Source organism: Salmo salar, chromosome 29 (genome assembly GCF_965601325.2).
Source record: "Salmo salar chromosome 29, fSalSal1, whole genome shotgun sequence".
Classification (NCBI taxonomy): Eukaryota; Metazoa; Chordata; class Actinopteri; order Salmoniformes; family Salmonidae; genus Salmo; species Salmo salar.
In genome coordinates, this window is record NC_138319.1 from 42,707,096 (window position 1) to 42,851,274 (window position 144,179).

General features: G+C 42.8%; 2 protein-coding genes and 2 long non-coding RNA genes across 5 annotated transcripts; 2 read left to right on the forward strand and 2 right to left on the reverse strand.

The window, feature by feature from the left end:
• Positions 1–22,713: 22,713 nt before the first annotated feature.
• On the reverse strand, positions 22,714–27,846 carry LOC123731540 (uncharacterized). Its single transcript, XR_006762705.2, has 3 exons — positions 27,709–27,846; positions 24,547–24,681; positions 22,714–24,440 (listed from the first exon to the last, which is right to left on the reverse strand). It is a non-coding gene; the product is annotated as an uncharacterized LOC123731540 (long non-coding RNA).
• LOC106590690 (uncharacterized) lies at positions 27,836–71,805 on the forward strand. Its single transcript, XM_045710746.2, has 10 exons — positions 27,836–27,970; positions 28,563–28,755; positions 29,125–29,185; positions 29,289–29,774; positions 43,064–43,145; positions 51,099–51,244; positions 51,942–51,989; positions 66,840–66,970; positions 67,133–67,317; positions 67,934–71,805. Exons 2-9 carry the CDS (start codon positions 28,619–28,621, stop codon positions 67,302–67,304), a joined length of 1,263 nt encoding a protein of 420 aa, XP_045566702.1. The 5' UTR covers positions 27,836–27,970; positions 28,563–28,618; the 3' UTR covers positions 67,305–67,317; positions 67,934–71,805.
• Positions 71,806–95,961: 24,156 nt separating this feature from the next.
• Positions 95,962–97,146, forward strand: LOC145865808 (uncharacterized). Its single transcript, XR_014383104.1, has 2 exons — positions 95,962–96,586; positions 96,619–97,146. It is a non-coding gene; the product is annotated as an uncharacterized LOC145865808 (long non-coding RNA).
• Positions 97,147–97,333: 187 nt separating this feature from the next.
• Positions 97,334–109,358, reverse strand: myd88 (MYD88 innate immune signal transduction adaptor). 2 transcript variants are annotated; one of them, NM_001136545.1, is given in 5 exon segments: positions 97,973–98,497; positions 103,556–103,647; positions 105,833–106,013; positions 108,325–108,447; positions 108,856–109,358. In NM_001136545.1, coding segments are annotated over 5 exon segments (852 nt in total). In that variant the 5' UTR covers positions 109,157–109,358; the 3' UTR covers positions 97,973–98,342.
• Between the last annotated feature and the right edge of the window lie 34,821 nt (positions 109,359–144,179).

Below are 144,179 nucleotides of genomic sequence, written 5' to 3' on the forward strand. Positions count from 1 at the left end.
GACAGGACTGTATGTCCACATGGTAGAAGGGACAGGACTGTATGTCCACATGGTAGAAGGGGACAGGACTGTATGTCCACATGGTAGAAGGGGACAGGGCTGTATGTCCACATGGTAGAAGTGGACAGGACTATATGTCCACATGGTAGAAGGGGACAGGACTGTATGTCCACATGGTAGAAGGGACCAGGACTGTATGTCCACATGGTAGAAGGGACAGGACTGTATGTCCACATGGTAGAAGGGGACAGGACTGTATGTCCACATGGTAGAAGGGGACCAGGACTGTATGTCCACATGGTAGAAGGGGACAGGACTGTATGTCCACATGGTAGAGGGGGACAGGGCTGTATGTCCACATGGTAGAGGGGGACAGGACTGTATGTCCACATGGTAGAAGGGGACAGGGCTGTATGTCCACATGGTAGAGGGGGACAGGACTGTATGTCCACATGGTAGAAGGGGACAGGACTGTATGTCCACATGGTAGAGGGGGACAGGACTGTATGTCCACATGGTAGAAGGGGACAGGGCTGTACTATGGAGGACTATTCATTGTACACATTGGCTATTGGAGGTAGTGGTACATTACTGAATGAACAGTGGGTCTCAGAGCATATCCACTTTAATGAGCTGTTCTTTACAATAGAAGTGGCTGGGGGCTACAAACCTCCCAGCATGCAACATCACTATAATCACTACAGAACTTTTTTTCTATTCATTCAATTTTTTAATTTTTTATTAACTGTATAGGATTAAAGTCCACCATGTTAGGTTTCTCTCAAGGCATAATCCAGCTCCTCAGTCTATACATTATGACTCAGTAACATGTGTTGGTAACTACAGGGCTAGGTAAACAGAGCAGTCTATACATTAACTACAGGGCTAGGTAAACAGAGCAGTCTATACATTAACTACAGGGCTAGGTAAACAGAGCAGTCTATACATTAACTACAGGGCTAGGTAAACAGAGGTAAACAGACCTCCTTCAGCTCTGTTTGCGTAGACTTTGTAGACCCGCTAACACATGCATCATCCAGCATCCAAGGTGGCGCTGTTCTGCTCTGTTCGGTTCTGCTCTGTTCGGTTCTGCTCGGGTTCTGCTCTGCTCTGTTCTGGTCCTGTTCTGGTCCTGTTCTGCTTTGTTCTGCTCTGTTCGGTCCTGTTCTGCTCTGTTCGGTTCGGTTCTGTTCTGCTCTGTTCTGGTCCTGTTTTGCTCTGTTCTGGTCCTGTTTTGCTCTGTTCTGGTCCTGTTCTGCTCTGTTCGGTTCGGTTCTGTTCTGCTCTGTTCGGTTCTGTTCTGCTCTGTTCTGGTCCTGTTTTGCTCTGTTCTGGTCCTGTTCTGCTCTGTTCGGTTCGGTTCTGTTCTGCTCTGTTCTGGTCCTGTTTTGCTCTGTTCTGGTCCTGTTTTGCTCTGTTCTGGTCCTGTTCTGTTCTGTTCGGTTCTGCTCTGTTTTGTTCTGCTCTGTTCGGTTCTGCTCCGGTTCTGCTCCGCTCTGTTCTGGTCCTGTTCTGCTCTGTTCTGTTCTGCTCTGTCGTCATCAATTAGTCCCAGGCTAGTTGGACTGATAAGGGTGAAGAGACCTGACAGGATCCATTCATAAAAACACACAGCCTCTCTCCTCTGCCACACACACCAGCCCTCTGCCTACACATTGACTCACCTAATCTAGGAGAGACAGAGAGAAGGAGAGAACCAGAAATGGAGAAAGAGAGAGAGAGAACAGTACCCCAACAGCACACCATTGTAAGAGTGACTTCATTCTAAGTGTTCACAGTTTCCATAGTGAATACATATTTAACAAAAATATAAACACAACATGTAAAGTGTTGGTCCCATGTTTCATGAGCTGAAATAAAAAAAAATCCCAGAAGTTTTGAGGGAGCGTGCTATTGGCATGCTGACTGCAGGAATGTCCACCAGAGCTGTTGCCAGAGAATTTAAGGTTTATTTCTCTCCACCATTTTATAGAATTTGATGATGATGAAACTGTGGGTTTGCACAACCAAAGACTTTCAGAACCGTCTCAGGGAAGCTCGTCGTCCTCGCCAGGGTCTTGACCTGACTGCAGTTTGGCGTCGTAACCAAATTCAGTGGGCCAAATGTTCACCTTCGATGGCCATTGGCACGCTGGAGAAGAAGTGTTCTCTTCACGGATGAATCCCAGTTTCATTTGTACCAGGAAGATGGCACACAGCGTGTATGGCATTGTGTGGGCGAGAGGTTTGCTGACGTCAGTGTTGTGACCAGAGTGCCCCATGGTGGCGGTGGGGTTATGGTATATGCATAAGCTATGGACAAAGAACACAATTGCATTTTATCAATAGCAATTTGAATGCACAGAGATACCGTGATGAGATCCTGAGGCCCATTGTGGTGCCATTCATCCACCACCATCAGCTCATGTTTCAGCATGATAATGTACGGCCCCATGTCTCAAGGAGCTGTACACAATTCCTGGAAGCTGAAAATGTCCCAGTTCTTCCATTGCCTGCATACTCACCAGACATGTCACCCATTGAGCATGTTTGGGATGCTCTGGATCGATGTGTACGACAGCGTGTTCCAGTTCCCTCCAATATCCAACAACTTCACACAGCCACTGAAGAGGAGTGGGACAACATTCCAACAGGCCACAATCAACAGCCTGATCAACTCTATGTGAAGGAGATGTGTCGCGCTGCATGAGGCAAATGGTGTTAACACCAGATACTGACTGGTTTTCTGATCCACGTCCCTACCTATTGGTTATGGTATCTGTAACAAATAGATGCATATCTGTATTCCCAGTCATGTGAAATCCATAGATTATGGCCTAATGAATGTTTTTAAATTGACTGATTTCCATATAGGAACCGAAACAGTAAAATCTTATGTTGGTAAAGTGAGAAAAGTTGATAAGTTGATAGCTGTTAAGTGCCCATAAGGGGTGTATGCCTTATGATTAACGACTCATGGTGTGATCATAACAACATACAGGAACTCAAGTCCTTTTGTTCACCTGACTTAGAATTCCTTACAATCAAATGCCGACCGCATTATATACCAAGAGAATTCTCTTTGATTATTAATCACAGCCGTGTATATTCCCCCCCCCCCCCCCCCCAAGCAGACACATCGACGGCCCTGAATGAACTTCATTTGACTCTATGTAAACTGGAAACCACATATCCTGAGGCTGCATTTATTGTAGCTGGGGATTTTAACAAGGCTAATCTGAAAACAAGGCTCCTTAAATTTTATCAGCATATCGAATGCGCGTCCCGGGCTGGAAAAAACCTGGATCATTGTTATTCTAACTTCTGCGACGCATATAAAGCCCTCCCCCGGCCCTCCTTTCAGCAAATCTGACCACGACTCCATTTTGTTGCTCCCAGCCTATAGACAGAAACTAAAACAGGAAACGCCCGCGCTCAGGTCTGTTCAACGCTGGTCTGATTCCACGCTTCAACATTGCTTTTAAGTTCCTCGGCGTACACATCACGGACAAACTGAAATGGTCCACCCACACAGACAGCGTGGTGAAAAAGGCGCAGCAGCACCTCTACAACCTCAGGAGGCTGAAGAAATTTGGCTTGTCATCAAAAACACTCACAAACTTTTACAGATGCACAATTGAGAGCATCCTGTCGGGCTGTATCACTGCCTGGTACGGCAACTGCTCCGCCCACAACCGTAAGGCTCTCCAGAGGGTAGTGAGTTCTGCACAACGCATCACCGGGGGCAAACTACCTGCCCTCCAGGACACCTACACCACCCGATGTCACAGGAAGGCCTAAAAGATCATCAAGGACAACAACCACCCGAGCCACTTCCTGTTCACCCCGCTATCATCCAGAAGGTGAGGTCAGTACAGGTGCATCAAAGCTGGGACCGAGAGACTGAAAAACAGCTTCTATCTCCAGGCCATCAGACTGTTAAACAGCCATCACTAACACAGAGAGGCTGCTGCCAACATACTGACTCAAATCTCCAGCCACTTTAATAATAAAAAATTGGATGTAATAAATATATCACTAGTCACTTTAAATAATGACACTTTATATAATGTTTACATACCCTACATTACTCATCTCATATGTATATACTGTTCTCTATACCATCTACTGCATCGCCATCGCTCATCCATATATTTATATGAACATATTCTTATTCATTCCTTTACACTTGTGTGTGTACAAGGTAGTTGTTGTGGAATTGGTAGATTACGTGTTAGATATTACTGCATGGTCTGAACTAGAAGCACAAGCATTTCACTACACTCACATTAACATCTGCTAACCATGTGTATGTGACCAATACAATTTGATTTGAAATACCTAACTGTTCTAAATATTCAAAATGAATGTATTCATGTTTTCCTACAGATATATATCCCCTATGAAAAGTAGCCACCCTGTCACACCAGCACCAGACACACTGTGTAGTCACAAGACTGATCATTTTGACCATCTGCCTTGCGACTTCCTGTGACATCAGGTCGCTAGGCAACCGCTCCCCTGCTATTAGAATTTCCACGCATCGCTGTCGACGGCAACCATACGACCAGGTTTAACATGACACGTTCACCTATAGCCAATTAAATACCCATATGCTGTTGCTATGGCAGCAACAACAACAACAATGTTTTCCTTTTTCTGAGAACACAAACTCTGAAGGAGCATCGACTCTCATCGTTCTACAGTGCTTGATAGAAAGTAGTCAAAAAAGAACATAGACTTGGCATCAATATGAAGTCTTTAGCAATCCAATATGGTATTCATTATGTTGTGTGGGCCAATCCTCAACAGTCTCTCAATGCCAAAAAACAGCAGATTATCCCTGAAAGAGAAACTAAACAACACATGTTACTTACAGGGGAAGTTTGACTCCAGGTAAGTGGGCGTAAATGGAAATTAAATCCATTTTATTTTGTATTTTGTATTATTTTACTAGTTTCTATTTAGATATTTTTTTTGTTATTTTATTTGATATTTTTTGTTGATTTATTTTGTATATTTTTTCATACATTTTTTAAATTTTTTATAAAAATATTTATTTTTTCCCTTTTTCTCCCCAATTTATTAATATAATTCAATTGTTAGTTATAGTCTTGTCCCATCGCTGCAACTCCCGTAAGGACTCGGGAGAGGCGAAGGGCGAGAGCAGTGCGTCCTCCGAAACACAACCCAACCAAGCCGCTCTGCTTCTTGACACAATGCCCATCCAACCCGGAAGCCAGCCGCACCAATGTGTCAGAGGAAATACAGTACACCGGGCAACCGTGTCAGGGTGCATTGCGCCCAGCCCGCCACAGGAGTCGCTAGTACGCAGTGGGAAAAGAACATCCCTGCCGGCCAAACCCTCACCTAACCCGGACGACGCTGAGTCAATTGCACACCACCCCATGGGTCTCCCGGTCGCGGCCGGCTGTGACAGAGCCTGGATCTCTAGTGACACAGCCAAGGCCTTATACCACTGCGCCACTCGGGAGGCACCAGTAATTCCCTTTTGATGCACTTTTCTTTCTCTCTCTCTCTCTCTCTCTCTCTCTCTCTCTCTCGCACGATAATATTTTTAGAAATGTTTGCACATTTTGAAATACCTTATTTACATAAGTATTCAGACCCTTTGCTATGAGAATTCAAATTGAGCTCAGGTGCATCCTGTTTCCATTGATCATCATTGAGATGTTTCTACAACTTGATTGGAGTCCACCTGTGGTAAATTCAATTGACTGGACATGATTTGGAAAGGCACACGCCTGTCTATATAAGGTCCCACAGTTGACAGTGCATGTCAGAGCAAAAACCAAGCCATGAGGTGGAAGGAATTGTCCGTAGAGCTCCGAGACAGGATTGTGTTGAGGTACAGATCTAGGGAAGGGTACCAAAACATTTCTGCAGCATTAAAGGTCCCCAAGAACACAGTGGCCTCCATCATTCTTAAATCAAAGAAGTTTGGAACCACCAAGACTCTTCCTAGAGCTGGCCGCCCGGCCAAACTAAGCAATCGGGGGAGAAGGGCCTTGGTCAGGGAGGTGACCAAGAACCCGATGGTCACTGACAGAGCTCCAGAGCTCCTCTGTGGAGATGGGAGAACCTTCCAGAAGGACAACCATCTCTGCAGCACTCCACCAATCAGGCCTTTATGGTAGAGTGGCCAGATGGAAGCCACTCCTCAGTAAAAGGTACATGACAGCCTGCTTGGAGTTTGCCAAAAGGCACCTAAAGGACTCAGATCATGAGAAACAAGATTCTCTGGTCTGATGAAACCAAGATTGAACTGTTTGGCCTGAAGGCCAAGCGTCACGTCTAGAGGAAACCAGGCTCCGCTCATCACCTGGCCTATACCATCCCTACGGTGAAGCATGGTGGTGGCAGCATCATGCTGTGGGGGTGTTTTTCAGCAGCAGGAACTGGAAGACTAGTCAGGATCGAGGGAAAGACGAACGGAGCAAAGTACAGTGAGATCCTTGATGAAAATATTGCTCCAGCGCGCACAGGACCTCAGTCTGGGGCGAAGGTTCACCTTCCAACAGGCCAACGACCCGAAACACACAGCCAAGACAATGCAGGAGTGGCTTCGGGACAAGTCTCTGAATGTCCTTGAGTTGCCCAGCCAGAGCCTGGACTTGACTTCGATCTAACATCCTTGGAGAGACCTGAAAATAGCTGTGCAGCGACACTCCCCATCCAACCTGACAGAGCTTGAGATGATCTGCAGAAAAGAATGGAAGAAACTCCCCAAATACAGATGTGCCTAGTTTGTAGCATCATACCCAAGAAGACTCAAGGCTGTAATCGCTGCCAAAGGTGCTTCAACAAAGTACTGAGTAAAGGGTCTGACTACTTATGTAAATGTGATATTTTCGGGTTTTATTTGTAATACATTTGCAAACATTTCTAAAAATCAGTTGTTTTTTTGTCATTATGGGGTATTGTGATGTCATTACGGGGTATTGTGATGTCGTTACGGGGTATTGTGATGTCATTACGGGGTATTGTGATGTCATTATGGGGTATTGTGATGTCATTACGGGGTATTGTGATGTCATTACGGGGTATTGTGATGTCATTACGGGGTATTGTGATGGAGGCAGGATGGCAGGCACCACCTTTACGGCCACATAGCCAAATGGGTCTAAAGGGGAAAACATTTCAAACAAATCTCAAATGATTGAGGTGATCAGAAAAACATATCAGGGCATTGGTATGTCAAATTACATAATGAACAAATAAAGCATAGTTATGATAGGCGTAGTATATTTGTCATGTCTTATCACTAGAAGTGTTTCAGGATCCATTGCAAGGTCATGCGCCCTCTTCTCCTCGTATAGAACTCAGTCACGCATAGTCTCGTCAAAGAACAAACGCAGTGGCAAGGTGGATGCCACGACTAACTGGAGAGCTTTAAGAGAGAGTTGCACAGTGAAGAGGTGGATTCCACGGCTAATTGGAGAGCTTTAAGAGAGAGATGCACAGTGAAGAGGTGGATTCCATGGCTAACTGGAGAGCTTTAAGAGAGAGATGCACAGTGAAGAGGTGGATTCCATGGCTACCTGGAGGATGCCCTGGCTAACTGGAGGATGCCTTGGCTAACTAGAGGATGCCTTGGCTACCTGGAGGATGCCCTGGCTAACTGGAGGATGCCTTGGCTAACCGGAGGATGCCTTGGCTAACTGGAGGATGCCCTGGCTAACTGGAGGATGCCCTGGCTAACCGGAGGATGCCCTGGCTAACCGGAGGATGCCTTGGTTAACTGAAGGATGCCTTGGCTAACTGGAGGATGCCTTGGCTAACTGGAGGATGCCCTGGCTAACTGGAGGATGCCTTGGCTAACTGGAGGATGGATGCCTTGGCTAACTGGAGGGTGCCTTGGCTAACTGGAGGATGCCCTGGCTAACTGGAGGATGCCTTGGCTAACTGGAGGATGCCCTGGCTAACTGGAGGATGCCTTGGCTAACTGGAGGATGCCCTGGCTAACTGGAGGATGCCCTGGCTAACTGGAGGATGCCCTGGCTAACTGGAGGATGGATGCCTTGGCTAACTGGAGGGTGCCTTGGCTAACTGGAGGATGCCCTGGCTAACTGGAGGATGCCTTGGCTAACTGGAGGATGCCCTGGCTAACTGGAGGATGCCTTGGCTAACTGGAGGATGCCCTGGCTAACTGGAGGATGCCCTGGCTAACTGGAGGATGCCCTGGCTAACTGGAGGATGCCCTGGCTAACCGGAGGATGCCTTGGCTAACTGGAGGATGCCTTGGCTAACTGGAGGATGCCTTGGCTAACTGGAGGATGCATAACTGGAGGATGCCCTGGCTAACTGGAGGATGCCCTGGCTAACCGGAGGATGCCTTGGCTAACTGGAGGATGCCTTGGCTAACTGGAGGATGCCTTGGCTAACTGGAGGATGCCCTGGCTAACTGGAGGATGCCCTGGCTAACTGGAGGATGCCTTGGCTAACTGGAGGATGCCTTGGCTAACTGGAGGATGCCTTGGCTAACTGGAGGATGCCCTGGCTAACTGGAGGATGCCCTGGCTAACTGGAGGATGCCTTGGCTAACTGGAGGATGCCTTGGCTAACTGGAGGATGCCTTGGCTAACTGGAGGATGCCCTGGCCAACTGGGGGATGCCTTGGCTAACTGGAGGATGCCTTGGCTAACTGGAGGATGCCTTGGCTAACTGGAGGATGCCCTGGCTAACCGAAGGATGCCTTGGTTAACTGGAGAGCTTTAAGAGAGAAGAGAAAAGTCAACAGAAAAAAACAATGCAAAGCAATTCAATGCTACCTACTAGGGCTGGGACTTTCTCCATGTCTACTGTTCAATCCAACTCCAAACCCAAATTATTTTCCAGAATTTTCATCCATCTCTGCATTTCCTGCACTTTTATTATCATGTCCAAACTGTGCCACGTAGCACGATATGTTTTATTCATTTTTATTTAACCTTTAACCTTTATGGGCAAACTCATCTAGGCCTTGTTAATTTAACTGTTGGAATCATGTAAATATAATGGTCATTCTAATTCTGTAGTAGGCAGCACCTTGAATACATTGTTTGACATTACAACAAATTAATAAACCAGTGAGGAATTATTGACAGGGTAAGAACCAAAGTTCTGTCAACGTGTTTCCAGGTGACCCTAATTAGATGTTACATTACATGTTTTCATACTTAATGAAGCTAGCTAGCTAGTCAACATATTCCTATGTTTTGTCGAATTCTGTTTTCCCCCCCATATACTGTTTTCCAGGTTTTGGATTTTCCCCTTTTTTAATGTTAAAAAATGCTTAAACTACATCAGAAGGCCACAGTAATGCTTAAACTACATCAGAAGGTCACAGTAATGCTTAAACTACATCAGAAGACCACAGTAATGCTTAAACTACATCAGAAGACCACAGTAATGCTTAAACTACATCACAAGACCACAGTAATGCTTAATAAACCACATCAGAAGGCCACAGTAATGCTTAAACTACATCAGAAGGCCACAGTAATGCTTAAACTACATCAGAAGGTCACAGTAATGCTTAAACTACATCAGAAGGCCACAGTAATGCTTAAACTACATCAGAAGACCACAGTAATGCTTAAACTACATCAGAAGGCCACAGTAATGCTTAAACTACATCAGAAGGTCACAGTAATGCTTAAACTACATCAGAAGGCCACAGTAATGCTTAAACTACATCAGAAGACCACAGTAATGCTTAAACTACATCAGAACGTCACAGTAATGCTTAAACAAATCAGAAGACCACAGTAATGCTTAAACTACATCAGAAGACCACAGTAATGCTTAAACTACATCACGAAGACCACAGTAATGCTTAAACTACATCAGAAGACCACAGTAATGCTTAAACTACATCAGAAGGCCACAGTAATGCTTAAACTACATCACGAAGACCACAGTAATGCTTAAACTACATCAGAAGACCACAGTAATGCTTAAACTACATCAGAAGGCCACAGTAATGCTTAATAAACCACATCAGAAGACCACAGTAATGCTTAAACTACATCAGAAGACCACAGTAATGCTTAAACTACATCCGAAGCCCACAGTAATGCTTAAACTACATCAGAAGGTCACAGTAATGCTTAAACTACATCAGAAGCCCACAGTAATGCTTAAACTACATCACAAGACAGACTACCTCAGTAGTTATTTTCATAGACTTTAGCGATTGCTGTGAAGTCATTACGAAATGTAGCTTGCAGGCTCTGCTAAATATAGATCCCCCTACTGTACTGAAGTATATCTCATAGCCACAATTGTCATGAGATTAGTAAATTAAAAATGTGTGTCTAATCTTTCATTTTTATTATTGTTACAATGTTTGTGCTGGACAACGGAGTGGAAAATCAGGTCCTGATAGTGAAGGTGAGTCTAGCTCAGAAACCAGTTACTGTAGCTAGCTAATTGAGGTATATTTGTATCGTAATCTCTTAAATGAATTGTATGAATGACCTTCCATTGGTAGTCACTGCATTGAGATATAGCTATTTGGACTGGGCAGTATACGATATTTAGCTTAGGTTTGAGTTTTTACTTTACCTTCTATAAAGGTATTTCAGTGTTAGGTTTGTCTAATGCAACTCCGGCGTATAATGTCTGTTTTTACAGTTTACTCCGTTTGCTCCTTGTCTCATCTCTCTCCGGCTGCTGCATCTCTCTCACCACACCGATCCCTCCCCCCGTCACTCAAAGAGAGAGCAGTTACTCTACAGGTTAGCTGGCTAGCTAGCGAATAGAGGCTAACACTCATTATTTAAGCAACACATTCCTAAGACAAACTAGCAAAACAGTAGATGGCAGACAGTAAGATGCAGCAAAAATAAATAAATACGAATAGTGTAATTATAGAAGGCTTGTGGAAAGCAGCAGGTCACCAACATTGTTGCATCTATCTGATCATGAGGAGTGAATCTTCAAGAAAGTGTTGGGGGTAACTGCTGTCTCCTTGAGTGACGGGGGGAGGGATCGTTGTGGTGAGAGACATGCAGCAGCAGGAGAGAGATGAGACACGGAGCAAACGGAGCTGGCTAGTTCCTATTACTGCCTGCTACCAGTGCTGGTGTTAGAACTAGATAGGTATGTTTCTGGTCATCTTAGAGAGGAACAGGGGAAGAAGTGGTCCCGTGTGGCTCCATTGGTAGAGCATGGTGTTTGCAACGCCAGGGTTGTGGGTTCGATTCTCACTCACGTACGCACATCACTCACGTACGCACATCACTCACGTACGCACATCACTCACGTACGCACATCACTCACGTACACACATCACGCACACACATCACTCACGTACTCAGATTCACTCACGTACACACATCACTCACATACACACATCACTCACATCCCTCACGTACACAGTCATGACTGCCTGACCTTCTGCCTGTGTGACAGACACCCCGCTCCGTCCAGTGGAATCACACATAGTAATTTCCCATCTGCCTTGAGGTGAAACAGACTAGAGAGGCAATGAAAAGGCAGCAGCCGATCTGTCATGCGTGTATTAAAGCCACATCCAGCTACATAATACACCAGACAGACTAGGAAGGAAAAGTATTAGTTTGTTTTACTGACAATTTTCAGAACTATTTTTTTTTGGGGGGGGGGGGGGGGGGATTTTCAAAACTCGTAATTCACCGCACAACCATTGATACAAAATACACAGTGAATGTACGTTTCCTGTGAAATATAATGACTACATGAATTACCAAAAATACTACAACATAACGATATCTTCTCAATTATTTTAACGACTCGTTAATCCAATTACTAAACATGTAAGATACTGTTTCAAAACGGCCTTTTGAATGAGGTACGCTACACTACTGTAAATCCCAGTAGCTTACACTGTTTTCACATTCAATACACCTGTTTTAATTCATATTTATTTAACTAGGTAAGTCAGTTTAAGAACAAATTGTTATTTACAATGACGGCCTACCACGGCCAAACACTTTACACTACCCGTTAAAATTGACTGAACATCAAATGTCCGTCATTTCTATACCACGTGTGACCGAAGACATCTTTCACAATGTAATCGAACGAAAGGAACAATGTTTAGCAGGCACGGAGCCTGGGATCTCATCGACATCCCAGAATATATCCTCGTTGTTCATTCACCTGGGGGAAAAACCTTTCGCTGTGACGAATCGGTCTGAACTCATGTCGTTGCATGTTTCATCCATGACCTGAAGGAAGGTAGGCTGGTGATCGCTCATGGGAGTGGCAATCGTACATCTACCACCTGTATTGTAATCATGTATTGTATTACACATGCTGTATTGTATTACTGTACTGTATTGGTTGTGGTCCTGTACATTGCTCAGATCGTAAGTTGTGGGTTCAATTCCCGCTGGGGTCACATACCAAAATGTGTGGACTGTTGTCACTTTGGATAAAAGTCTCTGCTACGTAAATGGCCAGTATTACAGTATTACAGTACTGTATTGGTCAGTATTACAATATTACATTACTGTATTGGCCAGTATTACAGTATTACATTACTGTATTGGCCAGTATTACAGTATTACAGTACTGTATTGGCCAGTATTACAGTATTACAGTACTGTATTGGCCTATATTACAGTATTACAGTACTATATTGTCCTATATTACAGTATTACAGTACTCTATTGGCCTATATTACAGTATTACAGTACTATATTGTCCTATATTACAGTATTACAGTACTGTATTGGCCTATATATCAGTACTATATTGTCCTATATTACAGTACTGTATTGTCATATTACAGTACTCTATTGGCCTATATTACAGTATTACAGTACTATATTGTCCTATATTACAGTATTACACTACTGTATTGGCCTATATATCAGTACTATATTGTCCTATATTACAGTACTGTATTGTCATATTACAGTACTCTATTGGCCTATATTACAGTATTACAGTACTATATTGTCTTATATTACAGTATTACACTACTGTATTGGCCTATATATCAGTACTATATTGTCCTATATTACAGTACTGTATTGTCATATTACAGTACTCTATTGTCCTATATTACAGTATTACAGTACTATATTGTCCTATATTACAGTATTAAACTACTGTATTGGCCTATATATCAGTACTATATTGTCCTATATTACAGTACTGTATTGTCATATTACAGTACTCTATTGTCCTATATTACAGTATTACAGTACTATATTGTCCTATATTACAGTATTACAGTACTGAATTGGCCAGTATTACAGTATTACAGTACTGTATTGTCCTATATTACAGTATTACAGTACTGTATTGGCCAGTATTACAGTATTACAGTACTGTATTGTCCTATATTACAGTATTACAGTACTGAATTGGCCAATGCAATGTTAGTAAAGCAGTGTGAAGCCACATACTTGTGAAAATTACACCAAAGCAATAGAAATCCCAGACAGTCTGTTGCGCTGTTATGTCACAGCCCTGAGGATAGGTATGTGTCATTCAGGCTGTTTATTACCGTGAGATGATGTCAGCGTTAGATAAGGAGAACAGTAGCTTCTTTATGAACTTCTTCACATCCCCCAGGGCTGTGTACTCTGCTCTCACACATCACACTCTCTCCTCTCATCTCCTCTCCTCCTCTCCTCACTCCTAATCTCCTCTCCTCTAATCTCCTCTCCTCCTCTCCTCACTCCTAATCTCCTCTCCTCTAATCTCCTCTCCTCCTCTCCTCACTCCTAATCTCCTCTCCTCTTATCTCCTCTCCTCTAATCTCATCTCCTCCTCTCCTCACTCCTAATCTCCTCTCCTCTAATCTCCTCTCTCCTCCTCTCTTCTAAACTCCTATCTTCTCCTCTCTTCTCCTCTCTCCTCCTCTCTTCTAAACTCCTCCCTTCTAATCTCCTCTCTTTTAATCTCCTCTCTTCTCTTCTCCTCTCTTTTAATCTCCTCTCTTCTCCTCTCCTCTCTTTTAATCTCCTCCCTTCTAATCTCCTCTCTTCTAATCTCCTCTCTTCTCTTTTAATCTCCTCTCTTCTCCTCTCCTCTCTTCTCTTTTAATCTCCTCCCTTCTAATCTCCTCTCTTCTCTTTTAATCTCCTCTCTTCTCCTCTCTTTTAATCTCCTCTCTTCTCTTCTCCTCTCTTTTAATCTCCTCTCTTCTCCTCTCCTCTCTTTTAATCTCCTCCCTTCTAATCTCCTCTCTTCTCTTTTAATCTCCTCTCTTCTCCTCTCCTCTCTTCTCCTCTCCTCTCTTCTAACCTCCTCCCTTCTCCTCTCTTCTCCTCTCCTCTCTTCTCCTCTCCTCTCTTCTAACCTCCTCCCTTCTCCTCTCTTCTAATCTCCTCTCTTCTCTTCTCCTCTCCTCTCTCCTAATCTCCTCTCTTCTCTTCTCCTCTCTCCTAATCTCCTCTTGTCTAATTTCCTCTCTTCTAGTCCCCTCTCTTATCCTCTCTGCTAATCTCCTCCCTTCTCCTCTCTCCTAATCTCCTCTTGTCTAATCTCCTCTCCTCTCTCCTCTTTCCCACTTCTAATCTCCTCTCTTCTAATCTCCTCTCTTCTCCTCTCTTCTAATCTTCTCCTCTCTTCTAATCTCCTAATCTCTTCTCTCTCCTCTTTTCCACTTCTAATCTCCTCTCTTCTCCTCTCTTCTAATCTCTGTTCCTCCTCTCTTCTCTCTTCTAAATTCCTCTCGTCTAATCACTTAATCTATTCTCTCTTTTCCTTTCCTCTCTTCTTTCTCCTCTTCAGTCTTCCTGTTACACTCTGTCTCCAATTGTGACAACAATACAAAGAAGCTTCCCCGCCTCCCACAGGAGAAGTGTGTGTGTGTCTGTGTGTGTGTGTGTGTGTGTGTGTGTGTGTGTGTGTGTGTGTGTGTGTGTGTGTGTGTGTGTGTGTGTGTGTGTCTGTGTGTCTGTCTGTCTGTCTGTCTGTCTGTCTGTCTGTGTGTGTGTGTGTGTGTGTGTGTGTGTGTGTGTGTGTGTGTGTGTGTGTCTGTCTGTGTGTGTGTCTGTGTGTGTGTGTGTGTCTGTGTGTGTGTGTGTGTGTGTAAGGCTGGGATTGTCTGAGGGTCCCCCTAGCTGGCACTACCAGGGACCAAGAGAGAATATGTGTCTACTGTAGAAGATGTTATCGGGCTCCAGAGGGGCGCAGCGGTCTAAGGTACTCAGTGCTAGAGGCGTCACTACAGACCCTGGTTCGATTCCAGACTGTATCACAACCGGCCGTGATTGGGAGTCCCATAGAGCGGTGCACAATTGGCCCAGCGTCGTCCAGGTTAGGGTTTGGCCGAGGTAGGCTGTCATTGTAAGTAAGAATTTGTTCTTAACTGACTTGCCTAGTTAAATAAAGGTTAAATATCATTTATCATTTGGTTTTCAATGGAGAGGCTTGTCTTTTTGATAGAGAATCAACAGTATTTGTTTGATACTGAACATATTATCACTGCAGGAAAAGAAATCCCTTCGTTCATCCTATTGTTTCCTTGTTCTCAGCTAACCTCAGTAAGGACTGGCTTTACATGGACGTTACGCCCTCTGCTGGTTATAATGAGCCATTACATTTTATTAAAGGCAAACGGGACATTTTATTTCACCTTTATTTACCAGGTAGGCAAGTTGAGAAGAGGTTCTCATTTACATCAACACAGAGTTACACATGGAGTAAAACAAACATACAGTAGAAAAATAAGTCCATATACAATGTGAGCAAAGGAGGGATATCAACATTTACATTTTAGTCATTTAGCAGACGCTCTTATCCAGAGCGACTTACAGTTGTGAATGCATACATTTAATAAATTTCTCCGTACGGGTCCCCCGTGAGAATCGAACCCACAACCCTGGCGTTGCAAACACCATGCTCTACCAACTGAGCCACACGGGACCATGCAGGCATGCAGAGGAGACAAACGCATTCATCTGTTCTCTACCACTGCCTAGAGGCAGGGGAGGAGAAGAAAGGGGTAGGGACGGGGTATTATGGTGAGAGGAGGAGTAGGCAAGCGGACCGCTGTGAAGCAAGCAAGAATAACTCAGTTCTTATGGGTCATGGATTTTTGGAGTCTTTTCAGAATAAGACTCCCATCCCCTAAGCTTTGTAAATGAATAATTAGGGCAAAAGTGATGGGAAATGTGCAGAATTATCCATATATTTTATACTATTTATATTTTTCACTGGACGTGCTACCTGTCCCAGACCTGCTGTTTTCAACTCTCTAGAGACAGCAGGAGCGGTAGAGATACTCTCAAAGATCGGCTATGAAAAAGCCAACTGACACTTACTCTTGTGTTACTGACTTGTTGCACCCTCGACAACCACTGTGATTATTATTATTTGACCCTGCTGGTCATTTATGAACATTTGAACATCTAGGCCATGTGCTGTTATAATCTCCACCCGGCACAGCCAGAAGAGGACTGGCCACCCCTCATAGCCTGGTTCCTCTCTAGGTTTCTTCCTAGGTTCTGGCCTTTCTAGGGAGTTTTTTCCTAGCCACCGTGCTTCTACACCTGCATTGCTTGCTGTTTGGGGTTTTAGGCTGGGTTTCTGTACAGCACTTTGAGATATCAGCTGATGTAAGAAGGGCTATATAAATACATTTGATTTTGATTTGATTTTTGATACTAGTTATCATACAAAGAATAATTCAAGTATTTCTATAAAATATAATATGCATTTATTGCGCCGTATATAATTGTCTGTACGTTGTGTCACAGAAATAAAACAAAAATAAATTAAAAAAGAGAGAAGGGGGGGTCCATTCTACCCAGGAGCACTTCTAGTTCACACCCAGAATAAACTCGAAATAAACATCATCCTGTCAGTTTGGTGAAAGCCAATGTTCTATCAGTGATTAAAATCAAATGTTTTCCCATGATTTAAAACCAAATGGTTCTGTCATAAAATAAGTCGTACTCGTCACGGAAAATGTCGTACTGGAGAGAAGAGGACCAAGGCGCAGCGAGACTGTGAATACTCATACTTTAATAGACTCAAGTAAGTTATCCACAGGAAAACAATAACACGACAGCAGCAACAGTTTGCAGGCTAAAAAAACGCAGTGCAAAACAACCACCCACAAACCCCAGTGAGAAACAACTCCTACATATATGACTCCCAATCAGGAACCAACGATTCCCAGCTGTTCCTGATCAGGAGTCACAAGACACACACAAGACTGCGACGTCCTGACCCCCAAACTACTACACCAGCTCCATCTGCTGGTCAGGACGTGACAGTACCCCCCCCTCAAGGTGCAGACCCCGGAATGCACCTAACAACAACAACAAAAAACCACCAACAAAACAAAATCCCCAACAAAACCCATAAACAGTAACCCCTAAACCATAAGGGAGGGAAGGGAGGGTGGCTGCCGTCAACGACGGCACTGTGCTACACCCTCCCTCCCCAACCCACCTATCCTGGAGGCGGCTCAGGCTCTGGCCGTTCCAGGCAGTCAGGCCACTCTGGCAGCTCGGGGCAGTCGGGGCAGTCTGGCAGCTCGGGGCAGTCTGGCCACTCCGGCAGTTCGGGGCAGTCTGGCCACTCCGGCAGTTCGGGGCAGTCTGGCCACTCCGGCAGTTCGGGGCAGTCTGGCCACTCCGGCAGTTCGGGGCAGTCTGGCCACTCCGGCAGTTCGGGGCAGTCTGGCCACTCCGGCAGTTCGGGGCAGTCTGGCCACTCCGGCAGTTCGGGGCAGTCTGGCCACTCCGGCAGTTCGGGGCAGTCTGACCTCTCTGGCGACTGTTGACTGGCGGGCAGCTCTGACGACTGTTGACTGGCGGGCAGCTCTGACGACTGTTGACTGGCGGGCAGCTCTGACGACTGTTGACTGGCGGGCAGCTCTGACGACTGTTGACTGGCGGGCAGCTCTGACGACTGTTGACTGGCGGGCAGCTCTGGCGACTGTTGACTGGCGGGCAGCTCTGGCGACTGTTGACTGGCGGGCAGCTCTGACGACTGTTGACTGGCGGGCAGCTCTGACGACTGTTGACTGGCGGGCAGCTCTGGCGACTGTTGACTGGCGGGCAGCTCTGGCGACTGTTGACTGGCGGGCAGCTCCTGCCCCGTCAAACAGCCCTTGTGCCCCCCCCTAAAAAAATCTTGGGGGTGCCTCTCGGTCTCCCTTACCCGTCGTGTCTCCCAGTCCTCGCCAGCCTTCTTCCGCTGCTTGGTCCTGTGTTGGTGGGTGGTTCTGTCATAAAATAAGTCGTACTCGTCACGGAAAATGTCATACTGGAGAGAAGAGGACCAAGGCGCAGCGAGACTGTGAATACTCATACTTTAATAGACTCAAGTAAGGCATCCACATGAAAACAATAACACGACAGCAGCAACAGTTTGCAGGCTAAAAAACGCAGTGCAAAACAACCACCCACAAACCCCAGTGACAAACAACTCCTACATATATGACTCCCAATCAGGAACAACGATTCCCAGCTGTTCCTGATCAGGAGTCACAAGACACACACAAGACTGCCACGTCCTGACCCCCAAACTACTACACCAGCTCCATCTGCTGGTCAGGACGTGACAGTTTCCCCGTGATTTAAATCAAATGTGGTGGAATTTATTTAATTAAATATGTGACTTCTGAAGGTAATTGGTTGCACCAGATCTTTTTTAGGGGCTTCATAGCAAAGGGGGTGAATATATATGCACCCAGCACTTTCAGTTTTTTATTATTTTTTTTAAGTTATTTTTTTCACTTCACTACACCAATTTGGACTATTTTGTGCATGTCCATCATATGAAATCCAAATATATATTTTTTAAATTACAGGTTGTAATGCAACAAAATAGGAAAAACGCCAAGGTGGTGAATACTTTTGCAAGTCGGAAGTTTACATACACTAAGTTGACTGTGTCTTTAAACAGCTTGGAAAATTCCAGAAAATGATGTCATGGCTTTAGAAGCTTCTGATAGGCTAATTAACATCATTTGAGTCAATTGGAGGTGTACCTGTGGATGTATTTCAAGGCCTACCTTCAAACTCAGTGCCTCTTTGCTTGACATCATGGGAAAATCAAAAGAAATCAGCCAAGACCTCAGAAAAGAAATTCAGACTTCCACAAGTCTGGTTCATCCTTGGGAGCAATTTCCAAACGCCTGAAGGTACCACGTTCATCTGTACAAACAATAGTACGCAGGTATAAACACCATGGGACCACGCAGCCGTCATACCGCTCAGGAAGGAGAGGCGTTCTGTCTCCTAGAGATGAACGTACTTTGGTGCGAAAAGTGCAAATCAATCCCAGAACAACAGCAAAGGACCTTGTGAAGATGGAGGAAACAGGTACAAAAGTATCTATATCCACAGTAAAACGAGTCCTATATCGACATAATCTGAAAGGCCGCTCAGCAAGGAAGAAGCCACTGCTCCAAAACCGCCATAAAAAAGCCAGACTACGGTTTGCAACTGCACATGGGGACAAAGATGGTACTTTTTGGAGAAATGTCCTCTGGTCTGATGAAACAAAAATAGAAATGTTTGGCCATAATGACCATCATTATGTTTTGAGGGAAAAGGGGGAGGCTTGCAAGCCGAAGAACACCATCCCAACCGTGAAGCACGGGGGTGGCAGCATCATGTTGTGGGGGTGCTTTGCCGCAGGAGGGACTGGTGCACTTCACACAATAGATGGCATCATGAGGATGGAAAATTATGTGGATATATTGAAGCAACATCTCAAGACATCAGTCAGGAAGTTAAAGCTTGGTTGCAAATGGGTCTTCCAAATAGACAATGACCCCAAGCATACTTCCAAAGTTGTGGCAAAATGGCTTAAAGACAACAAAGTCAAGGTATTAGAACGGCCATCACAAAGCCTTGACCTCAATCCTATAGAAAATTTGTGGACAGAACTGAAAAAGCATGTGTAAGCAAGGAGGCCTACAAACCTGACTCAGTTACACCAGCTCTGTCAGGAGGAATGGGCCAAAATTCACCCAACTTATTGTGGGAAGCTTGTGGAAGGCTACCTGAAACGTTTGACCCAAGTTAAACAATTTAAAGGCAATGCTACCAAATACTAATTGAGTGTATGTAAACTTCTGACCCACTGGGAATGTGATGAAAGAAATAAAAGCTGAAATAAATAATTCTCTCTACTATTATTCTGACATTTCACATTCTTCAAATGAAGTGGTGATCCTAACTGACCTAAGACAGGGATTTTTTTTACTAGGATTAAATGTCAGGAATTGTGAAAAAAAAGTGAGTTTAAATGTATTTGGCTAAGGTGTATGTAAACTTCAGACTTTAACTGTATATTTAGGTTGCCCAAGTTTCAGGAGAGTGATTGAATTACACCTTGAAATATGACGAACTGTTGTGTCGATTAATAATCCTAGTGTCTGTATGTCAACATCCGAGCAGACTAAGGAGTGGAGAATGTATCGGAAGATGCATGTTTCATGTCCGTGGTCGAGGGAAGCTTTATCTCTACTAAAAGTTTTAAAAGTTTTAAAATTCTAAACCAACATTAATTTCCACATATTACGATTATTAATATATTATTAATAAATTGAAACATGTTATTGAAATGTCAACGGTACAATACTTTCTGGAGTATTATTTAGGCAGGTGGCCTAAATTATAATCCACTGAGTAGAGAAGACAAGCTGTGCTGATTCATGTATTACTGATATTTAAATGCTTTTGCAAAAGAGTGCCTTATAGACACTGTCCCCATTCGGTTTTTAGGCAAGTATGTCACGACTTCTACCGAAGTCGATTCCCCTCCTTGTTTGGGCGGTGCTCGGCGGTCGACGTCACCGGTCTTCTAAGCCATCACCGATCCATTTTTCATTATCCATTGGTTTTGTCTTGTTTCTTTTCACACCTGGTTCCAAATCCCATTCATTACCTGTTGTGTATTTAACCCTCTGGTTCCCCTCAGGGGCCTGTTGCACAAAACTAGGATAAGGGATTAAGCCAGGATATCTTGGTGATCCTGGCTCAATTGATCCGTAATCCGGTTGCACTAAAGATGGATAGGGGGCAGGAGGATATGTTATGGTATAAATTACCATGGAGATTTATTCTGTGGAGCTAGCCTGCTCCAGACCAGGCTAAATTCCAGGATCTATTTAATCTCATCCCTAATGTCAGTCAGCAGTCACCACAAATGGAAACCAATAGTTATTTCACTGCTCACTATACATTGTTATCACATAACTAGACCCACTGTCATTATTTAAACGTTTGTGATCATTAATTTCAATGATTTTGGATAAAAAATAATTTTTAGATTATGTTGCTATCATTAGATAATTTACAGTTTCCCATAGACTATAAGGCTATATATAAAATGATAGAATATTAGGGCCACAGAGGGGAAAAAAACACAAGTAATAATATTGTAACCGGTTGTTTTAAAGGAGGACAGTTGTTAAAATGACAGATGTGGGGCATTTCGTGAAATTGTACTTCAGTATGGTTTCATAAACAAAGACATGCTGATGTGCCAGAATATTAAGTATCACATTGTCATAAGTATCAAAACTGTAAAAACAATATGTAGCTTTTCTGCAGAAAGAACCAGCCTCATAAATTTATGACTTTATCCTTTTTCTTCAGTGTGGCCCTAGTACTCTGTCATATAAACAAATACACATTCCATATGAATATAAAAACACAATGTGTAACATTATGTTCCTTTATTGAATAAGGACAAAACAAAGCAGGTAAACCATCAGCTCCTTTCGAAACTGAAGTCACAGTGACTACAAGATGGAAAGCACAGAATCCAAGCATATTATACAAAATGATACATACACATTCAAAGGTCTGTATATAACACACCCTGCATGTCTGCACACTAAAATAAATGCAGGACAAATCCATACACATCAACTGAACAGACAAATGAATGGATGCAGTAGCCTCCCTGCAGCCTTGTATTACACACAGTATACCGCACAAACATCATAAGAGGCCAAATTCGTAAAAAAACGAACCCAAAAAAAACCCAATTCCTCTGCCACCGCAGGACATATTTAACCAAAATTGAAAGCACACATACTAACTAAAATAATTCAACACATATTGGTCCCTCAGCAGCCGACCACTGTCGTCATCAGGGAAGATTGCCGGATTGTCCCAGTCCATGGCTGGTGGCACTCTGGGGGCCCTCTCCTTCCTCAGGCAGGCCACATTGTGGAGGACAGCACAAGCCACAGTAATATCACATGCCCTAACAGGGCTGACCCTTAATTTGTGAAGGCAGTGAAAGCGTGCCTTCAGGAGGCCAAAGGTCATTTCAACTCTGGCCCTGGTCCTGGCATGGGCATGGTTGTAGGCCTGCTGTGCTTCCTGGGGGTCTGTGAAAGGTGTCAGGAGAAAAGGCTGGCAGCCATACCCCCTGTCTCCAAGCAGCACACCAGAGAATTCACCTGTCAACACAAAATCTCATCATTACTACCTCATAAACACAGTGATATTCTTGACACAGCCATGATGGTTATAAATAGGGGTTGTGTGGCTTACCTTGTGATAGGCACTGATAGATTTCAGAGGCCCGAAAGATTCTGGAGTCATGGACTGAGCCAGGCCATTTTGCCACAACATTGCTGATCACACAGTCAGCATTGCAGACCATCTGAAATCATAAGATGAGGAATATTACACCAATCAATGCACATCACTGGCAATGCAGAGTGTTCGTCAATGGACAATATCAAAAAGTTATGTTCACCTGAACATTAATGCTGTGAAAGGATTTCCTATTCACAAAATCGGCCTCATGGGCACCTGAGGGGGCTTTTATCCTTATGTGTGTGCAGTCCACTGCACCAATGACATTGGGGAAACCTGTCACACAAAGTAATGAGTATCCTACTATGTGTTAACAGTTGTCCTGTAATTTGTAGATCCTCTTACCTGCAATCCTATAGAACTCCTCTTTGATGTCACAGAGTCTTCTGTGGCCAGGGAAGGAGATGAAGACATCTGCTAATGCTTGTTCCCATTCATTACCTGCTGTGTATTTAACCCTCTGTTTCCCCTCAGGTCTGAGATTGTTTGGTGTTATTGTGTTCGTGTTGTTTATTTAGGTGTGCGACGGGGTATGTGTACCCATGTTGATTTTTTTAATGTATTCTATTGTTGGAGATTGTTTGAAAGTTTATTAAACTACTCCGCGCTTATATGAAGTTTGTTTCTCCTGCGCCTGACTTCCCTGCCACCTAAACACATGACCTTGACTAAGTAATGTATTAAAATGATGACAGCTGTGATGGAAACAGGAAGTTTCGGTACAATTTGATAAATGCAGACAGATCGTTTGTTGGACATGGTGCCATCTTCTTGCCGGTAAAATGTATTGTGCGAGAAATGGCGGTGGAAATGAATTCATGCGTAAATATTGATATAATAATCATCATATGGAAGTAAACTTGGAGTCACGTGATGTTTCAGTGTTGTGTGGTCCTCCCACAATGCCTCTGGAAAACCATGCTGTTTATTAGACTACAGATTAAATAAGTGATGGATGAAAGTGCAGCGTTGGGGGTTGAAACAGGTCAATTCAACTGTGAGACTGTGAAGTAGAAATGCAAAGTACCTTAGAATACTTTAACCAATTACATCTCCTTATGCTCAGAAAGGTTAACGTGATGAGTTGTATAGGACAGAGGACTGGGTATGATGTTGAATCTTTCATCATGTTGCTTCAAATGTTCTCTCATATATACGCTTTCAGGTTTGAACAGTTACGGCGAGATGTGTGGATCGCTGTGTCAAACATATTTTACAATGTCCTACAGTTTGGAAGATGAGGGCTCCTGTAACAGTCTAGCTTCCGTCCCTCTTCCTCGCCCCAACCTGGGCTCGAACCAGGGACCCTCTGCACACATCAACAACTGACACTCCACGAAGCATCGTTACCCATCGCGCCACAAAAGCCGCGGCAGAGAAAAGGGGAACAACTACTTCAAGGTCTCAGAGCGAGTGACGTCACCGATTGAAACGCTATTAGCGCGCATCACCGCTAACTAGCTAGCCATTTCACTTCGATTCCCACGGGGGGCCAGTACGACAACAAAAAATAATATGCATGAAATGAAATGTATGCATTCACTACTGTAAGTCGCTCTGGATAAGAGCGTCTGCTAAATGACTAAAATGTAAAATGTAAATTTTAGTAACCAATCAATGTTGTGGAAAACTTGATCCAAAGATTCAGGAAGACTATTTAATTGTATAATAGAAACATCTTTAAATGAAGGAGCTGCAGGGAAGAACTGGCAGTGTAAATGGTTACATGTCTCTTATAGCGAGAGGTTAATAATACAATCCGTTTGTTACAAGTTATTTATACAAGCAACGGTTCCAGAACACAATGGCAGTGTGTTAATAAGGTGCAAAGATATGCACGTTTCTGGACGATCCACCAATGCTGCTTTGTCGACACTTCCTGGGCCGTAGACCGGCGATCTGCGTCTCAGCATAATTTAGGACGCGCCACTGCTGAACGAGGTCAAGAAAAAAAAAGGAGGTCAAATATTGGGTGTTATTATACAGTGGAGTGTCTAAGGCCTACATTAAAAAAAAATATTTGTATAAAATACTTCACCTCATTTCTTATGTGCCCCTGACCCATCAGCCCATGGCATAACTTTAGGGAAAAGGGTTGGACTGGATGGCCCCACTAGTCCATCTTGTTTCTCTCTCCTACTAGTTCACCATGCACTGTCGCTTCCTTTTCCTCCTGAAACATTTACCGGTGTGTGTTTGATGGTGACAATGTAAATGTGAAAAGCAATGCTGTGTTCATAGCATGTTTGTTCTATGGCTTTTGAAGGCAAAGTAATTCGACTGTTACTCGGTGAGTAATTCAATAGATATTGCCATTATAAACTGGTAATCAGCAACTGAACACATTGAACAATGTGGTCCCACCAGTGGAGTGGTGGGACAATACATTTTTTTATAATAATTTATAAATAAATGTATTAATTTATTCATTTAAAATAAAAAAAATGTTTTCAATTATTTGTCATAGAGTTTTGCTCTCGCTTTAAAAATGATTTACTTACAAGTTTTGGCGTTTTGATTTTGAAATCTTATTGTTGTTTATATTTCTATACATTTTGCTTTCAATTGTTTGGTTTTTGATTTCAGCATGCCTTATTTCACCCGTCCTCGAAAATATAATATTTACATTCTCGACTTTATTTTTCATGTTCACGATTTATTTTTATTTTGAATTTAATACATATGGCTTGAAATTGACCCCATAGACTTGCCTAGTTAAATAAAGGTTAGAAAGGGAGTACAGGAGGGGACTAAGAAGGCAACCCTGAGGGACCCACGTGTTGAGGACCAGCGTGATGGATGTGTTGTTGTCTACACAATCAGCTTAAATCCAATTTTGGACATACAAATTGCAGAGTACACAATTGTCTGTACAAATGGTAGTTACAGAGACTAGAGAGTCTACACCATAGGAGTGGTAGTTACAGTCTACACCATAGGAGTGGTAGTTACAGTCTACACCATAGGAGTGGTAGTTACAGTCTACACCATAGGAGTGGTAGTTACAGAGACTAGATAGTCTACACCATAGGAGTGGTAGCTACAGTCTACACCATAGGAGTGGTAGTTACAGTCTACACCATAGGAGTGGTAGTTACAGTCTACACCATAGGAGTGGTAGTTACAGAGACTAGATAGTCTACACCATAGGAGTGGTAGTTACAGGGACTAGAGAGTCTACACCATAGGAGTGGTAGTTACAGTCTGCACCATAGGAGTGGTAGTTACAGTCTGCATCATAGGAGTGGTAGTTACAGGGACTAGAGAGTCTACACCATAGGAGTGGTAGTTACAGTCTACACCATAGGAGTGGTAGTTACAGTCTACACCATAGGAGTGGTAGTTACAGTCTACACCATAGGAGTGGTAGTTACAGTCTACACCATAGGAGTGGTAGTTACAGGGACTAGAGAGTCTACACCATAGGAGTGGTAGTTACAGTCTACACCATAGGAGTGGTAGTTACAGAGAATAGGGAGTCTACACCATAGGAGTGGTAGTTACAGGGGACTAGAGAGTCTACACCATAGGAGTGGTAGTTACAGTCTGCACCATAGGAGTGGTAGTTACAGAGACTAGATAGTCTACAATAGTGGTAGTTACAGGGACTAGAGAGTCTACACCATAGGAGTGGTAGCTACAGTCTACACCATAGGAGTGGTAGCTACAGTCTACACCATAGGAGTGGTAGTTACAGTCTACACCATAGGAGTGGTAGTTACAGGGACTAGAGAGTCTACACCATAGGAGTGGTAGTTACAGTCTACACCATAGGAGTGGTAGTTACAGGGACTAGAGAGTCTATACCATAGGAGTGGTAGTTACAGTCTGCACCATAGGAGTGGTAGTTACAGTCTGCACCATAGGAGTGGTAGTTACAGTCTGCACCATAGGAGTGGTAGTTACAGGGACTAGAGAGTCTACACCATAGGAGTGGTAGTTACAGTCTACACCATAGGAGTGGTAGTTACAGAGACTAGATAGTCTACACCATAGGAGTGGTAGTTACAGGGACTAGAGAGTCTACACCATAGGAGTGGTAGTTACAGTCTACACCATAGGAGTGGTAGTTACAGGGACTAGAGAGTCTATACCATAGGAGTGGTAGTTACAGTCTGCACCATAGGAGTGGTAGTTACAGTCTGCACCATAGGAGTGGTAGTTACAGTCTGCACCATAGGAGTGGTAGTTACAGGGACTAGAGAGTCTACACCATAGGAGTGGTAGTTACAGTCTACACCATAGGAGTGGTAGTTACAGGGACTAGAGAGTCTATACCATAGGAGTGGTAGTTACAGTCTGCACCATAGGAGTGGTAGTTACAGTCTGCACCATAGGAGTGGTAGTTACAGGGACTAGAGAGTCTACACCATAGGAGTGGTAGTTACAGTCTACACCATAGGAGTGGTAGTTACAGAGACTAGATAGTCTACAATAGAGTGGGGGCTACAGAGACTAACTCAACAACTCTCCCCAGCAGGAAATAACCCGTCAGTATTGTGAAGTTAGTTCTGTTTGTTGTATCACCAGATGAACCATTACTCTGTAGGGTCACTGTTCTCCACTGTAGTTCTATTCCATATAACAACTACATAATAACTAGACGACACTTGTCTGAAGGTTAATTAGTACTACATGGTTAGAGTTAAAGAGTGTGAGACAGAGAGCACCTTTAAACCTAACCTCATTCATACCTTCTTGTTCAGAGGACAGAGAGAGAGAAAGAGAGAGAAAGAGAGGGAGAGAGAGAGAGGGAGAGAGAGGGAGAGACAGAGAGACAGAGAGAGAGGGGGAGAGGGAGAGACAGAGAGACAGAGAGAGAGAGGGAGAGGGAGAGAGAGAGAGAGAGACAGAGAGAGAGAAAGAGAGAGAGAGAGAGAGAGAGAGGGAGGGAGAGAGGGAGCGAGAGAGAGAGAGACACAGAGAGAGAGAGAGAGAAGGGGGAGAGAGAGAGAGAGAGAGAGAGAGAGAGAGAGAGAGAGAGAGAGAGAGAGAGAGAGAGAGAGAGAGAGAGAGAGAGAAAGGCTCAAGGCCGTAACACAGAACTGCCTGCTCAGCCGTCCTGGTCACCCTACCTCAGTAACTCTCTGGAACGTTACACTACAGCGTCCCAATGTGTGTTTAAAACACCTCTCGTTTGAGGAACCAGGATCTCCACAACTCTACTTTTAATATAAAATACTATAGTTGATGATTGTACCTGTATCAAGGTGAGAGGATCTGAAGAGAGAAAGTTCTTTTTTATTGGTCACCATCATAGTAGATCTGCTATTGGACTGCAGAGATTCCATCTGTGTCGTAAACGTTTCGCTGTAAACATTCTCTAGTCAGGTGCAATAAGGAAGGACAGAGGACTTTGGTCCGAGACGCTGGTTTGAAGCGGTACGTAACGTTTGTCTTGTGATGAGATCGACGCTCCTCTGACTGTGACAAGGAGAGACGACCAGCGGGCTTCACTAAAGGTAATGGCTAGATTGATAATAATTGTCTGATTTCTCTTAATATATGATATACAATAACAAACTCCTCGTTTGCATCAATGGACAAACAACTATCTGCTTTTTGATCTGTTTCGATGCCGTAGTGTTTCAGTCCACTGCTCTGGTGAACGGAGACTGATTCCTTCACAGTGCTCTGGTGAACGGAGACTGATTCCTTCACAGTGCTCTGGTGAACGGAGACTGATTCCTTCACAGTGCTCTGGTGAACGGAGACTGATTCCTTCACAGTGCTCTGGTGAACGGAGACTGATTCCTTCACAGTGCTCTGGTGAATGGAGACTGATTCCTTCACAGTGCTCTGGTGAATGGAGACTGATTCCTTCTCAGTGCTCTGGTGAACGGAGACTGATTCCTTCACAGTGCTCTGGTGAACGGAGACTGATTCCTTCACAGTGCTCTGGTGAATGGAGACTGATTCCTTCACAGTGCTCTGGTGAATGGAGACTGATTCCTTCACAGTGCTCTGTGGAACGGAGACTGATTCCTCTCCTGTGAGACTCTGTCCTCAACAATGAGTGTTATCTATGACAGCTGACTCTTCCATGTCGATCAGGTGTTTTGAGAGGTGCTGTGACATCATCGAGGGGTGCTGTGACATCATCGTCGGCCATGGAGGGGAGGAGTGTTCTGAGGCGTGCCCAATCTCTACGGAGCGTCTCTACGGGCGACGGAGACAAGCCCACCTGGGCGGAGGCGGGGTTTAGGGACAGGATGAAGTCCATCTCCGTATCTCAGATGTTGACCAGGTGAGAGGAACCAGGACCTTTACCATTTAACCACTAACTAAAATTACAGACTCCATTGGCACCAGGGTTTTTAAAGTCAAATCCAATTGAATTCATTCAATTCAGGAAGTAAACTGAAAATTACAATTCAATGAAAACATTCATTTTATTTTCAATGACTTTACAATAAACCGAAGAGGAGAAACTATTCATAAAAATAAAAAATAAAGTTGAATAAATGAAGACCCTGCTCAGCATCCTAGCAACACTGACGTATCAACGTCCGGGGAAAACTTCATCCCACTCCGAGTTACTTGAGCATTGCAATGTCTGTTTTGGTGAATAAGCTTACAGAGTATTGATGAAGGATTTCTCTTGTTCACCTAACAGATATCAAGCCAGCCCTTCAGTAGAGGTCCCTACTCTGAACCATGTGGAGCACAAGACTGAGGTAAAACATCACACCACATTTCATGTCATCAATTTCTGATTGTCGACTTTCTCGGGATGGACACAAAGCAGCGTCTGTCTTCTTCTGCTTCTTTCTCCACCAGATAACCCAACACCAGACCTCCTTCTCAACCGTCCGTGAGAAAACAAAGAGACAACTGGCAGAGAACGCACAGGAGCGCAAGATGGAGTCCCCGATGAGAAACAACGGAGTGAGAGAGGAAACCCGTGGGTCCACCAGCCTGTCAGGGTCCCAGAGGTCGACCAGCCTGTCAGGGTCCCAGAGGTCGACCAGTCTCTCCCGCAGTAAGTCCATGTCCAGTCTCCCTGGCCCCTCTCCCAGAGTCGACCCGGCCGGGAGTATCGGAGCCCTGAAGGCTCTCTTCGAGTCCAAGGTCACCAAGGAGAAGGTGAAGAGCATCATGGGAGCTGTAGACCAAACACCACCACGTCAGAAGATGGCAGCTGCGGCCCCAGCCGTCAACGGGTTGGTGGATGAGAGAGAGGGCCCTATAGAGGAGAAAGGGCCACTGACAGCTGTACCTTCAGCTGCACCTGCACCCCCGGCTAGAGACAAGGTCACTACACAGGTGAGCCAAACAAATCAAAACAATCAAATCACTTTTTTTTTGTCATATGCGCCGAATAAAACAGGTGTAGACTGTTACATGAAATGCTTACTGACGAGCCCGTTCCAAACAACGCAGAGTTAAAAAGTAAGACAAGAACATAAAGGAAATAGTAACAAAATAAAATAACAATAACATGGCTATATACAGGGAGTACCAGGTAATAACATGGTTATATACAGGAAGTACCAGGAAGTAACATGGCTATATACAGGAAGTACCAGGTAATAACATGGCTATATACAGGGAGTACCAGGTAATAACATGGCTATATACAGGGAGTACCAGGTAATAACATGGTTATATACAGGAAGTACCAGGAAGTAACATGGCTATATACAGGAAGTACCAGGTAATAACATGGCTATATGCAGGGAGTACCAGGTAATAACATGGCTATATACAGGGAGTACCGGGTAATAACATGGTTATATACAGGAAGTACCAGGAAGTAACATGGCTATATACAGGAAGTACCAGGTAATAACATGGCTATATACAGGGAGTACCAGGTAATAACATGGCTATATACAGGGAGTACCAGGTAATAACATGGCTATATACAGGGAGTACCAGGTAGTAACATGGCTATATACAGGGAGTACCAGGTAGTAACATGGCTATATACAGGGAGTACCAGGTAATAACATGGCTATATACAGGAAGTACCAGGTAATAACATGGCTATATACAGGGAGTACCAGGTAATAACATGGCTATATACAGGGAGTACCAGGTAATAACATGGCTATATACAGGGAGTACCAGGTAATAACATGGCTATATACAGGGAGTACCAGGTAATAACATGGCTATATACAGGGAGTACCAGGTAATAACATGGCTATATACAGGGAGTACCAGGTAATAACATGGCTATATACAGGGAGTACCAGGTAATAACATGGCTATATACAGGGAGTACCAGGTAATAACATGGCTATATACAGGGAGTACCAGGTAATAACATGGCTATATACAGGGAGTACCAGGTAATAACATGGCTATATACAGGGAGTACCAGGTAATAACATGGCTATATACAGGGGAGTACCAGGTAATAACATGGCTATATACAGGGAGTACCAGGTAATAACATGGCTATATACAGGGAGTACCAGGTAAGTAACATGGCTATATACAGGGAGTACCAGGTAATAACATGGCTATATACAGGGAGTACCAGGTAATAACATGGCTATATACAGGGAGTACCAGGTAATAACATGGCTATATACAGGGAGTACCAGGTAATAACATGGCTATATACAGGGAGTACCAGGTAATAACATGGCTATATACAGGGAGTACCAGGTAATAACATGGCTATATACAGGGAGTACCAGGTAATAACATGGCTATATACAGGGAGTACCAGGTAATAACATGGCTATATACAGGGAGTACCAGGTAATAACATGGCTATATACAGGGAGTACCAGGTAGTAACATGGCTATATACAGGGAGTACCAGGTAATAACATGGCTATATACAGGGAGTACCAGGTAATAACATGGCTATATACAGGGAGTACCAGGTAATAACATGGCTATATACAGGAAGTACCAGGTAATAACATGGCTATATACAGGGAGTACCAGGTAATAACATGGCTATATACAGAGGAGTACCAGGTAATAACATGGCTATATACAGGGAGTACCAGGAAGTAACATGGCTATATACAGGAAGTACCAGGTAATAACATGGCTATATACAGGAAGTACCAGGTAATAACATGGCTATATACAGGGAGTACCAGGTAATAACATGGCTATATACAGGGAGTACCAGGTAATAACATGGCTATATACAGGGAGTACCAGGTAATAACATGGCTATATACAGGGAGTACCAGGTAATAACATGGCTATATACAGGGAGTACCAGGTAATAACATGGTTATATACAGGGAGTAGGTAATAACATGGCTATATACAGGAAGGAGTACCAGGTAATAACATGGCTATATACAGGAAGTACCAGGAAGTAACATGGCTATATACAGGGAGTACCAGGTAATAACATGGCTATATACAGGAAGTACCAGGTAATAACATGGCTATATACAGGGAGTACCAGGTAATAACATGGCTATATACAGGGAGTACCAGGTAATAACATGGCTATATACAGGAAGTACCAGGAAGTAACATGGCTATATACAGGGAGTACCAGGTAATAACATGGCTATATACAGGGAGTACCAGGAAGTAACATGGCTATATACAGGGAGTACCAGGTAATAACATGGCTATATACAGGAAGTACCAGGAAGTAACATGGCTATATACAGGGAGTACCAGGTAATAACATGGCTATATACAGGGAGTACTAGGTAATAACATGGCTATATACAGGGAGTACCAGGTAATAACATGGCTATATACAGGGAGTACCAGGTAATAACATGGCTATATACAGGGAGTACCAGGTAATAACATGGCTATATACAGGGAGTACCAGGTAATAACATGGCTATATACAGGGAGTACCAGGAATAACATGGCTATATACAGGAAGTACCAGGTAATAACATGGCTATATACAGGGAGTACCAGGTAATAACATGGCTATATACAGGGAGTACCAGGTAATAACATGGCTATATACAGGGAGTACCAGGTAATAACATGGCTATATACAGGGAGTACCAGGTAATAACATGGCTATATACAGGGAGTACCAGGTAATAACATGGCTATATACAGGGAGTACCAGGTAATAACATGGCTATATACAGGGAGTACCAGGTAATAACATGGCTATATACAGGGAGTACCAGGTAATAACATGGCTATATACAGGGAGTACCAGGTAATAACATGGCTATATACAGGGAGTACCAGGTAATAACATGGCTATATACAGGGAGTACCAGGAATAACATGGCTATATACAGGAAGTACCAGGAAGTAACATGGCTATATACAGGGAGTACCAGGTAATAACATGGCTATATACAGGAAGTACCAGGAAGTAACATGGCTATATACAGGGAGTACCAGGTAATAACATGGCTATATACAGGGAGTACCAGGTAATAACATGGCTATATACAGGGAGTACCAGGTAATAACATGGCTATATACAGGGAGTACCAGGTAATAACATGGCTATATACAGGAAGTACCAGGAAGTAACATGGCTATATACAGGGAGTACCAGGTAATAACATGGCTATATACAGGGAGTACCAGGTAGTAACATGGCTATATACAGGGAGTACCAGGTAATAACATGGCTATATACAGGGAGTAGGTAATAACATGGCTATATACAGGGAGTACCAGGTAATAACATGGCTATATACAGGGAGTACCAGGTAATAACATGGCTATATACAGGGAGTACTAGGTAATAACATGGCTATATACAGGGAGTACCAGGTAATAACATGGCTATATACAGGAAGTACCAGGTAATAACATGGCTATATACAGGGAGTACTAGGTAATAACATGGCTATATACAGGAAGTACCAGGAAGTAACATGGCTATATACAGGGAGTACCAGGTAATAACATGGCTATATACAGGGAGTACCAGGTAATAACATGGCTATATACAGGGAGTACCAGGTAATAACATGGCTATATACAGGGAGTACTAGGTAATAACATGGCTATATACAGGGAGTACCAGGTAATAACATGGCTATATACAGGGAGTACCAGGTAATAACATGGCTATATACAGGAAGTACTAGGTAATAACATGGCTATATACAGGGAGTACCAGGTAATAACATGGCTATATACAGGAAGTACCAGGAAGTAACATGGCTATATACAGGAAGTACCAGGAAGTAACATGGCTATATACAGGGAGTACCAGGTAATAACATGGCTATATACAGGAAGTACCAGGTAATAACATGGCTATATACAGGGAGTACCAGGTAATAACATGGCTATATACAGGGAGTACCAGGTAATAACATGGCTATATACAGGGAGTACCAGGTAATAACATGGCTATATACAGGGAGTACCAGGTAATAACATGGCTATATACAGGGAGTACCAGGTAATAACATGGCTATATACAGGGAGTACCAGGTAATAACATGGCTATATACAGGGAGTACCAGGTAATAACATGGCTATATACAGGGAGTACCAGGTAATAACATGGCTATATACAGGAAGGAGTACCAGGTAATAACATGGCTATATACAGGGAGTACCAGGTAATAACATGGCTATATACAGGGAGTACCAGGTAATAACATGGCTATATACAGGGAGTACCAGTACTGAGTCAATGTGCAGGAGTACCAGGTAGTTGAGATAACTGAGGTAATATGCACAGTAGGTAGATGAGGTAATATGCACACTAGGTAGATGAGGTAATATGCACATGTAGGTTGGGGTAAAGTGACTTGTCAATCAGGATAGATAAATAACAGAGTAACAGCAGTGTATGTGAACAGTGTGAAAGTGGGTCGACCGGTGTGTGTGTGGGTTGCATCTAAATCCATGTGTGTGTGTTTTGTATGTGTGAGCGTATACAGTGTGTATGTGTTTGTGTGCATGCGTGTAAGTGTGTATGTGTGTATTGGATTGTCAGTGTAGTATGGGTGTGGGTAGAGTCCAGTCAGTGTGTGGGTAGAGTCCAGTCAGTGTGGGTAGAGTCCAGTCAGTGGGGGTAGAGTCCAGTCAGTGTGTGGGTAGAGTCCAGTCAGTGTGGGTAGAGTCCAGTCAGTGTGAGGGTAGAGTCCAGTCAGTGTGGGTAGAGTCCAGTCAGTGTGGGTAGAGTCCAGTCAGTGTGGGGGTAGAGTCCAGTCAGTGTGGGGGTAGAGTCCAGTGAGTGTGGGTAGAGTCCAGTCAGTGTGGGTAGAGTCCAGTCAGTGTGGAGGGGTAGAGTCCAGTCAAGTGTGGGGTAGAGTCCAGTCAGTGTGGGTAGAGTCCAGTCGAGTGTGGGGGTAGAGTCCAGTCAGTGTGGGTAGAGTCCAGTCAGTGTGGGTAGAGTCCAGTCAGTGTGGGTAGAGTCCAGTCAGTGTGGGTAGAGTCCAGTCAGTGTGGTGGCCGCAGGGGGTAGAGTCCAGTCAGTGTGGGGTAGAGTCCAGTCAGTGTGGGTGGCCGCAGGGGGGTAGAGTCCAGTCAGTGTGGGTAGAGTCCAGTCAGTGTGGGTAGAGTCCAGTCAGTGTGTGGGTAGAGTCCAGTCAGTGTGGGGTAGAGTCCAGTCAGTGTGTGGGTAGAGTCCAGTCAGTGTGGGTAGAGTCCAGTCAGTGTGTGGGTAGAGTCCAGTCAGTGTGGGTAGAGTCCAGTCAGTGTGGGTAGAGTCCAGTCGAGTGTGAGGGTAGAGTCCAGTCAGTGTGGGTAGAGTCCAGTCAGTGGGGGTAGAGTCCAGTCAGTGGGGTAGAGTCCAGTCAGTGTGGGGTAGAGTCCAGTCAGTGTGGGTAGAGTCCAGTCAGTGGGGTAGAGTCCAGTCAGTGTGGGTAGAGTCCAGTCAGTGGGGGTAGAGTCCAGTCAGTGGGGGGCCGCAGGGGGGTAGAGTCCGCGGGGGGAGTCCAGTCGGGGGTAGAGTCCAGTCGGGGGGAGTCCGCGTGGGGTAGAGTCCAGTCAGTGTGGGTAGAGTCCAGTCAGTGGGGGTAGAGTCCAGTCAGTGGGGGTAGAGTCCAGTCAGTGGGGTGGCCGTCAGGGGGAGGTCCAGTCAGTGTGGGTAGAGTCCAGTCAGTGGGGGTAGAGTCCAGTCAGTGGGGGTAGAGTCCAGTCGGGGGGGAGCGTCGTGGGGTAGAGTCCAGTCAGTGTGGGGTAGAGCCCTCCAGTGAAAAACCACAGCATATGGTGTAGTAGTGTAGTGTACCCTATTAAACCCCTTTAACTCAGTGAAATACCACAGCATATGGTGTAGTAGTGTAGTGTACCCTATTAAACCCCTTTAACTCAGTGAAAAACCACAGCATATGGTGTAGTAGTGTAGTGTACCCTATTAAACCCCTTTAACTCAGTGAAATACCACATCATATGGTGTAGTAGTGTAGTGTACCCTATTAAACCCCTTTAACTCAGTGAAAAACCACAGCATATGGTGTAGTAGTGTAGTGTACCCTATTAAACCCCTTTAACTCAGTGAAATACCACAGCATATGGTGTAGTAGTGTAGTGTACCCTATTAAACCCCTTTAACTCAGTGAAAAACCACAGCATATGGTGTAGTAGTGTAGTGTACCCTATTAAACCCCTTTAACTCAGTGAAATACCACAGCATATGGTCTAGTAGTGTAGTGTACCCTATTAAACCCCTTTAACTCAGTGAAATACCACAGCATATGGTGTAGTAGTGTAGTGTACCCTATTAAACCCCTTTAACTCAGTGAAATACCACAGCATATGGTGTAGTAGTGTAGTGTACCCTATTAAACCCCTTTAACTCAGTGAAAAACCACAGCATATGGTGTAGTAGTGTAGTGTACCCTATTAAACCCCTTTAACTCAGTGAAATACCACAGCATATGGTCTAGTAGTGTAGTGTACCCTATTAAACCCCTTTAACTCAGTGAAATACCACAGCATATGGTGTAGTAGTGTAGTGTACCCTATTAAACCCCTTTAACTCAGTGAAAAACCACAGCATATGGTGTAGTAGTGTACCCTATTAAACCTTGGGATCTGGATAGGGTATGGTGAGAAGAATGAAGGGAGTCTGAAACCTTGAAGATTTAAAAAATAGTTTATCTGGTGTTTCTCTCTTCAATACAGTTTTCAGTTGTCTCTCTCTTATTAATCAACTGACTTGGCTACTCATTTAAAATTGTAAATAAACAAAAAATAAGTTGTAAAAAGGTATTAATTTTCATCTTATCTCATAGATACATTTTTATCATGTAATTCTCAACATATTATCCTTAAAACAGTTAGTTTTATGTTTCCATTTGTTTACACTGTGTGGACGTTCCTTGGTCCTGTCGCCATGACTACAACAGGCTAGCTTGACTGGAGCTAACTTTATCTGACGTTAGCTTCTATGCTAACAGACTTTTAAATTAAAACGTTGTTTAAAAAAAAATGACTATTATCAAATCAAATCAAATTTATTTATATAGCCCTTCTTACATCAGCTGATATCTCAAAGAGCTGTACAGAAACCCAGCCTAAAACCCCAAACAGCAAGCAATGCAGGTGTAGAAGCACGGTGGCTAGGAAAAAACTCCCTAGAAAGGCCAAAACCTAGGAAGAAACCTAGAGAGGAACCAGGCTATGAGGGGTGGCCAGTCCTCTTCTGGCTGTGCCGGGTGGAGATTATAACAGCACATGGGCTAGATGTTCAAATGTTCATAAATGACCAGCATTGTCAAATAATAATAATCATAGGAGTTGTCGAGGGTGCAACAAGTCAGTAACACAAGAGTAAGTGTCAGTTGGCTTTTTCATAGCCGATCTTTGAGAGTATCTCTACCGCTCCTGCTGTCTCTAGAGAGTTGAAAACAGCAGGTCTGGGACAGGTAGCACGTCCGGTGAATAGGTCAGGGTTCCAGCAGGTCTGGGACAGCAGGTCTGGGACAGGTAGCACGTCCGGTGAACAGGTCAGGGTTCCATAGCTGCAGGCAGAACAGTTGGAACTGGAGCAGCAGCACGGCCAGGTGAACTGGGGACAGCAAGGAGTCATCAAGCCAGGTAGTCCTGAGGCATGGTCCTAGGGCTCAGGTCCTCCGAGAGAAAGACAGAAAGAAAGAAAAAGTGAGAATTAGAGAGAGCATATTTAAATTCACACAGGACACCGGAAAAGACAAGAGAAATACTCCAGATGTAACAGACTGATCCTAGCCCCCCGACACATAAACTACTGCAGCATAAATACTGGGGCTGAGACAGGAGGGGTCAGGAGACACTGTGGCCCCATCCGATGATACCCCTGGACAGGGCCAAACAGGTAGGATATAACCCCACCCACTTTGCCAAAGCACAGCCTCCACACCACTAGAGGGATGTCTCCAACCACCAACATACCATCCCGGGACAAGGCCGAGTATAGCCCACAAAGATCTCCGCCACGGCACAGCCCAAGGGGGGGTGCCAACCCAGACAGGAAGACCACGTCAGTGACTCAACCCACTCAAGTGACGCACCCCTCCCAGGGACGGCATGGAAGAACACCAGTAAGCCAGTGACTCAGCCCCTGTAATAGGTTTTGAGGCAGAGAATCCCAGTGGAAAGAGGGGAACCGGCAAGGCAGAGACAGCAAGGGCGGTTCGTTGCTCCAGCCTTTCCGTTCACCTTCACACCCTTGGGCCAGACTACACTTATTCATAGGACCTACTGAAGAGATATGTCTTCAGTAAAGACTTAAAGGTTGAGACTGAGTCTGCGTCTCTCACATGGGTAGGCAGACTATTCCATAAAAATTGAGCTTTATAGGAGAAAGCCCTACCTCCAGCCGTTTGCTTAGAAATTCTAGGGACAATTAGGAGGCCCGCATCTTGTGACCGTAGCGTACGTGTAGGTATGTACGGCAGGACCAAATCGGAAAGATAGGTAGGAGCAAGCCCATGTAATGCTTTGTAGGTTAGCAGTAAAACCTTGAAATCAGCCCTTGCCTTATTATATCATTACACTCCACTTTTAACTTGGTGTTTCCTATCCTGTGCTTTATAACTCGTTCACCGTGTTGATAAGGTTTAAAATATGTTGTTTATCTGGTGCTAAATAACCAACATACCAAAAAATAATTTGTAAAAAGGTATTAATTTTCATCTTATCTCATAGATACATTTTTATCATGTAATTCTCAACATATTATCCTTAAAACAGTTAGTTTTATGTTTCCATTTGTTTACACTGTGTGGACGTTCCTTGGTCCTGTCGCCATGACTACAACAGGCTAGCTTGACTGGAGCTAACTTTATCTGACGTTAGCTTCTATGCTAACAGACTTTTAAATTAAAACGTCATTTAAAAAAAAATGTACTATTATATCATTACACTCCACTTTTAACTTGCCATCCTGTGCTTTATAACTCGTTCACCGTGACGATAAGGTTTAAAACATGTTGTTTATCTGGTGTTTCTCTCTTCAGTTGGCTCTCATTCAACCGACTCACTGACTAGGCAGGTTAGTGTGAGAGTGAGAGCGCGTGAAGCAACCACTAGAGCGGGCCGAAAACAAACGCATCACCCCTTGACTATAAATACTGTAAATGATTACAACATGCCAGAGATTAAGCTACCATATATTTTACATTCTCCCATATATAATTAAGCAATAAGACACGAGGGGCTGTGCTGTATGGCCAATATACCGCGGCTTCTTAAGCACGACGCATCGCGGAGTGCCTGGATACACACCTTAGCCGTGGTAATATCTACCACGAACCCCCGAGGTGCCTTATTGCTATTATAAACTGGTTACCACTGTAATTAGAGCAGTAAAAATAAAAGTTTTATCATACCCGTGGTATACGGTCTGATCTACCAATCAGCATTCAGGGCTGGAACCACCCAGTTTATAATGTGTGGTTGTTCATTTCTTTACTATCAAATAAGGAGAGACAAACTTATCACACAAGTCAGAGTTATACTTAAACTAAACCTTTATTCACTTATTAGTAAGGGAGCAGGTCAATACAACGCACACATATAAAGTGAATCGATTGAGCGCTCTACGATAATGATGCCTGTTCGACGATTCACGCTCAGACGATTCGTTTAGAGGTGAATCACCCTCAGACGATTCGTTTAGAGGTGAATCACGCTCAGATGATTCGTTTAGAGGTGAATCACCCCCAGATGATTCGTTGAGAGCCCCTGAGACAAAAGTACAAAGGTCTTTTATAGCTAAGATACACACCTTTCAACCTACATGACGAACAACAGATGTATGGAATGGGTCACAAGGTTAAGATCTGTATGAAAGATACCTATAATTCATAGCGGACAGTATCTGCTGTGTCAACAGTTTTCATTGTGTAGAGACCAGTGTCTGGTCCTCCAACTCCACACTGGAGCCATGTCTCCCTGGTGAATCAAATCAAATCAAATGTTATTGATCACATACACATGGTTAGCAGGTGTTAATGCGAGTGTAGCGAAATGCTTGTGCTTCTAGTTCAGACCGTGCAGTAATATCTAACAAGTAATCTAACAATTCCCTAACAACTACCTTATACACACACAAGTGTAAAGGAATGAATAAGAATATTTACATATAAATATATGAATGAGTGATGGCCGAATGGCATAGGCAAGATGCAGTAGATGGTATAGAGTACAGTATATACATATGAGATGAGTAATGTAGGGTATGTAAACATTATATAAAGTGGCATTGTTTAAAGTGGCTAGTGATACATTTATTACATCAATTTTCCAATTATTAAAGTGGCTGGAGTTGAGTCAGTATGTTGGCAGCAGCCTCTCAATGTTAGTGATGGCTGTTTAGCAGTCTGATGGCCTGGAGATAGAAGCTGTTTTTCAGTCTCTCGGTCCCAGCTTTGATGCACCTGTACTGACCTCGCCTTCTGGATGATAGCGGGGTGAACAGGCAGTGGCTCGGGTGGTTGTTGTCCTTGATGATCTTTTTGGCCTTCCTGTGACATCGGGTGGTGTAGGTGTCCTGGAGGGCAGGTAGTTTGCCCCCGGTGATTCGTTGTGCAGACCTCACTACCCTCTGGAGAGCCTTCCGGTTATGGGCAGAGCAGCTGCCGTACCAGGCGGTGATACAGTCCGACAGGATGCTCTCGAATGTGCATCTGTAAAAGTTTGTGAGGGTTTTTGGTGACAAGCCAAATTTCTTCAGCCTCCTGAGGTTGATAGAGGTGCTGTTGCTCCTTCTTCACCACGCTGTCTGTGTGGGTGGACCATTTCAGTTTGTCCGTGATGTGTACGCCGAGGAACTTAAAACTCACCACCTTCTCCACTACTGTCCCGTCGATGTGGATGGGGGGATGCTCCCTCTGCTGTTTCCTGAAGTCCACAATCATCTTCTTTGTTTTGTTGACATTGAGTGTTAAGTTATTTTCCTGACACCACACACCGAGGGCCCTCACCTCCTCCCTGTAGGCCGTCTCGTCGTTGTTGGTAATCAAGCCTACCACTGTAGTGTCGTCTGCAAACTTGATGATTGAGGTGGAGGCGTGCTGGGCCACTCAGTCATGGGTGAACAGGGAGTACAGGAGAGGGCTGAGAACGCACCCTTGTGGGGCCCCAGTGTTGAGGATCAGTGGGGTGGAGATGTTGTTTCCTACCTTCACCACCTGGGGGCGGCCCGTCAAAAAGTCCAGGACCCAGTTGCACAGGGCGGGGCCGAGACCCATTTGCATCATCATGGTACGATATAGAACTGGAATACTCTTTAGGATTTATCAGCCAAAGACATCGTAAATCTTTTTTCTTCAACTTTCTAGCAAATGCAGCTAGCTAATTTAGCCTACTCAAACACCCGGCTCAAACAGAGAGGGATGCTATGTTAGCTAGCTGGTAATGGCTATCCAACATTGGAACTCTTCCAAGTCAAGGTAAGCTTTTGGTTTTATTCATTTATTGCCAATGGGGACCACCAGTATAACTGCTAAAGTGCTTTCTGACTGTACACTGTACTGCATGATTGTAGCGGGTTTACTAACGCGTTACTTCTCGAAGCTATGTTGACTATGACGGTAGCTAGCTAATATGGTGACAACGATGTAGGCTGTGTGTGTAGCGGTTAACGGTTATGGTATGAAGGTTTGGCTTGAAAAGGTGTTTTCGCCTGGTCACAGACAGCTCTTGTGTTGTGCAATGATGTTCACAAGCATAGGGAAAAGGTGAGAGATAGATGCATAGATGCCAAAAGGAATTATACAATGAGCAAAGTGTTCATGCTGTTTGTATGTGGCTGCTATGAAAGTGATCATGCTGTTTGTACGTGGCTGCTATGAAAGTGAACTGTGTTTGAGTGGGATCAGGGGTGTATTCATTCCGCCGATTCTGTCGAAAAACATTTCTTAAACGGAAGCAAACGGAACCAAACGGGGATAAACATACCTGCATTTGTCCAATAGAAACTCTCGTTTGCGACTTGGATTAATGATTACACCCTAGATCAGATAGATGCAGGCCAGAGTGTGCAAGGCGCTATTGAATGTGTCACTGTCTGTCACTTTGATTACTAACATTTGTCTCTCGACCTGTGCACCTACATTGTAAGCTTTCATTCGTAGGCTAGGTTGTAGCAACCTCGTGATGGGTACAGGGACTATTTGAGTATCATGTAGCAGCCTAAACCTGTAGATGTTACATTGAACTGGGTGAATGGAATATGAATGACAGCCATCCAATATGCTGTGATAGAAACAAGGCCCTGCTCATTAAAAAATATATTAGTCCTCCCTTGTATTAAACGAACACCACTGGTTTCACTGGGGTAGAAACATTTGCCGACAGGCATGTAAAATCCCTCCTCTAGGACAGTAATAATATATTTTTTAGGGCTAGGGGGCAGTACTCGGAAATTCGGATGAATGACGTGCCCAAAGTAAACTGCCTGTTACCCAGAACCTAGGATATGCATATAATTGGTAGTATTGGATAGAAAACACTGTGAATGACAGTCATCCAATATGCTATAATAGAAATAAGGCCATGCTCATTAAAAAACATGATCGTCCTCCCTGATCTTAAATGGCACGGACCCGCCACTGGTCTACAGGTCAGTGTGTGGAGGCTAGCCAATCTAAAGGTGCGTGTGTATTGATTAATCACTTTACTGGGTTAATATGGCTAGCAGAGGACAGTGTCCATGGTATTATTCCAGTTGTCATGGTATTATTCCAGTTATCATGGTATTATTCCAGTTGTCATGGTATTATTCCAGTTATCATGGTATTATTCCAGTAACCATGGTATTATTCCAGTTATCATGGTATTATTCCAGTTGTCATGGTATTATTCCAGTTATCATGGTATTATTCCAGTAATCATGATATTATTACAGTAATCATGATATTATTCCAGTTATCATGATATTATTCCAGTTATCATGATATTATTCCAGTTGTCATGGTATTATTCCAGTAACCATGGTATTATTCCAGTAACCATGGTATTATTCCAGTTGTCATGGTATTATTCCAGTAACCATGGTATTATTCCAGTTATCATGGTATTATTCCAGTTGTCATGGTATTATTCCAGTAATCATGGTATTATTCCAGTTGTCATGGTATTATTCCAGTAACCATGGTACTGTTCTACTGCTAACATACCGTATCATGTCTGGTGGTTAGCAGTGAGACCATTACGAACTTTGTCATTTCTGTCCCCCTGAGGTCGGGAGAACGACGCGCTCAGAGAGGAGAAAGACCATCAGTGGTATCAATCTGGAAAAGATATCTACAGCATCTCAGGATGGTGAGTAACTACAGCGCTGTCCTAGTCATCATATCATGTGATTACGTTTCATCAGCAATGTACAAGATTATATATCGCGCGAAGGTCATATAGACCCCCACAACAGTCAACCTACTGTATCTACACTATATATACACAAAAGTATGTGGACACCCATTCAAATTAGTGGATTCGTCTTTTTCAGCTACACCCGTTGCTGACAGGTGTATAACATAGAGCACACAGCCATGCAATCTCCACAGACAAACATTGGCAGGAGAATGGCCTGTACTGAAGAGCTCAGACTTTCAACGTGGCACCGTCATAGGATGCCACCTTTCCAACAAGTCAGTTCGTAATTTCTGCCCTGCTAGAGCTGCTCCCCGGCTGTTATTGTGAAGTGGAAACGTCTAGGAGCAACAACGGCTCAGCCGCGAAGTGGTAGGCCACACAAGCTCACAGAACGGGACCGCCGAGTGCTGAAGCGCGTAGCGCATAAAAATCCTGTCCTCGGATATGCGGATTTTTAACAGGGTCGTTAGCAATTAATTTTTAAGTGAACGCCAAGAATGTGCAAAGCTGTCATCAAGGCAAAGGGTGGCTACTTTGAAGAATGTCAAATCTAAAATATATTTTGATTTGTTTAACACTTTTTTGGTTACTACATGATTCCATATGTGTTATTTCATAGTTTTGATGTCTTCACTATTATTCTACAATATAGAAAATAGTAAATAGTAAAAATAAAGAAAAACCCTTGAATGAGTAGGTGTGTCCAAACTTTTGACTGGTACAGTATGTATGTACAGTGCATTCGTAAAGTATTCAGACCCCTTAACCTTTTCCACATTTTGTTACGTTACTGCCTTATTTAAAAATAAATAATACCCCAAAAAATGTCTCATCAAGCTACATACATAATGACAAAGCAAAACGGCGGGTGTGCATGTACAAAGAAAATATGTGAAATATCACATTTATATAAGTATTCAGACCCTTTACTCAGTACTTTGTTGAAGCACCTTTTGCAGCGATTACAGCCTCGAGTCTTCTTGGGTATGACACTACAAGCTTGGCACACCTGTATTTGGGGAGTTTCTCCCATTCTTCTCTGTAGATCCTTAGCAGATGTTAATGTGAGTGTAGTGAAATGCTTGTGCTTCTAGTTCAGACCATGCAGTAATATCTAACAAGTAATCTAACAAATTCACAACAACTACCTTATACACACAAGTGTAAAGGAATGAATAAGAATATTTATATATAAATATATGGATGAGCAATGGCCGAATGGCATAGGCAAGATGCAGTAGATGGTATAGAGTACAGTATATACATATGATATGTGTAATGTAAGATATGTAAACATTATTAAAGTGGCATTGTTTAAAGTGGCTAGTGATACATTTATTAAGTCAATTTATTTAAGTGGCTAGAGATTTGAGTCTCTATGTGGGCAGCAGCCTCTCTGTGTCAGGAAGTCCAGGACCCAGCTGCAGAGGGCAGGGTTGAGACCCAGGACCTTAAGCTTGATGATGAGCTTGGAGGGTACTATGGTGTTGAATGCTGAGCTGTAGTCGATGAACAGCATTCTTACATACAGTTGAAGTCAGAAGTTTACATACACCTTAGCCAAATACATTTAAACTCACTTTTTCCCAATTCCTGACATTTAATCCTAGTAAAAATTCCCTGTCTTAGGTCAGTTAGGATCACCACTTTATTTTAGGAATGTGAAATGTCAGAATAATAGTAAAGAGAATAATTTATTCAGCTTTTATTTCTTTCATCACATTCCCAGTGGGTCAGAAGTTTACATACACTCAATTAGTATTTGGTAGCATTGCCTTTAAATTGTTTAACTTGGGTCAAAGGTTTCAGGTATCCTTCCACAAGCTTCCCACAATAAGTTGGGTGAATTTTGGCCCATTCCTCCTGACAGAGCTGGTGTAACTGAGTCAGGTTTGTAGGCCTCCTTGCTCGCACACGCTTTTTCAGTTCTGCCCACACATTTTCTATAGGATTGAGGTCAGGGCTTTGTGATGGCCACTCCAATACCTTGACTTTGTTGACCTTAAGCCATTTTGCTACAACTTTGGAAGTATGCTTGGGGTCATTGTCTATTTGGAAGACCCATTTGTGACCAAGCTTTAACTTCCTGACTGATGTCTTGAGATGTTGCTTCAATATATACAAATAATTTTCTTTCCTCATGATGCCATCTATTTTGTGAAGTGCACCAGTCCCTCCTGCAGCAAAGCACCCCCACCACATGATGCTGCCACCCCTGTGCTTCATGGTTGGGATGGTGTTCTTTGGCTTGCAAGCCTCCCCCTTTTTCCTCCAAACATAACGATGGTCATTATTGCCAAACAATTCTATTTTTGTTTCATCAGACCAGAGGACATTTCTCCAAAAAGTACGATCTTTGTCCCCATGTGCAGTTGCAAACCGTAGTCTGGCTTTTTAATGGCGGTTTTGGAGCAGTGGCTTCTTCCTTGCTGAGTGGCCTTTCAGGTTATGTCGGTATAGGACTTGTTTTACTGTGGATATAAATAATTCTGTACCTGTTTCCTCCAGCATCTTCACAAGGTCCTTTGCTGTTGTTCTGGGATTGATTTGCACTTTTTGCACCAAAGTACGTTTATCTCTAGGAGACAGAACGTCTCCTTCCTGAGTGGTATGACAGCTGCGTGGTCCCATGGTGTTTATACATGCGTACTATTGTTTGTACAGATGAACGTGGTACCTTCAGGCATTTGGAAATTGCTCCCTAGGATGAACCAGACTTGTGGAGGTCTACAATGTTTTTCTGAGGTCTTGGCTGATTTCTTTTGATTTTCCCATGATGTCAAGCAAAGACACACTGAGTTTGAAGGTAGGCCTTGAAATACATCCACAGGTACACCTCCAATTAACTCAAATGATGTCAATTAGCCTATCAGAAGCTTCTAAAGCCATGACATCATTTTCTGGAATTTTCCAAGCTGTTTAAAGCCACAGTCAACTTAGTGTATGTAAACTTCTGACCCACTGGAATTGTGATACAGTGAATTAAAAGTGAAATAATCTGTCTGTAAACAATTGTTGGAAAGATTATTTCTTTCATACACAAAGTAGATGTCCTAACTGACTTGCCAAAACTATAGTTTGTTAAAAAGAAATTTGTGGAGTGGTTGAAAAATGAGTTTTAATGACTCCAACCTAAGTGGATGTAAACTTCAGACTTCAACTGTAGGTATTCCTCTTGTCCAGATGGGTTAGGGCAGTGTGCAGTGTGATGGCGATTGCATCGTCTGTGGACCTATTGGGACGGTAAGCAAACTGAAGTGGGTCTAGGGTAACAGGTAGGGTGGAGGTGATATGATCCTTGACTAGTCTCTCAAAGCACTTCATGATGATAGAAGTGAGTGCTACGGGGCGATAGTCATTCAGTTCAGTTACCTTTGCTTTCTTGGGTACAGGAACAATGGTGGCCATCTTGAAGCATGTGGGAACAGCAGACTGGGATAAGGATTGGTTGAATATGTCCGTAAACACACCAGCCAGCTGGTCTGCGCATGCTCTGAGGACGTGGCTAGTGATGCCGTCTGGGCCGGCAGCCTTGCGAGGGTTAACACACTTAAACGTTTTACTCAAGTTGTCCACGGAGAAGGAGAGCCCACAGGCTTTTGTTAGCGGGCCGTGTCAGTGGCACTGTATTGTCCTCAAAGCGAGCAAAGAAGTTGTTTAATTTGTCTGATATACACGGCTGTGACTATAGTCGAAGAGAATTCTCTTGGAAGATAATGCTGTCGGCATTTGATTGTAAGGGATTCTAAGTCAGGTAAACAAAAGGACTTGAGTTCCTGTATGTTGTTGTGATCACACCACGAGTGGTTAATCATAAGGCATACAACCCCGCCCTTCTTCTTACCAGAGAGATGCTTGTTTCTGTCGGCGTGATGCGTAAAGAAACCAGGTGGCTGTACCGACTCTGACAACATATCCCGAGTGAGCCATGTTTCCGTGAAACAGAGAATGTTACAATCTCTGATGTCTCTCTGGAAGGCAACTCGTGCCCTAATATCATGTACCTTGTTTTCTAGAGATTGGACATTGGTGAGTAATATGCTAGGAATATGTCTTTGGGTTTTTATAAGCCAATAGATCTAGGGCTGAAGTGAGGTGAGATTCTTCTATAGACTCTACTGTGTGAATCACAGAGCCCTGATTCTTCTATAGACTCTACTGTGTGAATCACAGAGCCCTGATTCTTCTATAGACTCTACTGTGTGAATCACAGAGCCCTGATTCTTCTATAGACTCTACTGTGTGAATCACAGAGCCCTGATTCTTCTATAGACTCTACTGTGTGAATCACAGAGCCCTGATTCTTCTATAGACTCTACTGTGTGAATCACAGAGCCCTGATTCTTCTATAGACTCTACTGTGTGAATCACAGAGGCCCTGATTCTTCTATAGACTCTACTGTGTGAATCACAGAGCCCTGATTCTTCTATAGACTCTACTGTGTGAATCACAGAGCCCTGATTCTTCTATAGACTCTACTGTGTGAATCACAGAGCCCTGATTCTTCTATAGACTCTACTGTGTGAATCACAGAGCCCTGATTCTTCTATAGGCTCTACAACATTTGCATAGAAGAAGCAATCTCTTCTTTTCGACAAGTATGTGCTGTCTTTAAGAAATGAATGACTTTATTCTTGAGGCAGAAAGTGGCTGTGGAATCTGACTTTGTGGCTGTAGAATCTGACTTTGTGGCTGTGGAATCTGACTTTGTGGCTGTGGAATCTGACTTTGTGGCTGTGGAATCTGACTTTGTGGCTGTGGTATCTGACTTTGTGGCTGTGGTGTCAGACTTTGTGGCTGTGGAATCTGACTTTGTGGCTGTGGAATCTGACTTTGTGGCTGTGGAATCTGACTTTGTGGCTGTAGAATCTGACTTTGTGGCTGTGGAATCTGACTTTGTGGCTGTGGAATCTGACTTTGTGGCTGTAGAATCTGACTTTGTGGCTGTGGAATCTGACTTTGTGGCTGTGGAATATGACTTTGTGGCTGTGGTATCTGACTTTGTGGCTGTGGTGTCAGACTTTGTGGCTGTGGAATCTGACTTTGTGGCTGTGGAATCTGACTTTGTGGCTGTGGAATCTGACTTTGTGGCTGTAGAATCTGACTTTGTGGCTGTGGAATCTGACTTTGTGGCTGTGGAATCTGACTTTGTGGCTGTGGAATCTGACTTTGTGGCTGTGGTATCTGACTTTGTGGCTGTGGAATCTGACTTTGTGGCTGTGGAATCTGACGTTGTGGCTGTGGTATCTAGTGGAAACCAGACGGGAGGCAAAGAATGATGAGGAAGTGAATGAGTTTTTGGTGACGAGTGAGACAAAGCGAATCAATAAAGTTTTTAGTGACAGCCAGCTTTGAAATCAGGATATTTTGTGTTATGGTTTGGTTATCACCAATAAATTACTACAGTAGTGAATTCAGCTGTAAGCTAACACAGAAAGTTACCCTTACAATTAGAGCTGGAAGCTACCGGTTTCGTCTTGCATTGGAAAGTGTTCTAGCCTGTAGGGACATTGTTTTGTGAACAGCGATTAACAGTTCTACATGCTGTGTTGCATTATTCAAGTTTGTTAACTTGTGTACCACATGATTGGGGACTGGGGAACTAATGCAGGCCAGACAGCTGCAGCAGTGAATGAGCCAGGGGAGCAGGCTGTTGGCTCTATAAAGGCCCTGCAGCAGTGAATGAGCCAGTGGAGCAGGCTGTTGGCTCTATAAAGGCCCTGCAGCAGTGAATGAGCCAGTGGAGCAGGCTGTTGGCTCTATAAAGGCCCTGCAGCAGTGAATGAGCCAGGGGAGCAGGTTGTTGGCTCTATAAAGGCCCTGCAGCAGTGAATGAGCCAGTGGAGCAGGCTGTTGGCTCTATAAAGGCCCTGCAGCAGTGAATGAGCCAAGGGAGCAGGCTGTTGGCTCTATAAAGGCCCTGCAGCAGTGAATGAGCCAGGGGCGCAGGCTGTTGGCTCTATAAAGGCCCTGCAGCAGTGAATGAGCCAGTGGAGCAGGTTGTTGGCTCTATAAAGGCCCTGCAGCAGTGAATGAGCCAGGGGAGCAGGTTGTTGGCTCTATAAAGGCCCTGGAGCAGTGAATGAGCAGGTGGAGCAGGCTGTTGGCTCTATAAAGGCCCTGCAGCAGTGAATGAGCCAGGGGAGCAGGCTGTTGGCTCTATAAAGGCCCTGGAGCAGTGAATGAGCCAGTGGAGCAGGCTGTTGGCTCTATAAAGGCCCTGCAGCAGTGAATGAGCCAGTGGAGCAGGCTGTTGGCTCTATAAAGGCCCTGCAGCAGTGAATGAGCCAAGGGAGCAGGCTGTTGGCTCTATAAAGGCCCTGCAGCAGTGAATGAGCCAGGGGAGCAGGTTGTTGGCTCTATAAAGGCCCTGCAGCAGTGAATGAGCCAGGGGAGCAGGTTGTTGGCTCTATAAAGGCCCTGCAGCAGTGAATGAGCCAAGGGAGCAGGCTGTTGGCTCTATAAAGGCCCTGCAGCAGTGAATGAGCCAGTGGAGCAGGCTGTTGGCTCTATAAAGGCCCTGCAGCAGTGAATGAGCCAGTGGAGCAGGCTGTTGGCTCTTAGCTCTATAAAGAGGCTGCGCTGTGTCAGGGGAAAATTACATAATTACCTGATTTGTTTGATATTAATAGTAAAGTGTTATTTATTTAACTAAGGATAAGACTGGCCTGCTAAGGCTGAGTTTTATGGTGTCCACTCTAGCACCCTGCAGTTAGTCTGGGCGTTAAGGAAATGGATTTTGCTAGCGAAAGCTTGAGCTGACAATGGACTTGGTGATAAAAATCTAAAAGCTGGCATTCTATAGATAAGATGTGGTGTGTGTGTGTGTGTGACCCGAGATAGAGAGAGCCTGGAAGAGTTTAGAACAATGTCTCATTGTCTCATCTTCCTGGCATCTGGGAAACTAAGCCGGGTTGGAAGCAAAACAATATCCCGTGCAGATAACCAGGAGATGGACCAAGGTGGCTTATGGGAACGGTAGAAATGACTGACTGAGCATTTAAGGCCTATATAAGATCTCAGTTTTTTTCATTATCAGTTAAGCTCTCAGCAACACAACTTAGTGTGTGGTCGACGGTTTTATTATTGCAATAATTAATCGATGTTGAATAAAGATGATCGTTTGAATAATTGTCCAAGTTTCTCTCAGTACTGACATTTCCACTACTGCCTGACAAAGACTTGGTCCTCTCAATCACCTGAGACACATTTGGCAGAAGTACCGAACATAACAAAAATTCTAGTACCGAACCGACCAAAGACACTACAGCATGAAGATGGGCAGAAACTGCTTGTCCAATAGAAATCCCCGATCACACTTGTAGGCGATGTCATGGTAGCGTTGGCTAGCTAAGCTCATACGTAGAAACACGTCATCGGGTCTAACTGTCGTCTCGTGTGCAGGCCATCAAATCAAAGGCAGTCCGTCGATATAAAGTTGTTTTTTGACGAAGATGAAAACGTGTCAGTTTGTCACTTTCACGAGGTTGGAGTAAAAACATGTTCAACTATTTAAGACATGGGCTCAAATCTAGGTTGTGCTTTTAGATTTGAAGAAAATGAACAACTAAGGAAGAATTCTTCACTTCTCTCATTGACTTCTCAAATCCCAAACTCCAGCCTGCTCTGTTTGGTCTGTTTCGCAAGCGTTCCCAGAAGTCTCACCATGTTACGCCTCTGGGTTTAGAAACTCTTGTGAGTGGACGGATACATAATAGGTTAGGGTTACACACAGTACATTAAGATACGCTATCATCACAATGAAAGTGGTGTAAAACTGTGAAATGGTGTAAATTTGCTGCGCATCACAGCTAAGAATGTCTTGTAAGATATCAATGGGAAAGTGTGTGCAAAAAAAAAAGAAAAAAAAAAAGCTTTCTGTCCCTCTGATGTTTCCGTAGATGACAAGAGGAAGTCGATCTCAGACCTCAGAGACGCCAGTTCCTCCTCCTCCTTCAACCCGGACAGGGAGAAACCGGTCGCTTCCGTCTCTGTCAGAGCCATATCTGCCCTCTATCTGTCCAAGGTAGCAGCTGCAGAGTCAACAGTATGTACTCCTTCCCTCGCTCCTCTGAGATGTTAGAGATGTTACAGTATTTTATCTATGAGCTATAGAACTATGTCCATCTTATCTCAAGGATCTATAGATCAGGACTTTTCCAACCCTGTTCCTGGAGAGATACCCCTCCTGTAGGTTTTAACTCCAACCCTGTTCCTGGAGAGATACCCTCCTGTAGGTTTTAACTCCAACCCTGTTCCTGGAGATCTACCATCCTGTAGGTTTTAACTCCAACCCTGTTCCTGGAGATCTACCTTCCTGTAGGTGAGGTGGAGTGTGCTCTCCAGGAACATGGTTGGTGTTAAAACCTACAGGAGGGTGAATCTCCAGGAACAGGGTTGGAGTTAAAACTTACAGGAGGGTGAATCTCCAGGAACAGGGTTGGGGAGTCCTGCTATAGCTCTATGTCTGTCTTCTGTAGGATCTATATATATATATATATATATATATATATATATATATATATATATATATCTGTCTTAGACAGTGCTGTACTCTGGTGTCAGAAAACATCAAGGCCTCTGGTCTCCACAACACACAGAAATCATCAAGGCAGGTCACTGAGAAGCCAGTAGTAAAATATACAGCACTATAACTGTTATGTAATGATAGTGATTATCAATACATATAATTATTATTATATTAGTTTGTCATATTGAACTGATTTTATGATATTTCCCTGCAGGCTCAAGATCCATCCTCTCCAACCAAGAGAGGAGTGAAACCATCCAAGGTAGGCAGAGGAGTCCTGTTGTCTTCTTAAGCGTCTCAGAGTTGGCATGACAAGGTGCAAGGTGTATTTTAGAAGGATTGTTTGTTTGGCTTGCAGGTAATGTTGTGTTGTTGTTGATTTTGTTGCAATATAATGGTATTTTGTCAAACCATAACCATACAAACATAGACAAATATGGATAAGCCTGCTTTCACTGAGGACTGCGACTTACGGCACCGATTGTTTTGGAGTTCAGCTAACAGAATGTTTGGAGTTCAACTAACAGAATGTTTGTAGTTCAACTAACAGAATGTTTGGAGTTCAGCTAACAGAATGTTTGCAGTTTAACTAACAGAATGTTTGGAATTTAACTAACAGAATGTTTGGAGTTCAGCTAACAGAATGTTTGCAGTTTAACTAACAGAATGTTTGGAGTTCAACTAACAGAATGTTTGCAGTTCAACTAACAGAATGTTTGGAGTTCAACTAACAGAATGTTTGGAGTTCAACTAACAGAATGTTTGGAGTTCACCTAACAGAATGTTTGGAGTTCAACTAACAGAATGTTTGGAGTTCAACTAACAGAATGTTTGGAGTTCAGTTAACAGAATGTTTGGAGTTCAACTAACAGAATGTTTGGAGTTCAAGCTAACAGAATGTTTGCAGTTTCAACTAACAGAATGTTTGGAGTTCAGCTAACAGAATGTTTGCGAGTTCAACTAACAGAATGTTTGGAGTTCAACTAACAGAATGTTTGTGAGTTCAACTAACAGAATGTTTGGAGTTCAACTAACAGAATATTTGGAGTTCAACTAACAGAATGTTTTGGAGTTCAACTAACAGAATGTTTGGAGTTCAACTAACAAAATGTTTGGAGTTTAACAGAATGTTCGGAGTTCAGCTAACAGAATATGACTTGGTTTGTAGAGGATGTGTGCAAAGGAGTATCTTAGTGACTTGTTTGGAGCTGGGGTTGGAGCTGGGGTTGGGGTATGGGGAAACATGAAGAGAACATCCAGCTTTGTTTGAGCAGCCATTGGATAGCCAGAACATTCATGAGGAGAGGGTTAACAGAGCCACGGACAAAGTGGAGAGGGCTGATGATGCTCATGGGGAACTTACTGAGTGTGAGGAGGAGGAGTTGGTCACATTGGACGTCCAGTCTGCTAAGAGGCTGTTTGAGAGCCAGCAGCTCGACACCCTGTTGGCCAGCCAAGATTCACTTGTAGCCCTGAACAAGGCCATCGTGTCGGAGGACAAGTGGGGAGCAATTCATAAGCGAAAACAAGTGTTTGAGAAAAGAAGCAGTGAGACAGTACAGAGAGTCATCAAAAGCATATTTGTTTTAGAAAATCCTGGAGGTGAGGAGAAGCTCTGGATGTCTGATGTAACAATGCACACACTTAGTGAGGGTTCTCCACAGTCAAACACGTCTTTGGGAGAAAGGTCCAGCTGCAGCATGAAGGGTTCTCCACAGCCAAACACGTCTTTGGGAGAAAGGTCCAGCTGCAGCATGAAGGGTTCTCCACAGCCAAACACGTCTTTGGGAGAAAGGTCCAGCTGCAGCATGAAGGGTTCTCCACAGCCAAACACGTCTTTGGGAGAAAGGTCCAGCTGCAGCATGAAGGGTTCTCCACAGCCAAACACGTCTTTGGGAGAAAGGTCCAGCTGCAGCATGAAGGGTTCTCCACAAACACATCTTTGGGAGAAAGGTCCAGCTGCAGCATGAAGGGTTCTCCACAAACACATCTTTGGGAGAAAGGTCCAGCTGCAGCATGAAGGGTTCTCCACAGTCAAAGACGTCTTTGAGAGAAAGGTCACAGTGAGCTTCAACAGCAGATGTTGACGTTGAAACTAGTCTAACAAGTCAAAAGTGTCACAGTGCACTCAACTTGAAAACAGTCCCTTTCAGAGAAATAAACACAACAGGATGTCTAGGAACCAAAGCCCCAGAATAACCCTTCACCTCCAGGTGACTTAGCTCCAGACAGAAGGTTCCAGGAGGACATGTTGGTGTTAGAGGCTACTGTTAGGAACAGAGCTCAGCTGTTTGACTCCGCGCTGTTCAACCTGATCAACCACCTAGAACAGAGTAGAGACAGTGGCAGAGAGCGTCATCAACACAACGAACTCTCTCCATCACTTCAACGCCATCCACCTCCACGGATCCATCATCGAGGCTAGTGATACAGGAAGTGGTCAGAAGGCTAGGTACGGGCTGACCTCCGTCCTGAGGCCAGAGATTGAACAGAATGAGGTGGCTGACGGCAGGGTTAAGAACTTTATACTCCAGCTGTTGCCTCGGGACAACCCTTAAAGCCTCAGGTAGTTTACCTGAAGAAGGACAAGCAGGGGAACGTGGAGGTCACCATGGTGACAGTACCTGTCTCTCAGGTACATCTGGTTTTAAGGATAAAGAGTTCAAAACAGCTAACATTCTCCAACTAATTGGAGGACATCCTCAGTCAGGACAGCTCTCTGAGGAAAGGAGTAGTTATACAGGAGGCTGGTCAGGAACGGGCTGAGGTCAACGTTAACTCCCTGTACAACCACTCTGAAGGAGAGGTGGAGAGGTACCTCCCACCCGCAGGAACAGAGGGTGGAGACAAACGTCCTTAGACGTAGCTGCAGGAAGGAGACAAGAATTCAACAGGGACTAGTGACGTAAGGAGAGGCGATGCAAAGTCAACTGTCAGCTGTGTCTTGGACACCAGTCAGGACCTCTCAGCCACAGCCTATTACAGACATGAGGTCAAGGGGAATGTCAAAGTTATTTAGGAGCTGCGTTGAGAAGGGTGATCTGGAATATCTCAAGACCCTGCAAGTCCAGCCAGCCAGGGAGGAGGAGGAGGAACTCCTCCAGAACCAGACTGACATTGTAACGGGTGTCTACACAGAGCCAAAGACACATTATCTTCAACAACAACCAGAGGACTCTATGGAGCAGAATGATCCGGAGTCCCAGTCGATGTGAAGAAACTGAAGAGCATGTTCTCAGCCAACCAGAGCTGTGTCCAACAAAAGGATCATCCACTTTGCCAAGGACCGGCAGGCCAAAGTACCATACCTGCAAAGAGGAATGGTTCTGCAGGACGTGACATCAACACACCTAGACACTCACCTGGGCCGGTGAAGAATCAGAGCTTGAGACACTCACCTGGGCCGGTGAAGAATCAGAGCTTGAGACACTCACCTGGGCCAGTGAAGAATCAGAGCTTTGGACACTCACCTGAGCCAGTGAAGAATCAGAGCTTGAGACACTCACCTGGGCCAGTGAAGAATCAGTGCTGTTTTGAATTAAATAAAATTGCACCTACACACTGAAGAAGGCAGTAAAGCCAAAACGTATGTGTACCCAATCCCAGATGCAGTAAAACATTTAAAACATTGACTAATGAAGTAAGCTTTATGCAACATATTTTTGAGTGCAAACCCATTAGACCTCTTTGAAGGAGATGCTAAGGCGTGACGCTGAAGACTCAGGTTAAACACATGACCTCAATGTATTGTCCCAGAAGACACCTGGCCACCCCGAGAAACAGAAGGAAGAGATCGTAGTGGAAATGCTGGATGAGGAAGACGACATCTCAAACCTCCAGGCTGCCATCTACACCCACCAACAAGCCACCATGAAGGCCAAGGCCCTTCAAGAGAAACAGGTCAAAGCTGTTCAAAATGTGGCACTAGAGAAACAGGTCAAAGCTGTTCAAAATGTGGTACTAGAGAAACAGGTCAAAGCTGTTAAACAGGTCAAAGCTGTTAAACAGGTCAAAGCTGTTCAAAATGTGGCACTAGAGAAGCAGGTCAAAGCTGTTCAAAATGTGGTACTAGAGAAACAGGTCAAAGCTGTTCAAAATGTGGCACTAGAGAAGCAGGTCAAAGCTGTTCAAAATGTGGCACTAGAGAAGCAGGTCAAAGCTGTTCAGCAGGTCAAAGCTGTTAAACAGGTCAAAGCTGTTAAACAGGTCAAAGCTGTTCAACAGGTGGCACTACATTTTGATTGAGGAAATGATGACGCTCTGCCTTATCTAAAAAATAAAAAAAAACACTACAAGTCAGATTGGTGACACTGGGGACACGCCCGACACAGCTCTGAGAGGCTACACAAAACGCTAACACTCAGCCGGGCCGGTGCGAGGCTACACAAAACGCTAACACTCAGCCGGGCCGGTGCGTAGCAAGGAACAGCCCGGCGACCTGCCACTGACAACTGACCCGCCCCCCTGCGCTTCTCTCTCGCTCTTCACATTCAACGAGAGACAGACATGCCACCAGAGGTCTCTTCACAGTCCCCAAGTCCAGAACAGACTATGGGAGGCGCACAGTAATACATAGAGCCATGACTACATGGAACTCTATTCCACATCAGGTAACTGATGCAAGAAGTAGAATCAGATTTAAACAACAGATTAAAAATACACCTTATAGAACAGCAGGGACTGTGAAGAGACACAAACATAGGACAGACACATGCATACACACACATGATAACATACACACAATAACATACGAGCTATACACACATGGATTTTGCGTTGTAGATATGTGGTAGTAGAGTAGAAGGCTGAGGGCACACAGTGTGTTGTGAATTCTGTAATGAATGTATTGTAATGTTTAAAAAAGTGTATGACTGCATTAATTTTTCTGGACCCCAGGAAGAGAAGCTGCTGCCTTGGCAGGAACTAATGGGGATCCATAATAAACCCCAGGAAGAGTAGCTGCTGCCTTGGCAGGAACTAATGGGGATCCATAATAAACCCCAGGAAGAGTAGCTGCTGCCTTGGCAGGAACTAATGGGGATCCATAATAAACCCCAGGAAGAGTAGCTGCTGCCTTGGCAGGAACTAATGGGGATCCATAATAAACCCCAGGAAGAGTAGCTGCTGTCTTGACAGGAATTAATGGGGATCCATAATAAACCCCAGGAAGAGTAGCTGCTGTCTTGACAGGAACTAATGGGGATCCATAATAAACCCCAGGAAGAGTAGCTGCTGCCTTGGTAGGAACTAATGGGGATCCATAATTAACCCCAGGAAGAGTAGCTGCTGCCTTGGCAGGAACTAACGGGGATCCATAATAAACCCCAGGAAGAGTAGCTGCTATCTTGACAGGAACTAATGGAGATCCATAATAAACCCCAGGAAGAGTAGCTGCTGCCTTGGCAGGAACTAATGGGGATCCATAAAAAATACAAATATCTTAGTGTTTTATTGTATCAGAAAATACCCTAAAATATTTATAATCAGCCAGTAGTGTTCTGATGGTATTGAATCAGCCAGTAGTGTTCTGATGGTATTGAATCAGCCAGTAGTGTTCTGATGGTATTGAATCAGCCAGTAGTGTCCTGATGGTATTGAATCAGCCAGTAGTGGAGTGTCCTGATGGTATTGAATCAGTCAGTAGTGGAGTGTCCTGATGGTATTGAATCAGTCAGTAGTGTCCTGATGGTATTGAATCAGCCAGTAGTGGAGTGTCCTGATGGTATTGAATCAGTCAGTAGTGGAGTGTCCTGATGGTATTGAATCAGCCAGTAGTGTCCTGATGGTATTGAATCAGCCAGTAGTGTTCTGATGGTATTGAATCAGCCAGTAGTGTTCTGATGGTATTGAATCAGCCAGTAGTGTCCTGATGGTATTGAATCAGCCAGTAGTGTCCTGATGGTATTGAATCAGCCAGTAGTGGAGTGTCCTGATGGTATTGAATCAGCCAGTAGTGTCCTGATGGTATTGAATCAGCCAGTAGTGGAGTGTCCTGATGGTATTGAATCAGCCAGTAGTGTTCTGATGGTATTGAATCAGCCAGTAGTGGAGTGTCCTGATGGTATTGAATCAGCCAGTAGTGTCCTGATGGTATTGAATCAGCCAGTAGTGGAGTGTCCTGATGGTATTGAATCAGCCAGTAGTGTTCTGATGGTATTGAATCAGCCAGTAGTGTCCTGATGGTATTGAACCAGCCAGTAGTGTTCTGATGGTATTGAATCAGCCAGTAGTGTCCTGATGGTATTGAATCAGCCAGTAGTGGAGTGTCCTGAGGGTATTGAATCAGCCAGTAGTGTTCTGATGGTATTGAACCAGCCAGTAGTGTTCTGATGGTATTGAATCAGCCAGTAGTGTCCTGATGGTATTGAATCAGCCAGTAGTGTCCTGATGGTATTGAATCAGCCAGTAGTGTCCTGATGGTATTGAATCAGCCAGTGGTGTCCTGATGGTATTGAATCAGCCAGTAGTGTTCTGATGGTATTGAATCAGCCAGTAGTGTCCTGATGGTATTGAATCAGCCAGTAGTGTCCTGATGGTATTGAATCAGCCAGTAGTGTTCTTGATGGTATTGAATCAGCCAGTAGTGGAGTGTCCTGATGGTATTGAATCAGCCAGTAGTGGAGTGTTCTGATGGTATTGAATCAGCCAGTAGTGTCCTGATGGTATTGAATCAGCCAGTAGTGGAGTGTCCTGATGGTATTGAATCAGCCAGTAGTGTCCTGATGGTATTGAATCAGCCAGTAGTGGAGTGTCCTGATGGTATTGAATCAGCCAGTAGTGTCCTGATGGTATTGAATCAGCCAGTAGTGTCCTGATGGTATTGAATCAGCCAGTAGTGTCCTGATGGTATTGAATCAGCCAGTAGTGTCCTGATGGTATTGAATCAGCCAGTAGTGTCCTGATGGTATTGAATCAGCCAGTAGTGTCCTGATGGTATTGAATCAGCCAGTACTGTCCTGATGGTATTGAATCAGCCAGTAGTGTTCTGATGGTATTGAATCAGCCAGTAGTGTCCTGATGGTATTGAATCAGCCAGTAGTGGAGTGTCCTGATGGTATTGAATCAGCCAGTAGTGTCCTGATGGTATTGAATCAGCCAGTAGTGTCCTGATGGTATTGAATCAGCCAGTAGTGTTCTGATGGTATTGAATCAGCCAGTAGTGTCCTGATGGTATTGAATCAGCCAGTAGTGTCCTGATGGTATTGAATCAGCCAGTAGTGTCCTGATGGTATTGAATCAGCCAGTAGTGTTCTGATGGTATTGAATCAGCCAGTAGTGGAGTGTCCTGATGGTATTGAATCAGCCAGAAATGTCCTGATGGTATTGAATCAGCCAGTAGTGTCCTGATGGTATTGAATCAGCCAGTAGTGTTCTGATGGTATTGAATCAGCCAGTAGTGGAGTGTCCTGATGGTATTGAATCAGCCAGTAGTGTCCTGATGGTATTGAATCAGCCAGTAGTGGAGTGTCCTGATGGTATTGAATCAGCCAGTAGTGGAGTGTCCTGATGGTATTGAATCAGCCAGTAGTGGAGTGTCCTGATGGTATTGAATCAGCCAGTAGTGTCCTGATGGTATTGAATCAGCCAGTAGTGTCCTGATGGTATTGAATCAGCCAGTAGTGTCCTGATGGTATTGAATCAGCCAGTAGTGGAGTGTCCTGATGGTATTGAATCAGCCAGTAGTGTCCTGATGGTATTGAATCAGCCAGTAGTGTCCTGATGGTATTGAATCAGCCAGTAGTGGAGTGTCCTGATGGTATTGAATCAGCCAGTAGTGGAGTGTCCTGATGGTATTGAATCAGCCAGTAGTGTCCTGATGGTATTGAATCAGCCAGTAGTGTTCTGATGGTATTGAATCAGCCAGTAGTGTCCTGATGGTATTGAATCAGCCAGTAGTGGAGTGTTCTGATGGTATTGAATCAGCCAGTAGTGTCCTGATGGTATTGAATCAGCCAGTAGTGTCCTGATGGTATTGAATCAGCCAGTAGTGTCCTGATGGTATTGAATCAGCCAGTAGTGTCCTGATGGTATTGAATCAGCCAGTAGTGTCCTGATGGTATTGAATCAGCCAGTAGTGGAGTGTCCTGATGGTATTGAATCAGCCAGTAGTGTCCTGATGGTATTGAATCAGCCAGTAGTGAGTGTCCTGATGGTATTGAATCAGCCGAGTGGAGTGTCCTGATGGTATTGAATCAGCCAGTAGTGTCCTGATGGTATTGAATCAGCCAGTAGTGGAGTGTCCTGATGGTATTGAATCAGCCAGTAGTGTCCTGATGGTATTGAATCAGCCAGTAGTGTCCTGATGGTATTGAATCAGCCAGTAGTGGAGTGTCCTGATGGTATTGAATCAGCCAGTAGTGTCCTGATGGTATTGAATCAGCCAGTAGTGGAGTGTCCTGATGGTATTGAATCAGCCAGTAGTGTCCTGATGGTATTGAATCAGCCAGTAGTGGAGTGTCCTGATGGTATTGAATCAGCCAGTAGTGTCCTGATGGTATTGAATCAGCCAGTAGTGTTCTGATGGTATTGAATCAGCCAGTAGTGTCCTGATGGTATTGAATCAGCCAGTAGTGTCCTGATGGTATTGAATCAGCCAGTAGTGGAGTGTCCTGATGGTATTGAATCAGCCAGTAGTGGAGTGTCCTGATGGTATTGAATCAGCCAGTAGTGGAGTGTCCTGATGGTATTGAATCAGCCAGTAGTGGTTCCTGATGGTATTGAATCAGCCAGTAGTGTCCTGATGGTATTGAATCAGCCAGTAGTGGAGTGTCCTGATGGTATTGAATCAGCCAGTAGTGTCCTGATGGTATTGAATCAGCCAGTAGTATTGAATCAGCCAGGGGAGTGTCCTGATGGTATTGAATCAGCCAGTAGTGTCCTGATGGTATTGAATCAGCCAGTAGTGTTCTGATGGTACTGAATCAGCCAGTAGTGTCCTGATGGTATTGAATCAGCCAGTAGTGTCCTGATGGTATTGAATCAGCCAGTAGTGGAGTGTCCTGATGGTATTGAATCAGCCAGTAGTGGAGTGTCCTGATGGTATTGAATCAGCCAGTAGTGGAGTGTCCTGATGGTATTGAATCAGCCAGTAGTGTTCTGATGGTATTGAATCAGCCAGTAGTGGAGTGTCCTGATGGTATTGAATCAGCCAGTAGTGTCCTGATGGTATTGAATCAGCCAGTAGTGGAGTGTCCTGATGGTATTGAATCAGCCAGTAGTGTTCTGATGGTATTGAATCAGCCAGTAGTGGAGTGTCCTGATGGTATTGAATCAGCCAGAAGTGTCCTGATGGTATTGAATCAGCCAGTAGTGTTCTGATGGTATTGAATCAGCCAGTAGTGGAGTGTCCTGATGGTATTGAATCAGCCAGTAGTGGAGTGTCCTGATGGTATTGAATCAGCCAGTAGTGTCCTGATGGTATTGAATCAGCCAGTAGTGTTCTGATGGTATTGAATCAGCCAGTAGTGTCCTGATGGTATTGAATCAGCCAGTAGTGTTCTGATGGTATTGAATCAGCCAGTAGTGGAGTGTCCTGATGGTATTGAATCAGCCAGTAGTGTCCTGATGGTATTGAATCAGCCAGTAGTGGAGTGTCCTGATGGTATTGAATCAGCCAGTAGTGGAGTGTCCTGATGGTATTGAATCAGCCAGTAGTGTCCTGATGGTATTGAATCAGCCAGTAGTGTCCTGATGGTATTGAATCAGCCAGTAGTGTCCTGATGGTATTGAATCAGCCAGTAGTGTTCTGATGGTATTGAATCAGCCAGTAGTGTCCTGATGGTATTGAATCAGCCAGTAGTGTTCTGATGGTATTGAATCAGCCAGTAGTGTCCTGATGGTATTGAATCAGCCAGTAGTGTCCTGATGGTATTGAATCAGCCAGTAGTGTCCTGATGGTATTGAATCAGCCAGTAGTGTCCTGATGGTATTGAATCAGCCAGTAGTGTCCTGATGGTATTGAATCAGCCAGTAGTGGTTCCTGATGGTATTGAATCAGCCAGTAGTGGGTGTCCTGATGGTATTGAATCAGCCAGTAGTGTCCTGATGGTATTGAATCAGCCAGTAGTGGAGTGTCCTGATGGTATTGAATCAGCCAGTAGTGGAGTGTTCTGATGGTATTGAATCAGCCAGTAGTGTCCTGATGGTATTGAATCAGCCAGTAGTGTCCTGATGGTATTGAATCAGCCAGTAGTGGAGTGTCCTGATGGTATTGAATCAGCCAGTAGTGGAGTGTCCTGATGGTATTGAATCAGCCAGTAGTGTCCTGATGGTATTGAATCAGCCAGTAGTGTCCTGATGGTATTGAATCAGCCAGTAGTGTCCTGATGGTATTGAATCAGCCAGTAGTGGAGTGTCCTGATGGTATTGAATCAGCCAGTAGTGTCCTGATGGTATTGAATCAGCCAGTAGTGTCCTGATGGTATTGAATCAGCCAGTAGTGTCCTGATGGTATTGAATCAGCCAGTAGTGTCCTGATGGTATTGAATCAGCCAGTAGTGTCCTGATGGTATTGAATCAGCCAGTAGTGTCCTGATGGTATTGAATCAGCCAGTAGTGTTCTGATGGTATTGAATCAGCCAGTAGTGTCCTGATGGTATTGAATCAGCCAGTAGTGGAGTGTCCTGATGGTATTGAATCAGCCAGTAGTGTCCTGATGGTATTGAATCAGCCAGTAGTGGAGTGTCCTGATGGTATTGAATCAGCCAGTAGTGTCCTGATGGTATTGAATCAGCCAGTACTGTCCTGATGGTATTGAATCAGCCAGTAGTGTCCTGATGGTATTGAATCAGCCAGAAGTGTTCTGATGGTATTGAACCAGCCAGTAGTGTCCTGATGGTATTGAATCAGCCAGTACTGTCCTGATGGTATTGAATCAGCCAGTAGTGTCCTGATGGTATTGAATCAGCCAGTAGTGTCCTGATGGTATTGAATCAGCCAGTAGTGGAGTGTCCTGATGGTATTGAATCAGCCAGGAGTGTCCTGATGGTATTGAATCAGCCAGTAGTGTCCTGATGGTATTGAATCAGCCAGTAGTGTTCTGATGGTATTGAATCAGCCAGTAGTGTCCTGATGGTATTGAATCAGCCAGTAGTGTCCTGATGGTATTGAATCAGCCAGTAGTGGAGTGTCCTGATGGTATTGAATCAGCCAGTAGTGGAGTGTCCTGACGGTATTGAATCAGCCAGTAGTGGAGTGTCCTGATGGTATTGAATCAGCCAGTAGTGTCCTGATGGTATTGAATCAGCCAGTAGTGTTCTGATGGTATTGAATCAGCCAGTAGTGGAGTGTCCTGATGGTATTGAATCAGCCAGTAGTGTTCTGATGGTATTGAATCAGCCAGTAGTGGAGTGTCCTGATGGTATTGAATCAGCCAGTAGTGTCCTGATGGTATTGAATCAGCCAGTAGTGGAGTGTCCTGATGGTATTGAATCAGCCAGTAGTGTTCTGATGGTATTGAATCAGCCAGTGGAGTGTCCTGATGGTATTGAATCAGCCAGTAGTGTCCTGATGGTATTGAATCAGCCAGTAGTGGAGTGTCCTGATGGTATTGAATCAGCCAGTAGTGGAGTGTCCTGATGGTATTGAATCAGCCAGTAGTGTCCTGATGGTATTGAATCAGCCAGTAGTGTCCTGATGGTATTGAATCAGCCAGTAGTGTTCTGATGGTATTGAATCAGCCAGTAGTGGAGTGTCCTGATGGTATTGAATCAGCCAGTAGTGTCCTGATGGTATTGAATTAGCCAGTAGTGGAGTGTCCTGATGGTATTGAATCAGCCAGTAGTGGAGTGTCCTGATGGTATTGAATCAGCCAGTAGTGTCCTGATGGTATTGAATCAGCCAGTAGTGGAGTGTCCTGATGGTATTGAATCAGCCAGTAGTGTCCTGATGGTATTGAATCAGCCAGTGGTGTTCTGATGGTATTGAATCAGCCAGTAGTGTCCTGATGGTATTGAATCAGCCAGTAGTGTCCTGATGGTATTGAATCAGCCAGTAGTGTCCTGATGGTATTGAATCAGCCAGTAGTGTCCTGATGGTATTGAATCAGCCAGTAGTGGAGTGTCCTGATGGTACTGAATCAGCCAGTAGCGTTCTGATGGTATTGAATCAGCCAGTAGTGTCCTGATGGTATTGAATCAGCCAGTAGTGTCCTGATGGTATTGAATCAGCCAGTAGTGTTCTGATGGTATTGAATCAGCCAGTAGTGGAGTGTCCTGATGGTATTGAATCAGCCAGTAGTGTCCTGATGGTATTGAATCAGCCAGTAGTGTCCTGATGGTATTGAATCAGCCAGTAGTGTTCTGATGGTATTGAATCAGCCAGTAGTGTTCTGATGGTATTGAATCAGCCAGTAGTGGAGTGTCCTGATGGTATTGAATCAGCCAGTGGTGTCCTGATGGTATTGAATCAGCCAGTAGTGTTCTGATGGTATTGAATCAGCCAGTAGTGGAGTGTCCTGATGGTATTGAATCAGCCAGTAGTGGAGTGTCCTGTTGGTATTGAATCAGCCAGCTAGTGTCCTGATGGTATTGAATCAGCCAGTAGTGGAGTGTCCTGATGGTATTGAATCAGCCAGTAGTGTCCTGATGGTATTGAATCAGCCAGTAGTGTTCTGATGGTATTGAATCAGCCAGTAGTGTTCTGATGGTATTGAATCAGCCAGTAGTGTCCTGATGGTATTGAATCAGCCAGTAGTGTCCTGATGGTATTGAATCAGCCAGTAGTGTCCTGATGGTATTGAATCAGCCAGTAGTGTCCTGATGGTATTGAATCAGCCAGTAGTGTCCTGATGGTATTGAATCAGCCAGTAGTGTTCTGATGGTAATGAATCAGCCAGTAGTGGAGTGTCCTGATGGTATTGAATCAGCCAGTAGTGTCCTGATGGTATTGAATCAGCCAGTAGTGTTCTGATGGTATTGAATCAGCCAGTAGTGTTCTGATGGTATTGAATCAGCCAGGAGTGTCCTGATGGTATTGAATCAGCCAGTAGTGTCCTGATGGTATTGAATCAGCCAGCAGTGTCCTGATGGTATTGAATCAGCCAGTAGTGGAGTGTCCTGTTGGTATTGAATCAGCCACTAGTGTCCTGATGGTATTGAATCAGCCAGTAGTGTCCTGATGGTATTGAATCAGCCAGTAGTGTTCTGATGGTATTGAATCAGCCAGTAGTGGAGTGTCCTGATGGTATTGAATCAGCCAGTAGTGTCCTGATGGTATTGAATCAGCCAGTAGTGTCCTGATGGTATTGAATCAGCCAGTAGTGTCCTGATGGTATTGAATCAGCCAGTAGTGTCCTGATGGTATTGAATCAGCCAGTAGTGTCCTGATGGTATTGAATCAGCCAGTAGTGTCCTGATGGTATTGAATCAGCCAGTAGTGTCTGATGGTATTGAATCAGCCAGTAGTGTCCTGATGGTATTGAATCAGCCAGTAGTGTCCTGATGGTATTGAATCAGCCAGTAGTGTCCTGATGGTATTGAATCAGCCAGTAGTGTCCTGATGGTATTGAATCAGCCAGTAGTGGAGTGTCCTGATGGTATTGAATCAGCCAGTAGTGGAGTGTCCTGATGGTATTGAATCAGCCAGTAGTGTCCTGATGGTATTGAATCAGCCAGTAGTGGAGTGTCCTGATGGTATTGAATCGCCGAGTCCTGATGGTATTGAATCAGCCAGTAGTGTCCTGATGGTAATGAATCAGCCAGTAGTGTCCTGATGGTATTGAATCAGCCAGTAGTGTTCTGATGGTATTGAATCAGCCAGTAGTGGAGTGTCCTGATGGTATTGAATCAGCCAGAAATGTCCTGATGGTATTGAATCAGCCAGTAGTGGAGTGTCCTGATGGTATTGAATCAGCCAGTAGTGTTCTGATGGTATTGAATCAGCCAGTAGTGGAGTGTTCTGATGGTATTGAATCAGCCAGTAGTGTTCTGATGGTATTGAATCAGCCAGTAGTGTCCTGATGGTATTGAATCAGCCAGTGGTGTTCTGATGGTATTGAATCAGCCAGTAGTGTTCTGATGGTATTGAATCAGCCAGTAGTGTTCTGATGGTATTGAATCAGCCAGTAGTGTCCTGATGGTATTGAACCAGTCAGTAGTGTCCTGATGGTACTGAATCAGCCAGTAGTGTTCTGATGGTATTGAATCAGCCAGTAGTGTCCTGATGGTATTGAATCAGCCAGTAGTGTTCTGATGGTATTGAATCAGCCAGTAGTGTCCTGATGGTATTGAACCAGTCAGTAGTGTGTTCTTAACTGACTTGCCTAGTTAAATAAAGGTTAAATAAAAAAAACAGAGAACAACTTGTCTTTGATTTGTTTAATTGAAAATGCATTTTAATATGATCACAATTGTTTTTATATATCTTTTATGTGTTTCATTTTGATTCTTTAAAGTGTGTGATTTAATTAAACATTTGTTTTCTTACTTTTTTTTGGAAAGAATTGTAATAAGATGCTGTTGGTCTATTTCTACCATCTGTTGTTATTATCAACAACAAGCTGGACCACCTTGTCACGTTGCAACAGGAGTCAGATCTCTAGTCTAAGAACACAGATTCATAGAGGCCATTCATTGTTTTCATTCTTTGACTTCATCATTAAACAATTAGCGTTTCTCTAGTTCATCTTTACAGCTGTTTGCCAAAATGACGCTAACTTTCCCAAAATTATATTGTTTTCCAGAAATCCTGGTTGGAGGATTACAGATTTCTCTGCTTATTCCCTTACGATTCTGGGAATCTTCCAACCAGTATTTCATAAAAATCTGGGAATTTTGATAAGGTTAGCGTAATTTTGGTAAGGTTAGCGTAATTTTGGTAAGGTTAGCTTAATTTTGGTAAGGTTAGCGTAATTTTGGTAAGGTTAGCGTAAGGTTAGCGGAGTTTTGGTAAGGTTAGCGTAATTTTGGTAAGGTTAGCGTAATTTTGGTAAGGTTAGCGTAATTTTGGTAAGGTTAGCGGAGTTTTGGTAAGGTTAGCGTAATTTTGGTAAGGTTAACGGAGTTTTGGTAAGGTTAGCGGAGTTTTGGTAAGGTTAGCGGAGTTTTGGTAAGGTTAGCGTAATTTTGCTACCCTAATCACGTTAGTGTAATAACACCCATCCCTGTCCCTCCAGTTCCTGCCATGTAAACAGGAGGTGTGTTCATCCTGTCTGAAGCCAGTCTATCCTATGGAGAAAATGGTCGCTGATAAATTCATATTTCACAAGAACTGTTTCTGCTGTAAACACTGTCAGAAGAAGCTCAGGTGAGACAATGTGATCAGCTCAACATTGGAAAGTAATCAAACATATGTCATCCATCTTGATTATTCACCCAACCCTCAATGAATGTAAATTCATCACCCACAGTGTGTGTGTGTGTGTGTGTGTGTGTGTGTGTGTGTGTGTGTGTGTGTGTGTGTGTGTAGCATGCACAGCTATGCCCCTCTGTACGGGGAGTTCTACTGTGTATTCCACTACCAGCAGCTGTTCAGGAGGAAAGGGAACTACGACGAGGGTTTTGGACACACCCAACACAAAGACCGCTGGCTGCAGAGAACCAATGAGACGCCAGGGTCTAACTGCACTGATGTCATATAGAGCTCCCTGATTGGTGAGTTTAGTGACCACACAGACAGTTTAGTGTCCACACAGACAGTTTAGTGAACACACAGACAGTTTAGTGTCCACACAGACAGTTTGACCACACAGACAGTTTACTGTCCACATAGACAGTTTAGTGTCCACACAGACAGTTTAGTGTCCACACAGACAGTTTAGTGAACACACAGACAGTTTAGTGTCCACACAGACAGTTTGACCACACAGACAGTTTACTGTCCACATAGACAGTTTAGTGTCCACACAGACAGTTTAGTGTCCACACAGACAGTTTAGTGAACACACAGACAGTTTAGTGTCCACACAGACAGTTTGACCACACAGACAGTTTAGTGTCCACATAGACAGTTTAGTGTCCACACAGACAGTTTAGTGTCCACACAGACAGTTTAGTGTCCACACAGACAGTTTAGTGACCACACAGACAGTTTAGTGTCCACACAGACAGTTTAGTGTCCACACAGACAGTTTAGTGTCCACACAGACACAGTACAAGGTGTTTATCTATCATTTAGTGATTGTAAGGTAGTAACTGTATAAAGTGTGGGACAGTTTCGTTTTTATGGAGAGGAAAACTGGTAAAAGTGTGATGTTTTGTGTGTTCTCAGCTGACGTGGTGACCATGACAACACTGAATCACAGCATCTTTGGAGTCCCCTGGGTTATGTACTCCGTGTACATACTGTATACACTGAGTCGCTTGACAGTAATCAGCATCAGAGTGCATTTTATGGACACAATTACAGAGAAATTATATGATGTTTTATTTCTGAGACAAGATCTCTCCTGATTCTGATTTCATCTTATCCATATCAGCAAATTATTGGGAATTTTGGTATCATATTAGTATCCCCGTTAGCTGTTGCGAAAGTAGTAGCTACTCTTCCTGGCGGTCCACACAGAACATGAAACATAATACAGAACATCAATAGACAAGAACAGCTCAAGGACAGAACTACAACAATTAAAAAATGTGACACCTAGCCTACATACCAATACACACACACTATCTGGGTCCAATAGCCTACATACCAATACACACACACTATCTGGGTCCAATAGCCTACATACCAATACACACACAAACTATCTGGGTCCAATAGCCTACATATCAATACATACACAAACTATCTGGGTCCAATAGCCTACATATCAATACACACACACACTATCTGGGTCCAATAGCCTACATATCAATACATACGCACACTATCTGGTCCAATAGCCTACATATCAATACATACACAAACTATCTGGGTCCAATAGCCTACATATCAATACACACACACAAACTATCTGGGTCCAATAGCCTACATATCAATACACACACAAACTACCTGGGTCCAATAGCCTACATATCAATACACACACACAAACTATCTGGGTCCAATAGCCTACATATCAATAGATACACAAACTACCTGGGTCCAATAGCCTACATATCAATACATACACAAACTATCTGGGTCCAATAGCCTACATATCAATAAACACACAAACTATCTGGTCCAATAGGGGAGAGGCGTTGGGCCGTGAGGTGTTGCTTTATCTGTTTTTTAAACCAGGTTTGCTGTTTATCTGAGCAACATGAGATGGAACAGAGGTCCCTGCAGTAATGGCTCTATATAATACTGTACGCTTTCTTGAATTTGTTCTGGATTTGGGGACTGTGAAAAGACCCCTGGTGGCATGTCTGGTGGGGTAAGCGTGTGTGTAAGTTGACTATGCAAACAATTTTGAATTTTCCACACAAAATGTTTCTTATAAAAAGAAGAAGTGATGCAGTCAGTCTCTCCTCAACTCTTAGCCAAGAGAGACTGGCAGCATAGTATTAATATCAGCCCTCTGATTACAATGAAGAGCAAGACGTGCCGCTCTGTTCTGGACCAGCTGCAGCTTAACTAGGTCTTTCCTTGCAGCACTGTACCTCACAACTGGACAATAATCAAGATTAGACAAAACTAGAGCCTGCTGAACTTTCTTTTTGGAGTGCAGTGTCAAAAAAGCAGAGCATCTCTTTGTTACGGACAGACCTCTTCCCATTGATTCTATAGGTTTTGACCTTGTTGACAGATTACATTCTAAGGTAACGCCAAGTAATTTAGTCTCCTCAACTTGTTCAACAGCCACACCATTCATTGCCAGATTCTGCTGAGGTCTAGAACTTAGGGAGTGATTTGTACCAAATAGAATGCTCTTAGTTTTAGAGATGTTCAGGACCAGTTTATTACTGGCCACCCATTCCAAAACAGACTGCAACTCTCTGTTAAGGGTTTCAGTGACTTCATTAGCTGTGGTTGCTGATGCGTATATGGGTGAAACATCAGCATACATGGACACACATGCTTTGTTTAATGCCAGTGGCAGGTCATTGGTAAAAATAGAAAAGAGTAGAGGCCTAGAGAGCTGCCCTGTAGTACACCACACTTTGTAGGTCTGCTGTTAGAACCAGTAAAGGCTGCTTTACCACTCTTGGGTAGCGGAATGACTTTGGCTTCCCTCCAGGCCTGAGGACAAAGACTTTCCTCTAGGCCCAGAGTAAAAGATATGCCAGATAGGAGTGGCTATAGAGTCAGCTACCATCCTCAGTAGCTCTCCATCTAAGTTGTCAATGCCAGGAGGTTTGTCATTATTGATCGATAACAATAATTGTTCCACCTCTCCCACACTAACTTTATGAAATACTAAATTCCAATGCTTTTCTTTCATTATTAGTTATTTTATGCATGAATATGATGACTCACTGTTTATTGTGGGCATTTCCTGCCTAAGTTTGACCACTTTGACTGTGAATTAATCATTAAAATAATTGGCAACATCAAATTCGATGAAAGTTGAATTTGTCTTTCTTACAGTACTCCAAAGTGTTTTCCCATCATTCTTTATAACATTGATCTTGGGGTTGGAATGGAAATGAAGCTTTATGAAAACAGCATGCTGGTGTTGTAACTTTTATTTCTCTTTAATTTTGAAATGTTCACCGATATCAAAATGATTTTTTTTGTTTGTGATGTAAATAATGCATTATGTCATGTCATTAATTTCATAATTCAATTCATCTTTTTTTTTTCTTTGAAAATGTCTCTCAAACAGTGAAGTTTGAGATCTGAATATCAATCTGTTATCTTTATTGTTCATAAAGATAACTACACTAGATATCTACACTATAGATACACTAAGTATGTGGACACCCCTTCAAATGAGTGTTTTCGGTTATTTCAGCCACACCCGTTGCTGACAGGTGTATAAAACCGAGCACACACCCATGCAATCTCCATAGACAAACACTGTCAGCAGAATGGCCTGTACTGAAGAGCTCAGTGACTTTCAACTTGGCACCGACATAGGATGCCACCTTTCCAACAAGTCAGTTCGTCAAATTTCTGCCCTGCTAGAGCTGCACCAGTCAACTGTAAGTGATGTTATTGTGTCGTTATTGTGAAGTGGAAATGTCTAGGAGCAACACAGGCTCAGCTGTGAAGTGGTAGGCCACACAAGCTCACAGAACGGGACAACCGAGTGCTGAAGCGCATAAAAATTGTCTGTCCTAAGTTGCTTCCAGAAGCAGTTTGGAACTTAAACTGCTTCTGGAAGCAACATCAGCACAAGAACTCTTTGTCGGGAGCTTCACGAAATGTGTTTCCGTGGCCGAGCGTCGGCTGGAGTGGTGTAAAGCTCGCCACCATTGGACTCTGGAGCAGTGGAAATGCATTCTCTGGAGTGATGAATCACGCTTCACCATCTGACAGTCCGACAGTCAAATCTGGGTTTGGCAGATGCCAGGAGAAAAGCTTTCTGCCGTAATGCATAGTGCCAACTGTAAAGTTTGGTGGAGGAGGAATAATGGTCTGGGGCAATTTTCATGGTTTGGGCTAGGCCCCTTAACGCTACAGCATACAATGACATTCTAGACGATTCTGTGCTTCCAACTTTGTGGCAACAGTTTGGGGAAGGACCTTTCCTGTTTCAGAATGACAATGCTCCCATGCACAACGCAAGGTCCATACAGAAATGGTTTGTTGAGATCGGTGTGGAAGAACTTGACTGGCCTGCACAGAGCCCTGACCTCAACCCCATCGAACACCTTTGGGATGAATTGTAACGCAGACTGCGAGCCAGGGACTAATCACCCAACATCAGAGCCCGACCTCACTAATGCTCTTGTGGCTAAATGGAAGCAAGTCCCTGCAGCAATGTTGCAACATCTAGTGGAAAGCCTTCCCAGAATAGTGGAGGCTGTTATAACAGCAAAGGGGGGGACCAACTCCATATTAATGACTTCCCAGAATAGTGGAGGCTGTTATAGCAGCAAAAGGGGGGACCAACTCCATATTAATACCCATGATTTTGGAATGAGATGTTCGATGAGCAGGTGTCCACATACTTTTGGTGATGTAGTGTACTTGATATTTATACCTAATCAAGATAATCACATTTTGTAAAGCTCAAGCTAAAGTAATAAACATTTACATTTTTGTGATCATCGTTTTTCAGTTTTTTTCCATGTTCATGATTCAACTTGTCAGGAGTTCTAGAATCAAAACATAAAAGTACTAATATATATGTTATATTATATATATTGTAAGTATTAAACTTGATCCACATTTCTAAATACTTGGAATCTAAATATGTTGATATCAATACAGTTAAAATGCTTATATTTTCATCATCCTATGAAGTATCTATTCTTACTGTTGTCTCAAACAATAACACCCAACGATCCACCCAACCCAACCATCATAGAAACATGGAAAATAACTACATTTTGAGGAACAGAATCAGAACTAACATTAGCCATACTGTTATGGAACATAAGCGTTATTTTAAAAAGCACGGGAACTGGTTATTACATTTATTTTACGTTCCAGGCAACGAAGCGCCTTACGCTTCTTTACTGACGTTTACTGCCACCGGCCATATTCAACGGGTGTTGTACACTTTAGCTTTAGACATGTAGCTAGCTAGGTAAACAATGAACCTAACTAGGTAAACAATGAACCTAACTAGGTAAACAATGAACCTAGCTAGGTAAACAATGAACCTAGCTAGGGAAACAATGAACCTAACTAGGTAAACAATGAACCTAACTAGGTAAACAATGAACCTAACTAGGTAAACAATGAACCTAGCTAGGTAAACAACGTGTAAGATCACACACATCACATAACGTTAGCTAACGAGCCAGCCAGCTAACGTTAGCTAGCTAAACAACAATAAACATAGTGCCAAATCATGTCGTTACTACCCTGCTTGAATCTTCAGGGAGCTAACCAACAAGGTTAAATGTTAGCTAGCTAACATTAGGCTATAGCTAGCCAAGCAAACGGTTCTGGAATACGAATAATAACATCTTACATGTAATGTTAGCTAGGGAGCCAGCCAGCTAACGTTAGCTAGCTAGCTAACAGTACACTTTAGCTTTAGACATGTAGCTAGCTAGGGAAACAATGAACCTAGCTAGGGAAACAATGAACCTAGCTAGGGAAACAATGAACCTAACTAGGTAAACAATGAACCTAGCTAGGGAAACAATGAACCTAGCTAGGTAAACAATGAACCTAGCTAGGGAAACAATGAACCTAGCTAGGGAAACAATGAACCTAGCTAGGTAAACAATGAACCTAACTAGGTAAACAATGAACCTAACTAGGTAAACAATGAACCTAGCTAGGTAAACAATGAACCTAGCTAGGGAAACAATGAACCTAACTAGGTAAACAATGAACCTAACTAGGTAAACAATGAACCTAACTAGGTAAACAATGAACCTAACTAGGTAAACAATGAACCTAGCTAGGTAAACAACGTGTAAGATCACACACATCACATAACGTTAGCTAACGAGCCAGCCAGCTAACGTTAGCTAGCTAAACAACAATAAACATAGTGCCAAATCATGTCGTTACTACCCTGCTTGAATCTTCAGGGAGCTAACCAACAAGGTTAAATGTTAGCTAGCTAACATTAGGCTATAGCTAGCCAAGCAAACGGTTCTGGAATACGAATAATAACATCTTACATGTAATGTTAGCTACGGAGCCAGCCAGCTAACGTTAGCTAGCTAGCTAACAGTACACTTTAGCTTGAAATGAAATGACTTTCTGTCAAAATTAGAAAAGTGTACTGTTGACTAACCCCATACCTTACACATTTGCGCAACCGGGGCATTCAAATGTGGCTGTAATGGAAACTAATGGGACTGTAGTGACTGCTGGTATTAATATCCAGGCTGTAATGGAAACTAATGGGACTGTAGTGACTGTTAGTATTAATATCCAGGCTGTAATGGAAACTAATGGGACTGTAGTGACTGTTAGCATTAATATCCAGGCTGTAATGGAAACTAATGGGACTGTAGAGACTGTTAGCATTAATATCCAGGCTGTAATGGAAACTAATGAGACTGTAGTGACTGTTAGCATTAATATCCAGGCTGTAATGGAAACTAATTGGACTGTAGTGACTGTGTTGGCATTAATATCCAGGCTGTAATGGAAACTAATGGGACTGTAGTGACTGTTAGCATTAATATCCAGGCTGTAATGGAAACTAATGGGACTGTAGTTACTGTTAGCATTAATATCCAGGCTGTAATGGAAACTAATGGGACTGTAGAGACTGTTAGCATTAATATCCAGGCTGTAATGGAAACTAATGGGACTGTAGTGACTGTTAGCATTAATATCCAGGCTGTAATGGAAACTAATGGGACTGTAGTGACTGTTAGCATTAATATCCAGGCTGTAATGGAAACTAATGGGACTGTAGTGACTGTTAGCATTAATATCCAGGCTGTAATGGAAACTAATGGGACTGTAGTGACTGTGTTGGCATTAATATCCAGGCTGTAATGGAAACTAATGGGACTGTAGTGACTGTTAGCATTAATATCCAGGCTGTAATGGAAACTAATGGGACTGTAGTGACTGTTAGCATTAATATCCAGGCTGTAATGGAAACTAATGGGACTGTAGAGACTGTGTTGGCATTAATATCCAGGCTGTAATGGAAACTAATGGGACTGTAGTGACTGTTAGCATTAATATCCAGGCTGTAATGGAAACTAATGGGACTGTAGAGACTGTTGGCATTAATATCCAGGCTGTAATGGAAACTAATGGGACTGTAGTGACTGTTAGCATTAATATCCAGGCTGTAATGGAAACTAATGGGACTGTAGAGACTGTTAGCATTAATATCCAGGCTGTAATGGAAACTAATGGGACTGTAGAGACTGTTAGCATTAATATCCAGGCTGTAATGGAAACTAATGGGACTGTAGAGACTGTTAGCATTAATATCCAGGCTGTAATGGAAACTAATGGGACTGTAGAGACTGTTAGCATTAATATCCAGGCTGTAATGGAAACTAATGGGACTGTAGAGACTGTGTTGGTATTAATATCCAGGCTGTAATGGAAACTAATGGGACTGTAGTGACTGTTAGCATTAATATCCAGGCTGTAATGGAAACTAATGGGACTGTAGTGACTGTTAGCATTAATATCCAGGCTGTAATGGAAACTAATGGGACTGTAGTGACTGTTAGCATTAATATCCAGGCTGTAATGGAAACTAATGGGACTGTAGAGACTGTGTTGGCATTAATATCCAGGCTGTAATGGAAACTAATGGGACTGTAGTGACTGTTAGCATTAATATCCAGGCTGTAATGGAAACTAATGGGACTGTAGTGACTGTGTTGGTATTAATATCCAGGCTGTAATGGAAACTAATGGGACTGTAGTGACTGTTAGCATTAATATCCAGGCTGTAATGGAAACTAATGGGACTGTAGAGACTGTTAGCATTAATATCCAGGCTGTAATGGAAACTAATGGGACTGTAGTGACTGTTAGCATTAATATCCAGGCTGTAATGGAAACTAATGGGACTGTAGAGACTGTGTTGGCATTAATATCCAGGCTGTAATGGAAACTAATGGGACTGTAGAGACTGTTAGCATTAATATCCAGGCTGTAATGGAAACTAATGGGACTGTAGAGACTGTTAGCATTAATATCCAGGCTGTAATGGAAACTAATGGGACTGTAGAGACTGTGTTGGCATTAATATCCAGGCTGTAATGGAAACTAATGGGACTGTAGTGACTGTGTTGGCATTAATATCCAGGCTGTAATGGAAACTAATGGGACTGTAGAGACTGTGTTGGTATTAATATCCAGGCTGTAATGGAAACTAATGGGACTGTAGTGACTGTGTTGGTATTAATATCCAGGCTGTAATGGAAACTAATGGGACTGTAGTGACTGTTAGCATTAATATCCAGGCTGTAATGGAAACTAATGGGACTGTAGTGACTGTTAGCATTAATATCCAGGCTGTAATGGAAACTAATGGGACTGTAGAGACTGTTAGCATTAATATCCAGGCTGTAATGGAAACTAATGGGACTGTAGAGACTGTTAGCATTAATATCCAGGCTGTAATGGAAACTAATGGGACTGTAGTGACTGTTAGCATTAATATCCAGGCTGTAATGGAAACTAATGGGACTGTAGAGACTGTTAGCATTAATATCCAGGCTGTAATGGAAACTAATGGGACTGTAGTGACTGTTAGCATTAATATCCAGGCTGTAATGGAAACTAATGGGACTGTAGTGACTGTTAGCATTAATATCCAGGCTGTAATGGAAACTAATGGGACTGTAGAGACTGTGTTGGCATTAATATCCAGGCTGTAATGGAAACTAATGGGACTGTAGTGACTGTGTTGGTATTAATATCCAGGCTGTAATGGAAACTAATGGGACTGTAGTGACTGTTAGCATTAATATCCAGGCTGTAATGGAAACTAATGGGACTGTAGAGACTGTTAGCATTAATATCCAGGCTGTAATGGAAACTAATGGGACTGTAGTGACTGTTAGCATTAATATCCAGGCTGTAATGGAAACTAATGGGACTGTAGAGACTGTTAGCATTAATATCCAGGCTGTAATGGAAACTAATGGGACTGTAGTGACTGTTAGCATTAATATCCAGGCTGTAATGGAAACTAATGGGACTGTAGTGACTGTTAGCATTAATATCCAGGCTGTAATGGAAACTAATGGGACTGTAGAGACTGTGTTGGCATTAATATCCAGGCTGTAATGGAAACTAATGGGACTGTAGTGACTGTGTTGGTATTAATATCCAGGCTGTAATGGAAACTAATGGGACTGTAGTGACTGTTGCTTTTAATATCCAGGCTGTAATGGAAACTAATGGGACTGTAGAGACTGTTAGCATTAATATCCAGGCTGTAATGGAAACTAATGGGACTGTAGTGACTGTTAGCATTAATATCCAGGCTGTAATGGAAACTAATGGGACTGTAGAGACTGTTAGCATTAATATCCAGGCTGTAATGGAAACTAATGGGACTGTAGAGACTGTTAGCATTAATATCCAGGCTGTAATGGAAACTAATGGGACTGTAGAGACTGTGTTGGTATTAATATCCAGGCTGTAATGGAAACTAATGGGACTGTAGTGACTGTTAGCATTAATATCCAGGCTGTAATGGAAACTAATGGGACTGTAGTGACTGTTAGCATTAATATCCAGGCTGTAATGGATACTAATGGGACTGTAGTGACTGTTAGCATTAATATCCAGGCTGTAATGGAAACTAATGGGACTGTAGAGACTGTTAGCATTAATATCCAGGCTGTAATGGAAACTAATGGGACTGTAGAGACTGTGTTGGCATTAATATCCAGGCTGTAATGGAAACTAATGGGACTGTAGTGACTGTTAGCATTAATATCCAGGCTGTAATGGAAACTAATGGGACTGTAGAGACTGTTAGCATTAATATCCAGGCTGTAATGGAAACTAATGGGACTGTAGAGACTGTTAGCATTAATATCCAGGCTGTAATGGAAACTAATGGGACTGTAGTGACTGTGTTGGCATTCATATCCAGGCTGTAATGGAAACTAATGGGACTGTAGAGACTGTTAGCATTAATATCCAGGCTGTAATGGAAACTAATGGGACTGTAGAGACTGTGTTGGTATTAATATCCAGGCTGTAATGGAAACTAATGGGACTGTAGTGACTGTTAGCATTAATATCCAGGCTGTAATGGAAACTAATGGGACTGTAGAGACTGTTAGCATTAATATCCAGGCTGTAATGGAAACTAATGGGACTGTAGTGACTGTTAGCATTAATATCCAGGCTGTAATGGAAACTAATGGGACTGTAGAGACTGTGTTGGCATTAATATCCAGGCTGTAATGGAAACTAATGGGACTGTAGAGACTGTGTTGGCATTAATATCCAGGCTGTAATGGAAACTAATGGGACTGTAGTGACTGTGTTGGTATTAATATCCAGGCTGTAATGGAAACTAATGGGACTGTAGTGACTGTTGGTATTAATATCCAGGCTGTAATGGAAATTAATGGGACTGTAGTGACTGTTAGCATTAATATCCAGGCTGTAATGGAAACTAATGGGACTGTAGTTACTGTTAGCATTAATATCCAGGCTGTAATGGAAACTAATGGGACTGTAGAGACTGTTAGCATTAATATCCAGGCTGTAATGGAAACTAATGGGACTGTAGAGACTGTGTTGGTATTAATATCCAGGCTGTAATGGAAACTAATGGGACTGTAGTGACTGTTAGCATTAATATCCAGGCTGTAATGGAAACTAATGGGACTGTAGTGACTGTGTTGGCATTAATATCCAGGCTGTAATGGAAACTAATGGGACTGTAGTGACTGTTAGCATTAATATCCAGGCTGTAATGGAAACTAATGGGACTGTAGAGACTGTTAGCATTAATATCCAGGCTGTAATGGAAACTAATGAGACTGTAGTGACTGTTAGCATTAATATCCAGGCTGTAATGGAAACTAATTGGACTGTAGTGACTGTGTTGGCATTAATATCCAGGCTGTAATGGAAACTAATGGGACTGTAGTGACTGTTAGCATTAATATCCAGGCTGTAATGGAAACTAATGGGACTGTAGTTACTGTTAGCATTAATATCCAGGCTGTAATGGAAACTAATGGGACTGTAGAGACTGTTAGCATTAATATCCAGGCTGTAATGGAAACTAATGGGACTGTAGTGACTGTTAGCATTAATATCCAGGCTGTAATGGAAACTAATGGGACTGTAGTGACTGTTAGCATTAATATCCAGGCTGTAATGGAAACTAATGGGACTGTAGTGACTGTTAGCATTAATATCCAGGCTGTAATGGAAACTAATGGGACTGTAGTGACTGTGTTGGCATTAATATCCAGGCTGTAATGGAAACTAATGGGACTGTAGTGACTGTTAGCATTAATATCCAGGCTGTAATGGAAACTAATGGGACTGTAGTGACTGTTAGCATTAATATCCAGGCTGTAATGGAAACTAATGGGACTGTAGAGACTGTGTTGGCATTAATATCCAGGCTGTAATGGAAACTAATGGGACTGTAGTGACTGTTAGCATTAATATCCAGGCTGTAATGGAAACTAATGGGACTGTAGAGACTGTTGGCATTAATATCCAGGCTGTAATGGAAACTAATGGGACTGTAGTGACTGTTAGCATTAATATCCAGGCTGTAATGGAAACTAATGGGACTGTAGAGACTGTTAGCATTAATATCCAGGCTGTAATGGAAACTAATGGGACTGTAGAGACTGTTAGCATTAATATCCAGGCTGTAATGGAAACTAATGGGACTGTAGAGACTGTTAGCATTAATATCCAGGCTGTAATGGAAACTAATGGGACTGTAGAGACTGTTAGCATTAATATCCAGGCTGTAATGGAAACTAATGGGACTGTAGAGACTGTGTTGGTATTAATATCCAGGCTGTAATGGAAACTAATGGGACTGTAGTGACTGTTAGCATTAATATCCAGGCTGTAATGGAAACTAATGGGACTGTAGTGACTGTTAGCATTAATATCCAGGCTGTAATGGAAACTAATGGGACTGTAGTGACTGTTAGCATTAATATCCAGGCTGTAATGGAAACTAATGGGACTGTAGAGACTGTGTTGGCATTAATATCCAGGCTGTAATGGAAACTAATGGGACTGTAGTGACTGTTAGCATTAATATCCAGGCTGTAATGGAAACTAATGGGACTGTAGTGACTGTGTTGGTATTAATATCCAGGCTGTAATGGAAACTAATGGGACTGTAGTGACTGTTAGCATTAATATCCAGGCTGTAATGGAAACTAATGGGACTGTAGAGACTGTTAGCATTAATATCCAGGCTGTAATGGAAACTAATGGGACTGTAGTGACTGTTAGCATTAATATCCAGGCTGTAATGGAAACTAATGGGACTGTAGAGACTGTGTTGGCATTAATATCCAGGCTGTAATGGAAACTAATGGGACTGTAGAGACTGTTAGCATTAATATCCAGGCTGTAATGGAAACTAATGGGACTGTAGAGACTGTTAGCATTAATATCCAGGCTGTAATGGAAACTAATGGGACTGTAGAGACTGTGTTGGCATTAATATCCAGGCTGTAATGGAAACTAATGGGACTGTAGTGACTGTGTTGGCATTAATATCCAGGCTGTAATGGAAACTAATGGGACTGTAGAGACTGTGTTGGTATTAATATCCAGGCTGTAATGGAAACTAATGGGACTGTAGTGACTGTGTTGGTATTAATATCCAGGCTGTAATGGAAACTAATGGGACTGTAGTGACTGTTAGCATTAATATCCAGGCTGTAATGGAAACTAATGGGACTGTAGTGACTGTTAGCATTAATATCCAGGCTGTAATGGAAACTAATGGGACTGTAGAGACTGTTAGCATTAATATCCAGGCTGTAATGGAAACTAATGGGACTGTAGAGACTGTTAGCATTAATATCCAGGCTGTAATGGAAACTAATGGGACTGTAGTGACTGTTAGCATTAATATCCAGGCTGTAATGGAAACTAATGGGACTGTAGAGACTGTTAGCATTAATATCCAGGCTGTAATGGAAACTAATGGGACTGTAGTGACTGTTAGCATTAATATCCAGGCTGTAATGGAAACTAATGGGACTGTAGTGACTGTTAGCATTAATATCCAGGCTGTAATGGAAACTAATGGGACTGTAGAGACTGTGTTGGCATTAATATCCAGGCTGTAATGGAAACTAATGGGACTGTAGTGACTGTGTTGGTATTAATATCCAGGCTGTAATGGAAACTAATGGGACTGTAGTGACTGTTAGCATTAATATCCAGGCTGTAATGGAAACTAATGGGACTGTAGAGACTGTTAGCATTAATATCCAGGCTGTAATGGAAACTAATGGGACTGTAGTGACTGTTAGCATTAATATCCAGGCTGTAATGGAAACTAATGGGACTGTAGAGACTGTTAGCATTAATATCCAGGCTGTAATGGAAACTAATGGGACTGTAGTGACTGTTAGCATTAATATCCAGGCTGTAATGGAAACTAATGGGACTGTAGTGACTGTTAGCATTAATATCCAGGCTGTAATGGAAACTAATGGGACTGTAGAGACTGTGTTGGCATTAATATCCAGGCTGTAATGGAAACTAATGGGACTGTAGTGACTGTGTTGGTATTAATATCCAGGCTGTAATGGAAACTAATGGGACTGTAGTGACTGTTGCTTTTAATATCCAGGCTGTAATGGAAACTAATGGGACTGTAGAGACTGTTAGCATTAATATCCAGGCTGTAATGGAAACTAATGGGACTGTAGTGACTGTTAGCATTAATATCCAGGCTGTAATGGAAACTAATGGGACTGTAGAGACTGTTAGCATTAATATCCAGGCTGTAATGGAAACTAATGGGACTGTAGAGACTGTTAGCATTAATATCCAGGCTGTAATGGAAACTAATGGGACTGTAGAGACTGTGTTGGTATTAATATCCAGGCTGTAATGGAAACTAATGGGACTGTAGTGACTGTTAGCATTAATATCCAGGCTGTAATGGAAACTAATGGGACTGTAGTGACTGTTAGCATTAATATCCAGGCTGTAATGGATACTAATGGGACTGTAGTGACTGTTAGCATTAATATCCAGGCTGTAATGGAAACTAATGGGACTGTAGAGACTGTTAGCATTAATATCCAGGCTGTAATGGAAACTAATGGGACTGTAGAGACTGTGTTGGCATTAATATCCAGGCTGTAATGGAAACTAATGGGACTGTAGTGACTGTTAGCATTAATATCCAGGCTGTAATGGAAACTAATGGGACTGTAGAGACTGTTAGCATTAATATCCAGGCTGTAATGGAAACTAATGGGACTGTAGAGACTGTTAGCATTAATATCCAGGCTGTAATGGAAACTAATGGGACTGTAGTGACTGTGTTGGCATTCATATCCAGGCTGTAATGGAAACTAATGGGACTGTAGAGACTGTTAGCATTAATATCCAGGCTGTAATGGAAACTAATGGGACTGTAGAGACTGTGTTGGTATTAATATCCAGGCTGTAATGGAAACTAATGGGACTGTAGTGACTGTTAGCATTAATATCCAGGCTGTAATGGAAACTAATGGGACTGTAGAGACTGTGTTGGCATTAATATCCAGGCTGTAATGGAAACTAATGGGACTGTAGTGACTGTGTTGGTATTAATATCCAGGCTGTAATGGAAACTAATGGGACTGTAGTGACTGTTGGTATTAATATCCAGGCTGTAATGGAAACTAATGGGACTGTAGTGACTGTTAGCATTAATATCCAGGCTGTAATGGAAACTAATGGGACTGTAGTTACTGTTAGCATTAATATCCAGGCTGTAATGGAAACTAATGGGACTGTAGAGACTGTTAGCATTAATATCCAGGCTGTAATGGAAACTAATGGGACTGTAGAGACTGTGTTGGTATTAATATCCAGGCTGTAATGGAAACTAATGGGACTGTAGTGACTGTTAGCATTAATATCCAGGCTGTAATGGAAACTAATGGGACTGTAGTGACTGTGTTGGCATTAATATCCAGGCTGTAATGGAAACTAATGGGACTGTAGTGACTGTTAGCATTAATATCCAGGCTGTAATGGAAACTAATGGGACTGTAGAGACTGTTAGCATTAATATCCAGGCTGTAATGGAAACTAATGGGACTGTAGAGACTGTTAGCATTAATATCCAGGCTGTAATGGAAACTAATGGGACTGTAGAGACTGTTAGCATTAATATCCAGGCTGTAATGGAAACTAATGGGACTGTAGAGACTGTGTTGGTATTAATATCCAGGCTGTAATGGAAACTAATGGGACTGTAGTGACTGTTAGCATTAATATCCAGGCTGTAATGGAAACTAATGGGACTGTAGTGACTGTTAGCATTAATATCCAGGCAGTAATGGAAACTAATGGGACTGTAGTGACTGTTAGCATTAATATCCAGGCTGTAATGGAAACTAATGGGACTGTAGAGACTGTGTTGGCATTAATATCCAGGCTGTAATGGAAACTAATGGGACTGTAGAGACTGTTAGCATTAATATCCAGGCTGTAATGGAAACTAATGGGACTGTAGTGACTGTTAGCATTAATATCCAGGCTGTAATGGAAACTAATGGGACTGTAGTGACTGTTAGCATTAATATCCAGGCTGTAATGGAAACTAATGGGACTGTAGAGACTGTTAGCATTAATATCCAGGCTGTAATGGAAACTAATGGGACTGTAGTGACTGTTAGCATTAATATCCAGGCTGTAATGGAAACTAATGGGACTGTAGTGACTGTTAGCATTAATATCCAGGCTGTAATGGAAACTAATGGGACTGTAGAGACTGTGTTGGCATTAATATCCAGGCTGTAATGGAAACTAATGGGACTGTAGAGACTGTTAGCATTAATATCCAGGCTGTAATGGAAACTAATGGGACTGTAGTGACTGTTAGCATTAATATCCAGGCTGTAATGGAAACTAATGGGACTGTAGAGACTGTTAGCATTAATATCCAGGCTGTAATGAAAACTAATGGGACTGTAGAGACTGTTAGCATTAATATCCAGGCTGTAATGGAAACTAATGGGACTGTAGTGACTGTGTTAGCATTAATATCCAGGCTGTAATGGAAACTAATGGGACTGTAGTGACTGTTAGCATTAATATCCAGGCTGTAATGGAAACTAATGGGACTGTAGTGACTGTTAGCATTAATATCCAGGCTGTAATGGAAACTAATGGGACTGTAGTGACTGTTAGCATTAATATCCAGGCTGTAATGGAAACTAATGGGACTGTAGTGACTGTTAGCATTAATATCCAGGCTGTAATGGAAACTAATGGGACTGTAGAGACTGTGTTGGCATTAATATCCAGGCTGTAATGGAAACTAATGGGACTGTAGTGACTGTGTTGGTATTAATATCCAGGCTGTAATGGAAACTAATGGGACTGTAGTGACTGTTAGCATTAATATCCAGGCTGTAATGGAAACTAATGGGACTGTAGTGACTGTTAGCATTAATATCCAGGCTGTAATGGAAACTAATGGGACTGTAGAGACTGTTAGCATTAATATCCAGGCTGTAATGGAAACTAATGGGACTGTAGAGACTGTTAGCATTAATATCCAGGCTGTAATGGAAACTAATGGGACTGTAGAGACTGTTAGCATTAATATCCAGGCTGTAATGGAAACTAATGGGACTGTAGTGACTGTTAGCATTAATATCCAGGCTGTAATGGAAACTAATGGGACTGTAGTGACTGTTAGCATTAATATCCAGGCTGTAATGGAAACTAATGGGACTGTAGTGACTGTTAGCATTAATATCCAGGCTGTAATGGAAACTAATGGGACTGTAGAGACTGTTAGCATTAATATCCAGGCTGTAATGGAAACTAATGGGACTGTAGTGACTGTTAGCATTAATATCCAGGCTGTAATGGAAACTAATGGGACTGTAGAGACTGTGTTGGCATTAATATCCAGGCTGTAATGGAAACTAATGGGACTGTAGTGACTGTTAGCATTAATATCCAGGCTGTAATGGAAACTAATGGGACTGTAGTGACTGTGTTAGCATTAATATCCAGGCTGTAATGGAAACTAATGGGACTGTAGTGACTGTTAGCATTAATATCCAGGCTGTAATGGAAACTAATGGGACTGTAGTGACTGTTAGCATTAATATCCAGGCTGTAATGGAAACTAATGGGACTGTAGTGACTGTTAGCATTAATATCCAGGCTGTAATGGAAACTAATGGGACTGTAGTGACTGTTAGCATTAATATCCAGGCTGTAATGGAAACTAATGGGACTGTAGAGACTGTGTTAGCATTAATATCCAGGCTGTAATGGAAACTAATGGGACTGTAGAGACTGTTAGCATTAATATCCAGGCTGTAATGGAAACTAATGGGACTGTAGTGACTGTGTTAGCATTAATATCCAGGCTGTAATGGAAACTAATGGGACTGTAGAGACTGTTAGCATTAATATCCAGGCTGTAATGGAAACTAATGGGACTGTAGTGACTGTTAGCATTAATATCCAGGCTGTAATGGAAACTAATGGGACTGTAGAGACTGTTAGCATTAATATCCAGGCTGTAATGGAAACTAATGGGACTGTAGTGACTGTTAGCATTAATATCCAGGCTGTAATGGAAACTAATGGGACTGTAGAGACTGTTAGCATTAATATCCAGGCTGTAATGGAAACTAATGGGACTGTAGAGACTGTTAGCATTAATATCCAGGCTGTAATGGAAACTAATGGGACTGTAGTGACTGTTAGCATTAATATCCAGGCTGTAATGGAAACTAATGGGACTGTAGTGACTGTTAGCATTAATATCCAGGCTGTAATGGAAACTAATGGGACTGTAGTGACTGTTAGCATTAATATCCAGGCTGTAATGGAAACTAATGGGACTGTAGTGACTGTTAGCATTAATATCCAGGCTGTAATGGAAACTAATGGGACTGTAGTGACTGTTAGCATTAATATCCAGGCTGTAATGGAAACTAATGGGACTGTAGAGACTGTGTTGGCATTAATATCCAGGCTGTAATGGAAACTAATGGGACTGTAGTGACTGTTAGCATTAATATCCAGGCTGTAATGGAAACTAATGGGACTGTAGAGACTGTGTTAGCATTAATATCCAGGCTGTAATGGAAACTAATGGGACTGTAGTGACTGTTTGGTATTAATATCCAGGCTGTAATGGAAACTAATGGGACTGTAGAGACTGTGTTGGTATTAATATCCAGGCTGTAATGGAAACTAATGGGACTGTAGTGACTGTTAGCATTAATATCCAGGCTGTAATGGAAACTAATGGGACTGTAGAGACTGTGTAGCATTAATATCCAGGCTGTAATGGAAACTAATGGGACTGTAGTGACTGTTAGGCATTAATATCCAGGCTGTAATGGAAACTAATGGGACTGTAGTGACTGTTAGCATTAATATCCAGGCTGTAATGGAAACTAATGGGACTGTAGTGACTGTTAGCATTAATATCCAGGCTGTAATGGAAACTAATGGGACTGTAGAGACTGTGTTGGCATTAATATCCAGGCTGTAATGGAAACTAATGGGACTGTAGTGACTGTTAGCATTAATATCCAGGCTGTAATGGAAACTAATGGGACTGTAGTGACTGTGTTGGTATTAATATCCAGGCTGTAATGGAAACTAATGGGACTGTAGTGACTGTTGGCATTAATATCCAGGCTGTAATGGAAACTAATGGGACTGTAGTGACTGTTAGCATTAATATCCAGGCTGTAATGGAAACTAATGGGACTGTAGAGACTGTTAGCATTAATATCCAGGCTGTAATGGAAACTAATGGGACTGTAGTGACTGTTAGCATTAATATCCAGGCTGTAATGGAAACTAATGGGACTGTAGAGACTGTTGGCATTAATATCCAGGCTGTAATGGAAACTAATGGGACTGTAGTGACTGTTAGCATTAATATCCAGGCTGTAATGGAAACTAATGGGACTGTAGTGACTGTTAGCATTAATATCCAGGCTGTAATGGAAACTAATGGGACTGTAGAGACTGTTAGCATTAATATCCAGGCTGTAATGGAAACTAATGGGACTGTAGAGACTGTTAGCATTAATATCCAGGCTGTAATGGAAACTAATGGGACTGTAGAGACTGTTAGCATTAATATCCAGGCTGTAATGGAAACTAATGGGACTGTAGTGACTGTGTTAGCATTAATATCCAGGCTGTAATGGAAACTAATGGGACTGTAGAGACTGTTAGCATTAATATCCAGGCTGTAATGGAAACTAATGGGACTGTAGAGACTGTTAGCATTAATATCCAGGCTGTAATGGAAACTAATGGGACTGTAGTGACTGTTAGCATTAATATCCAGGCTGTAATGGAAACTAATGGGACTGTAGAGACTGTGTTAGCATTAATATCCAGGCTGTAATGGAAACTAATGGGACTGTAGTGACTGTTGGCATTAATATCCAGGCTGTAATGGAAACTAATGGGACTGTAGAGACTGTTAGCATTAATATCCAGGCTGTAATGGAAACTAATGGGACTGTAGTGACTGTTAGCATTAATATCCAGGCTGTAATGGAAACTAATGGGACTGTAGAGACTGTTAGCATTAATATCCAGGCTGTAATGGAAACTAATGGGACTGTAGTGACTGTGTTAGCATTAATATCCAGGCTGTAATGGAAACTAATGGGACTGTAGTGACTGTTAGCATTAATATCCAGGCTGTAATGGAAACTAATGGGACTGTAGTGACTGTTAGCATTAATATCCAGGCTGTAATGGAAACTAATGGGACTGTAGAGACTGTTAGCATTAATATCCAGGCTGTAATGGAAACTAATGGGACTGTAGTGACTGTTAGCATTAATATCCAGGCTGTAATGGAAACTAATGGGACTGTAGAGACTGTTGGCATTAATATCCAGGCTGTAATGGAAACTAATGGGACTGTAGTGACTGTTAGCATTAATATCCAGGCTGTAATGGAAACTAATGGGACTGTAGAGACTGTTAGCATTAATATCCAGGCTGTAATGGAAACTAATGGGACTGTAGAGACTGTTAGCATTAATATCCAGGCTGTAATGGAAACTAATGGGACTGTAGAGACTGTTAGCATTAATATCCAGGCTGTAATGGAAACTAATGGGACTGTAGTGACTGTTAGCATTAATATCCAGGCTGTAATGGAAACTAATGGGACTGTAGAGACTGTTAGCATTAATATCCAGGCTGTAATGGAAACTAATGGGACTGTAGTGACTGTTAGCATTAATATCCAGGCTGTAATGGAAACTAATGGGACTGTAGAGACTGTTAGCATTAATATCCAGGCTGTAATGGAAACTAATGGGACTGTAGTGACTGTTAGCATTAATATCCAGGCTGTAATGGAAACTAATGGGACTGTAGAGACTGTTAGCATTAATATCCAGGCTGTAATGGAAACTAATGGGACTGTAGTGACTGTTAGCATTAATATCCAGGCTGTAATGGAAACTAATGGGACTGTAGAGACTGTTAGCATTAATATCCAGGCTGTAATGGAAACTAATGGGACTGTAGTGACTGTTAGCATTAATATCCAGGCTGTAATGGAAACTAATGGGACTGTAGAGACTGTGTTAGCATTAATATCCAGGCTGTAATGGAAACTAATGGGACTGTAGTGACTGTTAGCATTAATATCCAGGCTGTAATGGAAACTAATGGGACTGTAGTGACTGTTAGCATTAATATCCAGGCTGTAATGGAAACTAATGGGACTGTAGTGACTGTTAGCATTAATATCCAGGCTGTAATGGAAACTAATGGGACTGTAGAGACTGTTAGCATTAATATCCAGGCTGTAATGGAAACTAATGGGACTGTAGTGACTGTGTTGGTATTAATATCCAGGCTGTAATGGAAACTAATGGGACTGTAGTGACTGTTGGCATTAATATCCAGGCTGTAATGGAAACTAATGGGACTGTAGTGACTGTGTTGGCATTAATATCCAGGCTGTAATGGAAACTAATGGGACTGTAGTGACTGTTAGCATTAATATCCAGGCTGTAATGGAAACTAATGGGACTGTAGAGACTGTTAGCATTAATATCCAGGCTGTAATGGAAACTAATGGGACTGTAGAGACTGTTGGCATTAATATCCAGGCTGTAATGGAAACTAATGGGACTGTAGTGACTGTTAGCATTAATATCCAGGCTGTAATGGAAACTAATGGGACTGTAGAGACTGTTAGCATTAATATCCAGGCTGTAATGGAAACTAATGGGACTGTAGTGACTGTTAGCATTAATATCCAGGCTGTAATGGAAACTAATGGGACTGTAGTGACTGTTAGCATTAATATCCAGGCTGTAATGGAAACTAATGGGACTGTAGAGACTGTTAGCATTAATATCCAGGCTGTAATGGAAACTAATGGGACTGTAGAGACTGTTAGCATTAATATCCAGGCTGTAATGGAAACTAATGGGACTGTAGTGACTGTTAGCATTAATATCCAGGCTGTAATGGAAACTAATGGGACTGTAGAGACTGTTAGCATTAATATCCAGGCTGTAATGGAAACTAATGGGACTGTAGTGACTGTTAGCATTAATATCCAGGCTGTAATGGAAACTAATGGGACTGTAGAGACTGTTAGCATTAATATCCAGGCTGTAATGGAAACTAATGGGACTGTAGAGACTGTGTTGGCATTAATATCCAGGCTGTAATGGAAACTAATGGGACTGTAGTGACTGTTAGCATTAATATCCAGGCTGTAATGGAAACTAATGGGACTGTAGAGACTGTTAGCATTAATATCCAGGCTGTAATGGAAACTAATGGGACTGTAGTGACTGTTAGCATTAATATCCAGGCTGTAATGGAAACTAATGGGACTGTAGATGACTGTTAGGCATTAATATCCAGGCTGTAATGGAAACTAATGGGACTGTAGAGACTGTTAGCATTAATATCCAGGCTGTAATGGAAACTAATGGGACTGTAGAGACTGTTAGCATTAATATCCAGGCTGTAATGGAAACTAATGGGACTGTAGAGACTGTTAGCATTAATATCCAGGCTGTAATGGAAACTAATGGGACTGTAGTGACTGTGTTGGTATTAATATCCAGGCTGTAATGGAAACTAATGGGACTGTAGTGACTGTTAGCATTAATATCCAGGCTGTAATGGAAACTAATGGGACTGTAGAGACTGTTAGCATTAATATCCAGGCTGTAATGGAAACTAATGGGACTGTAGTGACTGTTAGCATTAATATCCAGGCTGTAATGGAAACTAATGGGACTGTAGAGACTGTTAGCATTAATATCCAGGCTGTAATGGAAACTAATGGGACTGTAGAGACTGTTAGCATTAATATCCAGGCTGTAATGGAAACTAATGGGACTGTAGAGACTGTTAGCATTAATATCCAGGCTGTAATGGAAACTAATGGGACTGTAGTGACTGTTAGCATTAATATCCAGGCTGTAATGGAAACTAATGGGACTGTAGTGCCTGTGTTGGCATTAATATCCAGGCTGTAATGGAAACTAATGGGACTGTAGAGACTGTTAGCATTAATATCCAGGCTGTAATGGAAACTAATGGGACTGTAGTGACTGTTAGCATTAATATCCAGGCTGTAATGGAAACTAATGGGACTGTAGAGACTGTTAGCATTAATATCCAGGCTGTAATGGAAACTAATGGGACTGTAGAGACTGTTAGCATTAATATCCAGGCTGTAATGGAAACTAATGGGACTGTAGAGACTGTTAGCATTAATATCCAGGCTGTAATGGAAACTAATGGGACTGTAGTGACTGTTAGCATTAATATCCAGGCTGTAATGGAAACTAATGGGACTGTAGAGACTGTTGGCATTAATATCCAGGCTGTAATGGAAACTAATGGGACTGTAGAGACTGTTAGCATTAATATCCAGGCTGTAATGGAAACTAATGGGACTGTAGTGACTGTTAGCATTAATATCCAGGCTGTAATGGAAACTAATGGGACTGTAGAGACTGTTAGCATTAATATCCAGGCTGTAATGGAAACTAATGGGACTGTAGTGACTGTTAGCATTAATATCCAGGCTGTAATGGAAACTAATGGGACTGTAGTGACTGTTAGCATTAATATCCAGGCTGTAATGGAAACTAATGGGACTGTAGTGACTGTGTTGGTATTAATATCCAGGCTGTAATGGAAACTAATGGGACTGTAGTGACTGTTGGTATTAATATCCAGGCTGTAATGGAAACTAATGGGACTGTAGTGACTGTTAGCATTAATATCCAGGCTGTAATGGAAACTAATGGGACTGTAGAGACTGTTAGCATTAATATCCAGGCTGTAATGGAAACTAATGGGACTGTAGTGACTGTTAGCATTAATATCCAGGCTGTAATGGAAACTAATGGGACTGTAGAGACTGTGTTGGCATTAATATCCAGGCTGTAATGGAAACTAATGGGACTGTAGAGACTGTGTTGGCATTAATATCCAGGCTGTAATGGAAACTAATGGGACTGTAGTGACTGTTAGCATTAATATCCAGGCTGTAATGGAAACTAATGGGACTGTAGAGACTGTTAGCATTAATATCCAGGCTGTAATGGAAACTAATGGGACTGTAGAGACTGTTAGCATTAATATCCAGGCTGTAATGGAAACTAATGGGACTGTAGAGACTGTTAGCATTAATATCCAGGCTGTAATGGAAACTAATGGGACTGTAGAGACTGTTAGCATTAATATCCAGGCTGTAATGGAAACTAATGGGACTGTAGAGACTGTGTTGGCATTAATATCCAGGCTGTAATGGAAACTAATGGGACTGTAGTGACTGTTAGCATTAATATCCAGGCTGTAATGGAAACTAATGGGACTGTAGAGACTGTTGGCATTAATATCCAGGCTGTAATGGAAACTAATGGGACTGTAGAGACTGTTAGCATTAATATCCAGGCTGTAATGGAAACTAATGGGACTGTAGTGACTGTTAGCATTAATATCCAGGCTGTAATGGAAACTAATGGGACTGTAGAGACTGTTAGCATTAATATCCAGGCTGTAATGGAAACTAATGGGACTGTAGAGACTGTTAGCATTAATATCCAGGCTGTAATGGAAACTAATGGGACTGTAGAGACTGTTAGCATTAATATCCAGGCTGTAATGGAAACTAATGGGACTGTAGTGACTGTTAGCATTAATATCCAGGCTGTAATGGAAACTAATGGGACTGTAGAGACTGTTAGCATTAATATCCAGGCTGTAATGGAAACTAATGGGACTGTAGTGACTGTTAGCATTAATATCCAGGCTGTAATGGAAACTAATGGGACTGTAGTGACTGTTAGCATTAATATCCAGGCTGTAATGGAAACTAATGGGACTGTAGTGACTGTGTTGGTATTAATATCCAGGCTGTAATGGAAACTAATGGGACTGTAGTGACTGTTGGTATTAATATCCAGGCTGTAATGGAAACTAATGGGACTGTAGTGACTGTTAGCATTAATATCCAGGCTGTAATGGAAACTAATGGGACTGTAGAGACTGTTAGCATTAATATCCAGGCTGTAATGGAAACTAATGGGACTGTAGTGACTGTTAGCATTAATATCCAGGCTGTAATGGAAACTAATGGGACTGTAGAGACTGTTGGCATTAATATCCAGGCTGTAATGGAAACTAATGGGACTGTAGTGACTGTTAGCATTAATATCCAGGCTGTAATGGAAACTAATGGGACTGTAGAGACTGTTAGCATTAATATCCAGGCTGTAATGGAAACTAATGGGACTGTAGTGACTGTTAGCATTAATATCCAGGCTGTAATGGAAACTAATGGGACTGTAGAGACTGTTGGCATTAATATCCAGGCTGTAATGGAAACTAATGGGACTGTAGTGACTGTTAGCATTAATATCCAGGCTGTAATGGAAACTAATGGGACTGTAGAGACTGTTAGCATTAATATCCAGGCTGTAATGGAAACTAATGGGACTGTAGTGACTGTTAGCATTAATATCCAGGCTGTAATGGAAACTAATGGGACTGTAGAGACTGTTAGTATTAATATCCAGGCTGTAATGGAAACTAATGGGACTGTAGAGACTGTTAGCATTAATATCCAGACTGTAATGGAAACTAATGGGACTGTAGAGACTGTTAGCATTAATATCCAGGCTGTAATGGAAACTAATGGGACTGTAGAGACTGTTAGCATTAATATCCAGGCTGTAATGGAAACTAATGGGACTGTAGAGACTGTTAGCATTAATATCCAGGCTGTAATGGAAACTAATGGGACTGTAGTGACTGTTAGCATTAATATCCAGGCTGTAATGGAAACTAATGGGACTGTAGAGACTGTGTTGGCATTAATATTCAGGCTGTAATGGAAACTAATGGGACTGTAGTGACTGTTAGCATTAATATCCAGGCTGTAATGGAAACTAATGGGACTGTAGAGACTGTGTTGGTATTAATATCCAGGCTGTAATGGAAACTAATGGGACTGTAGTGACTGTTAGCATTAATATCCAGGCTGTAATGGAAACTAATGGGACTGTAGTGACTGTTGGCATTAATATCCAGGCTGTAATGGAAACTAATGGGACTGTAGAGACTGTTGGCATTAATATCCAGGCTGTAATGGAAACTAATGGGACTGTAGAGACTGTTAGCATTAATATCCAGGCTGTAATGGAAACTAATGGGACTGTAGAGACTGTTAGCATTAATATCCAGGCTGTAATGGAAACTAATGGGACTGTAGAGACTGTTAGCATTAATATCCAGGCTGTAATGGAAACTAATGGGACTGTAGAGACTGTTAGCATTAATATCCAGGCTGTAATGGAAACTAATGGGACTGTAGTGACTGTGTTGGTATTAATATCCAGGCTGTAATGGAAACTAATGGGACTGTAGAGACTGTTAGCATTAATATCCAGGCTGTAATGGAAACTAATGGGACTGTAGAGACTGTGTTGGTATTAATATCCAGGCTGTAATGGAAACTAATGGGACTGTAGAGACTGTTAGCATTAATATCCAGGCTGTAATGGAAACTAATGGGACTGTAGAGACTGTTAGCATTAATATCCAGGCTGTAATGGAAACTAATGGGACTGTAGAGACTGTGTTGGCATTAATATCCAGGCTGTAATGGAAACTAATGGGACTGTAGTGACTGTTAGCATTAATATCCAGGCTGTAATGGAAACTAATGGGACTGTAGTGACGTGTTGGTATTAATATCCAGGCTGTAATGGAAACTAATGGGACTGTAGAGACTGTTAGCATTAATATCCAGGCTGTAATGGAAACTAATGGGACTGTAGAGACTGTTGGCATTAATATCCAGGCTGTAATGGAAACTAATGGGACTGTAGAGACTGTTAGCATTAATATCCAGGCTGTAATGGAAACTAATGGGACTGTAGAGACTGTTAGCATTAATATCCAGGCTGTAATGGAAACTAATGGGACTGTAGAGACTGTTAGCATTAATATCCAGGCTGTAATGGAAACTAATGGGACTGTAGAGACTGTTAGCATTAATATCCAGGCTGTAATGGAAACTAATGGGACTGTAGTGACTGTTAGCATTAATATCCAGGCTGTAATGGAAACTAATGGGACTGTAGAGACTGTTAGCATTAATATCCAGGCTGTAATGGAAACTAATGGGACTGTAGTGACTGTGTTAGCATTAATATCCAGGCTGTAATGGAAACTAATGGGACTGTAGTGACTGTTAGCATTAATATCCAGGCTGTAATGGAAACTAATGGGACTGTAGTGACTGTTAGCATTAATATCCAGGCTGTAATGGAAACTAATGGGACTGTAGAGACTGTTAGCATTAATATCCAGGCTGTAATGGAAACTAATGGGACTGTAGTGACTGTTAGCATTAATATCCAGGCTGTAATGGAAACTAATGGGACTGTAGTGACTGTTAGCATTAATATCCAGGCTGTAATGGAAACTAATGGGACTGTAGAGACTGTTAGCATTAATATCCAGGCTGTAATGGAAACTAATGGGACTGTAGTGACTGTTAGCATTAATATCCAGGCTGTAATGGAAACTAATGGGACTGTAGTGACTGTGTTAGCATTAATATCCAGGCTGTAATGGAAACTAATGGGACTGTAGAGACTGTTAGCATTAATATCCAGGCTGTAATGGAAACTAATGGGACTGTAGTGACTGTTAGCATTAATATCCAGGCTGTAATGGAAACTAATGGGACTGTAGAGACTGTTAGCATTAATATCCAGGCTGTAATGGAAACTAATGGGACTGTAGAGACTGTGTTGGCATTAATATCCAGGCTGTAATGGAAACTAATGGGACTGTAGTGACTGTTAGCATTAATATCCAGGCTGTAATGGAAACTAATGGGACTGTAGAGACTGTGTTGGTATTAATATCCAGGCTGTAATGGAAACTAATGGGACTGTAGTGACTGTTAGCATTAATATCCAGGCTGTAATGGAAACTAATGGGACTGTAGTGACTGTTAGCATTAATATCCAGGCTGTAATGGAAACTAATGGGACTGTAGTGACTGTTAGCATTAATATCCAGGCTGTAATGGAAACTAATGGGACTGTAGTGACTGTGTTGGTATTAATATCCAGGCTGTAATGGAAACTAATGGGACTGTAGAGACTGTTAGTATTAATATCCAGGCTGTAATGGAAACTAATGGGACTGTAGTGACTGTTAGCATTAATATCCAGGCTGTAATGGAAACTAATGGGACTGTAGAGACTGTTAGCATTAATATCCAGGCTGTAATGGAAACTAATGGGACTGTAGAGACTGTTAGCATTAATATCCAGGCTGTAATGGAAACTAATGGGACTGTAGAGACTGTTAGCATTAATATTCAGGCTGTAATGGAAACTAATGGGACTGTAGTGACTGTTAGCATTAATATCCAGGCTGTAATGGAAACTAATGGGACTGTAGTGACTGTGTTGGTATTAATATCCAGGCTGTAATGGAAACTAATGGGACTGTAGAGACTGTTAGCATTAATATCCAGGCTGTAATGGAAACTAATGGGACTGTAGAGACTGTTGGCATTAATATCCAGGCTGTAATGGAAACTAATGGGACTGTAGTGACTGTTAGCATTAATATTCAGGCTGTAATGGAAACTAATGGGACTGTAGTGACTGTTAGCATTAATATCCAGGCTGTAATGGAAACTAATGGGACTGTAGAGACTGTTAGCATTAATATCCAGGCTGTGAACTACGTTTCTATTCAAGCGTTGATTGACATGATAATGGACCAATAGTATTGAACATGGAATCATGTAGTAACCAAAAAATTGTTAACCACATTAAAATACATCAGAACAGGTGTGCCTTGTTAAAAGTTAATTTGTGGAATTTCTTTCCTTCTTAATGTGTTTGAGCCAATCAGTTGTGTTGTGACAAGGTAGGGGTGGTATACAGTAGATGGCCCTATTTGGTAAAAGACCAAGTCCATATTATGGGAAGAACAGCTCAAATAAGCAAAGAGAAACAACAGTCCATCATTACTTTAAGACATGAAGGTCAGTCAATACGGAAAATGTCAAAAACTTTTAAAGTTTCTTCAAGTGCAGTCGTAAAAACCATCAAGCGCTATGATGAAACTGACTCTAATGAGGACCGCCACAGGAAAGGAAGACCCAGAGTTACAGTGAGGGGAAAAAAGTATTTGATCCCCTGCTGATTTTGTATGTTTGCCCACTGACAAAGAAATGATCAGTCTATAATTTTAATGGTAGGTTTATTTGAACAGTGAGAGACAGAATAACAACAAAAAAAATCCAGAAAAACGCACGTCAAAAATGTTATAAAATGACATCATGGAATGATCTGTACCAGAGGTTACTCAGGTATGTATAGACTGGTACAGGTATGTATAGACTGGTACTGTAGGTTACTCAGGTATGTATAGACTGGTACAGGTATGTATAGACTGGTACTGTAGGTTACTCAGGTATGTATAGACTGGTACTGTAGGTTACTCAGGTATGTATAGACTGGTACAGGTATGTATAGACTGGTACTGTAGGTTACTCAGGTATGTATAGACTGGTACAGGTATGTATAGACTGGTACAGGTATGTATAGACTGGTACTGTAGGTTACTCAGGTATGTATAGACTGGTACAGGTATGTATAGACTGGTACTGTAGGTTACTCAGGTATGTATAGACTGGTACAGGTATGTATAGACTGGTACTGTAGGATACTCAGGTATGTATAGACTGGTACAGGTATGTATAGACTGGTACTGTAGGTTACTCAGGTATGTATAGACTGGTACTGTAGGTTAGTAGCCAGTAGCCCTACTGTGGTACTGCTGGACCAGGCCACCTTGTGGTACTGCTGGACCAGGCCCTACTGTGGTAATGCTGGACCAGGCCCTACTGTGGTACTGCCGGACCATACCACCCTGTGGTACTGCCGGACCAGGCCCTACTGTGGTACTGCCGGACCAGGCCCTACTGTGGTACTGCCGGACCAGGCCCTACTGTGGTACTGCCGGACCAGGCCCTACTGTGGTACTGCCGGACCATACCACCCTGTGGTACTGCCGGACCAGGCCCTACTGTGGTACTGCCGGACCAGGCCCTACTGTGGTACTGCCGGACCAGGCCCTACTGTGGTACTGCCGGACCAGGCCCTACTGTGGTACTGCCGGACCATACCACCCTGTGGTACTGCCGGACCAGGCCCTACTGTGGTACTGCCGGACCAGGCCCTACTGTGGTACTGCCGGACCAGACCACCCTGTGGTACTGCCGGACCAGGCCCTACTGTGGTACTGCCGGACCAGGCCCTACTGTGGTACTGCCGGACCAGGCCCTACTGTGGTACTGCCGGACCAGGCCACCCTGTGTGACTCATTAGCTACAATCCTGAAAGTAATTGTCATGCCATATAGGAAGTACGTTGGTAGACAGGAAGCTTAATAAAGATGGTTTTTTTAATTGAAAAACAGAGCAGATGAAATGGAGAAACACAAAATGTACATCCAGTAGTTACCATAGAAACAGTCACATGATGCTTTTGGAAATGTCCAGTTACATCACTGACAAAGTCCCTTATCACTTGCTGTCCTTCTCCCATTTCTTAACATTTTTTTTACAGTATCGGTAGATTTATACAGCTTTATAAAGTATGGTGAATGTACCAGGTGTCAGTCAGACTCTCTGCTCTGTACTGAAACAGGCCAACAAGACAGGAGGAAGTCACAGGGTGATCAATCTCTCATCTGAGGAGACAACATGGCCGACAAGACAGGAGGAAGTCACAGGGTGATCAATCTCTCATCTGAGGAGACAACATGGCCGACAAGACAGGAGGAAGTCACAGGGTGATCAATCTCTCATCTGAGGAGACAACATGGCCGACAAGACAGGAGGAAGGAGGATATGGAAACTAAAGAGCTGACCCGTCAGATAAACAAATAGCTAAATAATTGTAAAATGTGTTATCAACCAAGCAGACATCTGATCTATACAATATTCTTAACAGGTGAAAAATTGCAATATATAAAAAAAACACCAGCATTTATTCATTCAGGTTGATATTTGGTCCAAATGAGCGATGGGGCTCAGAATGAAATCTCATATTAATAAAAACATATAAAACGTTTTCGATGGAATGAAATCTCATATTAAACCCGAATCAATATATCAGTGATGAGAACAACAGGAGGGAAGTACCCCAGGAACCCCACCTGTGGTTTCAAAAAACTGCTACAAGTCTCATCTATATGTGTTCAAAGTAGTATATACAATACACAAACTGTTCTAACTAAGAAATGAATGAATATAAAATAGGAATCAATATAAAAATATGTCAACTAAACTGTGGTGATCAGTACCACCGATCTGACATGTGCTCTTCCTGTTCATGCTGTAGAGGGGCAGGCCCTCTGTGATGATTGGTTGCTGTAAGTCTGTATGAACCAATCAGGGCAGGGAGAGGGCCCTGGCGAGGCGGACCCAGAACCAGGACTGTGTACAGGGTCGTGTGTAGTCACACACCGTCAGGAACCTCAGGATACTGGGGAAAGGTTTCTTCATAGACCTATATTTCACAGGGATCAGTCGCTTGCTCCGGGCACCTGGGAGAGGATTCAGAGAGGAGAGAGATGCTAAATCAAGCTGCAGATAATATGACAACAACCTACCATGACATGAATATGACACAACAACCTACCATGACATTAATATGACAACAACCTACCATGACATTAATATGACAACAACCTACCATGACATTAATATGACAACATCCTACCATGGCATTAATATGACAACAACCTACCATGGCATTAATATGACAACAACCTACCATGGCATTAATATGACACTACAACAACCTACCATGGCATTAATATGACAACAACCTACCATGGCATTAATATGACAACAACCTACCATGGCATTAATATGACAACATCCTACCATGAAATTAATATGACAACAACCTACCATGGCATTAATATGACACAACAACCTACCATGACATTAATATGACAGCATCCTACCATGGCATTAATATGACAACATCCTACCATGAAATTAATATGACAACAACCTACCATGGCGTTAATATGACACTACAACAACCTACCATGACATTAATATGACAACAACCTACCATGGCATTAATATGACACAACAACCTACCATGACATTAATATGACAACATCCTACCATGGCATTAATATGACAACATCCTACCATGGCATTAATATGACAACAACCTACCATGGCATTAATATGACACTACAACAACCTACCATTAAATTAATATGACAACAACCTACCATGACATTAATATGACAACATCCTACCATGATATTAATATGACAACAACTACCATCACATTAATATGACAACAACCTACCATGACATTAATATGACACTACAACAACCTACCATGACATTAATATGACAACAACCTACCATGACATTAATATGACAACATCCTACCATGATATTAATATGACAACAACTACCATCACATTAATATGACAACAACCTACCATGACATTAATATGACACTACAACAACCTACCATGACATTAATATGACAACAACCTACCATGACATTAATATGACAACAACCTACCATGACATTAATATGACAACAACCTACCATGACATTAATATGACAACATCCTACCATGGCATTAATATGACAACAACCTACAATGGCATTAATATGACAACAACCTACCATGGCATTAATATGACAACAACCTACCATGGCATTAATATGACAACAACCTACCATGGCATTAATATGACAACATCCTACCATGGCATTAATATGACAACAACCTACCATGGCATTAATATGACAACAACCTACCATGAAATTAATATGACAACAACCTACCATGACATTAATATGACACTACAACAACCTACCATGAAATTAATATGACAACAACCTACCATGACATTAATATGACACAACAACCTACCATGACATTAATATGACACAACAACCTACCATGACATTAATATGACAACAACCTGCCATGACATTAATATGACAACAACCTGCCATGACATTAATATGACAACAACCTACCATGACATTAATATGACAACAACCTACCATGACATTAATATGACACAACAACAACCTACCATGACAATAATATGACAACAACCTACCATGACATTAATATGACAACAACCTACCATGACATTAATATGACAACATCCTACCATGGCATTAATATGACAACAACCTACCATGAAATTAATATGACAACAACCTACCATGACATTAATATGACACAACAACAACCTACCATGACATTAATATGACACAACAACAACCTACCATGACATTAATATGACACTACAACAACCTGCCATGACATTAATATGACACTACAACAACCTGCCATGACATTAATATGACAACAACCTACCATGACATTAATATGACACTACAACAACCTACCATGACATTAATATGACAACAACCTGCCATGACATTAATATGACAACAACCTACCATGGCATTAATATGACACTACAACAACCTACCATGACATTAATATGACAACAACCTACCATGGCATTAATATGACAACAACCTGCCATGACATTAATATGACACTACAACAACCTACCATGACATTAATATGACACTACAACAACCTACCATGACATTAATATGACAACAACCTACCATGACATTAATATGACAACAACCTGCCATGACATTAATATGACAACAACCTACCATGACATTAATATGAAAACAATCTACCATGACATTAATATGACAACAACCTGCCATGACATTAATATGACACTAAAACAACCTACCATGACATTAATATGACAACAACCTACCATGAAATTAATATGACAACAACCTACCATGAAATTAATATGACAACAACCTACCATGACATTAATATGACAACAACCTACCATGGCATTAATATGACAACATCCTACCATGGCATTAATATGACAACAACCTACCATGGCATTAATATGACAACAACCTACCATGACATTAATATGACAACAACCTACCATGACATTAATATGACAACAACCTACCATGACATTAATATGACAACATCCTACCATGGCATTAATATGACAACAACCTACCATGACATTAATATGACACTACAACAACCTACCATGACATTAATATGACAACAACCTACCATGACATTAATATGACAACAACCTACCATGACATTAATATGACAACAACCTACCATGACATTAATATGACAACATCCTACCATGGCATTAATATGACAACAACCTACAATGGCATTAATATGACAACAACCTACCATGGCATTAATATGACAACAACCTACCATGGCATTAATATGACAACAACCTACCATGGCATTAATATGACAACATCCTACCATGGCATTAATATGACAACAACCTACCATGGCATTAATATGACAACAACCTACCATGAAATTAATATGACAACAACCTACCATGACATTAATATGACACTACAACAACCTACCATGAAATTAATATGACAACAACCTACCATGACATTAATATGACACAACAACCTACCATGACATTAATATGACACAACAACCTACCATGACATTAATATGACAACAACCTGCCATGACATTAATATGACAACAACCTGCCATGACATTAATATGACAACAACCTACCATGACATTAATATGACAACAACCTACCATGACATTAATATGACACAACAACAACCTACCATGACAATAATATGACAACAACCTACCATGACATTAATATGACAACAACCTACCATGACATTAATATGACAACATCCTACCATGGCATTAATATGACAACAACCTACCATGAAATTAATATGACAACAACCTACCATGACATTAATATGACACAACAACAACCTACCATGACATTAATATGACACAACAACAACCTACCATGACATTAATATGACACTACAACAACCTGCCATGACATTAATATGACACTACAACAACCTGCCATGACATTAATATGACAACAACCTACCATGACATTAATATGACACTACAACAACCTACCATGACATTAATATGACAACAACCTGCCATGACATTAATATGACAACAACCTACCATGGCATTAATATGACACTACAACAACCTACCATGACATTAATATGACAACAACCTACCATGGCATTAATATGACAACAACCTGCCATGACATTAATATGACACTACAACAACCTACCATGACATTAATATGACACTACAACAACCTACCATGACATTAATATGACAACAACCTACCATGACATTAATATGACAACAACCTGCCATGACATTAATATGACAACAACCTACCATGACATTAATATGAAAACAATCTACCATGACATTAATATGACAACAACCTGCCATGACATTAATATGACACTAAAACAACCTACCATGACATTAATATGACAACAACCTACCATGAAATTAATATGACAACAACCTACCATGAAATTAATATGACAACAACCTACCATGACATTAATATGACAACAACCTACCATGGCATTAATATGACAACATCCTACCATGGCATTAATATGACAACAACCTACCATGGCATTAATATGACAACAACCTACCATGACATTAATATGACAACAACCTACCATGACATTAATATGACAACAACCTACCATGACATTAATATGACAACATCCTACCATGGCATTAATATGACAACAACCTACCATGACATTAATATGACACTACAACAACCTACCATGACATTAATATGACAACAACCTACCATGACATTAATATGACAACAACCTACCATGACATTAATATGACAACAACCTACCATGACATTAATATGACAACAACCTACCATGACATTAATATGACACTACAACAACCTACCATGACGTTAATATGACAACAACCTACCATGACATTAATATGACAACAACCTACCATGGCATTAATATGACAACAACCTACCATGACATTAATATGACAACAACCTACCATGACATTAATATGACACTACAACAACCTACCATGACATTAATATGACAACAAGCTACCATGACATTAATATGACAACAACCTACCATGACATTAATATGACAACAACCTACCATGACATTAACATGGAGAAAAGCAACAGGAAATGGTAAGAGGTCACAGACATGATCTACCACAAGATCTTAAAATACCTACAGAGCAACAACATGTTACTGAGTGAAAGACTTACCAGGACAGAGACTTACCAGGACAGAGACTTACCAGGACAGAGACTTACCAGGACAGAGACATACCAGGACAGAGACATACCAGGACAGAGACATACCAGGACAGAGACATACCAGGACAGAGACTTACCAGGACAGAGACTTACCAGGACAGAGACGTACCAGGACAGAGACGTACCAGGACAGAGACTTACCAGGACAGAGACTTACCAGGACAGAGACTTACCAGGACAGAGACATACCAGGACAGAGACGTACCAGGACAGAGACGTACCAGGACAGAGACTTACCAGGACAGAGACTTACCAGGACAGAGACTTACCAGGACAGAGACATACCAGGACAGAGACATACCAGGACAGAGACGTACCAGGACAGAGACTTACCAGGACAGAGACTTACCAGGACAGAGACTTACCAGGACAGAGACTGAGGGCAAACTTTGTCTGGAAGTCACAGGCATCACTGTCCAGGTACTCATCAGATATCACCACCACCATCCTTTTACACCTACAGATAAACAAAATACATTATTATCCAGCCATAACCACCTATACAGATCAACAACATGCAGTATTATCCAGCCATAACCACCTATACAGATCAACAACATGCAGTATTATGCAGCCATAACCACCTATACAGATCAACAACATGCAGTATTATCCAGCCGTAACCACCTATACAGATCAACAACATGCAGTATTATCCAGCCGTAACCACCTATACAGATCAACAACATGCAGTATTATCCAGCCGTAACCACCTATACAGATCAACAACATGCAGTATTATCCAGCCGTAACCACCTATACAGATCAACAACATGCAGTATTATCCAGCCGTAACCACCTATACAGATCAACAACATGCAGTATTATCCAGCCATAACCACCTATACAGATCAACAACATGCAGTATTATCCAGCCGTAACCACCTATACAGATCAACAACATGCAGTATTATCCAGCCGTAACCACCTATACAGATCAACAACATGCAGTATTATCCAGCCATAACCACCTATACAGATCAACAACATGCAGTATTATCCAGCCATAACCACCTATACAGATCAACAACATGCAGTATTATCCAGCCGTAACCACCTATACAGATCAACAACATGCAGTATTATCCAGCCATAACCACCTATACAGATCAACAACATGCAGTATTATCCAGCCATAACCACCTATACAGATCAACAACATGCAGTATTATCCAGCCGTAACCACCTATACAGATCAACAACATGCAGTATTATCCAGCCGTAACCACCTATACAGATCAACAACATGCAGTATTATCCAGCCATAACCACCTATACAGATCAACAACATGCAGTATTATCCAGCCATAACCACCTATACAGATCAACAACATGCAGTATTATCCAGCCGTAACCACCTATACAGATCAACAACATGCAGTATTATCCAGCCATAACCACCTATACAGATCAACAACATGCAGTATTATCCAGCCATAACCACCTATACAGATCAACAACATGCAGTATTATCCAGCCATAACCACCTATACAGATCAACAACATGCAGTATTATCCAGCCATAACCACCTATACAGATCAACAACATGCAGTATTATCCAGCCGTAACCACCTATACAGATCAACAACATGCAGTATTATCCAGCCGTAACCACCTATACAGATCAACAACATGCAGTATTATCCAGCCATAACCACCTATACAGATCAACAACATGCAGTATTATCCAGCCGTAACCACCTATACAGATCAACAACATGCAGTATTATCCAGCCATAACCACCTATACAGATCAACAACATGCAGTATTATCCAGCCGTAACCACCTATACAGATCAACAACATGCAGTATTATCCAGCCATAACCACCTATACAGATCAACAACATGCAGTATTATCCAGCCGTAACCACCTATACAGATCAACAACATGCAGTATTATCCAGCCATAACCACCCATACAGATCAACAACATGCAGTATTATCCAGCCATAACCACCCATACAGATCAACAACATGCAGTATTATCCAGCCATAACCACCTATACAGATCAACAACATGCAGTATTATCCAGCCGTAACCACCTATACAGATCAACAACATGCAGTATTATCCAGCCGTAACCACCTATACAGATCAACAACATGCAGTATTATCCAGCCGTAACCACCTATACAGATCAACAACATGCAGTATTATCCAGCCATAACCACCTATACAGATCAACAACATGCAGTATTATCCAGCCATAACCACCTATACAGATCAACAACATGCAGTATTATCCAGCCGTAACCACCTATACAGATCAACAACATGCAGTATTATCCAGCCGTAACCACCTATACAGATCAACAACATGCAGTATTATCCAGCCGTAACCACCTATACAGATCAACAACATGCAGTATTATCCAGCCATAACCACCTATACAGATCAACAACATGCAGTATTATCCAGCCGTAACCACCTATACAGATCAACAACATGCAGTATTATCCAGCCGTAACCACCTATACAGATCAACAACATGCAGTATTATCCAGCCGTAACCACCACCCTCAGCTGTAGCATGCTTTTGCATAGCAGAACCCATCTCTTGAGCTAATAAAATGCTGAAAACACGAGGATGAACCATTAAACAGCCTGTGGCGTTGCCTAAGAGAGGCCTCGACCTGCCTCTTCTCGATGAGTTCGCTGGTGATGGTCCAGACACACGATCCAGGCAGGACGTCCCGGTCAAACACACACAGCTTCAACTTGTGGTCCGTCTGCTCTAACTGCTGGATCATCTCATGGACAAAGTCAAAGTCACTCTGACAGTAGCAGATGAAGGCGTCAAACAGCTCCGGTATACCCCCTGGTGAGGGGAGAGAGAGGAGAGAGAGGAGAGAGTTGACTCAACATCAGGAGACAGAGGAGAGAGAGGACTCAACATCAGGAGACAGAGGAGAGAGAGGACTCAACATCAGGAGACAGAGGAGAGAGAGGACTCAACATCAGGAGACAGAGGAGAGAGAGGACTCAACATCAGGAGACAGAGGAGAGAGAGGACTCAACAGGAGACAGAGGAGAGAGAGGACTCATCAGGAGACAGAGGAGAGAGAGGACTCAACATCAGGAGACAGAGGAGAGAGAGGACTCAACATCAGGAGACAGAGGAGAGAGAGGACTCAACATCAGGAGACAGAGGAGAGAGAGGACTCAACATCAGGAGACAGAGGAGAGAGAGGACTCAACATCAGGAGACAGAGGAGAGAGAGGACTCAACATCAGGAGACAGAGGAGAGAGAGGACTCAACATCAGGAGACAGAGGAGAGAGAGGACTCAACATCAGGAGACAGAGGAGAGAGAGGACTCAACATCAGGAGACAGAGGAGAGAGAGGACTCAACATCAGGAGACAGAGGAGAGAGAGGACTCAACAGGAGACAGAGGAGAGAGAGGACTCAACAGGAGACAGAGGAGAGAGAGGACTCAACAGGAGACAGAGGAGAGAGAGGACTCAACATCAGGAGACAGAGGAGAGAGAGGACTCAACATCAGGAGACAGAGGAGAGAGAGGACTCACATCAGGAGACAGAGGAGAGAGAGGACTCAACATCAGGAGACAGAGGAGAGAGGACTCAACATCAGGAGACAGAGGAGAGAGAGGACTCAACATCAGGAGACAGAGGAGAGAGGACTCAACATCAGGAGACAGAGGAGAGAGAGGACTCAACATCAGGAGACAGAGGAGAGAGGACTCAACATCAGGAGACAGAGGACTCAACATCAGGAGACAGAGGAGAGAGAGGACTCAACATCAGGAGACAGAGGAGAGAGAGGACTCAACATCAGGAGACAGAGGAGAGAGAGGACTCAACATCAGGAGACAGAGGAGAGAGAGGACTCAACATCAGGAGACAGAGGAGAGAGAGGACTCAACATCAGGAGACAGAGGAGAGAGAGGACTCACATCAGGAGACAGAGGAGAGAGAGGACTCAACATCAGGAGACAGAGGAGAGAGGACTCAACATCAGGAGACAGAGGAGAGAGAGGACTCAACATCAGGAGACAGAGGAGAGAGGACTCAACATCAGGAGACAGAGGAGAGAGAGGACTCAACAGGAGACAGAGGAGAGAGGACTCAACATCAGGAGACAGAGGAGAGAGGACTCAACATCAGGAGACAGAGGGAGAGAGGACTCAACATCAGGAGACAGAGGAGAGAGAGGACTCATCATCAGGAGACAGAGGAGAGAGAGGACTCATCATCAGGAGACAGAGGAGAGAGAGGACTCATCAGGTAATAAACTGTCCTAAATATTAACACTGGTGCATAATGGCCAGAGACAAGCTGCTTCCATTGCAGAAGGCTGTTTGCATGTTCAGGGAAGAATATTCCATATGACTATAGTCTATCTACTTAGTAATGTTGTGATCAGCAGAGTTGATATAGTCACCATGCTACTGACCGGTGAATGTAATACTGGTGTTGTGTGGAGCGGCAGGTAGCCGAGCGGTAAAAGAGATAGGCCAGCAACCAGAGGATTGCCAGTTCGAATCCCGGGTCTGACAGGAAAAATCTGTCGGGCAGTGAGCTAGCAACCAACCATAGGGTTGCTGGGTATCAAATCCTAAATGCCATTGCCTGCCATTGTGCCATTGAGCAAGGCACTTAACCTCCCCACAACTACCGCTCCACGGGCGCCCAGTATGTCTGTCATTCAGAGGGGGATCAGCATAAAGCGGAAGTCCGATTTTGATTTGGAGCTTGTGTACATTTGACCAAATAAAGTAATCTCAACTACAGAGCAATAGTTTGTAACACTAGTGTTTATTATTGGATAGTAATGTACTACAGACAATAAAACACATGGTTATTACCTTCTGGGTCGTCCTCCAGGGCAATAAAACACATGGTTATTACCTTCTGGGTCGTCCTCCAGGGCAATAAAACACATGGTTATTACCTTCTGGGTCGTCCTCCAGGGCAATAAAACACATGGTTATTACCTTCTGGGTCGTCCTCCAGGGCAATAAAACACATGGTTATTACCTTCTGGGTCGTCCTCCAGGGCAATAAAACACATGGTTATTACCTTCTGGGTCGTCCTCCAGGGCGATAAAACACATGGTTATTACTTTCTGGGTCGTCCTCCAGGGCAATAAAACACATGGTTATTACCTTCTGGGTCGTCCTCCAGGGTGATGCCTTGTCTTTCCTGGGTTTTGGGGACACAGCTGTCCACCTCAGGGACCTGGAGTGGGGGTTCATTCTGTCTCTCTATGTACCTCCTACAGTCCTCCTCTATACACACACACACACACACACACACACACACACACACACACACACACACACACACACACACACACACACACACACACACACACAGAGGTGTGCACATACACCCAGACATACCCAGAAATACACACACACACACACACACACACACACACACACACACACACAGAGAGGCGTGCAGATACACCCAGACATACCCAGAAATACACACACACACACACACACACACACACACACACACGGGTCAAGTTACTCAGCAATTATTTCAATATTACGTCATCATAATTAATGACCCTTCAACTAAAGGTTATTATAACATGGCTGTAATAACACATTTCAGAATCCACATACAGGTTTCACTCATCTTTTAAAGGTGATATTATTTAGCTGTAAAAAGCAGAGTTAACCTACCAATGAGATCTCGGAGATCTTCCACAACGTCTTTTCTATCCACGTTATCCAGAATGGAAAGTAACTTTCCAACTTTAGCTCCGGGACAACGTGCTTGCCAGTCCTCCAGAATCCTCCGTGTTGGGTCCAGGCAATCCTCGTAATTCTTGATCTCTAAATAAGAGAAGCCCATGTTTTCTGCGACAGACATCCAGTCTGATGCCACAGTGTTTCTGGGATTTAAAAACAGTCCCAGTCTTTTTCTCACGTTGATATTCAGCGCTCTCAGTGGAATATTCCACAGGTCTAAACTAGTTGACATATTCAGGGAACTTGGCGTTTCTGGTTATTATGAACGCGTAAAAATGTATACAAACTGAAACCGCTCCTTATACGAGTCAAATTACAGATATTTGATTCGTCATTTAATCCGTCAGAAATAGATGTGTCCAAACTAGAAGAATCGTTACGTTTCTGAGGGCTTCGGTTGTTGTGAAAGTTATTGATTGCATGTACTAGAAATGACTGAGGTTTCTGTAGAGGCCTGACCAGGGGGACGGACCGGGGAGGGACTGGCTGGCCCGGTGCCCCGGGTTGAGCGGAGATTTCTCTTAAGCACCAATGGAATGTTCGAAAATGAACAAATTTCAAAGCCGGGGTACCGGGCCATGCAGAACGAACTTCCCATTGACAGAGAATGAGGAAACGCTTTATCAAGACCTGTTTGCGTCACACACGGAAGAGACATGGTTTATTTACCCAGATTAGAAAAATCTACTTTTCGCTGAATTATGGAAATATTATTGTGTATGATATAGTTATATACAAGTTATACAATATAATTCATGTGGGCTGGTCATTTTTATAAATGGCATCTGTCAGTGTCTGGGCATTTCAGCACAGGTAATGTGCTCGCACCACAATTTTAGAGTTGTTTCAGGTCCTGTTACAGCTATTCCCCCTCCCCTCAGTCGCTACATTGGTGGCAGCAGTGGGATAATCCCCTCAGTCGCTACATTGGTGGCAGCAGTGGGATAATCCCCTCAGTCGCTACATTGGTGGCAGCAGTGGGATAATCCCCTCAGTCGCTACATTGGTGGCAGCAGTGGGATAATCCCCTCAGTCGCTACATTGGTGGCAGCAGTGGGATAATCCCCTCAGTCGCTACATTGGTGGCAGCAGTGGGATAATCCCCTCAGTCGCTACATTGGTGGCTGCAGTGGGATAATCACCTCAGTCGCTACATTGGGGGCAGCAGTGGGATAATCACCTCAATTGCTACATTGGTGGCAGCAGTGGGATAATCCTCTCTACGACACTACAGTGGTAGGCTTGATTACCAACAGCAACGAGACGGCCTATAGGGAAGAGGTGAGGGCCCTCGGAGTGGGGTGTCAGGAAAATAACCTCACATTCAATGTCAACAAAACAAAGGAGATGATCGTGGACTTCAGGAAACAGCAGAGGGAGCAGCCCCCCATCCACATCGATGGGACAGTAGTGGAGAAGGTGGAAAGTTTGGTCTACCCACACAGACAGTGTGGTGAAGAAGGCGCAGCAGCCCTCAGGAGGCTGAAGAAATTTGTCTTGTCACCTAAAACCCTCACAAACTTTTACAGATGCACAATCGAGAGCATCCTGTCGGGCTGTATCACTGCCTGGTATGGCAGCTGCTCCGCCCCCAACCGCAAGGCTCTCCAGAGGGTAGTGAGGTCTGCACAACGCATCACCGGGGGCAAACTACCTGCCATCCAGGACACCTACACCACCCGATGTCACAGGAAGGCCTAAAAGATCATCAAGGACATCAACCACCCGAGCCACTGCCTGTTCACCCCGCTACCATCCAGAAGGTGAGGTCAGTACAGGTGCATCAAAGCTGGAACCGAGAGACTGAAAAACAGCTTCTATCTCCAGGCCATCAGACTGATAAACAGCCATCACTAACACAGAGAGGCTGCTGCCAACATACTGACTCAACTCCAGCCACTTTAATAATGAAAAATTGGATGTAATAAATGTATCACTAGCCACTTTAAACAATGCCACTTTATATAATGTTTACATACCCTACAATACTCATCTCATATGTATATACTGTACCCTATACCATCTACTGCATCTTGCATATGCCATTCGGCCATCGCTCATCCATATATTTATATATAAATATTCTCATTCATTCCTTTACACTTGTGTGTATAAGGTAGTTGTTGTGAAATTGTTAGATTACTTGTTAGATATTACTGCATGGTCTGAACTAGAAGCACAAGCATTTCACTACACTCACATTAACATCTGCTAACCATATGTATGTGACCAATAAAATTTGATTTGATTTTGATATTAGAAGTGTTTCCTGTTGCATTTAGTCTGAGCATGGGGCGTTTCTTACCAGTTGAGAATGTGCTAGAGATGAATACATTAAACTGTATTTCAGTGGAAATGTTTCGCTTCCTTATTCTGATAAAGAGCCCTGAAATACAGAGCTGGCAGTGAGCCAGCTGCCGTCCTTCACTTCCTTCCTCCCTTATAGGAAACACAAAGACGCCTTACAGCATGTTACATATGAACCATTGGCTGCTTTTGTAGTAGAGAGTGGAAACACCAAACACAGGTACAACCTCGATTGGTTTCCTGGTTCTTCTTGACGTATCAGACACAACAAGATGACATGTATGAAACAGTTATATAGTTGGTAAAGAAATAAAAAATAAATAACATCAAATAGAAAATAGTCTTGGTGAGTATCTTGGCGTGAAGGCTGATCATTCAGACATGTCTATATTACCACATGATACATTCATTCAGCAGTGTATATATATATATGGTCAACACATTCAGCAGTATATGGTCAACACATTCAGCAGTATATGGTCAACACATTCAGCAGTATATGGTCAACACATTCAGCAGTATATATATACTGCTCAAAAAAATAAAGGGAACACTAAAACAACACATCCTAGATCTGAATGAATGAAATAATCTTATTAAATACTTTTTTCTTTACATAGTTGAATGTGCTGACAACAAAATCACACAAAAATAATCAATGGAAATCCAATTTATCAACCCATTGTCACGTCCTGGCCAGTATAAGGGTTAATTGTTATTGTAGTTTGGTCAGGACGTGGCAGAGGGTATTTGTTTTATGTGGTCCGGGGTGGTGTTTTGGTAAAAGGGTGTTTGATTTAGTATTTCCGGGTTTTTGGTTTATGGTCTATGTTTATGTATTTCTATGTGTAGTCTAGTAAGTGTGTTTCTATGTAGAGTTAATTGGGGTGGACTTCCAATTGAAGGCAGCTGTGTGGTGTTGCCCTTGATTGGAAGTCCTATATTAGTTGGGTGTGTTTGTCTGTGTGTTTGTGGGAGATTGTTCTGTGTTTAGCCGTGTGCCTTGACAGACTGTCTGTATATCGTTCGTTCACTTGTTTTGTTATTTTGGTGTTCATTTTGGGAAGTTAATAAACGTCAAGATGAGCTTACACATACCTGCTGCGTTTTGGTCCTCCATTACCGACGAAAACCGTGACACCCATGGAGGTCTGGATTTGGAGTCACACTCAAAATTAAAGTGGAAAACCACACTACAGGCTGATCCAACTTTGATGTAATGTCCTTAAAACAAGTCAAAATGAGGCTCGGTAGTGTGTGGGGCCTCCACGTGCCTGTATGACCTCCCTACAACGCCTGGGCATGCTCCTGATGAGGTGGCGGATGGTCTCCTGAGGGATCTCCTCCCAGACCTGGACTAAAGCATCCGCCAACTCCTGGACAGTCTGTGGTGCAACGTGGCGTTGGTGGATGGAGCGAGACATGATGTCCCAGATGTGCTCAATTGGATTCAGGTCTGGGGAACGGCAGGCCAGTCCATAGCATCAATGCCTTCCTCTTGCAGGAACTGCTGACACACTCCAGCCACATGAGGTCTAGCATTGTCTTGCATTAGGAGGAACCCAGGGCCAACCGCACCAGCATATGGTCTCACAAGGGGTCTGAGGATCTCATCTCGGTACCTAATGGCAGTCAGGCTACCTCTGGCGAGCACATGGAGGGCTGTGCGGCCCCCCAAAGAAATGCCACCCCACCATGACTGACCCACCGCCAAACCGGTCATGCTGGAGGATGTTGCAGGCAGCAGAACGTTCTCCACGGCGTCTCCAGACTCTGTCACGTCTGTCACGTGCTCAGTGTGAACCTGCTTTCATCTGTGAAGAGCACCGGGCGCCAGTGGCGAATTTGCCAATCTTGGTGTTCTCTGGCAAATGCCAAACGTCCTGCACGGTGTTGGGCTGTAAGCACAACCCCCACCTGTGGACGTCGGGCCCTCATAACACCCTCATGGAGTCTGTTTCTGACCGTTTTAGCAGACACATGCACATTTGTGGCCTGCTGGAGGTCATTTTGCAGGGCTCTGGCAGTGCTCCTCCTGCTCCTCCTTGCACAAAGGCGGAGGTAGCGGTCCTGCTGCTGGGTTGTTGCCCTCCTACGGCCTCCTCCACGTCTCCTGATGTACTGGCCTGTCTCCTGGTAGCGCCTCCATGCTCTGGACACTACGCTGACAGACACAGCAAACCTTCTTGCCACAGCTCGCATTGATGTGCCATCCTGGATGAGCTGCACTACCTGAGCCACTTGTGTGGGTTGTAGACTCCGTTTCATGCTACCACTAGAGTGAAAGCACCGCCAGCATTCAAAAGTGACCAAAACATCAGCCAGGAAGCATAGGAACTGAGAAGTGGTCTGTGATCTCCACCTGCAGAACCACTCCTTTATTGGGGGTGTCTTGCTAATTGCCTATAATTTCCACCTGTTGTTTATTCCATTTGCACAACAGCATGTGAAATGTATTGTCAATCAGTGTTGCTTCCTAAGTGGACAGCTTGATTTCACAGAAGTGTGATTGACTTGGAGTTACATTGTGTTGTTTAAGTGTTCCCTTTATTTTTTTGAGCAGTATATATATATATATATGGTCAACACATTCAGCAGTATATATATATGGTCAACACATTCAGCAGTATATATATATGGTCAACACATTCAGCAGTATATATATATATATGGTCAACACATTCAGCAGTATATATATATATATATGGTCCGCACATTCAGCATTATATGGTCAACACATTCAGCAGTATATATGGTCAACACATTCAGCAGTATATATGGTCAACACATTCAGCAGTATAGATATATGGTCCGCACATTCAGCATTATATGGTCAACACATTCAGCAGTATAGATATATGGTCCGCACATTCATCATTATATGGTCAACACATTCAGCAGTATATATTCATATGGTCAACACATTCAGCAGTATATATATATGGTCAACACATTCAGCAGTGTATATATATGGTCAACACATTCAGCAGTGTATATATATATATGGTCAACACATTCAGCAGTATATGGTCAACACATTCAGCAGTATATATATATATGTATATATATATATATGGTCAACACATTCAGCAGTGTATATATATGGTCAACACATTCAGCAGTATATATATATATGGTCAACACATTCAGCAGTATATATATATATATATATATATATATATATGGTCAACACATTCAGCAGTATATATATATATACATGGTCAACACATTCAGCAGTATATATATATATATATATATATATATGGTCAACACATTCAGCAGTATATATATATATATGGTCAACACATTCAGCAGACCAGGAGGCCGCTCCGTCTGCCCCTTCTACGGCGTCGTTGTTTTGGGTCGCCTGCTGGGATCCGATCCATTGTCCTGGGTGGTGGTCCAGACTGAGGATCTGCTTCGGGAAAGTCGTATTCCTGGTCGTAATGTCGGTGAGTTAACGTTGCTCTTATATCCAATAGTTCCTCCCGACTGTATGTAATACAACCTAAGATTAGCTGGGGTAACAATGTAAGAAATAACATAAAAAAACTAAATACTGCATAGTTTCTGTTGGGTCGCGTCAATTCGAATCTGGTATCAGAACAAAATAGTCAGCACATAGTAACTTCTGATTTCTTTGTACTTTAATTAATGCAAACACTTGAATGGTAAATATGTTGTTCGTATATACGGGCTCACTGTGACACCACGCAGGGCAGACAGAGAACTGGAATGACATCATAAGTTCTTCTTTAAGTACTTGACAGACTTAGTTCCCTCTCCCTGAGGGCCTGTCATAGTAGAGGCTTGGGTATGGTTTAGACTTACTCCAGCCTATCGTTGGTTGGCTCCCAACCTCTAGACGCACTCCCGTTTCCTGGCATAGCTATTGTCTCTGGTGGATGTCTCATCTTGTGACTGCACAATGCACAGTTCTCTAAAACCCTTAACACCCCCCCCCCTGCATATACCTTTCACCCATATCCTGTTATTGCTATTAATCTACAGAAAACCCTGTTTCTACAGCATCAGCATTCTGTCCACATGACCCACCATCACATGAGCCACTCCCTCTAACATACAGCAGTATTCAATTATCTATAGTTTATATACTTATTATTATAGCTTCTGTGTTATATTATATAGGTTATGCAAACAAATTGTTATATTATATAGGATATGCACACAAATAGTTGGTCAAACCCAAGAATGCGAAACGAGGCGGCCATCTCTGTCGGTGCCGGAAAAAAAACTTTATAACGTTCTTATCTTTCGCGTTATAACGTTCTTATCTTTCCCGTTATAACGTTCTTATCTTTCCCGTTATAACGTTCTTATCTTTCCCGTTATAACGTTCTTATCTTTCCCGTTATAACGTTCTTATCTTTCCCGTTATAACGTTCTTATCTTTCCCGTTATAACGTTCTTATCTTTCCCGTTATAACGTTCTTATCTTTCCCGTTATAATGTTCTTATCTTTCCCGTTATAACGTTCTTATCTTTCCCGTTATAATGTTCTTATCTTTCCCGTTATAACGTTCTTATCTTTCCCGTTATAACGTTCTTATCTTTCCCGTTATAACGTTCTTATCTTTCCCGTTATAATGTTCTTATCTTTCCCGTTATAATGTTCTTATCTTTCCCGTTATAATGTTCTTATCTTTCCCGTTATAACGTTCTTATCTTTCCCGTTATGTTATCTTTCTCGTTAGAATGAGATCATGGATGATTTCCTTGTAAGCAGTTATTTAATAATAACGTGATTTTATCAATACGCCACCATAGTAAAGAAACTAAGGCTATTAGAGTTGTTAAATAGTGAAAAGCCCTAATTATTTTTGTAAATGTAGAATGGAGCCAAGTGAGAAAGACAGACATCTTGGTTTTAGACATTTGATTTATTAACTTTATATGTAAAATGAACAAGAGATCAACAACAGAACACGTTTAATTCCAGCCTCTTCATCAACGGTAGAAGAACCCCAATCAAAAGCCTCTTACTGCAGACATACAGTCCAGACATACAGTCTATACATACAGTCCAGACATACAGTCTATACATATAGTACAGTCCAGACATACAGTCTATACATATAGTACAGTCCAGACATACAGTCTATACATATAGTACAGTCCAGACATACAGTCTATACATATAGTACAGTCCAGACATATAGTACAGACATACAGTCTATACATATAGTACAGTCCAGACATATAGTAGACATACAGTCCAGACATACAGTCTATACATATAGTACAGTCCAGACATACAGTCTATACATATAGTACAGACATACAGTCTATACATATAGTACAGTCCAGACATACAGTCTATACATATAGTACAGACATACAGTCTATACATATAGTACAGTCCAGACATATAGTAGACATACAGTCCAGACATACAGTCCAGACATACAGTCCAAACATATAATACAGACATATAGTACAGTATCTAGACTCTGGCATTGGGGCAGCACAGGCCTACATTACATTAGAATGTACAGTCACCACCTATTGTGCTTTATTAAATGCTGTTCCACCGTCAGGTGGATTATTAAACGGTGTTCCACCGTCAGGTGGTTTATTAAACGGTGTTCCACCGTCAGGTGGTTTATTAAACGGTGGTTTATTAAATGGTGTTCCACCATCAGGTGGTTTATTAAACGGTGGTTTATTAAATGCTGTTCCACCGTCAGGTGGATTATTAAACGGTGGTTTATTAAATGCTGTTCCACCGTCAGGTGGATTATTAAACGGTGTTCCACCGTCAGGTGGTTTATTAAACGGTGGTTTATTAAATGGTGTTCCACCATCAGGTGGTTTATTAAACGGTGGTTTATTAAATGCTGTTCCACCGTCAGGTGGTTTATTAAACGGTGTTCCACCGCCAGGTGGTTTATTAAACGGTGTTCCACCGTCAGGTGGTATATTAAACGGTGTTCAACCGTCAGGTGGTATATTAAACGGTGTTCCACCGTCAGGTGGTATATTAAATGGTGGTTTATTAAACGGTGGTTTATTAAACGGTGTTCCACCATCAGGTGGTTTATTAAATGGTGGTTTATTAAACGGTGTTCCACCGTCAGGTGGTTTATTAAACGGTGTTCCACCGTCAGGTGGTTTATTAAACGGTGTTCCACCGTCAGGTGGTTTATTAAACGGTGTTCCACCGTCAGGTGGTTTATTAAACGGTGTTCCACCGTCAGGTGGTTTATTAAACGGTGGTTTATTAAACGGTGGTTTATTAAACGGTGTTCCACCGTCAGGTGGTTAATTAAACGGTGTTCCACCGTCAGGTGGTTTATTAAACGGTGTTCCACCGTCAGGTGGTTTATTAAACGGTGTTCCACCGTCAGGTGGTTTATTAAATGGTGGGTTATTAAACGGTGTTCCACCGTCAGGTGGTTTATTAAACGGTGGTTTATTAAATGGTGATCCACCGTCAGGTGGTTTATTAGACGGTGTTCCATCGTCAGGTGGTTTATTAAACGGTGGTTAATTAAACGGTGTTCCACCGTCAGGTGGTTTATTAAACGGTGGTTTATTAAACGGTGTTCCACCGTCAGGTGGTTTATTAAACGGTGGTTTATTAAATGGTGATCCACCGTCAGGTGGTTTATTAAATGGTGGTTTATTAAACGGTGGTTTATTAAACGGTGTTCCACCGTCAGGTGGTTTATTAAACGGTGGTTTATTAAACGGTGTTCCACCGTCAGGTGGTTTATTAAACGGTGGTTTATTAAATGGTGATCCACCGTCAGGTGGTTTATTAGACGGTGTTCCATCGTCAGGTGGTTTATTAAACGGTGGTTAATTAAACGGTGTTCCACCGTCAGGTGGTTTATTAAACGGTGTTCCACCGTCAGGTGGTTTATTAAACGGTGTTCCACCGTCAGGTGGTTTATTAAACGGTGTTCCACCGTCAGGTGGTTTATTAAACGGTGGTTTATTAAATGGTGTTCCACCATCAGGTGGTTTATTAAACGGTGGTTTATTAAATGCTGTTCCACCGTCAGGTGGATTATTAAACGGTGGTTTATTAAATGCTGTTCCACCGTCAGGTGGATTATTAAACGGTGTTCCACCGTCAGGTGGTTTATTAAACGGTGGTTTATTAAATGGTGTTCCACCATCAGGTGGTTTATTAAACGGTGGTTTATTAAATGCTGTTCCACCGTCAGGTGGTTTATTAAACGGTGTTCCACCGCCAGGTGGTTTATTAAACGGTGTTCCACCGTCAGGTGGTATATTAAACGGTGTTCCACCGTCAGGTGGTATATTAAACGGTGTTCCACCGTCAGGTGGTATATTAAATGGTGGTTTATTAAACGGTGGTTTATTAAACGGTGTTCCACCATCAGGTGGTTTATTAAATGGTGGTTTATTAAACGGTGTTCCACCGTCAGGTGGTTTATTAAACGGTGTTCCACCGTCAGGTGGTTTATTAAACGGTGTTCCACCGTCAGGTGGTTTATTAAACGGTGTTCCACCGTCAGGTGGTTTATTAAACGGTGGTTTATTAAACGGTGGTTTATTAAACGGTGTTCCACCGTCAGGTGGTTAATTAAACGGTGTTCCACCGTCAGGTGGTTTATTAAACGGTGTTCCACCGTCAGGTGGTTTATTAAACGGTGTTCCACCGTCAGGTGGTTTATTAAACGGTGTTCCACCGTCAGGTGGTTTATTAAATGGTGGGTTATTAAACGGTGTTCCACCGTCAGGTGGTTTATTAAACGGTGGTTTATTAAATGGTGATCCACCGTCAGGTGGTTTATTAGACGGTGTTCCATCGTCAGGTGGTTTATTAAACGGTGGTTAATTAAACGGTGTTCCACCGTCAGGTGGTTTATTAAACGGTGGTTTATTAAACGGTGTTCCACCGTCAGGTGGTTTATTAAACGGTGGTTTATTAAATGGTGATCCACCGTCAGGTGGTTTATTAAATGGTGGTTTATTTAACGGTGGTTTATTAAACGGTGTTCCACCGTCAGGTGGTTTATTAAACGGTGGTTTATTAAACGGTGTTCCACCGTCAGGTGGTTTATTAAACGGTGGTTTATTAAATGGTGATCCACCGTCAGGTGGTTTATTAGACGGTGTTCCATCGTCAGGTGGTTTATTAAACGGTGGTTAATTAAACGGTGTTCCACCGTCAGGTGGTTTATTAAACGGTGTTCCACCGTCAGGTGGTTTATTAAACGGTGTTCCACCGTCAGGTGGTTTATTAAACGGTGTTCCACCGTCAGGTGGTTAATTAAACGGTGTTCCACCGTCAGGTGGTTTATTAAACGGTGTTCCACCATCAGGTGGTTTATTAAACAGTGGTTTATTAAACGGTGGTTTATTAAACGGTGTTCCACCGTCAGGTGGTTTATTAAACGGTGTTCCACCGTCAGGTGGTTAATTAAACGGTGTTCCACCGTCAGGTGGTTTATTAAATGGTGGTTTATTAAACGGTGTTCCACCGTCAGGTGGTTTATTAAACGGTGGTTTATTAAACGGTGTTCCACCGTCAGGTGGTTTATTAAACGGTGGTTTATTAAACGGTGGTTTATTAAACGGTGTTCCACCGTCAGGTGGTTTATTAAACGGTGTTCCACCGTCAGGTGGTTAATTAAACGGTGTTCCACCGTCAGGTGGTTTATTAAACGGTGTTCCACCGTCAGGTGGTTAATTAAACGGTGTTCCACCGTCAGGTGGTTTATTAAACGGTGTTCCACCGTCAGGTGGTTTATTAAACGGTGGTTTATTAAACGGTGGTTTATTAAACGGTGTTCCACCGTCAGGTGGTTTATTAAACGGTGTTCCACCGTCAGGTGGTTAATTAAACGGTGTTCCACCGTAAGGTGGTTTATTAAACGGTGTTCCACCGTCAGGTGGTTTATTAAACGGTGTTCCACCGTCAGGTGGTTTATTAAACGGTGTTCCACCGTCAGGTGGTTAATTAAACGGTGTTCCACCGTCAGGTGGTTTATTAAACGGGGTTCCACCGTCAGGTGGTTTATTAAACGGTGGTTAATTAAACGGTGTTCCACCGTCAGGTGGTTTATTAAACGGTGGTTTAATAAACGGTGTTCCACCGTCAGATGGGTTATTAAACGGTGTTCCACCGCCAGGTGGTTTATTAAACGGTGTTCCACCGTCAGGTGGTTTATTAAACGGTGTTGCACCGTCAGGTGGTTTATTAAACGGTGTTCCACCGTCAGGTGGTTTATTAAACGGTGGTTTATTAAACGGTGTTCCACCGTCAGGTGGTTTATTAAACGGTGTTCCACCGTCAGGTGGTTTATTAAACGGTGGTTTATTAAACGGTGTTCCACCGTCAGGTGGTTTATTAAACGGTGTTCCACCGTCAGGTGGTTTATTAAACGGTGGTTAATTAAACGGTGTTCCACCGTCAGGTGGTTTATTAAACGGTGGTTTAATAAACGGTGTTCCACCGTCAGGTGGATTATTAAACGGTGGTTTATTAAATGGTGTTCCACCGTCAGGTGGATTATTAAACGGTGTTCCACCGTCAGGTGGTTTATTAAACGGTGGTTTATTAAATGGTGTTCCACCATCAGGTGGTTTATTAAACGGTGGTTTATTAAATGCTGTTCCACCGTCAGGTGGTTTATTAAACGGTGTTCCACCGCCAGGTGGTTTATTAAACGGTGTTCCACCGTCAGGTGGTATATTAAACGGTGTTCCACCGTCAGGTGGTATATTAAACGGTGTTCCACCGTCAGGTGGTATATTAAATGGTGGTTTATTAAACGGTGGTTTATTAAACGGTGTTCCACCATCAGGTGGTTTATTAAACGGTGGTTTATTAAACGGTGTTCCACCGTCAGGTGGTTTATTAAACGGTGTTCCACCGTCAGGTGGTTTATTAAAAAGTGTTCCACCGTCAGGTGGTTTATTAAACGGTGTTCCACCGTCAGGTGGTTTATTAAACGGTGTTCCACCGTCAGGTGGTTTATTAAACGGTGTTCCACCGTCAGGTGCTTTATTAAACGGTGTTCCACCGTCAGGTGGTTTATTAAACGGTGTTCCACCGTCAGGTGGTTTATTAAACGGTGTTCCACCGTCAGGTGGTTTATTATATGGTGTTCCACCGTCAGGTGGTTAATTAAACGGTGTTCCACCGTCAGGTGGTTTATTAAACGGTGTTCCACCGTCAGGTGGTTTATTAAACGGTGTTCCACCGTCAGGTGGTTTATTAAACGGTGTTCCACCGTCAGGTGGTTTATTAAATGGTGGGTTATTAAACGGTGTTCCACCGTCAGGTGGTTTATTAAACGGTGGTTTATTAAATGGTGATCCACCGTCAGGTGGTTTATTAGACGGTGTTCCATCGTCAGGTGGTTTATTAAACGGTGGTTAATTAAATGGTGATCCACCGTCAGGTGGTTTATTAAATGGTGGTTTATTAAACGGTGGTTTATTAAACGGTGTTCCACCGTCAGGTGGTTTATTAAACGGTGGTTTATTAAACGGTGGTTTATTAAACGGTGTTCCACCGTCAGGTGGTTTATTAAACGGTGGTTTATTAAATGGTGATCCACCGTCAGGTGGTTTATTAGACGGTGTTCCATCGTCAGGTGGTTTATTAAACGGTGGTTAATTAAACGGTGTTCCACCGTCAGGTGGTTTATTAAACGGTGTTCCACCGTCAGGTGGTTTATTAAACGGTGTTCCAACGTCAGGTGGTTAATTAAACGGTGTTCCACCGTCAGGTGGTTTATTAAACGGTGTTCCACCGTCAGGTGGTTTATTAAACGGTGGTTTATTAAACGGTGGTTTATTAAACGGTGTTCCACCGTCAGGTGGTTTATTAAACGGTGTTCCACCGTCAGGTGGTTAATTAAACGGTGTTCCACCGTCAGGTGGTTTATTAAACGGTGGTTTATTAAACGGTGTTCCACCGTCAGGTGGTTTATTAAACGGTGTTCCACCGTCAGGTGGTTTATTAAACGGTGGTTTATTAAACGGTGGTTTATTAAACGGTGTTCCACCGTCAGGTGGTTTATTAAACGGTGTTCCACCGTCAGGTGGTTAATTAAACGGTGTTCCACCGTCAGGTGGTTAATTAAACGGTGTTCCACCTTCAGGTGGTTAATTAAACGGTGTTCCACCGTCAGGTGGTTTATTAAACGGTGTTCCACCGTCAGGTGGTTTATTAAACGGTGGTTTATTAAACGGTGGTTTATTAAACGGTGTTCCACCGTCAGGTGGTTTATTAAACGGTGTTCCACCGTCAGGTGGTTAATTAAACGGTGTTCCACCGTAAGGTGGTTTATTAAACGGTGTTCCACCGTCAGGTGGTTTATTAAACGGTGTTCCACCGTCAGGTGGTTTATTAAACGGTGTTCCACCGTCAGGTGGTTAATTAAACGGTGTTCCACCGTCAGGTGGTTTATTAAACGGGGTTCCACCGTCAGGTGGTTTATTAAACGGTGGTTAATTAAACGGTGTTCCACCGTCAGGTGGTTTATTAAACGGTGGTTTAATAAACGGTGTTCCACCGTCAGGTGGGTTATTAAACGGTGTTCCACCGCCAGGTGGTTTATTAAACGGTGTTCCACCGTCAGGTGGTTTATTAAACGGTGTTGCACCGTCAGGTGGTTTATTAAACGGTGTTCCACCGTCAGGTGGTTTATTAAACGGTGGTTTATTAAACGGTGTTCCACCGTCAGGTGGTTTATTAAACGGTGGTTTATTAAATGGTGATCCACCGTCAGGTGGTTTATTAAATGGTGGTTTATTAAACGGTGGTTTATTAAACGGTGTTCCACCGTCAGGTGGTTTATTAAACTGTGGTTTATTAAACGGTGTTCCACCGTCAGGTGGTTTATTAAACGGTGGTTTATTAAATGGTGATCCACCGTCAGGTGGTTTATTAGACGGTGTTCCATCGTCAGGTGGTTTATTAAACGGTGGTTAATTAAACGGTGTTCCACCGTCAGGTGGTTTATTAAACGGTGTTCCACCGTCAGGTGGTTTATTAAACGGTGTTCCACCGTCAGGTGGTTTATTAAAAGGTGTTCCACCGTCAGGTGGTTTATTAAACGGTGTTCCACCGTCAGGTGGTTTATTAAACGGTGTTCCACCGTCAGGTGGTTTATTAAACGGTGGTTTATTAAACGGTGGTTTATTAAACGGTGTTCCACCGTCAGGTGGTTTATTAAACGGTGTTCCACCGTCAGGTGGTTAATTAAACGGTGTTCCACCGTCAGGTGGTTTATTAAACGGTGGTTTATTAAACGGTGTTCCACCGTCAGGTGGTTTATTAAACGGTGTTCCACCGTCAGGTGGTTTATTAAACGGTGGTTTATTAAACGGTGGTTTATTAAACGGTGTTCCACCGTCAGGTGGTTTATTAAACGGTGTTCCACCGTCAGGTGGTTAATTAAACGGTGTTCCACCGTCAGGTGGTTAATTAAACGGTGTTCCACCTTCAGGTGGTTAATTAAACGGTGTTCCACCGTCAGGTGGTTTATTAAACGGTGTTCCACCGTCAGGTGGTTTATTAAACGGTGGTTTATTAAACGGTGGTTTATTAAACGGTGTTCCACCGTCAGGTGGTTTATTAAACGGTGTTCCACCGTCAGGTGGTTAATTAAACGGTGTTCCACCGTCAGGTGGTTTATTAAACGGTGTTCCACCGTCAGGTGGTTTATTAAACGGTGTTCCACCGTCAGGTGGTTTATTAAACGGTGTTCCACCGTCAGGTGGTTAATTAAACGGTGTTCCACCGTCAGGTGGTTTATTAAACGGGGTTCCACCGTCAGGTGGTTTATTAAACGGTGGTTAATTAAACGGTGTTCCACCGTCAGGTGGTTTATTAAACGGTGGTTTAATAAACGGTGTTCCACCGTCAGGTGGGTTATTAAACGGTGTTCCACCGCAAGGTGGTTTATTAAACGGTGTTCCACCGTCAGGTGGTTTATTAAACGGTGTTGCACCGTCAGGTGGTTTATTAAACGGTGTTCCACCGTCAGGTGGTTTATTAAACGGTGGTTTATTAAACGGTGTTCCACCGTCAGGTGGTTTATTAAACGGTGTTCCACCGTCAGGTGGTTTATTAAACGGTGGTTTATTAAACGGTGTTCCACCGTCAGGTGGTTTATTAAACGGTGTTCCACCGTCAGGTGGTTTATTAAACGGTGGTTAATTAAACGGTGTTCCACCGTCAGGTGGTTTATTAAACGGTGGTTTAATAAACGGTGTTCCACCGTCAGGTGGGTTATTAAACGGTGTTCCACCGCCAGGTGGTTTATTAAACGGTGTTCCACCGTCAGGTGGTTTATTAAACGGTGTTGCACCGTCAGGTGGTTTATTAAACGGTGTTCCACCGTCAGGTGGTTTATTAAACGGTGGTTTATTAAACGGTGTTCCACCGTCAGGTGGTTTATTAAACGGTGTTCCACCGTCAGGTGGTTTATTAAACGGTGGTTTATTAAACGGTGTTCCACCGTCAGGTGGTTTATTAAATGGTGGTTTATTAAACGGTGTTCCACCGTCAGGTGGTTTATTAAACGGTGTTCCACCGTCAGGTGGTTTATTAAACGGTGTTCCACCGTCAGGTGGTTATTAAATGGTGGTTTATTAAACGGTGGTTTATTAAAGGTGTTCCACCGTCAGGTGGTTTATTAGACGGTGTTCCACCATCACGTGGTTTATTAAATGGTGTTCCACCGTCAGGTGGTTTATTAAATGGTGGTTTATTAAACGGTGTTCCACCGTCAGGTGGTTTATTAAACGGTGGTTTATTAAACGGTGTTCCACCGTCAGGGGGTCGGTGGTTATTAAACGGTGCCCCGTCGGTGGTTGATTAAACGGTGGTTTATTAAACGGTGTTCCACCGTCAGGTGGTGGTGGTATTAACGGGCCACCGCGGGTCGGTGGTTTATTAAACGGTGTTCCACCGTCAGGTGGTTTATTAAACGGTGGTTTATTAAATGGTGATCCACCGTCAGGTGGTTTATTAGACGGTGTTCCATCGTCAGGTGGTTTATTAAACGGTGGTTAATTAAACGGTGTTCCACCGTCAGGTGGTTTATTAAACGGTGTTCCACCGTCAGGTGGTTTATTAAACGGTGTTCCACCGTCAGGTGGTTTATTAAACGGTGTTCCACCGTCAGGTGGTTAATTAAACGGTGTTCCACCGTCAGGTGGTTTATTAAACGGTGTTCCACCGTCAGGTGGTTTATTAAACGGTGGTTTATTAAACGGTGGTTTATTAAACGGTGTTCCACCGTCAGGTGGTTTATTAAACGGTGTTCCACCGTCAGGTGGTTAATTAAACGGTGTTCCACCGTCAGGTGGTTTATTAAACGGTGGTTTATTAAACGGTGTTCCACCGTCAGGTGGTTTATTAAACGGTGTTCCACCGTCAGGTGGTTTATTAAACGGTGGTTTATTAAACGGTGGTTTATTAAACGGTGTTCCACCGTCAGGTGGTTTATTAAACGGTGTTCCACCGTCAGGTGGTTAATTAAACGGTGTTCCACCGTCAGGTGGTTAATTAAACGGTGTTCCACCTTCAGGTGGTTAATTAAACGGTGTTCCACCGTCAGGTGGTTTATTAAACGGTGTTCCACCGTCAGGTGGTTTATTAAACGGTGGTTTATTAAACGGTGGTTTATTAAACGGTGTTCCACCGTCAGGTGGTTTATTAAACGGTGTTCCACCGTCAGGTGGTTAATTAAACGGTGTTCCACCGTAAGGTGGTTTATTAAACGGTGTTCCACCGTCAGGTGGTTTATTAAACGGTGTTCCACCGTCAGGTGGTTTATTAAACGGTGTTCCACCGTCAGGTGGTTAATTAAACGGTGTTCCACCGTCAGGTGGTTTATTAAACGGGGTTCCACCGTCAGGTGGTTTATTAAACGGTGGTTAATTAAACGGTGTTCCACCGTCAGGTGGTTTATTAAACGGTGGTTTAATAAACGGTGTTCCACCGTCAGGTGGGTTATTAAACGGTGTTCCACCGCCAGGTGGTTTATTAAACGGTGTTCCACCGTCAGGTGGTTTATTAAACGGTGTTGCACCGTCAGGTGGTTTATTAAACGGTGTTCCACCGTCAGGTGGTTTATTAAACGGTGGTTTATTAAACGGTGTTCCACCGTCAGGTGGTTTATTAAACGGTGTTCCACCGTCAGGTGGTTTATTAAACGGTGGTTTATTAAACGGTGTTCCACCGTCAGGTGGTTTATTAAACGGTGTTCCACCGTCAGGTGGTTTATTAAACGGTGGTTAATTAAACGGTGTTCCACCGTCAGGTGGTTTATTAAACGGTGGTTTAATAAACGGTGTTCCACCGTCAGGTGGGTTATTAAACGGTGTTCCACCGCCAGGTGGTTTATTAAACGGTGTTCCACCGTCAGGTGGTTTATTAAACGGTGTTGCACCGTCAGGTGGTTTATTAAACGGTGTTCCACCGTCAGGTGGTTTATTAAACGGTGGTTTATTAAACGGTGTTCCACCGTCAGGTGGTTTATTAAACGGTGTTCCACCGTCAGGTGGTTTATTAAACGGTGGTTTATTAAACGGTGTTCCACCGTCAGGTGGTTTATTAAATGGTGGTTTATTAAACGGTGTTCCACCGTCAGGTGGTTTATTAAACGGTGTTCCACCGTCAGGTGGTTTATTAAACGGTGTTCCACCGTCAGGTGGTTTATTAAATGGTGGTTTATTAAACGGTGGTTTATTAAAAGGTGTTCCACCGTCAGGTGGTTTATTAGACGGTGTTCCACCATCACGTGGTTTATTAAATGGTGTTCCACCGTCAGGTGGTTTATTAAATGGTGGTTTATTAAACGGTGTTCCACCGTCAGGTGGTTTATTAAACGGTGGTTTATTAAACGGTGTTCCACCGTCAGGTGGTTGATTAAACGGTGGTTTATTAAACGGTGTTCCACCGTCAGGTGGTTGATTAAACGGTGGTTTATTAAACGGTGTTCCACCGTCAGGTGGTTTATTAAATGGTGGTTTATTAAACGGTGTTCCACCGTCAGGTGGTTTATTAAACGGTGTTCCACCGTCAGGTGGTTTATTAAACGGTGGTTTATTAAACGGTGTTCCACCGTCAGGTGGTTTATTAAATGGTTGTTTATTAAACGGTGTTCCACCGTCAGGTGGTTTATTAAATGGTGGTTTATTAAACGGTGGTTTATTAAACGGTGTTCCACCGTCAGGTGGTTTATTAGACGGTGTTCCACCGTCAGGTGGTTTATTAAACGGTGTTCCACTGTCAGGTGGTTTATTAAATGGTGTTCCACCGTCAGGTGGATTATTAAACCGTGTTCCACCGTCAGGTGGGTTATTAAACGGTGTTCCACTGTCAGGTGGTTTATTAAACGGTGTTCCTCCGTCAGGTGGTTTATTAAACGGTGTTCCACCGTCAGGTGGTTTATTAAACGGTGGTTTATTAAATGGTGTTCCACCGTCAGGTGGTTTATTAAACTGTGATTTATTAAACGGTGTTCCACCGTCAGGTGGTTTATTAAATGGTGGTTTATTAAACGGTGGTTTATTAAACGGTGTTCCACCGTCAGGTGGTTTATTAGACGGTGTTCCACCATCTGGTGGTTTATTAAACGGTATTCCACCGTCAGGTGGTTTATTAAACGGTGTTCCCCCATCAGGTGGTTTATTAAACGGTGGTTAATTAAACGGTGTTCCACCGTCAGGTGGTTTATTAAACGGTGTTCCACCGTCAGGTGGTTTATTAAATGGTGGTTTATTAAGCGGTGTTCCACCGTCAGGTGGTTTATTAAACGGTGTTCCACCGTCAGGTGGTTTATTAAACGGTGTTCCACCGTCAGGTGGTTTATTAAACGGTGTTCCACCGTCAGGTGGTTTATTAAACGGTGGTTAATTAAACGGTGTTCCACCGTCAGGTGGTTTATTAAACGGTGTTCCACCGTCAGGTGGTTTACTAAACGGTGTTCCACCGTCAGGTGGTTTATTAAACGGTGTTCCACCGTCAGGTGGGTTATTAAACGGTGTTCCACCGTCAGGTGGGTTATTAAACGGTGTTCCACTTTCAGGTGGGTTATTAAACGGTGTTCCACCGTCAGGTGGTTTATTAAACAATGTTCCACCGTCAGGTGGTTTATTAAACGGTGGTTTATTAAACGGTGTTCCACCGTCAGGTGGTTTATTAAACGGTGTTCCACCGTCAGGTGGTTTATTAAACGGTGGTTTATTAAATGGTGATCCACCGTCAGGTGGTTTATTAAATGGTGGTTTATTAAACGGTGGTTTATTAAACGGTGTTCCACCGTCAGGTGGTTTATTACACTGTGGTTTATTAAACGGTGTTCCACCGTCAGGTGGTTTATTAAACGGTGGTTTATTAAATGGTGATCCACCGTCAGGTGGTTTATTAGACGGTGTTCCATCGTCAGGTGGTTTATTAAACGGTGGTTAATTAAACGGTGTTCCACCGTCAGGTGGTTTATTAAACGGTGTTCCACCGTCAGGTGGTTTATTAAACGGTGTTCCACCGTCAGGTGGTTTATTAAACGGTGTTCCACCGTCAGGTGGTTAATTAAACGGTGTTCCACCGTCAGGTGGTTTATTAAACGGTGTTCCACCGTCAGGTGGTTTATTAAACGGTGGTTTATTAAACGGTGGTTTATTAAACGGTGTTCCACCGTCAGGTGGTTTATTAAACGGTGTTCCACCGTCAGGTGGTTAATTAAACGGTGTTCCACCGTCAGGTGGTTTATTAAACGGTGGTTTATTAAACGGTGTTCCACCGTCAGGTGGTTTATTAAACGGTGTTCCACCGTCAGGTGGTTTATTAAACGGTGGTTTATTAAACGGTGGTTTATTAAACGGTGTTCCACCGTCAGGTGGTTTATTAAACGGTGTTCCACCGTCAGGTGGTTAATTAAACGGTGTTCCACCGTCAGGTGGTTAATTAAACGGTGTTCCACCTTCAGGTGGTTAATTAAACGGTGTTCCACCGTCAGGTGGTTTATTAAACGGTGTTCCACCGTCAGGTGGTTTATTAAACGGTGGTTTATTAAACGGTGGTTTATTAAACGGTGTTCCACCGTCAGGTGGTTTATTAAACGGTGTTCCACCGTCAGGTGGTTAATTAAACGGTGTTCCACCGTAAGGTGGTTTATTAAACGGTGTTCCACCGTCAGGTGGTTTATTAAACGGTGTTCCACCGTCAGGTGGTTTATTAAACGGTGTTCCACCGTCAGGTGGTTAATTAAACGGTGTTCCACCGTCAGGTGGTTTATTAAACGGGGTTCCACCGTCAGGTGGTTTATTAAACGGTGGTTAATTAAACGGTGTTCCACCGTCAGGTGGTTTATTAAACGGTGGTTTAATAAACGGTGTTCCACCGTCAGGTGGGTTATTAAACGGTGTTCCACCGCCAGGTGGTTTATTAAACGGTGTTCCACCGTCAGGTGGTTTATTAAACGGTGTTGCACCGTCAGGTGGTTTATTAAACGGTGTTCCACCGTCAGGTGGTTTATTAAACGGTGGTTTATTAAACGGTGTTCCACCGTCAGGTGGTTTATTAAACGGTGTTCCACCGTCAGGTGGTTTATTAAACGGTGGTTTATTAAACGGTGTTCCACCGTCAGGTGGTCTATTAAACGGTGTTCCACCGTCAGGTGGTTTATTAAACGGTGGTTAATTAAACGGTGTTCCACCGTCAGGTGGTTTATTAAACGGTGGTTTAATAAACGGTGTTCCACCGTCAGGTGGGTTATTAAACGGTGTTCCACCGCCAGGTGGTTTATTAAACGGTGTTCCACCGTCAGGTGGTTTATTAAACGGTGTTGCACCGTCAGGTGGTTTATTAAACGGTGTTCCACCGTCAGGTGGTTTATTAAACGGTGGTTTATTAAACGGTGTTCCACCGTCAGGTGGTTTATTAAACGGTGTTCCACCGTCAGGTGGTTTATTAAACGGTGGTTTATTAAACGGTGTTCCACCGTCAGGTGGTTTATTAAATGGTGGTTTATTAAACGGTGTTCCACCGTCAGGTGGTTTATTAAACGGTGTTCCACCGTCAGGTGGTTTATTAAACGGTGTTCCACCGTCAGGTGGTTTATTAAATGGTGGTTTATTAAACGGTGGTTTATTAAAAGGTGTTCCACCGTCAGGTGGTTTATTAGACGGTGTTCCACCATCACGTGGTTTATTAAATGGTGTTCCACCGTCAGGTGGTTTATTAAATGGTGGTTTATTAAACGGTGTTCCACCGTCAGGTGGTTTATTAAACGGTGGTTTATTAAACGGTGTTCCACCGTCAGGTGGTTGATTAAACGGTGGTTTATTAAACGGTGTTCCACCGTCAGGTGGTTGATTAAACGGTGGTTTATTAAACGGTGTTCCACCGTCAGGTGGTTTATTAAATGGTGGTTTATTAAACGGTGTTCCACCGTCAGGTGGTTTATTAAACGGTGGTTTATTAAACGGTGTTCCACCGTCAGGTGGTTTATTAAACGGTGGTTTATTAAATGGTGATCCACCGTCAGGTGGTTTATTAGACGGTGTTCCATCGTCAGGTGGTTTATTAAACGGTGGTTAATTAAACGGTGTTCCACCGTCAGGTGGTTTATTAAACGGTGTTCCACCGTCAGGTGGTTTATTAAACGGTGTTCCACCGTCAGGTGGTTTATTAAACGGTGTTCCACCGTCAGGTGGTTAATTAAACGGTGTTCCACCGTCAGGTGGTTTATTAAACGGTGTTCCACCGTCAGGTGGTTTATTAAACGGTGGTTTATTAAACGGTGGTTTATTAAACGGTGTTCCACCGTCAGGTGGTTTATTAAACGGTGTTCCACCGTCAGGTGGTTAATTAAACGGTGTTCCACCGTCAGGTGGTTTATTAAACGGTGGTTTATTAAACGGTGTTCCACCGTCAGGTGGTTTATTAAACGGTGTTCCACCGTCAGGTGGTTTATTAAACGGTGGTTTATTAAACGGTGGTTTATTAAACGGTGTTCCACCGTCAGGTGGTTTATTAAACGGTGTTCCACCGTCAGGTGGTTAATTAAACGGTGTTCCACCGTCAGGTGGTTAATTAAACGGTGTTCCACCTTCAGGTGGTTAATTAAACGGTGTTCCACCGTCAGGTGGTTTATTAAACGGTGTTCCACCGTCAGGTGGTTTATTAAACGGTGGTTTATTAAACGGTGGTTTATTAAACGGTGTTCCACCGTCAGGTGGTTTATTAAACGGTGTTCCACCGTCAGGTGGTTAATTAAACGGTGTTCCACCGTAAGGTGGTTTATTAAACGGTGTTCCACCGTCAGGTGGTTTATTAAACGGTGTTCCACCGTCAGGTGGTTTATTAAACGGTGTTCCACCGTCAGGTGGTTAATTAAACGGTGTTCCACCGTCAGGTGGTTTATTAAACGGGGTTCCACCGTCAGGTGGTTTATTAAACGGTGGTTAATTAAACGGTGTTCCACCGTCAGGTGGTTTATTAAACGGTGGTTTAATAAACGGTGTTCCACCGTCAGGTGGGTTATTAAACGGTGTTCCACCGCCAGGTGGTTTATTAAACGGTGTTCCACCGTCAGGTGGTTTATTAAACGGTGTTGCACCGTCAGGTGGTTTATTAAACGGTGTTCCACCGTCAGGTGGTTTATTAAACGGTGGTTTATTAAACGGTGTTCCACCGTCAGGTGGTTTATTAAACGGTGTTCCACCGTCAGGTGGTTTATTAAACGGTGGTTTATTAAACGGTGTTCCACCGTCAGGTGGTTTATTAAACGGTGTTCCACCGTCAGGTGGTTTATTAAACGGTGGTTAATTAAACGGTGTTCCACCGTCAGGTGGTTTATTAAACGGTGGTTTAATAAACGGGCCCCGCGGGGGGGGAAAGCGGTGTTCCACCGTCAGGTGGGTTATTAAACGGTGTTCCACCGCCAGGTGGTTTATTAAACGGTGTTCCACCGTCAGGTGGTTTATTAAACGGTGTTGCACCGTCAGGTGGTTTATTAAACGGTGTTCCACCGTCAGGTGGTTTATTAAACGGTGGTTTATTAAACGGTGTTCCACCGTCAGGTGGTTTATTAAACGGTGTTCCACCGTCAGGTGGTTTATTAAACGGTGGTTTATTAAACGGTGTTCCACCGTCAGGTGGTTTATTAAATGGTGGTTTATTAAACGGTGTTCCACCGTCAGGTGGTTTATTAAACGGTGTTCCACCGTCAGGTGGTTTATTAAACGGTGTTCCACCGTCAGGTGGTTTATTAAATGGTGGTTTATTAAACGGTGGTTTATTAAAAGGTGTTCCACCGTCAGGTGGTTTATTAGACGGTGTTCCACCATCACGTGGTTTATTAAATGGTGTTCCACCGTCAGGTGGTTTATTAAATGGTGGTTTATTAAACGGTGTTCCACCGTCAGGTGGTTTATTAAACGGTGGTTTATTAAACGGTGTTCCACCGTCAGGTGGTTGATTAAACGGTGGTTTATTAAACGGTGTTCCACCGTCAGGTGGTTGATTAAACGGTGGTTTATTAAACGGTGTTCCACCGTCAGGTGGTTTATTAAATGGTGGTTTATTAAACGGTGTTCCACCGTAAGGTGGTTTATTAAACGGTGTTCCACCGTCAGGTGGTTTATTAAACGGTGGTTTATTAAACGGTGTTCCACCGTCAGGTGGTTTATTAAATGGTTGTTTATTAAACGGTGTTCCACCGTCAGGTGGTTTATTAAATGGTGGTTTATTAAACGGTGGTTTATTAAACGGTGTTCCACCGTCAGGTGGTTTATTAGACGGTGTTCCACCGTCAGGTGGTTTATTAAACGGTGTTCCACTGTCAGGTGGTTTATTAAATGGTGTTCCACCGTCAGGTGGATTATTAAACCGTGTTCCACCGTCAGGTGGGTTATTAAACGGTGTTCCACTGTCAGGTGGTTTATTAAACGGTGTTCCTCCGTCAGGTGGTTTATTAAACGGTGTTCCACCGTCAGGTGGTTTATTAAACGGTGGTTTATTAAATGGTGTTCCACCGTCAGGTGGTTTATTAAACTGTGATTTATTAAACGGTGTTCCACCGTCAGGTGGTTTATTAAATGGTGGTTTATTAAACGGTGGTTTATTAAACGGTGTTCCACCGTCAGGTGGTTTATTAGACGGTGTTCCACCATCTGGTGGTTTATTAAACGGTATTCCACCGTCAGGTGGTTTATTAAACGGTGTTCCCCCATCAGGTGGTTTATTAAACGGTGGTTAATTAAACGGTGTTCCACCGTCAGGTGGTTTATTAAACGGTGTTCCACCGTCAGGTGGTTTATTAAATGGTGGTTTATTAAGCGGTGTTCCACCGTCAGGTGGTTTATTAAACGGTGTTCCACCGTCAGGTGGTTTATTAAACGGTGTTCCACCGTCAGGTGGTTTATTAAACGGTGTTCCACCGTCAGGTGGTTTATTAAACGGTGGTTAATTAAACGGTGTTCCACCGTCAGGTGGTTTATTAAACGGTGTTCCACCGTCAGGTGGTTTACTAAACGGTGTTCCACCGTCAGGTGGTTTATTAAACGGTGTTCCACCGTCAGGTGGGTTATTAAACGGTGTTCCACCGTCAGGTGGGTTATTAAACGGTGTTCCACTTTCAGGTGGGTTATTAAACGGTGTTCCACCGTCAGGTGGTTTATTAAACAATGTTCCACCGTCAGGTGGTTTATTAAACGGTGGTTTATTAAACGGTGTTCCACCGTCAGGTGGTTTATTAAACGGTGTTCCACCGTCAGGTGGTTTATTAAACGGTGGTTTTTTAAATGGTGATCCACCGTCAGGTGGTTTATTAAACGGTGTTCCACCGTCAGGTGGTTTATTAAATGGTGGTTTATTAAACGGTGGTTTATTAAACGGTGTTCCACCGTCAGGTGGTTTATTAGACGGTGGTGTTCCACCGTCAGGTGGTTTATTAAACGGTGTTCCACCGTAAGGTGGATTATTAAACGGTGTTCCACCGTCAGGTGGGTTATTAAACGGTGTTCCAATGTCAGGTGGTTTATTAAACGGTGTTCCTCCGTCAGGTGGTTTATTAAACGGTGTTCCACTGTCAGGTGGTTTATTAAACGGTGGTTTATTAAACAGTGTTCCACCGTCAGATGGTTTATTAAACGGTGGTTTATTAAATGGTGTTCCACCGTCAGGTGGTTTATTAAACGGTGGTTTATTAAACGGTGTTCCACCGTCAGGTGGGTTATTAAACGGTGTTCCACTGTCAGGTGGTTTATTAAACGGTGTTCCTCCGTCAGGTGGTTTATTAAACGGTGTTCCACCGTCAGGTGGTTTATTAAACGGTGGTTTATTAAACGGTGTTCCACCGTCAGGTGGTTTATTAGACGGTGTTCCACCATCAGGTGGTTTATTAAACGGTGTTCCACCGTCAGGTGGTTTATTAAACGGTGTTCCACCGTCAGGTGGTTTATTAAACGGTGTTCCACCGTCAGGTGGTTTATTAAACGGTGGTTTATTAAACGGTGTTCCACCGTCAGGTGGTTTATTAAATGGTGGTTTATTAAACGGTGGTTTATTAAACGGTGTTCCACTGTCAGGTTGTTTATTAGACAGTGTTCCACCGTCAGGTGGTTTATTAAACGGTGTTCCACCGTCAGGTGGTTTATTAAATGGTGGTTTATTAAACGGTGTTCCACCGTCAGGTGGTATATTAAACGGTGGTTAATTAAACGGTGTTCCACCGTCAGGTGGTTTATTAAACGGTGTTCCACCGTCAGGTGGTTTATTAAATGGTGGTTTATTAAACGGTGTTCCACCGTCAGGTGGTTTATTAAATGGTGGTTTATTAAACGGTGTTCCACCGTCAGGTGGTTTATTAAATGGTGGTTTATTAAACGGTGTTCCACCGTCAGGTGGTTTATTAAATGGTGGTTTATTAAACGGTGTTCCACCGTCAGGTGGTTTATTAAATGGTGGTTTATTAAACGGTGTTCCACCGTTAGGTGGTTTATTAAACGGTGGTTTATTAAACGGTGTTCCACCGTTAGGTGGTTTATTAAACGGTGTTCCACCGTCAGGTGGTTTATTAAACGGTGTTCCACCGTCAGGTGGTTTATTAAACGGTGTTCCACCGTCAGGTGGTTTATTAAACGGTGTTCCACCGTCAGGTGGTTTATTAAACGGTGTTCCACCGTCAGGTGGTTTATTAAATGGTGGTTTATTAAACGGTGTTCCACCGTCAGGTGGTTTATTAAACGGTGTTCCACCGTCAGGTGGTTTATTAAACGGTGTTCCACCGTCAGGTGGTTTATTAAATGGTGGTTTATTAAACGGTGTTCCACCGTCAGGTGGTTTATTAAATGGTGGTTTATTAAACGGTGTTCCACCGTCAGGTGGTTTATTAAACGGTGTTCCACCGTCAGGTGGTTTATTAAACGGTGTTCCACCGTCAGGTGGTTTATTAAACGGTGTTCCACCGTCAGGTGGTTTATTAAAAGTTGTTCCACCGTCAGGTGGTTTATTAAATGGTGGCTTATTAAACGGTGTTCCACCGTCAGGTGGTTTATTAAACGGTGTTCCACCGTCAGGTGGTTTATTAAATGGTGTTCCACCGTCAGGTGGTTTATTAAACGGTGGTTTATTAAACGGTGTTCCACCGTCAGGTGGTTTATTAAATGGTGTTCCACCGTCAGGTGGTTTATTAAATGGTGGTTTATTAAATGGTGTTCCACCGTCAGGTGGTTTATTAAACGGTGTTCCACCGTCAGGTGGTTTATTAAACGGTGGTTTATTAAACGGTGTTCCACCGTCAGGTGGTTTATTAAATGGTGGTTTATTAAACGGTGGTTTATTAAACGGTGTTCCACCATCAGGTGGTTTATTAAACGGTGTTCCACCGTCAGGTGGTTTATTAGATGGTGTTCCACCGTCAGGTGGTTTATTAGATGGTGTTCCACCGTCAGGTGGTTTATTAAATGGTGGTTTATTAAACGGTGGTTTATTAAACGGTGTTCCACCGTCAGGTGGTTTATTAAACGGTGGTTTATTAAACGGTGTTCCACCGTCAGGTGGTTTATTAAACGGTGTTTCACCGTCAGGTGGTTTGTTAAACGGTGTTTCACCGTCAGGTGGTTTGTTAAACGGTGTTCCACCGTCAGGTGGTTTATTAAACGGTGTTCCACCGTCAGGTGGTTTATTAAACGGTGTTCCACCGTCAGGTGGTTTATTAAACGGTGGTTTATTAAACGGTGTTCCACCGTCAGGTGGTTTATTAAATGGTGGTTTATTAAACGGTGGTTTATTAAACGGTGTTCCACCGTCAGGTGGTTTATTAGACGGTGTTCCACCGTCAGGTGGTTTATTAAACGGTGTTCCACCGTCAGGTGGTTTATTAAACGGTGTTTCACCGTCAGGTGGTTTGTTAAACGGTGTTTCACCGTCAGGTGGTTTGTTAAACGGTGTTCCACCGTCAGGTGGTTTATTAAACGGTGTTCCACCGTCAGGTGGTTTATTAAACGGTGTTCCACCGTCAGGTGGTTTATTAAACGGTGGTTTATTAAACGGTGTTCCACCGTCAGGTGGTTTATTAAATGGTGGTTTATTAAACGGTGGTTTATTAAACGGTGTTCCACCGTCAGGTGGTTTATTAGACGGTGTTCCACCGTCAGGTGGTTTATTAAACGGTGTTCCACCGTCAGGTGGTTTATTAAACGGTGTTCCACCGTCAGGTGGTTTATTAAACGGTGTTCCACCGTCAGGTGGTTTATTAAACGGTGGTTTATTAAACGGTGGTTTATTAAACGGTGATCCACCGTCAGGTGGTTTATTAAATGGTGGTTTATTATACGGTGGTTTATTAAACGGTGTTCCACCGTCAGGTTGTTTATTAGACAGTGTTCCACCGTCAGGTGGTTTATTAAACGGTGTTCCACCGTCAGGTGGTTTATTAAATGGTGGTTTATTAAACGGTGTTCCACCGTCAGGTGGTATATTAAACGGTGGTTAATTAAACGGTGTTCCACCGTCAGGTGGTTTATTAAACGGTGTTCCACCGTCAGGTGGTTTATTAAATGGTGGTTTATTAAACGGTGTTCCACCGTCAGGTGGTTTATTAAATGGTGGTTTATTAAACGGTGTTCCACCGTCAGGTGGTTTATTAAATGGTGGTTTATTAAACGGTGTTCCACCGTCAGGTGGTTTATTAAATGGTGGTTTATTAAACGGTGTTCCACCGTTAGGTGGTTTATTAAACGGTGTTCCACCGTCAGGTGGTTTATTAAACGGTGTTCCACCGTCAGGTGGTTTATTAAACGGTGTTCCACCGTCAGGTGGTTTATTAAACGGTGTTCCACCGTCAGGTGGTTTATTAAACGGTGTTCCACCGTCAGGTGGTTTATTAAATGGTGGTTTATTAAACGGTGTTCCACCGTCAGGTGGTTTATTAAACGGTGTTCCACCGTCAGGTGGTTTATTAAACGGTGTTCCACCGTCAGGTGGTTTATTAAATGGTGGTTTATTAAACGGTGTTCCACCGTCAGGTGGTTTATTAAACGGTGTTCCACCGTCAGCTGGTTTATTAAACGGTGTTCCACCGTCAGGTGGTTTATTAAACGGTGTTCCACCGTCAGGTGGTTTATTAAACGGTGTTCCACCGTCAGGTGGTTTATTAAAAGGTGTTCCACCGTCAGGTGGTTTATTAAATGGTGGTTTATTAAACGGTGTTCCACCGTCAGGTGGTTTATTAAACGGTGTTCCACCGTCAGGTGGTTTATTAAAAGGTGTTCCACCGTCAGGTGGTTTATTAAATGGTGGTTTATTAAACGGTGTTCCACCGTCAGGTGGTTTATTAAACGGTGTTCCACCGTCAGGTGGTTTATTAAACGGTGTTCCACCGTCAGGTGGTTTATTAAAAGGTGTTCCACCGTCAGGTGGTTTATTAAATGGTGGTTTATTAAACGGTGTTCCACCGTCAGGTGGTTTATTAAATGGTGTTCCACCGTCAGGTGGTTTATTAAATGGTGGTTTATTAAATGGTGTTCCACCGTCAGGTGGTTTATTAAATGGTGTTCCACCGTCAGGTGGTTTATTAAATGGTGTTCCACCGTCAGGTGGTTTATTAAATGGTGGTTTATTAAATGGTGTTCCACCGTCAGGTGGTTTATTAAACGGTGTTCCACCGTCAGGTGGTTTATTAAACGGTGGTTTATTAAACGGTGTTCCACCGTCAGATGGTTTATTAAACGGTGGTTTATTAAATGGTGTTCCACCGTCAGGTGGTTTATTAAACGGTGGTTTATTAAACGGTGTTCCACCGTCAGGTGGTTTATTAAATGGTGGTTTATTAAACGGTGGTTTATTAAACGGTGTTCCACCATCAGGTGGTTTATTAAACGGTGTTCCACCGTCAGGTGGTTTATTAAATGGTGGTTTATTAAACGGTGGTTTATTAAACGGTGTTCCACCGTCAGGTGGTTTATTAAACGGTTGTTTATTAAACGGTGTTCCACCGTCAGGTGGTTTATTAAACGGTTGTTTATTAAACGGTGTTCCACCGTCAGGTGGTTTATTAAACGGTGTTCCACCGTCAGGTGGTTTATTAAACGGTGTTCCACCGTCAGGTGGTTTATTAAATGGTGGTTTATTAAACGGTGTTCCACCGTCAGGTGGTTTATTAAACGGTGTTCCACCGTCAGGTGGTTTATTAAACGGTGTTCCACCGTCAGGTGGTTTATTAAATGGTGGTTTATTAAACGGTGTTCCACCGTCAGGTGGTTTATTAAACGGTGTTCCACCGTCAGCTGGTTTATTAAACGGTGTTCCACCGTCAGGTGGTTTATTAAACGGTGTTCCACCGTCAGGTGGTTTATTAAACGGTGTTCCACCGTCAGGTGGTTTATTAAAAGGTGTTCCACCGTCAGGTGGTTTATTAAATGGTGGCTTATTAAACGGTGTTCCACCGTCAGGTGGTTTATTAAACGGTGTTCCACCGTCAGGTTGTTTATTAACTGGTGTTCCACCGTCAGGTGGTTTATTAAACAGTGGTTTATTAAACGGTGTTCCACCGTCAGGTGGTTTATTAAATGGTGTTCCACCGTCAGGTGGTTTATTAAATGGTGGTTTATTAAATGGTGTTCCACCGTCAGGTGGTTTATTAAACGGTGTTCCACCGTCAGGTGGTTTATTAAACGGTGGTTTATTAAACGGTGTTCCACCGTCAGATGGTTTATTAAACGGTGGTTTATTAAATGGTGTTCCACCGTCAGGTGGTTTATTAAACGGTGGTTTATTAAACGGTGTTCCACCGTCAGGTGGTTTATTAAATGGTGGTTTATTAAACGGTGGTTTATTAAACGGTGTTCCACCATCAGGTGGTTTATTAAACGGTGTTCCACCGTCAGGTGGTTTATTAAATGGTGGTTTATTAAACGGTGGTTTATTAAACGGTGTTCCACCGTCAGGTGGTTTATTAAACGGTTGTTTATTAAACGGTGTTCCACCGTCAGGTGGTTTATTAAACGGTGTTTCACCGTCAGGTGGTTTGTTAAACGGTGTTTCACCGTCAGGTGGTTTGTTAAACGGTGTTCCACCGTCAGGTGGTTTATTAAACGGTGTTCCACCGTGAGGTGGTTTATTAAACGGTGTTCCACCGTCAGGTGGTTTATTAAACGGTGGTTTATTAAACGGTGTTCCACCGTCAGGTGGTTTATTAAATGGTGGTTTATTAAACGGTGTTCCACCGTCAGGTGGTTTATTAGACAGTGTTCCACCGTCAGGTGGTTTATTAAACGGTGTTCCACCGTCAGGTGGTTTATTAAATGGTGGTTTATTAAACGGTGGTTTATTAAACGGTGTTCCACCGTCAGGTGGTTTATTAAACGGTGTTCCACCGTCAGGTGGTTTATTAAACGGTGGTTTATTAAACGGGGTTCCACCGTCAGGTGGTTTATTAAACAGTGTTCCACCGTCAGGTGGTTTATTAAACGGTGTTCCACCGTCAGGTGCTTTATTAAACGGTGTTCCACCGTCAGGTGGGTTATTAAACGGTGTTCCACTTTCAGGTGGGTTATTAAACGGTGTTCCACCGTCAGGTGGTTTATTGAACGGTGTTCCACCGTCAGGTGGTTTATTAAACGGTGGTTTATTAAACGGTGTTCCACTCTCAGGTGGTTTATTAAACGGTGTTCCACCGTTAGGTGGTTTATTAAACGGTGTTCCACCGTCAGGGGGTTTATTAAACGGTGTTCCACCGTCAGGTGGTTTATTAAACGGTGTTCCACCGTCAGGTGGTTTATTAAACGGTGTTCCACCGTCAGGTGGTTTATTAAACGGTGTTCCACCGTCAGGTGGTTTATTAAACGGTGTTCCACCGTGAGGTGGTTTATTAAACGGTGTTCCACCGTCAGGTGGTTTATTAAACGGTGGTTTATTAAACGGTGTTCCACCGTCAGGTGGTTTATTAAATGGTGGTTTATTAAACGGTGTTCCACCGTCAGGTGGTTTATTAGACAGTGTTCCACCGTCAGGTGGTTTATTAAACGGTGTTCCACCGTCAGGTGGTTTATTAAATGGTGGTTTATTAAACGGTGGTTTATTAAACGGTGTTCCACCGTCAGGTGGTTTATTAAACGGTGTTCCACCGTCAGGTGGTTTATTAAACGGTGGTTTATTAAACGGGGTTCCACCGTCAGGTGGTTTATTAAACAGTGTTCCACCGTCAGGTGGTTTATTAAACGGTGTTCCACCGTCAGGTGCTTTATTAAACGGTGTTCCACCGTCAGGTGGGTTATTAAACGGTGTTCCACTTTCAGGTGGGTTATTAAACGGTGTTCCACCGTCAGGTGGTTTATTGAACGGTGTTCCACCGTCAGGTGGTTTATTAAACGGTGGTTTATTAAACGGTGTTCCACTCTCAGGTGGTTTATTAAACGGTGTTCCACCGTTAGGTGGTTTATTAAACGGTGTTCCACCGTCAGGGGGTTTATTAAACGGTGTTCCACCGTCAGGTGGTTTATTAAACGGTGTTCCACCGTCAGGTGGTTTATTAAACGGTGTTCCACCGTCAGGTGGTTTATTAAACGGTGTTCCACCGTCAGGTGGTTTATTAAACGGTGTTCCACCGTCAGGTGGTTTATTAAATGGTGGTTTATTAAACGGTGTTCCACCGTCAGGTGGTTTATTAAACGGTGTTCCACCGTCAGGTGGTTTATTAAACGGTGTTCCACCGTCAGGTGGTTTATTAAATGGTGGTTTATTAAACGGTGTTCCACCGTCAGGTGGTTTATTAAATGGTGGTTTATTAAACGGTGTTCCACCGTCAGGTGGTTTATTAAATGGTGGTTTATTAAACGGTGTTCCACCGTCAGGTGGTTTATTAAACGGTGTTCCACCGTCAGGTGGTTTATTAAACGGTGTTCCACCGTCAGGTGGTTTATTAAAAGGTGTTCCACCGTCAGGTGGTTTATTAAACGGTGTTCCACCGTCAGGTGGTTTATTAAAAGGTGTTCCACCGTCAGGTGGTTTATTAAATGGTGGCTCATTAAACGGTGTTCCACCGTCAGGTGGTTTATTAAACGGTGTTCCACCGTCAGGTGGTTTATTAAATGGTGTTCCACCGTCAGGTGGTTTATTAAACGGTGGTTTATTAAACGGTGTTCCACCGTCAGGTGGTTTATTAAACGGTGTTCCACCGTCAGGTGGTTTATTAAATGGTGGTTTATTAAATGGTGTTCCACCGTCAGGTGGTTTATTAAACGGTGTTCCACCGTCAGGTGGTTTATTAAACGGTGGTTTATTAAATGGTGTTCCACCGTCAGATGGTTTATTAAACGGTGGTTTATTAAATGGTGTTCCACCGTCAGGTGGTTTATTAAACGGTGGTTTATTAAACGGTGTTCCACCGTCAGGTGGTTTATTAAACGGTGGTTTATTAAACGGTGGTTTATTAAACGGTGTTCCACCGTCAGGTGGTTTATTAAACGGTGGTTTATTAAACGGTGTTCCAACGTCAGGTGGTTTATTAAACGGTGTTTCACCGTCAGGTGGTTTGTTAAACGGTGTTCCACCGTCAGGTGGTTTATTAAACGGTGTTCCACCGTCAGATGGTTTATTAAACGGTGGTTTATTAAATGGTGTTCCACCGTCAGGTGGTTTATTAAACGGTGGTTTATTAAACGGTGTTCCACCGTCAGGTGGTTTATTAAATGGTGGTTTATTAAACGGTGGTTTATTAAACGGTGTTCCACCGTCAGGTGGTTTATTAAACAGTGTTCCACCATCAGGTGGTTTATTAAACGGTGTTCCACCATCAGGTGGTTTATTAAACGGTGTTCCACCGTCAGGTGGTTTATTAAACGGTGTTCCACCGTCAGGTGGTTTATTAGATGGTGTTCCACCGTCAGGTGGTTTATTAGATGGTGTTCCACCGTCAGGTGGTATATTAAACGGTGTTCCACCGTCAGGTGGTTTATTAAACGGTGGTTTATTAAACGGTGTTCCACCGTCAGATGGTTTATTAAACGGTGGTTTATTAAATGGTGTTCCACCGTCAGGTGGTTTATTAAACGGTGGTTTATTAAACGGTGTTCCACCGTCAGGTGGTTTATTAAATGGTGGTTTATTAAACGGTGGTTTATTAAACGGTGTTCCACCATCAGGTGGTTTATTAAACGGTGTTCCACCGTCAGGTGGTTTATTAAATGGTGGTTTATTAAACGGTGGTTTATTAAACGGTGTTCCACCGTCAGGTGGTTTATTAAACGGTTGTTTATTAAACGGTGTTCCACCGTCAGGTGGTTTATTAAACGGTGTTTCACCGTCAGGTGGTTTGTTAAACGGTGTTTCACCGTCAGGTGGTTTGTTAAACGGTGTTCCACCGTCAGGTGGTTTATTAAACGGTGTTCCACCGTGAGGTGGTTTATTAAACGGTGTTCCACCGTCAGGTGGTTTATTAAACGGTGGTTTATTAAACGGTGTTCCACCGTCAGGTGGTTTATTAAATGGTGGTTTATTAAACGGTGTTCCACCGTCAGGTGGTTTATTAGACAGTGTTCCACCGTCAGGTGGTTTATTAAACGGTGTTCCACCGTCAGGTGGTTTATTAAATGGTGGTTTATTAAACGGTGGTTTATTAAACGGTGTTCCACCGTCAGGTGGTTTATTAAACGGTGTTCCACCGTCAGGTGGTTTATTAAACGGTGGTTTATTAAACGGGGTTCCACCGTCAGGTGGTTTATTAAACAGTGTTCCACCGTCAGGTGGTTTATTAAACGGTGTTCCACCGTCAGGTGCTTTATTAAACGGTGTTCCACCGTCAGGTGGGTTATTAAACGGTGTTCCACTTTCAGGTGGGTTATTAAACGGTGTTCCACCGTCAGGTGGTTTATTGAACGGTGTTCCACCGTCAGGTGGTTTATTAAACGGTGGTTTATTAAACGGTGTTCCACTCTCAGGTGGTTTATTAAACGGTGTTCCACCGTTAGGTGGTTTATTAAACGGTGTTCCACCGTCAGGGGGTTTATTAAACGGTGTTCCACCGTCAGGTGGTTTATTAAACGGTGTTCCACCGTCAGGTGGTTTATTAAACGGTGTTCCACCGTCAGGTGGTTTATTAAACGGTGTTCCACCGTCAGGTGGTTTATTAAATGGTGGTTTATTAAACGGTGTTCCACCGTCAGGTGGTTTATTAAACGGTGTTCCACCGTCAGGTGGTTTATTAAACGGTGTTCCACCGTCAGGTGGTTTATTAAATGGTGGTTTATTAAACGGTGTTCCACCGTCAGGTGGTTTATTAAATGGTGGTTTATTAAACGGTGTTCCACCGTCAGGTGGTTTATTAAATGGTGGTTTATTAAACGGTGTTCCACCGTCAGGTGGTTTATTAAACGGTGTTCCACCGTCAGGTGGTTTATTAAACGGTGTTCCACCGTCAGGTGGTTTATTAAAAGGTGTTCCACCGTCAGGTGGTTTATTAAACGGTGTTCCACCGTCAGGT

What these genes read in the sequence shown, in the direction of transcription:
- myd88 (XM_082970613.1), bottom strand. Translation starts at nt 108,057, where the DNA reads ATGTGTTTTATTGCCCTGGAGGACGACCCAGAAG. An exon ending in AGCGAACTCATCGAGAAGAG is followed by an intron (nt 103,648 to 105,832) that starts GCAGGTCGAGGC and finishes GTTTATCTGTAG; the next exon opens with GTGTAAAAGGATGGTGGTGG. An exon ending in TGCCCTCAGTCTCTGTCCTG is followed by an intron (nt 98,498 to 103,555) that starts GTAAGTCTCTGT and finishes ATCCTCTCCCAG; the next exon opens with GTGCCCGGAGCAAGCGACTG.
- LOC106590690 (XM_045710746.2), top strand. Translation starts at nt 28,619, where the DNA reads ATGGAGGGGAGGAGTGTTCTGAGGCGTGCCCAATCTCTACGGAGCGTC. An exon ending in GAGGAGTGAAACCATCCAAG is followed by an intron (nt 51,990 to 66,839) that starts GTAGGCAGAGGA and finishes CTGTCCCTCCAG; the next exon opens with TTCCTGCCATGTAAACAGGA. An exon ending in CACTGTCAGAAGAAGCTCAG is followed by an intron (nt 66,971 to 67,132) that starts GTGAGACAATGT and finishes GTGTGTGTGTAG; the next exon opens with CATGCACAGCTATGCCCCTC.